At 39.3% G+C, this 144,179-nt stretch overlaps 1 protein-coding gene across 1 annotated transcript; it reads right to left on the bottom strand.

The window, feature by feature from the left end:
• Positions 1 to 27,934: 27,934 nt before the first annotated feature.
• On the bottom strand, positions 27,935 to 111,323 carry HFM1 (helicase for meiosis 1). Its single transcript, XM_047785328.1, has 39 exons — positions 111,286 to 111,323; positions 106,967 to 107,064; positions 102,537 to 102,649; positions 100,558 to 100,867; positions 97,703 to 97,968; positions 97,392 to 97,439; positions 89,304 to 89,374; positions 88,702 to 88,834; positions 87,921 to 88,072; positions 87,314 to 87,391; positions 86,677 to 86,835; positions 83,958 to 84,158; positions 83,787 to 83,875; positions 78,925 to 78,968; positions 78,716 to 78,817; positions 77,887 to 78,032; positions 76,907 to 77,001; positions 76,179 to 76,312; positions 75,060 to 75,107; positions 72,051 to 72,131; positions 68,304 to 68,395; positions 66,794 to 66,900; positions 66,647 to 66,694; positions 53,410 to 53,507; positions 53,199 to 53,327; positions 50,299 to 50,384; positions 49,987 to 50,070; positions 49,706 to 49,863; positions 48,145 to 48,248; positions 47,544 to 47,690; positions 41,789 to 41,869; positions 41,439 to 41,554; positions 39,109 to 39,188; positions 37,746 to 37,852; positions 33,657 to 33,899; positions 32,192 to 32,282; positions 29,190 to 29,301; positions 28,946 to 29,100; positions 27,935 to 28,197 (listed from the first exon to the last, which is right to left on the bottom strand). The coding sequence occupies exons 2-39, from the start codon at positions 107,035 to 107,037 to the stop codon at positions 28,128 to 28,130; spliced, it is 4,449 nt and encodes a 1,482-aa protein (XP_047641284.1). The 5' UTR covers positions 107,038 to 107,064; positions 111,286 to 111,323; the 3' UTR covers positions 27,935 to 28,127.
• Positions 111,324 to 144,179: the final 32,856 nt, after the last annotated feature.

Below are 144,179 nucleotides of genomic sequence, written 5' to 3'. Positions count from 1 at the left end.
CAAAAGATATGAAAAATAAACAGAATGCCATCTAATTTAATTTGAGCTGCAAAGGAAGTGACTAAGGAGGCTGTTCTGTCCGTGGGTAGGAGGAGGGTCTCTGGGAGCCACCTGGCAATGGCTTTAGTTACTTTGGTGACTGTTATGGTCTTGGGAGAATAATCTCTTCTTAATAAGGACAATTACTTAGATTTATTACTCCTCTGTGGTCTTGTTAAAGATCTAAGAAGAATCACATTTAAATGAAAAGAACAATAGGAGCTTTTTAACAGGGAACAAGGTTTAATTAAAACCTGAGCTCTGGATTGGTGCCTCCGTGCCTGGGTGGAAAAACTGGGTGAAAAAAGAAAGAGAGGAGTAAAAAAAAGGCACTGACTTCACCTACTTTGGGGGAAGAAGGCCCATTTTGAATGAAAAGGCCTCAAAAGGGTATATGCTTATTCAGAAAGCACGAAGCATCTCTTCTTTGAAGGTGGCCTTTGGAGTCAAGTCCTCCTGCTTGGTTGAGTGAATGGAGAGAATGAAACAGCCTTTAGAACGGAGAGAATGAAACAGCCTTTAGAATGGAGAGAATGAAACAGCCTTTAGAATGGAGAGAATGGGAGTTCCCGTCGTGGCTCAGTGGTTAACGAATCTGACTAGGAACCATGAGGTTGTGGGTTCGATCCCTGGCCTTGCTCAGTGGGTTGACGATCTGGCGTTGCCGTGAGCTGTGGTGTAGGTTGCAGACACGGCTTGGATCCCATGTTGCTGTGGCTCTGGTGTAGGCCTGCGGCTTACACCTCCGATTGGACCCCTAGCCTGGGAACCTCCATATGCCACAGGAAGCGGCCCTAGAAAAGGCAAAAAGACAAAAGAAAAAAAAAAAGAATGGAGAGAATGAAATAGCCTTTAGAATGGAGATGATGAGCTCAATTGCCTGTGGGGCAGGGGGCAGAGAGGGGGAGGAATCTGGAGGCAGAGCTGGGATGACTGATGGGGACCATTGGCCTAATGGGCAGCGGTATTTAAAAAGGTTTTTAAAAAGGTTCCCAGTGAGGACCCGAGGGCTCCCAAAGACATACACTGCACCCGAGTCCCAACCCACCCATAGAGAAGCTTAGGGCTCTCGCCCCGCTTTGAGGAAGAACAGCAAGAGCTCTTTGGAAACCCCCAAAGCTCTGACTCTGACAACACAAGTGGGGCGACCCATCCGACGGCGGTGCCTAACAAGCCGCCGGGTGTTTGCTGCCGCAGACTCTGACCGCTTCTCGGCCGCCGTCTCCTTGTCGGACTGGAGGCTGTACAGACAGCGGTCGGCTCTGTGTGGCCTTACTCTGCCCTGAATGAATAACCAACACAGTCATTTAGATGCATTTTGGGTGACGATGGTCCTGGGAAACTCATGTCATCGAACCTAAGCCAGAAGTATTTCCACATTAAATTATATTATTGAAAACAGGGAAGGAGTAAGCCTAGAATGGGGGGGGGGGGCTCTTTCTTGGCTTATGGGGTATGTTCTGATTTTATGTCACCCTGGTGGTCAACAAATGTCATACCAAGAACAGATGAGCACTAAATGAATCTCTTCTTGTGATGATGATAACAAGACTGTAAAAGGGAAAACAGTAAGTATAACTCATCCTTATTAAGACTCCCTGGTATTTGTTTCCAGCTAGAGGCCTAACAAGAGAGTAAACAATACTCGGTCTCCTGCGATTGCTAATTAAAATGCAATAAATTATGGAATCAATTTAAATTCTGGATCAGCTCCACGGTGGGTTCAACAAACCTCCTAAATTTTATTTTCCCCTCGGGGGTCTCTTTTCCGGAACCCTTGGAGGAGGGGGCATGTGCGTGTGCATATGGCCTCTCTTTTGTTTGAGTCTTAATTGCTGGTGGCTCCTTTCAAGGAAGGACGGCCAATGGCAGGACACATCCTAAGACCCTGGCGTGTGTCTTCCCCCCCTCTGAATCACCTCTTTGCCTTTGGCTTTTTTTTGGGGCCCAGGAGAAGATGTAGGGTGGCTTCCCAAAGCCATCTCAGTGACAGTGGCCTTGGCAGGGTCCCTAGAGTGACCAAGTAGCCTGGCTTTCCCACAGTCTTGTCAGGGCCCCTTGGCTGGGGTCTCAGTGGCACCTCGATGTGCCCAATGAGGGAAGGGAAGTGCTTGTCAGCAAGACCGACGGGAGAAGGGACCACAGTCTCGGGGAGAGGGATACGTGGATGTGACCGAGATGCTTATGGGTACAGTTATGTAGGTGAAGGGCCCTGGCCGGAAATACCGCTATAGTCTACTGTGTTATTGAAAACAGTGAAGGAAATACAAATACAGTCACACATATAATGTATCTGTAGCTATACCTATATCTCTATATCCTCTCTCTCTCTCTCTATCCACCATTATATATAATATGGTTATAATATATGTGATATAATAAATACATAGTATATCTAGGTAATATAGATAATTCATAATTACAAATTACCAGCAATAAGTACTAATAATATAAAGTTATAATATATAGTGTATAATCTATATGACTAGATCTGTTTTTTACTCTATCTACATATATTTATAGTTTTGTTTGAGGCTATTTTATTTTAGTCTTTTTAGGACCACACCTGCTGCACATGGAGGTTCCCAGGCTAGGGGTCTAATCAGAGCTGGAGCTGCCGGCCTACACCAGAGCCACAGCAAGGCAGGATCTGAGCTGCACCACAGCTCACGGCAACGCCGGATCCTTAACCCACCGAGTTGAGGCCAGGGATTGAACCACGTCCTCATGGATGCTGGTCGGGTTCGTTACCACTGAGCCATGTTGGGAACTCTGAAATAACGATTTCATTTCTTTGGGATTGTATCCAGAAGTGGGATTGCTGGATCACACGGTAGGTCTTTTAAAATGTCTTTAAGCATCTCCACGGTTTTTTCCATAGTGGCGGCCAGAGCTGACATCCCCGCACGGTGCACACGTTTCCCTTTTCTCCACATCCTGTGAGCACGTGTCATCTCTGGTCTTTTTGGTGACAGCCGTGCTGACAACGGTGAGGTGCTATCTCGTTGTGGTTTGATTTGCATTTCCCTGATGATTAGTGATATTGAGCCCCTTTCCACGTCTCTGTTGGCCATTTGTATATCCTCTTTGGAAAAATGTCTACTGAGGTCCTTTCCTTCGCTCGTAATCTCATAGTCTGTCAACAAATCCTGTTGGCTCTACCTTCACCACATACCCTGGATTTGACCGCTTCTCACGCCCTCCGCCATCACGTGCTGGTTGCCATCATCTCTTGGCCCAGATTCTGCGGAGCCTCTGACTTACTCCCTGCTCTCCTGCAGCACATCCCCACACAGCAGCCAGAATAACCCTGTAGAACTAAGACATGCGGCCTTGCCGCTCAGCTCAGAACCCTCCTAGACTGTCCACCGGCGCGGACAAAGCCTCGTCTTACTCAGCCCTCGAGATGCACACTTTGTGGGAACCTTGGCCTCCAGAAGCCTGCGCCAAACTCTGTACAAACATCCCTTCACCTCCCAACAACCTAGTTCTCCTCCAGTTTATAAACGAGAAAACAGGAAATGGTTCAAGTTCACACAGGTAGTAAGAGGTGGAGCTGCAATTCACCCTAGAATGTTGGGCTCCAACCCTCCCGCTCTCACCTGCAGAATCCTGCCTGGTCCCATTAGAAGCGCTGAGTGGGATCTGTGGGGTGGCACACGGTGGGTGGGAGAAGGAGAAGCTACAAGCAGAGGAGGAGCCTGAAAGCCACGGCCCTAGAGCCCTCGGTGGCCTGCAGCCCAGCAGCCCCTCCTGGGCGGTAACAGGTACCAAGGATTCATTTTCACAAAGAAAACGTTAGGGTGTATTCATGCAAATCCCAAAGCTATAGCGCTGGCAAGTATTAATTATATAACACGTTTACACTGAATGGATGAAAATGGATTAAAATGAAGGTATCATCTACAAAAGAACATATTCACAAAAAAGAAACAGAATTAAGATTTCAGAACCCAACTTATGGTTCCCGAAGGGAAAGGGCTTGGTGGGGGATAAGTTAGGAGGTGAGGATGAACGGTACACACTTACACACCCCTTACTACGTATATGTAACAGATCAGCACAGGGAACTCTACTCCACACTCTGTAATAACCTACCTGGGGAAGGAATCTCAAACGAACGCATGCACGCACAGCGGATTCACCTTGCTGTCCACCTGAAACGAACGCAACATCGTAAGTCAACTATACGTCAATAACGTTTTTTTAAGAACAAATAAAAATATCATGTCGTTCTTTGGAAGACTGACTTTTAGGGAACACAACTCATTTACCGATGGCGTCAGCTCGATCAAGGACATGCTCTCCTCGCAGGCGAGCTTTTGAAGAACGGCTGTCACTTGGGTTCTAGGTGGGTGACTGTTGTGGCCGTGTTTTGTTTTTCGCCCATGAACTCTAGCGAGGGTGCGCAAGGTATTTCTTCTGCATTTCGACAGTCAACAGGAATGCACTTTAGCCTGGAGAGCTTCACCGAAGGTAAGCAAGACTCAGCACTTTGTTATTACTGTTGAAATAAACATCTTCAGCAAACCTACCAATCTTCCTGAAAAAAAGAAAAAAAAAGAAGCTATTTTTCCCCTGGTGACAAGGGAGTAACTTAAGAAAATACTGCCTTACAGTATAAAGCATGGTGCAATGAAAGGCAGCACTCAAACCGGCGATTAATTAGAACCCGGGCCTCCTGCCCATTTCCAGCATGTTTATCAGCACAGCCTTGCGGGGCGGGGGCGAGGGGGGGTGTGGGTTCCACGCGAAAGACTAGAGAAGCAGAGCACGTCCCTATTCTGAGGATGGAAGACACATTAATTATTCTTTGGAATCCTATTGGGTGAAGTGGGTTTTTTCTTTTTTTTTTTTCCCCCTTCCCTTCCCCAAACACAACAGGAGAATTATTTCCTAATAAAACTTCCACTGGGCCAGACGGTGTTGATGGAACATAATTTTTAATATGCAGTGGCCTGGAATCTGACAGATATTGGCAGAGTGGGTGCCCCTGTTTTAAAAAGCCGAATGTGGCTGACAGTAATATCGCTGCCTCCTTACGTCTATTAGAGTCGGCGCAAGGTTAGACAAATACATTCCCACCAGCACAGAACAGCAACCTTCCAAAATGGACGGCAGTGGTGTATTTACAGCCAAATCCAGGAGGAGCTTGTACTTCTTATGTTGCTCCCATTAAGGAGACAAATGTCTGCATCCATAAGCTATTTGTTTGTTCCTGCTTATCAAATCTTTCAAAAAATTGATAACTAGTCTTTATAGATTGTGAAAGTCAGATATAACTCTGAATGTATTATTTTACCAGACCCCTTGGGGTAAACTTATCACCTGGAAACCATTTTCCACGGACGATGACTTTCATGCGAAGTGTCATAACACAGCCCGGGTGGAAATCTCAAATAAAATATCTGGACTCCAATGCTCCTCTTGGCGGAATTTATGACTCCCTCAGTACAATAATTTTGAAAATTGTATCCCTTAAGCTACCAGACTTGATATATTATGAACTGCTTGAATTGAAGAAGCTTTCCAATAGGCTTACGTGCTATCTCGAGGCACGGATTAATTTCTATGGAACTACAAGCTTATGTCCAACAGCTTCTCGGCCCGTCTAAACGGCCAGTTTCATCTTCCGTCGAGGACAGATGAGAGGGGCCCATTCCCTCTCCGACAGCTCCAAGGGGTGCTGCTTTTAGCAAAGCACCTCCAGAAGGCGATGGCTGTCGATCCACTAGAGAATTGGCTGAGTTCAGTCAATCACACCCCAGAGAGACTTGCACCTATTGCAGCTCTTCTCTCTTCATTGCTCCCTGCGTTTTCTGGTTTTAAGCCTACCCCGGCAGGGTTGAAGGGCTGCACACAGAGGCTGGTAGGAGGGAGGCTGGAGGGGATTGTTTTCAAGAAGTTAGAGAATAGCTTTAGAAAACAAAAACACTTTAAGGGGCTTGTGCTGCCAGAGGGAACCTGTTCCCCACCTTCTGTCTTCATAATCCCTCTTCTCTCACCCCAGACAATGTGCCTAGAAAATCAGCCATGACTAGGGCTACAAAAACCACCGCTGTCCAAAGGCAGAGAAGACTGCAGAGCTTTCCACAGGGCTCTTCTAATAAGATTCCTTCCCTTCACCCATGTCGAGGCTGAGTTGGGAAACCATTTCATTATATGTTGTACGGTCAATTCTGTTCGTGGCAACGATGATTCTATAACTGTCCTGTGACAGGAACAGCTTCTCTAAACACTATTTCTGGGGACACAAAAATATAGGGCCCCAGGGCACCCCTGCAGTGGAAACCCAGTGTGTCCCGTGGCCCAAGGCGCCAGGAAAATGTAAACAAATACAGGGTTACATCATTCTCCCCAAGAAAACTTGAAATTTCACAGTCGTGTATGAAAGAAGTAGACACTTCCCCCAATTTGATAACAATCCTAAAACTTTGCATGACACTAACCGTAACAAGCTGTGACGATGAAATACACTTTTAAAAACTATCGTGAATAAAAAACAACTTTTAAGCCAGCACATGAAAGGAACGGACTGAACCGCAGGGAGTCGACTTCAGGGAACGTGTTACAGGGACGTAGCTCATCAAAGCAGGTGAGTTTTGTGGCTTTGGGGAGGCTTGTAATCTGTGGTGATTGCTTCTTGCTTAATTGATATTTTGTTGTGATTATTTTTCTCCACCTAAATAAATATTCACTTTGCATATTCCATTTTGTATCAGTCACTTGGTATTGTTTTTCCCTTAAAGAAAGTCGTCCGAATTGAATAATCTCCAGGCCTCGCCATACCTGGATCTACCCCAGTCGTTTAATCCCCCTTCTCTAAGCCTAGGATGCCAAACTTCTATGTGTATAATCTGATTAATTACCAGGACTAAGCTTTTTAGAATTTACAGTTTTACGATTTTTCTTAAGCCTAAAGCGTCCTATATATACACCTCCAAAAAGAGGTACAAATTCATCTCCATATTTAAGAGAATATATTGGCTATATCAGCAAATCAACATTAAGATTCTTTTTTCAAAGTAGAAGAGTTTTCTAAAGGATTTAAAGTTGGAGTTCCCATCGTGGCGCAGTGGTTAACGAATCCTGACTAGGAACCATGAGGTTGCGGGTTCGATCCTTGGCCTCACTCCTTGGGTTAAGGATCCAGCGTTGCTGTGAGCTGGGTGTAGGTCGCAGATGCGGCTAGGATCTGGCGTTGCTGTGGCTCTGGCATAGACCGGTGGCTACAGCTCTGATTAGACCCCTGGACTGGGAACCTCCATATGCCGAGGGTGCGGCCCTCGAAAAGGCAAAAAAGACAAAAACATAAAAATAAAAAAATAAATAAAAATAAAGTTATCTGTGAAACACCATGGTCAGTTTCTAAATTTTCCTTTTTCCTGCCATGTATTTATTAATTAATGTAATAGTTTATTCACTCACTCATTCATTAACAATCTCTTTTTAAAAGAGTGCGTATCCCAGGGACTTGAGCCATCCAGCAAATGTTAACACATAGGGTTTAAAAATATGTTGGGAATGAGTTACCTGACTTATTTAAGGAATAACTGATGCCGTGATCAAATGCTGAATCCATGCGAGTCAGGTCTGCTACTTAAGGACCGCAAGGTACTGTTCTTCTACAAGAAAGTCTGAAGTTGTCCATCATAAGGGACCATCGTCCACAGGCAGCTGCTCTCCCTGGGGGGCTGCGGACCCGGGTGGCAGGATGAAGGTGTGCTGTGTATTTCTCTCTTGCCTTCGAAGGGGCCGGTGCACAACTAGCAGTTTCTACACAAGCTTCTATTTTGCAGGCTGAAGGAGCCAATAAGCACCGGGAGGGCGGCAGGGCAAAAATCTAGGGTAGATTTCAGAGGAACCCTCTTTTCCTTCAGGCGGGGTGGGAGGATGGGGGGTGGGGGTGGGGGGGCGTGGGGGGACACAGTGGACCATTCTGGGATCTTTCTCTTACCGGCTGTGAAGCTCAAGCCACAGGCCATGGGGTGAGGGCTTAGGGTGGGTGTCTGGCAAATTTGCAGGAGCTTCTGCGTTCCAGTAATTTCCCCGCTAATCTTTTAGCCAGTCTCTTGGAAAACATCTTAGAATATGGAACCTGGCACTTCCTTTGGTCCCGCCAAAAACAACAACGACAACAACAAAAAAGGCTGCCCCTGCAGAGGGCAGAGTGAAGACGCAAAGCAGCAGTGTCTCTTCCCCGCAGACTCCTGGGCACACGGCCTGTGTTCGCTGTACAGAAAACCAAGTTTGCGTTGGTAACTTTGGCTGTCCCGGAGCCTATCCATTTGTAGAGCATTTAGCTTGTTGACCTAAATGTTCTCATGTTTAGGGGGAAAAAATATAGTCTAATTAATTCACAATGAAAATCTTCCATTTCATAGAAGATAAAACTCATCTAACCCAAACAGAGTGGAAGGTGTGATATGAAGCAGCCATCAGCCTGCAGCCGCCTTAAAAATGACAGTATCTGACCTTAATATGTGTGAATCTAGCAGGATTCCATTGTCGACATGTATATTTTTCAATATTCGTCTCTGAGCTGAAATCATGTCATTTATATGCAAATGACCACATCTTCAGCAGCTGCTGCTTCTCCGTTGAAGCCGTTGAAGCCGAGGGACTTATTTGCACTTAATAAAGCCTCATAAATAGGTTTTGCCTCTAAAAGGGTGGGGGAGCGGGAAAGCCATCATAGCCTTTTACAGTTACAAGCTGCTTTTTGTTTTGAAAGCAGCGGCCACCTCTAAGAGGACGGTTCTCAGCTACGAAGCGGGCCCCTTACCCAGCGGCCTCGCTCCTTGGCGCCTTCTTCCCTCGGCCCCGGGCGTTGTCCAGGCTCCGCCGCTTGTGCTCGTACCCGGGCTCCAGTGTACGGGGGCTGCTCCGAGCAGGGCCTTCTGCCAGGGGGTCAGAGCAGGTGTCCAGGCGCCCCCAGGCTGTCCTGTCCGATGGGAGGAGGCGCCGGGAAATCCTGCGCGAGTGGAGGAGAACTTTTCCTTCCCTGAGTTACGCGTCCCTATGAAAACACTTTTCGTAGGGAATGGACAGCAGCATAGACGACTGTTTGTACACGCTGATGGCCCAGCACGAAGAGACCATTACAAACTCACCTGAGGTTCCCGTCCTGGCGCAGCGGAAATGCACATGACTAGCATCCATGAGGTTGCAGGTTCGATCCCTAGCCTGTCTCGGCAGGTTAAGGATCTGATATTGCTGGGTGCTGTGGTGTAGGTCACAGACACGGCTCGAATCTGGCAGTGCTGTGGCTGTGGCACAGGCTGGCAGCTACAGCTCCATTCCACCCCTAGCCTGTGAACCTCCATAAGCCCCGGATGCAGCCCTAAAAAGACAAACAAAAACAACAAGCCTCACCTTAATTCATGGAGTAAGTACGTATCCTCCTCCTCTCTCCCTCCCACTCCTGTCCTCCTTGCTGGCCCTTCTTTTTCAATAGAATTGGATGGGAAACGAAAAGCCTATAAGCATCTGGTGGCCTCTAACTTGAAGTCTACCCACTGCCTATTTCTGCTCCAATATAACCATCCAGGCTCCTACTGGGGTCAGCAGAAACATTCTATTTACCATTTAAGACCATTTAAGACAGGCTAAAAAAAATAGAACAATGTTACGGGGCAATTGTCTCCTGCTGTTAGATGCTAAGACAAACCTGGGGCACTTACGAAAAATAAATAATGATGGTTAGCAGGGTCATTTACTTTTAAAGCATTTACTTTTAAAGTGCTGCTGATTTGGTAATAATGACCTATTATCCTTGTCAGAGTAATAGACTGTTCCTGGAGCTGCATTTCTGCTGTGTGAGCAAGGAGCACAGTAGCGATGATTACGCTGTCTGATAAATGTGTCTAATCAGCCAAGATGCTAGCTGACAATACTGTCATGACTTGTCACCAGCTTGGCAAAGAGACAAACATCCCCACCACGTATCAGAGATGTTTATAACGCAGCCATCAGTCTCTCAGAGATGCTTATCACGGCCAAAACATCCAAGCACAATATCAATGGAAATAACTGAAACCACACACACACACACACACACACACACACACCTGAAAAATCCAGCCTCGAGGGGCAAAGCGTGGCCGGGGAGGATTTGGAAGGAAGTGATACCTGATCCTTCAGTCGGGAGTTCTGGTCTCTAGTCTCATCTCATTGAGCCTCAGTTGCTTTAAAAAAAACAGAAACAAAAACAAACTTAGCCTCATCCAAGGCATATGGATGGAAGGTCCTGTGCCAGGGATCAAACCTGTGCCACAGCGGTGACCCTAGCCATGGCAGTGACAGTGCCAGATTCGTAACCCACTGCGCTATAAGGGGACTCCCTCAGTTTCTTTAATTTTAAAATTAGGAGTTCCTGTGTGTCCCAGCAAGTGATCCACACAGTGTTGTCACTGCTGTGGCTCTGGTTACAGCTGTGGCGCAGGTTCCATCCCCAACCCGGAAACTTTAGCATATGCTGTGGGCCTGGCCAAAAAAAAAAAAGAGATCATGTCTGCCCTGGGCATCTCACAATATTATTAACAGGGTCAAAATTGTAAAAGGCACAAAATACGAAGTAGTAATAATATGATCTACGTCAGATTAAAGTACAAAGTTGGTCTTGGTATATTTAAGATTTTACATGGTTTACTTTTTTAAAAAAATTGTGCTGAAATGTATATAAAACTTATCATCTTAACCATCTTGAAGTGTACAGTTTAGTAGTATTATTGAATACATACATTGCTAAGCAGCTTTTACCAGCATCCACTTCCACAGCTCTTTTCATCTTGCATCACTAAAACGTATGGGTTTTTTTTTTTTGTCTTTTTTTTGCTATTTCTTGGGCCGCTCCCGCGGCATATGGAGGTTCCCAGGCTAGGGGTCGAATTGGAGCTGTAGCCCCCGGCCTAAGCCAGAGCCACAGCAACGCGGGATCCGAGCCGCGTCTGCAACCTACACCACAGCTCACGGCAACGCCGGACCGTTAACCCACTGAGCAAGGGCAGGGACCGAACCCGCAACCTCATGGTTCCTAGTCGGATTCGTTAACCACTGGGCCACGACGGGAACTCCTAAAGCGTATGGTTTAATAGGGCGCACCTATTAAACAGTAACCTCGGATTACCCTCCCCCCCCGCCCCCCAGCTCCTGGCCAGCAGGTGCGGCCCTAAAAAGCAGAAAAATTATACACACACACACACACACGTTATATATATAAGAAGTTACCTTCCGTCTCTGAATTTGACGGCTCTAAGTGTGTAAGTGAAATCATACAGCAGTCATCCTTTCGTGTCTGGCTGATTACACTAGCCTAATGTCCTCGGGGTTCATTCATATTGCAACCTAGGTAAGACTTTCTTTCCTTTTTAAGGCTTAATGCTCTCTAATTGTATCTGTAAACCATTTTGCTTGTCCATTTATCTGTTGAATAGCAGGGTTCCCCCGACTTTCTGGCTGCTGTAAACAATGCCATAGACGAAGTTGACCTGAAGATGGCTCTGTTCCACCCACGAGTACAGCCGTATGCATATGAATGTATCTCTTCAAGACCCTGCTCTCAAGTCTTCGGGGCACATACCCAGAAACGAAATTGCTGGGTCCTTTGGTGACTCTGTGGTTCCTTTCTGAGGGGCCGTCATACTGTTCCTCACAGGAGCTGCACCATTTTACATGCCCGTCGACAGTGCAGAGGGTTCTAACTTCTCAACAAGGTTATTTTCTGGGTTTTTTGGTCGTCGTTCTTTAAATAATAGCCATCTTAGTGGGTATAACGTGGCGTAGACTGGCTTGCTTCCAATACAGTGACATACAAGAACCACTGTCTAATAGTATCAGGAAAGTCTTCACATTTGGAATGGCATTTCTTAAAGCACAGATTAGATACTAGTTGCCAAGCGTATGTCCAATGAAGACAGAGAGTGATTCAGGTGCTGCTCCAATATCTGCATTTTATATGTGTAATACGGATTTAAAGGAATTGCCCCCCAGCAATTATTTACGTGTTATACTATACACATATTATAACTCAAACATATGTATACAGGGATATCTAAGAAGTTTTATATATATATTTTTTGGCTGTGTCCATGGCATGTGGAAATTCCTGGGGCAGGGATCGAACCTGTGCCACAGCAGCGACCCAAGCCACTGCAGCGACAATGCTGGATCCTTAACCCACTGAGCCTCAAGGGAACTTCAAGTTTCATAATTTATGTAAGTATGTATAAATCACAAAGCTTCTTATATATAGAAAAACATACATACATATAACTTCTTAAATATATAATGTGTGTGTGTGTGTATAATTATTTTGCTTTTTAGGGCCACACCTGCAGCATATGGAGGTTCCCAGGCTAGGGTTTGAATTAGAACTGCAGCTGCCAGCCCACACCACAGCCACAGTACCGCGGGATCTGAGCTGCCTCTGCGACCCACACCACAGCTCACGGTAATGCCGGATCCTTAACCCACTGAGCGAGGCCAGGGATCAAAACCGTGTCCTCATGGGTACTAGTTGGATTCATTTCCACTGTGCCACAATGGGAACTCCCTTTTTTTTTAAACAAAATATAAGCTTATTAGTTATGAAGCTCCTTAGATATACTAACCAGTCAGTCTAGAGAAGAGTCACTGCCAAGCTGAAGAACGTGCTGCTGCTCAGGCCTCATTTCTGGAGATGCCCATTTAGTTGCTCTGAACCAGGCTGGACGTCAGTGTTGTGGCGATCCCAGTGAGCAGCCTTAGCGGTGCACCCCTGCTCCCCCATGTCCATCCCATTGCGATTAAAACTCTGTTACTCCCTTGCTTTTCAAACTGTGGGCTTGAGCATCACCATCACCACCTGAGGGCTTCAAAACTGAGACTCTAGGGCTCCACCCCAGACCTGCTGAGCCGGAATCTACACTTTAACAAGATCCCGAGGAAAGTGCATGCACATGAAAGTTTGCAAGAGGCCCCTCAGTGGAGACGGAGAGAAGCTGTTTGCGACCAGCCACACTCTATCCCTTTTCAAGAGCCTGCACTGTTCTCTGAACGTCTCTCCCCATGAAACGGTCATGGAAAGAGAATGTTAATGTCAAGCCTCCTGCAAGCAGATGGCAGCTCGAGTCAAGTTCATTGCGCGGGGGTGGGGGTGGGGGGCAGATGTGCTGCCGTCAGGTCCACACCCACATCAGCCCCAGGTGAGGCGTGATGGGTCCACCTGGCCCAGCCCAGCCCAGGCCTCAGAACGGGGAGAGTGTGAGTGACGGCTGGGCTGCCTACCAGGTTCCGCAGGCATCACGTCTCCTCCTCATCTCCGATCAGCGACAAGGAAGGTCCCGCTTTCTGGCCTTTTGGCCTCTCTTTCAATGCACTCATCTTCATCACAGTGGACTCTGCTGAACCATCTCCTGGTCCTCAGGCCATGCTCCAGCTGTAGGACGAAGAACACATCAGGCTCCGCGGAAGGAGTGATCCTAGAATCTTAACGGCCGTTTAGGACAGATCCCAGCTACAGCAAAATCCCTTTTAAAAGGTCCTGGCAAGTTGTTTTCTTCTGTATTTGAACATCTCCAGGGATGGAAAGCAAAGCCACATGACTGACTTATGCTGATCTTGCTTTTTTTTTTGTCTTTTTTTGCCATTTCTTGGGCCACTCCCTCGGCACATGGAGATTCCCAGGCTGGGGTCGAATCGGAGCTGTAGCCACCGGCCTACGCCAGAGCCACAGCAACACAGGATCCGAGCTGCGTCTGCGACCTACACCACAGCTCACGGCAACGCCAGATCATTAACCCACTGAGCAAGGGCAGGGACCGAACCCGCAACCTCATGTTTCCTAGTCGGATTCGTTAACCACTGCGCCACGACGGGAACTCCTGATCTTGCTTTTGAATAAAATCTTTTCATAAAGGTTTTTACAATACAGGTGGCTGTGGCGTTCCCATCCTGGCTCAGTGGTTAACGAACCCAACAAGAATCCATGAGGACACGGGTTCGATCCCTGGCCTTGCTCAGTAGGTTAAGGATCTGGGGTTGTCACTGCAGTGGTGTGGGCTACTGCTGGGGAGTGGGTTTGATCCCTGGCCCAGGAGTGTCCACATGCCGTGCACATAGCAAAGAAAAAGAAAAAAGAAAACAAAAAAACCATAAATCAAATGAACAAAAAAACAGAGATAGTAAGAATGGGGTGGCAGGATAATGTGAATATTCCTTAACACCAGGTAAGAGCTCCTTACAGCAGTGGCTGTTACTACCCTCATTCTTCAATTCCTTGGCCCCATGTGAGGTTTCATCAGCTGCCTCAACCCCAAGCTCCTTCCGAGCCTCCCGATCAGCCCAGGGCCATAGCCGAGGCTTGTGAAGACACACTACCACTTGCTCAGGGCTTGGTGAGTGTTCTCACCCTCGCAGTGGTTTGCTCTTGCTTTATTCTGGGTAGAGAACAGAGCCCTCGTGGATTCAAAGACACTGTGCATAGCTGTAAATAGCTTTTCAGGACACGTTTTTGGGTTTTAAAACCTGGGAGAGGGAAAGGAACTCACGAAAGGACTGGTTTCTTCTCAGACTTAGGAACCCTCCCTAACACTACTTCTCAATAAACAGGAGACCCTCCGAGGCAGGGCCTCCCTGGCTTACGGTCATAGCCTTGTCTTTGGTTATAGGCACCGGAAAGTCATTTCAAGTCAATGAAAATGACATCAGTGTGGCCATGAGCTCCAAGGTGGTGCATTAGTTCCTATTGCTGCTCTAACTGGTGATGATAAACTTAGCGGCTTAAAACAACACACACTTATTACTCACAGTTCTGGAGGTTGGAAGTCCAAAAAGTCAGCCTCGCTGGGCTAAAGCCCAGGTCACCTGATCTTAGAATCCAGGGCTCCATCTGCTCCGCAGGCTCCAGGTGAGAAGCCACTTCCTGGCCTTTTCCAGCGTCTCGGGGCCACCTGCATTATTGACTCGTGACTCCTTTCCCCAGGATCGGAGCCACAGCACAGCATCTTCACCTCTGTCTCCCTCATTCCTTCTCTCTGAGCTTGGCTTCCACCCTCCCATCGCCTCTGCCCGTGGCTCTCCTACCTCCCTCTCTCATTTATCAGGGTCCTGTGGGCACCCAGGTCTCACCCAGATAAGCCTGGACAATCTCCTCCTCTCAAGATCCTCAACTTCGCACCTGCAAAGTCCCTTTGGCCATGTTGCCTGACATGTTCCCAGATTTGGGGGATTAAAATGTGGACATCTTTGGGGGCCTTATTTTGTCTACCACAGGTGTGGATTATGCATCCTTTCCCCCAGGCCTAGGGCCCAGATCCTATCAGCACCAAGATATAGTTTACAGTCAATACTTCAAACGGGACAAGCTGGCATTCAGAGAAGCCAGAGTTAATCAAATCAAAAGCAGGTATCAGCACGCACTTTATCACATCACCAAGAGAATCAGAACAGTAGGATAGTAAATTTGACTTCTTGTCATGTTGAATTCTTCTTGCAGTGCTACGCTATCAGAAAGAGGCACTGCTGTTATAATGTAATTTGTGCAGTGCCTCCCCCTGAGTGAACAGAGTATTCCTCGGAATCCTCAGAGAATTAGTCTCTCTATCTCTTTTTATCCCAGCTCAGCCACTCCAGCAATATAATATGCAGCAATATAATATCTGTGAGCAGGAAATAAATCAGACACTAAATTTAAGGATGTTCACTTAGAGAAATTCCTTTTGGAGTTTCTTTTTTCTCTCATTTGAAGATGTCCTTCTTTGGGCACCATAGAGCCATTAACCCATCTTCCATTAATTAGGTCAATTAGCTTTCAAGTTAGTAATTACCACTCCGAGGGCTTTGAATAATTCCCTTTTAATAAGCGTGTGCCACGAAAAGAGATTATCAACTTAAATTCGTGCCACAGAGTAGTATTAAGAAAACATGGATTTAGCCATTCTTTCTGCAGGGTGGTTTGGGGGTGGCTGTGATACTGGGGAGAAAAAAATTAAGGACTTGACCTCAGGGCATTGATAATTCACATTCACACCTTGTTAAAAGCCTCCCGGTACTTTGCATCCAGGGAGCTGTGGATATCCCTGAATGCCGAGCCCAACTCAAGCACGTTCCTTTCCTGTTCTAACCTGTCAACATGAACATCATTTTATTTATTTATTTATTTATTTATGCTTCTTAGGGCCGCACTCGAGGCACATGGAGGTTCCCAGGCTAAGGGTTGAATCGGAGCTATAGCAACACCAGATCCGAGCTGTGTCTGCGACCTACACCACAGCTCATGGGAACACTGGATCCATAACCTACTGAGCGAGGCCAGGGATAGAACTTGCATCCACATGGATACTAGTTGGGTTTGTTATTGTTGAGCCATGACGGGAACTCCAGTTTTTAGACTCACAATGGCCCCAGCACCTACACTGGGCTTCTCACCAGCCATCAGGACCCTCTGAAATCTTTTGCTCTCTGCTTCTCTCTACGTCAACAACCTCCCATACTTTATCTTAATATTGTCAATAGCTGCCACTTAATGAGTATTTGATAGGTCCCAGACATTTCATGTTTGGTCTGTTACCGTGACGTAACGCACTAACAAGTATTTGTTGAGTTATTGCTCTTGACAGTGGGGGAGGGGCCCTGGAAACCCCCTCCCCCCCATCTACTTTGGTAGCTGTGTTTGAACACTCGCTGGACTGTTTAGGTTATAAGGCTGGTTACTAATAAAGTCAGGACCTCCAAGAAAAGTTAAAAGGCACTTTAGGAATCAGGCTGATAAACAGAAAAGCTCACCGTTACCTAGATCACAGTCTCACTCTTAGTAACTAAGACCTTTCATTTTTAAAATTTTAGGATTCTGATACATACACAAGTGCAAAAAAGTTGGTGTTGTACGGAGCAGAATACCTATAAATGGGAGGAGGGGTAGTTCTGGGGGCATCCTTGCTGCGCTCTTTTGCTGTACTTCACACAATTCCTGACACTTAGATCAGAAGAAGGCAGTGCTAAATTATCAGTTTGCACTGACATTAATAACTTGGTTTTAGTCTTTGGTCTCCCGTGGAACAGAAGGAACTGAGTAAATTTACTCTGTTGCTAAGATCTGGACATTTTGATTGCCTGGAATATAAAGATAATTTTGTTTCTGTTGGTTTGCTGTAAAGTGTTTTAAGTTTTGGAACCTTGCAGGAATCAGAAAGTTTTATACTGGAAATGCAAAAATGGTGTTTCTAGAAGGCAGTTTGACAATTTGTTTTAAAAATTTAAACGTGCATTTCTCATGAAAGGCAAATAAATAATATGTGTAAGAATATTCATTGCAGTGTCAGCTATTAAAAACTGGAAACAATCTAAATATACATCAACAGGGTAGTCAGTAAATAAGTTGTGCACATCTGTGCACATACTGCATGAAAAATGATTGTGCGTAACATTTATATTGCATTGCTAAATGAAAATAAAGATTAAAAACAGACTACAAGCCCACTTTAAAGTGTGTGCACGTGGACACGCGTGTGTGGGTCTGGATGACAATATTCCAAAGTGTGCCAACTGCGATTACCACCAAGTGGTATGACTGAGGGCCATTTTAACTTCTTTGCACATTTTTGTATTACCTGAAACTTATTCTTTAACCCACACTTCCCACTCAGATCACCAAACCACCGGCATCAACAATTCTAAGGCATTTATGTAAATCTTTTAGTTTGCAGATATTTCTACAAAATATATTTTTAGTTTTTGTACAGATATTTTAAATTTACTTAGTTTCACATTCTATTACTTAACACTTTCACCTAGTACTATGTTTTTTTAGTTTATGTTGCTACATGTAATAGTCTACTGATTTTTTACAGTATAGGTACTATAAATAAGCCCATGCTACTTTCATAATCAGAAAAAAAATCCAATAACATTCTTTTTATTATGAGGAAAAAAGAAAGAAAACAATATTTCTTCTACCATAAGAGCATAAAGCTACAAATTAATTGACATAATTTTGTACACGGAAATATCCAAACGGAGAAATATTTATTACACTGAAAAGTCTATTACACGAAACACCTCTACTTTAGAAAAGTAGACATATGGAACTCTTCTATAAACATAGAAAACACTTCTTTCTGTGAAGACTCTAAGATCCTTGACTTATTTTAGGAGGCAAAAATTTCAAAAGACAAGTTATTTAGAAAGTGAAAAGTAGTGAAATGAACTTATTACGGTGTGTTCTCAGTATATATTAAAAACGAAATTAAAATCGTTTAAAATAAAAGAAATTTGACATTGTAATGCAAACAGAAATTGAAGAAAATCCCAGAAGGCTCAGAAACGGTTGATGGACAGCACAGGAAAATGAAAAGACAATCAGAGGAAGTAATAAAACCTACTGGGAAAAACTTGAAATTTATATATTGAAAGTTCATAATTTTTAACATAAAAATCTAATAATAACTGATAATCCCTTTCCTTTCTTTAGGCTTTATTAAGGATAAAAATAGAACTTCAAGAATAACTGTATTCAGTCATATTTTTATAAGATAGATATCAAATACTCTCAGTAAGATTTATGTTTAACTTTCAAACTTTTCTTCAAAACAATATATTCCTAGATGAGAGATATGGAAAAAAATCACATACCTCTATTTATTGTGGGAGAAAATGGCAAGACAAGAGTCATATTTCAAGCAGATGTTACTGAAGTCCTCCGATCCTAAAAAAGGTCACAACGAACTGGCTGTCTTCTCTTTCTTATTTAGGTTTTCACTGACAACAGAGAGAAGCTTTATGGCGTAGACTGGCAGACAAAACCAAGTTGCCTTTAGGAAAAGGATTTTGATGAAAACAGGGCCTCCTATTTTTTTCTCTCTCTCTCCAAAATCCAACATCAGGCTTCAAAATGAAGTCACTGACTTAGGAGAGATAAACAAATTGTCTCCAGCGTCCTGGAGGCAGGACAAAGAGCAGGTTAAAGTACAGAAGCTTAAGGGCCAAGACCAAAAATCAAAATAATGATCAGAAGGTTCAGGGCCAAATGGGAAGAAGAGATGTCTGCTGGTATTGACAGGTGACCTGCCAAAGGCTCAGCGCAATGGCCAAATTATCTAGGAAGAAGGTCACAGCAGCGCTGCCTCTCGCAAACTAGAGTTAAACTGGACCTGGAAGCTATAGGCAGTATCTTGGCTAAGAGCACTCTTGAGTTTTCTTAAATTCTCCAACACAAAAACTCTGAAGATTAGGAAAAACATGGATTTTGATGATTTTATGTGACTTTAAATACTAGTCCGTATTTCATTCATTCTGGGAAGAATGCCGTAATGGTTATGCAAAGGATTCTTGAATTGCACAAAGTTCAAGCTTTGTGACTGCTCATAATTTATTTAGTTTCCTCTTGTATAACATATATACATAACAAGAGAATTTACCTCATAGGACCATTGAAAGGATTAAATTAAATATGCCACCTATGCTCTATGTGCCAGATGCTTACACATAGTACCCATCCATTCATGTTAGCAAGGACTGCTAGTAGTTATGGTAGAAGTTTTTGTGTTTGTTTTGGCTGCACCCACGGCATGCGGAAGTTCCCTGGCCAGGGATAAAACCTGCGCCACAGGAGGAGCCCAAGCTGCTGCAGGGACAAGCTAAATCCTTAACCTGCCATGCCACAAGAGATTTCTGGATTTCTTTTTTTTTTTTTTTTTAGTATATTTAACATTTGAGCATCTACCTGAGACTCAGACCTGACTTTTTACACCAATTGAGATTGATCTTTTGTACTGTTTTTGAAAGGTCATTTTGAATCAGAAAAAGACATTATTTGCTACTAATAATATTAAGAAATCCTATTACACTGTTGGTGGGAATATAAATTGGTGCAACCACTGTGGAAAACAGTATGGAGATTCCTCAGAAAACTAAAAATAGAACTACCATTTGACCCAGCAATCCCACTCCTGGGCATCTATCCAGAGGAAACCATGACTCGAAAAGACACATGTACTCCGATGTTCATTGCAGCACTATTTGCAATAGCCAAGACATGGAAACAACCTAAATGTCCGTTGACAGAGGAGTGGATCAAGAAGATGTGGTACATATACGCAATGGAGTATTACTCAGCCATTACAAAGGAACGAAATAACGGCATTTGCAGCAACGTGATGGACCTAGAAATTATCGTGCTGAGTGAAGTCAGTCAGACAGTGAGACACGGACATCAAATCCTATCACTTACATGTGGAATCTGAAAAAAGGACGCAATGAACTTCTTTGCAGAACAGATGCTGACTCACAGACTTTGAAAAACTTATGGTTTCTAAATGAGACAGGTTGTGGGGGGGGATGCACTGAGGGTTTGGGATGGAAACACTGTAAAATTTGGTTGTGATGATTGTTGTACACCTGTAAATGTAATAAAATTCATTGGGTAAGTAAAAAAAGATACATTCATCCCAAGGCAAAAAAAAAAAAAAAAAAGAAATGAGACTTCTTGCACAAATCTATCGCTATTAATAATATAGTGGACACACATCTCAGTCCCTTAGCTCAGGTGCGCAGGACGTTAAGTTTTCATTTCTATGTCAAGTCCCCCAGCTAGATGTTGGAAAACAATCCCAGTCAAACTCAAGGTGTCCCTCCCTTACGCTGGATGTTGCACACATGTGCTGGGGGCTGTCCCCTTGGGTCAGTTGTCATGCTCTCTCCGTGCTGCTGTTGGTGAGGGTACATCCTCGTCCTGAAGGCCAGTCCACACGGCTCACGCCTGCGTCCTCCATGTGCGGGGACCCCCGCTTCTGCGATGCTGGGAGAGGGAGAGTAGGAATGGGGCCCTGAAGGGCCCTGCTCGGCCCCTCCTAGCCTCTGGCTCCTGGGACCTGCTTCTGCGATGCTCCCTTCTGTCCTGGGGCCCAAAGGGACCCTGTGAGCTTCATCAGTCCCTATCTTCCACTCTCTCACACGCTGCTCCTCTGCTGCTCCCGTGCCATCGACCATGGAGGGGCTGAGGGAGACCTCCGGGGCCGCATCTCCTTCTCAAAGGAAGTAGGAAGATGGCCATTCCTTCTGCTCCTGAGACTCCGGAATTATGCAGAGGTGGGTTCTAGTATTCCCTAATCCTCACCACACCCTACTTCAGGTGAATCCAGGACAAAGCTGGGCACAGGTCCTTTTTCAGAGGCAAAGCATCTTTATTTTCCTCTGACGTCTCTGCTTTTCCACAGGTGTAGAGTCTTCAGTCTGGGGCATGGGGAAAACAGATTTTAGCCATCATCTATTTTTCCAGTTCCTTTGCCTCAATCTGGATCTTGGCTTTTGAGATTTAAAAAATCCAGGATTTGACACCCTCCCTTGAGTGTTCTCTACATCACAATCCGGCTGCTTCAATGAGGGAGCAACAGTAAACAAACAAGGCAGCCCCAAACAACATAGTTCAACATGTAAAAATACACCAAAGTAGGGCGGGATGCACGTTTTATCATTCTCATCTAATCTTACATTTTAAATATTTAACTTTCTACAAAGCATAAGTCTCCCAATTAAAATATTTTTCTTTAGTTAAAAACATGGGTTACTTTATATACTATTGATAAGTGTTTGACTTTGTAACTTCCTTTCAACACAAATTAATTTTTTTTGGTGCTTTTTAGGGCCACACCTGCAGCATATGTAGGTTCCCAGGCTAGGCGCTGAATTAGAGCTGCAGCTGCCGGCCTACGCCACAGCCACAGCCACTCGGGATCTGAGCCTTGTCTTCGACCTACACCACAGCTCATGCCAACACTAGATCTTTCACCCACTGGGTGAGGCCAGAGATCAAACCCTCATCATCATGGATACCAGTCGGGTTCGTAACCCGCTGAGCCACTACGGGAAGTCCCTGAATTATGAACCACGTAAGGTGCATGCATGGAAACGAGCCTAACAGCGTCTGCCAGATGAGGATGCTTCCTTTCTTTACTCCCCTTCCTTGCTTCTTTTCTCCTTCCTTAACCTGTCGGGATGCTCCCTCAGAGGTCTCTTGCTCCTCTCCAGATGTATTCCATCCTCTAGCGTCACTCTTATTTATAATCCACTATCCAAAAGAACGCGCAGCTTTCCTCTTTGTAAAATTTGACTATGTCTGCATGTTTCTTCCTTAACAAGACCAGACACCATAAATCTCATGTAGAATCTAGAAATCAGAGACAGTGATACAATTTGAAAGTGACGATGTTAATTTTTTAAAAACCTTGAAAACTTTAAGGATCCAAATGTTTTTGGTGTATTTGATCATTGCGATCTGGATCATCTATGAACCCTTTGAAACACAACCTGGTCAATTCATCTTCCTAGGACTATGGTGAACAACAATAAGCTATTCGGCTTTTTTCAGACAGTAATGTGTAATGGCAAGAGCATTCTAATCTACATATACCACAGACTACACTAAGTGTGTGCAGTATTTCAAAAACGTTACGTGTATCAACAACCAGGAGTCAAATTGTGTTTGGAATTGAGTTATTACAGTTCATAGGTAGAAAAGATTTTCTTAATACATTTAAAGAAGAGAGTGGAGTAAAGCACATTTTACATTTCTGATTAAAAGATTAAAAGTTTACATAACTGAGCATGAGCTATAGCATTTACCATTAGGACTAAAGTACGAAACATCTGGAACCAACCTGGGCTCAGTTCTGATTCTACCATTATGTATTAGCTGAGAAATTATGAGCAAGTAATTTAGCATTTGGTGGGAGGGCTCAGTTTTCCCTTCTGTGAATTGAAACTTTGAGTTAAAATCTCTAAGGTTGTTTTCATTACACCTTTCTTCTAGGAGAAGAAAACAAGATACAACTGAAGGCAGAAGTTACAGTGGTGGAACCAGAGAGCAAAACAGAACTGGGGAAAGGAGCAGAGGCGTGCCACCTGGAAGCCAGGACAGGTCTCTTTTGCAGCAGAAACAAGGAGTCCCACAGACACAGAGGAGCACAGGAGGGGAGGGAGGCAACCAGAAAGAGAGAAGGGTGACATCGAGAAGGAGAGATAGGAGGAGAGGTTCACAGAGCTCTGAGAGAGAAACCAAGGCAGAAACAAAGAAAAGGAGAGAAACCCAGAAAGTTAGTGTTCATACAGCAAAGAACATTCTGAAGTTCAGAAAAGGATGTGCTCTCAAAAGCCCAAATAATACCAGGAGGGAAAAAAGGTAAGAGAGATCAAAGTCTATTCTCAACAATTAAAAAAAAAGTAGTCAGGAAAACAAATAAAATCTCCACACTGAAAAAACAAGGAGCATGAAAAGACCTGAACCTCAGTGGAAAAGGAAAACCAAAAATCAAAGGGCCAAGAAAATGACCAGGTACATGAAAAAAATTTAAAAAACTGATTACAAATCAAGCCCGAGGACAAATGAAGATGAAAGCAGATGAGTGGGTTGTGTCAACTAATTTCAAAAAACCTGAGTAGACATTTCTCCAAGGAAGATATACAGATGGCCAACAAGCACATGAAAAAATGCTCAACATCCCTGATTATTAGAGAAATGCAAATCAAAACTACCATGAGATACCACCTCACACCAGTCAGAATGGCCATCATCAATAAGTCCACAAATAACAAGTGCTGAGGGGGTGTGGAGAAAAGGGAACCCTCCTGCACTGTTGGTGGGAATGTAAACTGGTACAGCCACTATGGAGAACAGTATGCAGGTACCTTAGAAATCTATATATAGAACTACCATATGACCCAGCAGTCCCACTCTTGGGCATATATCTGAACAAAACTTTCCTTAAAAAAGACACATGCACCCACATGTTCATTGCAGCACTATTCACAATAGCCAAGACATGGAAACAACCCAAATGTCTATCAAGAGATGACTGGATTAGGAAGATGTGGTATATATACACAATGGAATACTAGTAAGCCATAAAAAAGAATGACATAATGCCACTTGCAGCAACATGGATGGAACTAGAGACTCTCATACTGAGCAAAGTAAGTCAGAAAAAGAAAGACAAATACCATATGATATCACTCATATCTAGAATCTAATATATGGCACAAATAAACATTTCCACAGAAAAGAAAATCATGGACTTGGAGAATAGACTTGTGGTCGCCTAGGGGGAGGAGGAGGGAGTGGGATGGATTGGGAGCTTGGGGTTAATGGATGCAAACTATTGCTTTTGGAATGGGCTAACAATGAGATCCTGCTGTGTAGCACTGAGAACAATGTCTAGTCACTTATGATGGAGCATGATAATGGGAGAAAAAAGAATATATACATGTATGTATAACTGAGTAACCATGCTATACAACAGAAAAAAACTGTATTGGGGAAATAACAATAAAAAAAATTAAAAAGAAAAACTAATTTCCATTCTGCCTCAATTTTTACGTTTAGAGACTTGCTCATGAATCTTTTATGTTGTTTTGCTCTTTTGATTGTTTTTAGGGTTTTAGCTCTTTTTAAAATGTGGACTTCACGGAGTTGATCTTTTGATAACCTGTAACCTGGATAATCTGTCCTGCTAAATTTTTTTTAAAACTATAGTTGATTTACAATGTTGTGCCAATTTCTCAGCAAAGTGACTCCGTCATACATATATAAACATCCTTTTTAAAATGTTATATTTTCCATCATAGTTTATCCCAGGAGATGGGATACAGTTCTCTGTGCTGTACAGAAGGACCTCGTTTGTCCATTCTAAGTGTAACTGTTTGCATCTTACTAACCCCAAGCTCCCAGTCATCCCACTCCCTCCCTCACTCCCCCATCCTGCTAAAGTTTTAAGAAACTTGAAATGAGAAAAAATACTTCTGTAAAATTCTTCCGGTTTTTAAAAAAAATCTAAACGGTAAAATGTTTAAGCTTCCAAACTCATCAATTTCGAAACTAAAAAAAAAAAGTGGTTTTTTTTCATGACCTTATGGTATGCATCATTTCTGAAGGATTGAGGCCAACTACTCTCCTAAGGAGGTACTTGAGGCAAAAGGCTGAATGTCAGCTGAGTTTCAATTCCTTTTTAAATAAAAAATTTTATAGCCACAACATATAATTTATGACTGCAGTTTTATGCACATTTTTCTAAATCTTTCAGAATGCTATATTGAGTTTCGATTTTTTGGTTTGTTTCATTTGTTTTTCTGAAGTATGTAGGGGTTTGTAAGGCATACGTTAGTTTAGGGAAAGGTTTCCAAATTGAAATGTGAAAATAAGACAAAGATTACTCTTTTGAATTATTTGCTTTTATTATGTTAATTCAAAAGAAAACTTTACAGAACATCTAAGTGCCTTTCAAGCTACATAACAAAATACCCAGTTGATGTATGAGAATTATAAAGATAAGTTACACAGTTGGTGAAGAAAACAACTTATACTGAAAGGCCATTAAACAAGAGCGATACCACCACGTTACGTCTGACACAGGAAATGTATGTGCAGAAAACCAAGCAATCCTCATCACTCTTTTATACTCGTCTTCTGCAATGGATTCTCTTCAAATTCTGATACCACCTCCTTCCTTTTCCTTTCCAACTAAAACAAGGGCTTCTCACACTTTAATGTGACAGGATCACCTGAGGATCTTGTTAAAATGCAGATTCTGGAGTTGCCTTTGTAACTCAGCGGAAACCCGACTAGCATCCGTGAGGATGTGGGTTCGGTCCCTGGTCTCGCTCAGCGGGTTAGGTATCTGGCATTGCCGTGAGCTGTGGTGTAGCTCACAGATGGGGCATGGATCTGGCGTTGCTGTGGCTGTGTGGTATAGGCAGGCAGCTGCAGTTCCGATTCGACCCCTAGCCTGGGAATCGCCATATGCTACAGGTGCAGCCCTAAAAAAAACAAAACGAAATGCAGATTCTGACTCAGGAAGGTCCAGAGTGAGGCCTGAGACCTCTAACCAGCTCCACTGATCCCCCATGTGACAGGACTCTGGATCACACTTCGAGTAGCCGGGTCTTTAGTGACTGGCAGCCAGGAGTTGAAATGCCAAAAAGATAAGAAATGCCAGCATTTTCCTCGTGTTTTGTTGGTTCCATCAACTCACTGAAACCCACACTAAATTCTTAGCCTGCTTACTTAGTTCTAAGCTTAGTTTACTCCTCTTCGCCCGACCTCCTCGGCACTGGTGCCTTCCCTACACACACTGTCGCTGTCTGGGAGGCGCTGGGAAACGCTGCCCATTTGCCCAGGGCTCTCCTTCTAGGTGGGGGTCCTTAAAGGGTGGTTCCCTACTGTGCTTGTTGAGGGGGTTTTCTAAAAATGAGGTCTCGGTAAAGAGACTCTTGGCGGAATTTAGTAAGGGGTAAATTGTGCCCAAACCAAAAGAGCGGGTAATTCAGCAATCATTTGCGTTTGGCTTTAGAACGTATTAGCATAAGCAGAAGACTTATTTTATAATCACATTTTACTTGAGGTAATATTAAAATTGTTGTACACTCTGATCAAAACCCAAAGAAGTGTTAGTGAGGAGGAGATGGGCGTGAAGGGGACTTAGTGTCTGAAAGCGTGAGGAGGTGTGTTTAGGAGGGAGGTCTAGGATTAAATTGCTCCGTGCGTGATAATCTGTGGAAACTCAAGAGCTCACTTGTCAAGTCCCACGCAACTGGATGTAACTCAAACATGACGAATGAATATTGTATTAGTTCACCTCTTCCCAAAGTGCTATTTCAAGTGCTGTTAAGGACACTCTCTCTTCCCTACAAACAGCTACAATTCACTGAGCACCTACTGCGGTATCAGTCCTGCACTAAGGACCTCCTCTGCAGTGGCTTAGTAAATTCTCACTGCGGACCTATGAGGCAGCCACCATCATGGTAACATTACAGATGAGATAAACACAGCCAACTCATGACCTTTTAATTGGAAAAAAAAAAAAACAAAACTTCTGAAAAAACTTCACCCAACAAAGACGTTTTTGTCTTTTTAGGCTAGGGATGGAACCAGAGCTGCAGCTGCTGGAATACACCACAGCTCACAGCAACACCGGATTCTTAACCCACCGAGTGAGGCCACGGATCAAACCCACATCCTCAAGGATACTAGTCAGGTTCGTTACCCTTGAGCCACAATGGGAACTCCTAACCCAACAAAGATTTTTGTGAAAGCTCTACTGTATGGCTCATTCTGTAGGAATAAATAAAGCCAACATATTTTGAACATAACTCACAAAATAGGAAACCTGAGAGTTATTATTCACTTCATGGAAAGAACACTCAGCAACTATACTCCTTTAAGTGGTCAGTATATGTAACAGGGTTTTGAGTTACATATATTTAATATACACATAATTTTCCAGGTAAGCACTTTTACAAAATTTGCCTCTTGTTTTAATTACTTATAAAGAGAACCTATTATCTACCCAAGTGTTTCTAAAATCGCCCTGATTATAGAATAATCTGGAGTGCTTTTAAAAACTATAGAATTACCAGTTCTGTCCACTGGAGACTGAATCAGGAGCTCTGGGATGAAGTCTGGCAGCTTGTATATTTAACGTATAATCCATATTGTTTCTTACGACGAGGCAAGAAATATAACTTACTGGAAAAATAACACAAAACAGCTTTTGATACAGTAAAAGTCAGCATAACAGTTTTAGAATTCGCCGCCGTGAAAAACAAGCCAAAGGGAAACAGCGATCTACACTGATCAATGTTCCATTTATTGTTGCTCAAAATTACATAACAGCAGTTTCAGACAGTCACTGGATTCTTAAAATCTTAAGTAAGGTGAAACAACATTGGTGAAAAAAATGATACAGCAAATAGATTCACAGACCTAGCATTATTTTGTTTTCATAGAATACCTTTCTTAAGAAAATACAAAAATGAAATATTAAATTAATCCCCATCAAAATCCAATTAATCCAAATAATAACCAAGTAATTATTTCTAAATGAAACTTAATTATCAGCTTATGAAACAAAGCTACTGTAGAAGTGCGTTTTGTGAAGTTACAATATGATGGGAGAAAAAAAATGGATACAAATATTTTGTTGCAAAAAAGTCAACAAAGCTGGTCAAGCCCAAGAGAAAAAATCTGAACAATCATAAACTATTTTTTAAAAATAAAAAGCATGCTTTGCAATTAGGTGTTTTTAGGATTTGTCTTAATAATATACAAAGCATTTTTGTCTGTTTTAGAAAATACCATCAAATATTCCCAGAAAAGACTTCATTTCATCAGCTTCATCATCAAGATGATACCTACTAGGGGAAAAAGCAAATAGAAAAATAACTATTTTTGCAACAAAATTGATAATAAACAATGTAGTAATAAATATAAAACGGATAATTTTGAAGATTTCTGAGAGGTTAATTTATCAAACAATATTCATTAAACTTGTAGAAAGTATATGGGGGAAAATTAGAGTTTGTAAACTGTGAAAAGTGGAGACAGTTTCTTAGGTACTTCTTTAAACGTTTTGGGAAGTAAAGCCACTTAATCAATGTGTCAGTAGGTCTATAAACCTTGACTATGAGAGAGAGAGGGAGAGAGGAAAACTGCTAGTTACCCATAAAAACAACCAGCAGTAGGGGCACTGATAGACTTAATCTAACTTTTTCTTTGAACCTAGAGAATTGTAAAAGAATTTGGTGCCTAAAACACAATTTGAACTTTAGAAAAATTCGCCAATCTCATTTCTCAAGTGATCTTACACCTCATATTATCAACATAGTGCATTCAAATCAGTTTTAAGAAAAAGTTTACCAACATCTATACTGGTAGTTTTAATTACTACCATCAAACATGTAGGTTCTCAAAAATTGAGATATTTGATATTTTGAATTATCTTAAGGCACTCAGCTCACCAGGAGTCTAAAATTTTAATGTCTTTAGGTAAATAAAACATTTAAGTTCTGATCTTTAACATGAACCAAGGGAAAAGGAATACTGAACTTCTTTGCAAAAAGTTTTTATTTACATAGTCTTGAAGTATTTTTAAAGAGTTCTTACCTGAAGTCAGTTTGCTTTTTATATTCACTGTTTCTAATAAAGCAATCCACTTGCGTAACAGAATTTGAAAAGCTTGATATTTTTTCAGAGTGAGCAAAGCATAGCTTTTCAATCTCTGGTGACAGACTCTGTTGTTTTATTTCTTGCAAAAGGACCTAAATTTTGAGGTTAAAAAAATTAGCAATCATCGAAAGTTTAACAATTCAGGCAGTGTTTAAAAGAAAAACAAAATGCTTCTTCTTAGAATACTTGCATTTCCAGCTGGTTGAGGTAATTTTGTCATGGAGGATGCACCGATCTTAGACAGAGCAGAATTTGGTAAATAAACGTCTGGTTTCTCATGTGATGAAACAAAACTAAAAATCAAAAGGAATTGTTTATAAAAGATGGCAAATAAGAGAAACAAACCAATCCAATTTAGATCAACAGTGTCTCTTTGAAAATATGATTAAAGTTTATCATATTTATCGCCCCAAAATTGAGGCTCTGTTTCTTAGACTCATGGAGAGCTTGATGTATCTCCTTTCATACAACAATTTATGTATGCCAAATTAAATACAAATACTACTTTCAAAGGCCATGGAAATAATCATTCCACAATTTTTGCTCAAATTGAGTCTTAGGCTTAGTCATCTATGAAGGGAATCTTTTCTAAATCACACTTGCTTCTTAACTTTTAGTCTCCTCTCTCTGTTCTGGTCTCACTGTAGACATCTCTAGCTATTTTCTCATGTACAACTCTTTACTAGAATTCATCTTTAATCTTCTTATTACATTCATTTACTCACTAAAAAAATTTATTGGAAGTTCTCTCGTGGCTCAGTGGGCTAAGGACCCAGCATTGGCACCACAACCCAGCGTTGGCTAGGGTTGCTGCTGTGGCATGGGTTTGATTCCTAGTCCGGGAACTTCCACATGCCATGGGTGTGACCAAAAAAAAGGATATTAAAAGACATTTATTATTCACTAGCATATGCCAGATATTGTACTAGGAGCTAAGTATAAAGTCGTAAACAAATCCTCAGGAAGAGTGAATAAATAGCACATATAATTACAGATCCTGAAGCGATGTGAAGGACCTGAACTGAACAGTATGACAGGAGACGGCAGTGTGGAGGTCCAAACCCACTGTAAAAAGATGGGCATGCGGATGCTGCCCCGAGCAGGTGACGATCTAAGCAGACAGGCTGATATCTGACAGCCATGCAAAACGCAATAACCAGTAGGTAGCAGTAGGGGAGAATCATGTACACTGATAGGATTGAATCTTTCCGTCTTTGATGAATGACAAGGAATTAAAATAGCAAAAGGGGTACAAAAGGAAAAGCATGTCTCCTTTTCATCCCAGACCCTCGGATCCCACAGGCCCTCTTCCTAGCAGCAACTTCCGGCACCAGTTTCTCAGAGGCTTCTTGACAGAACTCCTATTTAAACCCACTTGTCTTCTGTCGGTCACTTCTAAACTCTCCCAAAATTATGTGCAGTTCTCTAAAGGTGTGGTACACAGCTGTTCACATGCCTTGTTATCTTCCTACCTGTGATTTGCCCATTCTCTCCATACCCCCAACTTTGTTCCACTTTGATGCTTCAAATGTGTTTATTCTGTATGACTCAGCGTTAGAATCAATGAACAAAAATGATTTTAAAAAAAAAACAAACTTTAGGGGACTATTTTTAAAAGCTATTGAGAGATCCAAGTATGGAACAAGCATCAAGAATGAATGGGCTCTTGGTCACTGGAGCTGTCTTGGCAGAGACAGCGTGATTATTTGCTAGTGATGCTGGATAGACAGTCAAGGTCCCAGTGGCAGAGACTAAATGACATTGAAGTTAGGCCCCCTTCAAGTCTGGAATTCTCTGAAATCTAGGATTCTGTGATGTTGCTCCTAAGGATCAGTTAACTGAGTAATTAATAGCAAAGGCATCAAAAGACACCACAAGTTTAACATTTTTTAAAGCAAAAGAAATAAATAGAAAGAAGAAAAAAAAAGAAATAGCAGGAGAAATAAGCAGAAAATTGGATCCTGAGTAAAAATATGTCTTCTTTTTGGGAAAGTTTTGGCTCTGGCTATATCTCTGCAGTGAGTTCTCATCAGGTCCAAGACCCAAATGCATTTGATATTTCTACAAAAGTACTTTAAACTGAACATTTCTAAAACTATTATTGTCGTTTTTCCAAATGTCTCCTGTGTTCTATATTCTCAGATAATATCTCAGTTTACCCACTTGTCATTTATTCATGCCTCTTCCTTTACTACCATATTCTATCAACTGCTAAATCTAATCCACGTTATCTATGAAATGTTTTAAAAGTCCAGTTCTACCTTCCATTCTTTCCCCCGGCCCTGGTTGAGGCCTCATCACTGCCTGCCTTCTCCTTGGCCGCCATGCCCATGGTGGTCCTGTGCTTTACAAGTCAGTCTACTGTCACTGCTAGAATGATTTTTCTGATGACATTATTTAACTTGAGCTTAAAATATTCTGGATGGCGGCTCCTCTTTGCCCACTACAGCTGTTAAAAACTAGAGGCCTCTAGTCTACATACGGCCTACAAGCATTACTTTTACTTTTTGGAGGGGGTACTGCAGAATATACCACATTTAAGAAAATTAGTTGTCAAAATTTAAAAGGCAGGAGATGTCACATAAATTTTAGATTCTTAGCTTTTTTGAAAAAGCCGAATACTTGACAACGCTAGACCCACATTTCCTACACAGCAACAGCTGACTGGAGCTGACTGGCTGACTAGCTGCTCTCTTTAGATGGGACACTCTACAGTTAATCTTGGCCCATCAGATCTGGAAGGCAGTTTGAGCCTGTGGCCCCTGACCTACTGGATACAGCACAGGTATCCGAATATGGCATTCAAGGCCCTCCCCAGCCCAAGACCTTGGCAAGTTCAGCCTTAAAGCTCTGGCCACATGAGCCTTGGGCATGGGATGCCTTTTCAGGCCTTACCCCTTCACATACACCCATCTACCCAGAACTTAGTCGCCTCTCCTCCGCCTGCAAACTCCTACTCAGTTTTCACACCTTCGGCTCCAGCCCCAGAGACATAATTTAGTAAGTCTAGCATGAGGCCTGGGTAATTCTGATTTGGGTGGTCTGACACAGCTCTCAGTTTCAGAGGTTTAGGCTGGCTGATACCTTCTGCTTCTCTGATGCAGAAGGAGCTGATACTCATCTCAGGTACATGTCAGGGGGATACAAAGTTATAAGTATTTGAAACAAAGTGCTAAAACTTGCCTGTTTGACATTTTTCTTTGGAATTTGCTTTTTGATTCTTGGAAGGGTAGCTTATTTTCCCTGGCACTTGAACTCAAAGTGTTTCCAAATCCTATGTAAAGAGATAACATTTTGAAATAAAATGCCAGGAAACAGCTAAACAGAGCTTTTAACAAGTTCTACAAGGGCCCTCTTCAACAGATATGATCTGGTTGAGGAGAGAATGCAAAATTCTTCTCAATAATCAAATTTAATGTGGATAGAGAAATAAAGGAACAGACCTAAGGGCACTACAAAACACACCCGTTAGCTTATTAGTCTATATTAAAAAGGTCCCCAAGCCACTATTATTTATTTATCTATCTATTTATTTATTTAAAGCCATGAAAATGATGAAGTCGAAGTTCATTCAATACTTTCAGTGGCCACAAGGGACTGATTTCCTGCCATCAGCCATTCTGCAAGAGAGTATCTGCATCTCACTCTCTTGTTTTATACTTAAGATTTTCACTTCTCTGTTGCAGTGAAAAAGAGTGAATTCACCAGTAACTCAAAGGCATAGTCCCATTATTGTTGGACTGTATGTGATTTAAACACTATATGTAATACAGGGAAATGAATCTTTTTCTCTTTACTCATTTATTAATACCTGAAAAGTCAACATTTCTACTAGAAATAAAAGGTATCTTTTTATGCTCTTTGCTAGTATATGAAAAAAGATTATTAAAAAAAAGGAACATTACTGCCTTCCACAAGCATTACTAGACCATGTGAGATCTTAAAATGGAGAGTCTGTTTTATGAGGGAAAATTCAATAAACAACCTGAATTTGAGAAGAGCCTTTAACAAGATAAGGAGTAACAGAATAGAAAAAGCCCATTTGTTATATCATCATGGAATAACCGTGACCTCTGTTCTTAGGGACAGGGAATGTTATTTGTGGGAGGGTCACATTTTCAGTTTTGCTAAAAATTATCATCTTGACAAACCAAATCTAATTAAGCAAGCACACAAAAAAAGGCAAAGAAATTAGTCCCAAAAGCTTAATTGAAAATATTCAAAGACAAAAACAAACAACAACAACAACAACAAAAAGGGAGTTCCTGTCGTGGCTCAGTGGTTAATGAATCCGACTAGGAACCATGAGGTTGTGGGTTTGATCCTTGGCCTTTCTCAGTGGGTTAATAAGGATCCGGCATTGCCATGAGCTGTGGTGTAGGTCGCAGACATGGCTCGGATCCCGCGTTGCTGTGGCTCTGGCGTAGGCCGGCGGCTACAGCTCCGATTGGACCCCTAGCCTGGGAACCTCCATATGCCGTGGGAGCGGCCCTAGAAAAAGGCAAAAAAAGACAAAAAAAGAAAAGAAAAGAAAATATTCAAAGAATTTCCCACAAAATTATTTCATTCTAAAATAAATACATTTCAAATAAAATATATCTGTCCATCCATCCATCCATACAAATGAAATATATTTCACGCTATTTACCTGCTTTTGTCTTTTCAGTATCAGCTGAAAAGCTAGCAATTTCTATTAAGTTTTCATCATCAAAATCATCCCAAACTTCATTTCCCAATTCAAAGTTCACATTCAAAACTTCTGAGTAGGAAGAATTACTTTTAACCACAGCTGTCAAATTCTGGTTTCCAGTTGCCTTAATATTTCTGTTGAACAGCGTCGTTTGAGGGGTTTTCTCATTTGAGGTTGTGGAAGAGGTCTGTCTGGAAAAACCTGTAATATGTGTGCATAAAGAGTATAGGTGCCTTTAAAGACCTAAGTGCCATTATCTATTGACATATCAAACACACCTTTCAACGACTAAACAGAGATCTTGAGTAGCAGTAGTTTTCTAAAGCATTGGGTCAAACACAGTTGAGTATTGTGTTAAGCCAATTCTACTCACTGTATTACATGTAATGATTGATTATTGCACTAAATTTAATTTTTAAGGTATTCTTGACAGAACTAATTTTTCTTCTTCTTATACCAGAATAATCTTACTCTAAGATGGATTGTAATAGCTTCTAAAATGGGCTTCCTCCCTCTGGCTCTTCTCCCTACAAGTAGTTAATTTGGAGCATTGTATGAAAAGGTATCTTTAGTTTTCTTCTGCTAAAATATCTTCAGTGTGATGCATTGTTTATAGTCTGGGTTTAGAGGCAGACTACCTGGCTAAAAATTCCACATCTCTCATTTACTAGTAGGATGATCTTAGGCAAATAATTTCAACTCTGAGCTTAGTTTTTCCCTCTGCAAAATGGGATAATAATAGTACCTACCACATATGACTGTTATGGGGATTAAATGCCTTTACTTGTGCAGTTTTCCATAGTAGGATGCTAATAAATATTTAATAACTCATTTCTCCCCAATGTTATGCATATGTATGTATTATATGTATTTATTATATGTAAAGGATGTGTGGCACACAATTTACAAATAATATGAAAATATACAGCATGCTTAATTATAAATTCCATATATCTAATGATTAATGAACATTTTCATTGAATTTTGCCAAACTCTTGTCTTTGTAGCAATCTATGGTTGAAACTGACCAGTGAATGTAGTTCTCACATTCATTTATCAATTTAAATGTTTGATATTTCTGTTGATATTATTTAATAAAAGTAAAACAACAAAGACATATATTGGGACTTCATTCATTCACCCATCACCCGATTCTTTGCTGAATTAGATAATACTTTTCAAATGCTAGAAGAATATTCCTTCAATTTTTCATGCTCCCCACAAGGCAAGGGATACAGACATGACACACTGTAAAGTTAAATCCCATTATTAACATTTTCTCCGTTACTCTCTTAAATATGAACAATAAACAAAACAATAAATCAAGTACTGATCTGTAGTGTTTGCCTATTTCCATGGTATAAATACACCCATAAAGATAATTCTTCTTAAGTTGTACATATATACAACGGAATACTACTCAGCCACAAAAAGGACAAAATAATGCCCTTTGCGGCAATATGAACGCAACTAGTGATTTTCACACGAGGTGAAGTCAGTCAGAAAGAGAAAGACAAATACCACATGATATCACTTATATGTGGAATCTAAAATACGGCAAACGATCCTATCTTCAAAACAGAAACAGATCACGGACATGAAGAGCAGACTTGTAGTTGTGGGGAGGGAGTGGGATGGAGGAGAGTTTGGGGTTGGTAGATGCAAACTATTACATTTGGAATATATAAGCAGTGGGGTCCTACTATACAGCACAGGGAACTATGTCCATTCTCTTGGGTTAGAACATGATCTGAAGATACTATCAGGAGAAAAAAGAATGTGTATGATTGGGTCACTTTGCTGCATAGCAGAAATTGAAGGAACATGGTAAATCAACTATACTTTAATAAAAGTTTTTTTAAAAAGATAATTCTTTTAAAACAAAGAGTTAAAGAAACAGAAATATAGTAATATATAGTTGGGGGAGTGGAAAGTTGAAAGAGTTCATATACTATAGGTTTGAATTTCAATTCTCCACTGATAACTAAACATCAATTTCATTTTATAGGAATGGCATTGCCTGGGAATCAAGAGATATGGAATCTATTTCTGGCTGTGCCAGTAATTAGATATGTGATTTTGGGCAAGTCATCTAATCTCTTTGAGTCTTGGCTTCTTTCACTGTAAAATGAGAAATTGCACAAAGGCCCCTTACAATTTAAATTTTACAATTCAACATGTTTTCTGATATAATTTCTGACATTTTTTTCTTCTTTGCTTCTTGAATCTGAGTACAGATGATGAAAACTGCCATGTTTTTCTTAAAACATTCTTAAAAGTTGTATTTGAATACATTTAAAGTATGTTTTGCCACCAAAGATGAATGTGTAAAAAGTATAATGAATACACTCAATTACTATTAACAACAGTACCAGATATTATGCTAAGAACTTTACGTACATTATCTCATTTAATTGTAACATCTCTAAAATATAACCAGATGAGGGAATTGAGACATACTGGGTAAAAGTCACACGACCACTAAGTGACAGAGCTGTGAAAAGTCACACGACCACTAAGTGACAGAGCTAGGATTTGAACCTAGACAGATTATTTCCAGATCCTCTAAGTTTAACTATTATTATGATAAAGCTTCTTCTTTTAAAAATGGTGGGGGGCATTCAGTAAAAGAAGGATATAGCTGTTACTGGGGTTTAAAGTATTCTAGATAGGGAGTTCCCGTTGTGGCTCAGTGGAAATGAATCCGACTAGTAACCCTGATTGTGTAGGCAAGCAGCTACAGCTCAGATTCAGTCCCTAGCCTGCGAATTTCCATATGCCATGAGTGCAGCCCTAAAAAGCAAAAAAAAAAGGGATCTAGAAAATATTTTTATATCATAACACAAATCATATTTGGAATAGTGGATGGGAAAAAAAGCAGAAAAGCTATGCAAAGACAACATGAAAGTAAAGAGAGGGAAGGATAAACTCTTGTGCAGAAAAGGGCAGGGAACAGAGCAGCCATACGAGGGATAAGCTAGAGGGCTACAGGCTGAAGAGAGTGAAAACAAGGGGTTGGCAATTTTATGCCTTCTACCCATGTTGTAATGATATTTAGGCTTTGAGCAAATTAGATAAAGGCTCTGATACTCTAGATGAGATTAGAGGATTTTTCTTGATCTGATATTGGGCCTGATGGCTGCCCAGTGTCACAGGGGTGGTAGGTACCCCAGCCCTTGCCTACCTAAGATCTTAAATGATGGCTACAGGAAACAGAGTGAAAGAATGAAGGAAAGAGTAATAAAAGAAGTCACAACACACATATACGAAACTGTTTTCAGAAAACCCCAAGCCTACCATTTCTACATACGGCCATTTGAACAAACAACGCTATGGCCAGAATTATTCCTTACAAGTTTTTACAGACTGGCTATTAGTAGCCTGACCCAGAAAAATGGTGCTATTAATGGCAGGATCTGAAGTAATAATGAACTGGGCCCAAAGCTGAAGAATTTATATGGATTATCTCATTAATTTTATGACAGACATAGATAAAAAGCAAATCTACATTACAAGCCAGTTGTATCCCACAAGCTAGGCTGTAGTCTCACATTATCAGAGATTCTAACAATTTCAGGGTTAAAAACTGGGGAGATATTAGAGTCACCCAATTCATTTTGAAGATGAGACTAAGGCCCAAAGAGGTTAAATAATTTTCTCAAGGTCACACAGTTATTTTGTAAAATTGGACCAATTTTATAAACACAAAATTATTTGAAATAATTCTAAAGATATGTAAAAGTAATAGTTCAGCATTTCAATACTCTACATATCCAAAATTTCCCATATGCTCAGCTTTTTCTCATATTTATATTATAACCGTCAATGCTATGTAGGAAAATATTTTTTAAAAATATGAGAGACACAGCAAGACATCTGAAAAAACAGGCTCAAGAATTTGAAATTAGTTCAATAACCGAAGAGAAAAATGTCACCAAGTTAATAATCATAATGATTTTTGACACTGGTTTTTCAGTAACATTGTTTGTCACTACAAAGCCGTGATGCATCAGAGCCTCTCTCAACTGCGTATCAACAGGACCTTACCTTTGTCCTGATATGCCAGTGCTTCTCGTTGTTGACCTTCTGCATAGAGCTCGTGCTGACTCCTCTGCTCCATTACAGGCAATTTAGGTATGCTTAAACATTCTGACCTTTATAAATATAAATAAATCCATAAAAATGTTAAAGAAAATATCGAAGTTAAACTGACTTTGAAAATTACTTATTCACAAAAACGGAAAAAAAAATTGGTTCATCCACTCAACACTTCTATGAAAAACTGTACTAGCCTGAGTAGTAAAGGGTAAAAAATAGGTGCTTAATGAAAGTGACAACTACTTAGGTCACCTAGTCATCTTTACACGCCTCCCCGTGGGGCGATTTCTGCTATCTGTGTATAGCTTTAAAAATCTATTGCTGGGAGTTCCCGTCGTGGCTCAGTGGTTAGCGAATTCAACTAGGAACCATGAGGTTGTGAGTTCCATCACTAGCCTTGCGCAGTGGGTTAAAGATCTGGCATTGGTGTGAGCTGTGGTGTAGGCTGCAGACGCGGCTCAGATCCCGCATTGTGGTGGCTCTGGAGTAGGCTGGTGGCTGTGGCTCCCATTAGACGCCTAGCCTGGGAACCTCCATATGCCACGAGAGTGGCCCAAGAAATGGCAAAAAGACCAAAAAAAAAAAAAAAAAATCTATTGCTAATGCTTCTTGCAGTTAAATAACAAAAGCTAGGATCTCTTGAAATAGTGTTGGCAGCTATTCTGATTGGTCAGTGGCTGTTCTGTACTGGTTATTAATAATGTCATCCCTGCATACAGAATGTCCTTATCTAGGGGAAATTCCATATACCGCTACTTTTTAGGCATCATAATATAGGAAAAGAATCCTGAGATATCATCTAGGGCCCTCTGTGTACTAGAAATATGAGCTTTGGTTATTTCATCAACATAACAGGATAAAAATACCTGGGTTTATGAGCCAGTTTGTTGTTAAGGGCAAGAGAACTAATGCACAGAAGCACAGTTTTTAAATTGTAACGTATTTTATAAATCTGAGATACTATTAACGTAGAGTGGGCTCCTAAATGGAAAAGATTCGGCTTTGTTCGCCAACACACCTTCTCTTTTGAAAGTACGCTCTTTCACTGGTACAAGTTTCGAAGGCAGGGAGCCTGAGGGTGATGAGATGATTGGGCAAGTGTTGAAGCGGCCTGTGACTGCGGTGTTCTAAACAAACCTGGGGCAGGGGAGGTGACAGAGCTCTCGGGACGGCCTTACCTTGGTGTGGAACTAAACGATTACTGTGATTCAAAGGAGGCCAGTGACCGTCTTTCTCTGAATAAATGATTATTTGGAGGCACAGAGAGTTCACGATGAACACTTGACCCCACATATTCACATGATATTTGTACCTTGACAGGCTGGGAAGAGAAGGTTGTGGAGTAAAACCAAACTCTTTAAGGTCCACACTTTGAGATTTATTCATCTGCATCTATTCATGAAAACAAAAACACAAGTTCAACTACCAATTTCATATCAATACCTTTTAACAAATGAGCCAAACAGCAAAATTCCTGCTAATACTATATAGTCCCCAAACCAATAAATTATGAAACATTCACAATAGTTCTCAACTGAAAGCTCCTTCTCAGGCCCTTCTTAAATGTTGATATTCTTCATGGTTCTACACCAGGCCTCCTTCACTCTCTTTTTTTTTTCTTGTCTTTTTTTAAGGCCACACCTGAGGCATATGGAAGTTCCCAGGCTAGGGATCGAATCAGAACTGCAGCTACTGGCCCACACCACAGCTATAGCAACACGGGATTCCAGCCTCGTCTGTGACCTACACCACAGCTCACAGAACTCGGGATCCTTAACCCAGTGAGTGAGGATGGGGATTGCACCTGTGTCCTCATGGATCATGACTTCTGAGCCACGATGGGAACTCCCCTTCTTCTCTTCTTACTCTACATTTTGTCAGGCAAAGACCTCATTCTCTCCCATGGCTTCACTTACCACCTACAGGTCAGTGACTCTCGAATCTATAGCTGTCTGTTGCTTGAGCTCAAACAGCTCTAACATCTGTCTACAGAACACCTTCACTAGACATACTGTATGTCTCTAAATTCAATATTTTCCAAATGAGCTGATGGGTCTCCATTCCTCCAAACTTGCTTTCCTTTTAGAGTTCCTACCCCAGGAAGGCCCCATTTTTCCCCCAGTTGCCCAGGCCAGAAGGCTGGCCATCATCTTTGACTACTCCTTCTCCTTCAGCCTTCATAATCAGTTAAGTACCAAGGTAGTTAACTCTACCTCTGAAAAAATTACCCCGCCATCTCTCTTCCTTGCTCCTTTCGCTACACGGCCCTGATTCCTGCCAAACCTCCCTGATGAGTCCTGGTGCTCCCTGTTAGCCTCTGATCCACTCGCCACCCTGCATCCAGAGTGAACTTTGTAAAATGCAGTTCTCATCATCCTATTGACTAAAGCCCTTCAGCGACCTCCCAGTACTTTCAGGAATGACGTCCAAATCCTTAAAATAGCAAAAATGTCTTCATGATCTAGCTCCTACTTACCTCTTCAGCCTCATTTCTCTCCACCCTCCTACTTGTAACTGAACTCCAGACATACTGCATTCCCTCAGGTTTTAAGAAGATCTCGGCTCTGGGCCACCGCATACTCTCTGCATCTGAAACATTTTTCCAGCCCTCTTCCCCACCGCTGTGGGACTCCACGCTCCATACTTGGCTTATGCCTACACACCCTCCAGGTCTCAAGCATGTTAATCAGGAATCCATTCCTGGCCTATCGAATGTGGAGGGAGTGTACGTTCTACATAAGTTCAAGTCATCTTCTGTCACAGCATCACGCATCACATTGTACTCAAAAAGCCTATTTATTTACTTGTATCTTTTATTCAACTGTAAGTCCTATGAGGATGGGGCTAAAATTGTCTTATTACTGTGTCTTCCATACCTACTATAATGCTTAGCTCATGAATATGGAAGGAAAGAAGGAATAGTCAGAAATAAACACGAAAAAAGGGAAGGAAAAACCTGGAATACCAAAAAATAATTTCAGAAAAAGTGGGGACCATTTCAAACTGCAAGCCTCTCCGTGTTTCCTAATATTCTCCTTGTTTTAGTCTCATGACTTAAAATCTTCTTTTTATGAAAGCCCTAGAAAAGAAACAGGCACTCTGCCAGTTTCTTGGCTCCGTTCTGTGGCCTTATCAATTATTTTGCCCTGGCTATGACGACCTAGGCTTTGAGTAAGTCTGCGAGTGACTAGCCTATTAACCAGTAGTCACTCCCAAGCCTTCATCACTTGAAAGGGAGACTCCTGCTCAGTACTCACCAAGGTGCACGAATGAAGTCACCCTCAGACTTTCCAGGCCACCACAAATGGGGGCTCCAAAGAGCAAGAGTGTCTAGTTTCAGCTGCTGAATCAAGCCAAGCTACATATCCCTCTCCATTTCCCGCTTTTCTGTTTTGTTTTGTTTTGTTTTTTAAAGAGGCTAACGAGGGAAGGGGCTGTGTAGCTATGCCCTGAAAGTAGATTTACAGGTTATTAAAAAGCACAGTATCTTTTCCTTTAGAAAGAGTATTCTAAATAACAGTCACGTTCCTACTCAAGCCTTCATGTAACTCTGCAGCACACTGTGGACGGCAAGCTCATTGAAGAAATATTCATATACGTTTGATCACAGAACAAGGGATAAATGTTATCCTTTAAACTCACCTTTAGACGTTTAACTGGAGGAAGAGATGGAACTGCATTCCTGTTTCTTAAATCAGATAAATAAGAAGAAATTGTTGACTCTTTCATTTCTGGCTTCTGGGCAACTCCAGTTTTACCTATGAAAAGACATTCTAGATTCTTTAGGTTAAACTTTAGGTGTTGTTCACATAAAGCCAAATTTCTTCAAAATTTCTAATCTAATATTTACTTTTTAACAATGTTGCCCACAAAAGAAAAAAAACTGAGTTATAAGCTGCAGGAGATAAATATCATACACAGATAACTAGAATATCGTTACGATTTCACCACAGACTTTCAGTTTTTAAAGGGACTTGTTTTACGGCACTCACAGCAGTCATGTCCACACGTATGCTTCTTTTTACAGTGATGGTTACACTCTCGGTGCCCAGGCTTTCTGCATGCAGTCATTCCTAAGTTAGCATAGGAAAAACAAATCTAGTCTTCACTATATACATTATTATGACTTTAATTATAATTAAGTTTTATCCAGTCTCTTTTCTTTCCGCAGTACAGAAAGATTATGATTTTCACACTCTCTCAAAAATTAATCCATTTAATATGCATTTTTTAAAAGATATTTCTGATAATAGTCAGTCCTTGTCCCACTATTAGCCCCATCCCAGCTTTTCACAAGAAGCACTGAGCCACCTATAAGCTTGTCTTAACTTTCTTGCTATAAACAGAGCCAAATATCACAGAACATAAGTAAACTCTTGCTGAATGAGGTAAGAATGAGGGTGGAGTTTTGAAACTTTTTTTCAGCTTCACATTTAAGCCTGAAGAACCCAGAAAGAAGCAAACCTATGGCATTTTGATGGCACCACTGACAGCAACTAGTAAATAGGACACAGTGCATATTTAATAAATGTTAGAAATAAATGCTTTAGGTTTTAAGAAATGTGCTATATGAATTCATAGAAAAGAGAGCTTGCTTCAAGCCTGACACTTCTTAGGCTGGAATTAACATATTTAAATATATAATTTATTCTTCATTTATTGTATAAAGTCTGCTTTTTCTTGATTTGAACTCTCATGAGTAATACGGGGGAAGGGAGAGAGATTGAATTGGTCCTTGAAGGACAGGCAGGATCTGGACATGAGAAGGGGACCAGGGAAAGATGTTTCAGGTAGACGGCATGTTATCCAAAGGCAGCAAATCATACCACAGAAACAGAAATCAGTTTATTTTTGCTGGAGCACAGATTTCAAATGAACCAGAAATGTTGGGAGACAGTGAAACACTTTGAAAACCTTTGCAATCTTTCTTGGCCCTTAACTCTTTGTTTTCCGTTGTTACTCAATGAACATTTTTCAAGACTTGGCACATCTAAACAATGATAATGTATGTACAGCACCTTGCAGTTAATGAATAAGGCTGCTCACTCCATGAAGAAACCGGTTAAATGCCTTGAGGTCTGAGCAGATCAATGTACTGGGTCCTGATAAAGTAATAAAATGTTCCTGGCAGCTGGAAACTGACAGCTGACCCAGGAACTGCCAGGGTTCCCGACTGAACATAAACAATTCCGGCAGGATATCTACTATACTCAGATAAGGCCACTCTCTACGATTGTAGGAGAAGACTGAGGTAAGACCACCACGACTTCTGAGAGTTGAGACAAGAACACTGAAGAACCACAACAATAACTAAAGGTCTCCCTCTTCTGGCTAACACAAAGGACTACGACTTCTTTAACCTTCCCACCGCCAAGATAAGCTATACCAAGATACCCAATGCGGCACCTGCTGAGAGCATCCAATCCTGACTGACCTCTGCTCTCCCTAAGTCCTTCGAAGAATCACCTGGCACAAGCTGAACTCCTGTAAGTTCCTTCTAATTCCCTAAGATGACCCACAATTCTGACTACGATCCATGAGGACGCAGGTTCAATCCCTGGCCTCTCTCAGTGGGTTAAAGGATCCGGCGCTGGCGTGAGCTGTGGTGTAGGTTGCAGAGGCGGCTTGGATCTGGTGCTGTTGTGGCTGTAGAGATAGGCCAGCGGCTACAGCTCTGATTCGACCCTTAGCCTGGGAATCTCCATATGCCTCGGGCACAGCCTAAAAAGACAACAACAACAACAAACAAACACCTTAACTTTCCCATAAAGAAGAATGAAATAATGCCATTTGCAGCAACATGGATGGACCTAGAGATTCTCATACTAGGTGAAATTAGTCAGACAGAGAAGACAAACAGCATATGATATCACTTACATGTGGAGTCTAATAAAAAATGGAGATCTAATAGGATTGATGTATAGGCAGACAACCAAGGATGAAGAGACACTTGAAAGTTGGAACATGGGAAAGAAAGCCCAAATAAGTAATCAGAAAGTGGATGCAAGAACAACAGGGTAATTCGGAAATGTAATAAAACGCAATGTAAATCAGTCTGTAACACTGGTGAATTAGAGTCCTTGATTTTGCAATTTAATACATGTACACACCAAAGAGTATTTTAAAAAGCAGGCTATCTTTTGACTAGTATTTAAATATGCATATTTTTAAAGTGCTTGGGCATTTTTCAAGTACATTAAATCTTCATACTCAACAAGGCATTGCGAGTACAAACAAACTTATTAATGCCAAGGCAATTTTCTTCAAATTAAACAAAGCCCATATTTCTTAAGAATGCATTTAAAGGATAAGAAATTTAAATGCCTAAAAATAAAAGTTTAAAGAGGTTTTTACAACTAAAAATGTGTATTATTCGCATTTCCTAATTGTAAAAATAGCAAAAATATTTTCCATTAAATTTTATAAAAAATGTATCTCCTAGACTAAAACTGTGAGAAACTACAGCTAAAAAAATGTTTTCAGAGTTGTAGGAAGCATAAAAAGAATTTTTAACTATATTATGTGCTCTAAGGTACATACTTTTGCTTTTAAATATGGCTCTACAATTGACAATATAAAATATTAAAATAGTTGTTGAACCTGCAAGCACATTTGTGAACAATTATTTAGCAACTATATTCTCTGAACTAAATATCAGTTCTTATCATTTAACAATATGGCCATAGAAATTGAAATTTATATTATTTTGAAAAGGTTAGTGTCACAACCTTGGTAGGATAAATCTATGACTCCTTCATTGTGTCAATTACTGAGAAAGAAAATGAGGATAGTGTATATATGTTATGTATAAAGGTGTAATTATATATCTTTATTTGAGGTATCTCCCAGAATCCAAAAGCAACAATGCAGCTAGGCATCAGGGGGGAATGGAGTAAGAAATGGAAAGCCATCACAACTTCAGCTCTGGTGTTCTCACTTTTGCTACTTTCTGTACCTCTGCTAAAGTCTTCTCGTCCACAGAATGGGAGAAAATATTTACAAATGATGCAGCTGACAAGGGATTAATCTCCAAAATAAACAAACAACTCAAAAACCAAACAACCCAGTCAAAAAACGGGCAGGAGATCTAGACATTTCTCCAAAGAGGACATACATATGGCCAAAAAAACACATGAAAAGATGCTCAACATCACTAATTTTTAGAGAAATGCAAATCAAAATGACTATGAAGTACTCTTACACCAGTCAGAATAGCCATCATCCAAAAGTCTACAAACAGTAAACGTTAGACAGGGTGTGGACACTGCTGGGGGGCATGTAAATTGGACCAGACCACTATGGAAAATAGTAGGGAAGTTCCCCAAAAAACTGAAAATAGAACTATCATATGCTCCAACAATCCCACTCCTGGGCATATATCTGGAGAGAACCATAATTTGAAGAGATACACGCGCGCCAATGTTTACTACAATGTAGCACTATTACAATATTCAAGACATGGAAGCAATCTAAATGTTCACCAATAGAAAAGTGGATAAAGAAGATATGGTACATATACACAATGAACTACTACTCAGCCATAAAAAAGAATGAACTAATGCCATTTACAGCTACATGCATGCACCTAGAGATTATCATACTAGGTGAAGTTAGACAGAGAAAGACAAAGATCATGTGACATCACGTACATGTGGAATCTAAAAAAAAGGGATGCAAATGAACTTATGTGCAGAACAGAAACAGACACAGACTCTGAGAACAAATTTATGTTAGCGAAGGGGACAGGTGGGGAGGAGGGATGGTCTGGGGATCTGGGACTGGCATATGCACACTATGGTACAGGGAATGGCTGGCCAACAGGGACCTGTTACACACAGCACAGGGAATTCTACTCAATATCCTGTGACAACCTATAAAGAAAAGAATCTGAAAACATGGATATGTGTGTATGTACAGTTGGCTCACTCTGTCACACAGCAGAAATTATGACAATACTCTAAATCAGCTATACTTCAATAAAACTTTTAAAAATGAAAAAGCAAAACAAAATCTAAAAAAATCTCTGTATGGGTGGTAATTTTCTGGTGGGAATCTCCATCCTTTCATTCTTTTTGTCTATTTTGTTCTTGAAAGTATTAATCATAGTTGTTTTATAATCTTTAAATGCCAACTCTACTGTGAATCATCTATAGAGCTGCTTCATTTTCTTTTACAGTTAATTAGGAGTCATACAGTCTTGCCTCTTTGCAGGTCTCCTAATTTTTCACTGTATGACAGGAACAGTACCTGCAGATTCCAGATAATGTTGTATTCCACCAGAGAGGATGTCCTTTTTCCTGTGTCAGGCAAACATGGTATGTAGCTGATCACATAAACCCTTTTTAGGGTACGGCCTACCCAGCACTTTAATTACAAGCCTATGGGTCCTTGACTCCTCAGCCCTGGAATGGTTCTCCCTCTCTGGAATTTCAGTCCCTTTAGTCTGCTATCACAGATGTCCTAACAACGGTCATTTTTGCCAGTGTGTAGGCTTTTATAGTTGCTGTCATCGGAGCACTGGCCTGCCACAATCCACTGCACCCCGCTCAGAAGTGGAAGCTCTTCTGTATTTAAAGAGGAGGAGGAGGAGTGCCCGGGCTCACCCAGCACTCCCGTAGGCACTCCTCTTGCCGCTTTCACTGCAGTTACTATTTCTCATAACTACCAGTCCTATTTAGAGAAGATGACTGTTTAGATTACTTTGGTTTCTTGCGGGGGGTGGTGGGGTGGTGGCTGTTCCTATCTTATACAGAAGTTCCAGACCAGGGATTGAACTTTCTCTCATTGTAGCTGCAACCTGAGCCACAGCAGTGATAATGCCAGACCCTTAATCCGCTATGCCACCAAAGGAAACTCCTATTTAAATTACTTTGGTAGGAGCTGCTGCTCTCACTTTCCCCAGTATCTGGTAATTGATCCTCTTACTGGGCCAAAGAAGTGAACACAGAACCAAGTGAGTGAGGAAGAGCTGGATGGCATACTGCCTGGTTCGTCATATCACGCCACACAGCAAGAAAGCTGTTAAGACTACCAAGGACATATCGAGAGGACTCAGGAACCAATCTGGTATATCTATGTGGTATCCAGATACTGCATCTCCAATATCTATGAGGTAATTGGCAATGTGAACATCAACTCAGTATTGGATAATTATTAGTTATTATTACTTTTTATGTATAAGAATAATACAGTTCTTTCTTAAATCCTTACCATTTCCAAATATATACTGAAATATTTACAGAGGAAATAATATGATATCTGATTTTCTTTAAAAAATAGGGGAAATCTGAAGAGATGTATAGATGAAACTATATTAGCCTTGAGTTGATAATTGTTTAAGGGGGTGATAAGTATATGTGAGTTCATTGTACACGTCCTTCTACTTTTGTTTTTATTAAATGCCCATAATTTAAAAAATTTAGGTGTGTCACCTGCTTTGCCGCATCAAATCCATTAATTCTTGTACATCACTTGTTCTTCCTTATCGTGGCCACAAGAATGGAGTGGGTATGAAAATGGGGAAATGACTATAAAAAACTAGTCAAATAATTTGTGCTCCAAATATCATCCCAATTTGACAAACATTAACTCTAAGAGATTATTCCTGTCATATGTTTTAAGGAAATGATTAGAAAACCTAAACATCTCACTCCAGAACATCCACGTCTGAGCGAGGCAGTACTCTACGGCTTATACTCCCCCAGCCACATCTCTGCTTTAATTCAAGACAGGAATAGAGCCAGATACCTTTAATGGGACCTGCAACAGGAGATCCATCTGAACGTTTAGAATGGAACATCTCTGTTTCCGATTTTTTTTGTGTACTTATTTGATTTCCAAATCTCTTGGGTCCTAAGTAAAAGACTGTAAATTTCTGCTGAATATCAAGTCCAACTAGAAAAAAGAAAAGAAGCACACAAACGCTTATTTAAATCATGTAAATACATACATAAGACCATTTATTTGTTTTTATCTCTCTTATATTTTATACTTGAAGAAGGTTTAAGAAGTCTAGGAAATAAAAATGTTTTTTAAGAAGTTAAAAAAGTGTAATTAAGTGAAAATTTATACATATGTCATAGAAAAAAATCAATGCTCCTATACTTGAAATTTATCTCAAAAAAGAAAATATTTATAAATGAACAGATAAAATTTTAATTTTGTTATCCTAAACTATTTTTTACATAGCCAAATACATGAAACTTCCTTTAAAATTATTCCTTTTACTTAAATACATTATTTTTACACAATATCATTTATACTGCTTCTCTGTTTTACATAAAGGAAGTAATTTGTAAATGCTATCATGTTGTTTACATTCCTGTCTTCATTACTTCAATGAACTTACCATACTCAGAACTAATGAGATTTATGCTAAGATCTTCAGATTTCAGAGCTCTCTTCACATCGATCTTTTTAGCCCAATTTCCAGATTTCAGCAAAACAGAATCCCTGAAAAAGAGTAACGCATCAGTTAAATAGTGATGTGAACACTGAATGAAACGAAATAATAAATTAAACTTCAAGGACTAACTGATCCTAAGGTAGGTCCTACCTGGTAGGGAACTGAAGTCGGTAATGGAAAACTACTTTCCCCAAGTTCTGAGGAGAGGGAAACGGAGTGTCAGCAGAGCTCCCTCGACCATAATTTTATTAACTATGTGTTAACCCAACAGCTGGTTCTAAGCGGCACTGAACTGTTTCAGGCTCAGTTGAATACGCAGTTGCTATTAATAACCCATGAGCCTGCCCTTAAATTACTACCGTTTTGAAATGGCTGGACATAAGTTACATAGATTTGTGAGAACTTCAACTTCAAAAGTGTTTTTTAGTTGATATGAAATAGTTTGTATTTAATAACATCACATGGCCAGTAAGCAAGTTGAGGCTGTCCACAGCCGTAGCTGTCACAGGGAATAAAGATTTGTACACAACACATCCTCTATGAAAGTATCAGGGCCAGTTGTAGGAGAGCAGCTGCCAGGGAAGAGGATGTCCTTATCCGTCCCTGCGGTCCCTTTCGGAGCCCTGCGTGGGCAGTCCTAGGAAGGCATCCTCTGGAACACTGGCAACAACGAGCTGATTCCCACGTCAGAGTCACTCCCATTCCTGAACTTACAAGTGCAGAACATAGGCTCTCAAGTCAAAATGCTTGGCTTCGAATCTAGTTTTTGCTATAAACCACCTATATAACCTTGGACAAACTGATGCAACTATCTCGGTCTCCGTTTTCTCCTCTGTAAAGTGTATATAATGATAGCACCTGTCTCACTTAAAGATTAAACAATTCAAAACCTGGAACCTAAAAAGTGCTAAAAAAATCTTAGCTGTAGCTACAGCTGTTATCTTTAGAGTCTGCTGATGACATCTGGGAGAAAATACATAATAGTATGAGGAAAAAAGGCTGAAGTAAACATTTTAGAATGACATCCTAGAGAACTAGGTATAAGGCAAAATTACCTCCTTTATCTATCAGTATGGCTATAGTAGTCTGTTAGATTTTAATTTGGTAATAAAAGATATTTTGAAGTAAGTAGGAGGAAGACTGCACTCAAAGAGTAGTAAAGTCATGAATGACAGGAGAAAAACAACAAAAGGAGAAAGTTCAGCAACAGAGGATTACAGCTACTTCACAGGTCGTCTATGCACTTGTTTCAAACCATGGTGATAGATTTTACACATTGATCATTTGAGTACTAAAGAAAATAATATAAAACAGCAGACCCAATGTTAATCTCTTCTTTAACAGACAAATACAGAAATATGCCATTATAAAATCAGGAAAATTGTAATTTAAATTAAATCATAATTTAATTGATCCCACCATGACTGTATCACTTACTCTCAGCAGAATTTTTCTTTTACAGTATATGCTTAGAAATTAAATCAAATAGAAATTTCACACTTACATAATTTTATGCTTAAAAATCAGCTGATTATCTGCATCGCCTATGATTAAGGTAACATAGTGAGAATCTGGTGCTGTTCTTTTAGTTTGCAGTGGTTCGAAGTTTCTTAATACAACAGTCACTAAAACTTCTGCCGTGGTATCACTGTATCTTGCAATCTTTAAAAAAGGATAGGCATAAAAGTGTTAAAAATAACCTTACTACTCATATTGAGCTCCAAGTAAGCTATGGGTAGCTTGATTCCTGAAAATCAAACCATCTGAAAAACAGAACATAAATACCTGTTCCACTTCAAGTTCGTATTTTGGCAGACACATCACTGTTTCTTTTATCTGAGTTCCAAAAGGGGGATGTCTATTTAAAATCTAAAAACATACACATATCATTATGTTCTTACTATGCGCTAAAAACTCTTTCAGCAAAATAGTTTTTAAAGTCACTAGCTTTTGTATGCTTATTACCCCAAACCTAAATTAAGATATGCATGACAATGAGAGGAAAAGTAATTTTTGGCAAAAGTAAAGATATAACAGTCAGGTTTTAGAGTTTATACAGAATTCAGATAACACTGGGAATAAGTAAATATTAAATACCAGTTCAAGCTCCCTTGCATCTGTTTCTTCTATTTTTTTAAAGGAAGTCAAACCTGCATTTACCATAGCATTTGATAATGTTATACCTGTGGAAAATTAATCAAACAGCAGTTTTTAAACAATCCATTTTAAACTAAATTTATACTTAAATATTTAACAACTACATTAGTAAAAAAAAATTTAAAGAGCCAGACTAATGAATTATTTTTAAAGTTTTAAAAAAAATGTTCTCAATTGGATTAACTGGGCTGTGACATTATTTGATTGTTCATGAACATTTTTTTCAAGCTCAAATAAAACACACATTTGCTTTATAAGAGAAAGAGAAATTCTTTGGTCCACATGTCTCAATCCTTATTTTTACCATATGTCATCCACAGAGCAAATACCAAGAAACATCTATGATTATACTCATGCCTTTAAAAAAGGCAACGTGATTCAGGGATGGGAGTACTGTTTCATGAAGCTATGGCTCACTGAGCATTTCTGTCTTAGAAATTGAGTTTTTTCTCTCTCTACAGTTCTGTACTAATTCAGATAAGTTTGCTCTTCTGCCTAAAATTGCCAATGCCTTTCCATTGTATTTAGAATAAAGTGGCAATTTCCTTACTATGGCCAAATTCCCTTACCTATACAACTTGACCACAGCCTCCTCTCCCATTTAATTTCCTACCGGGGCACAGTCTTTAAGCATTAGCCTGCTGTGGCCCCCTTTGCCTGGTAAAGCAATAAAGCTTTCTTTTTCTCCTTTAAAAAAAAAAAAAAAAATCTCCTACCATTCCCCTCCTGCCAACCACTTTACAGGCACACCAACTTTAATTTGGTCCTTAAATATCAAGTTCACTTTCATCCTTACACTTTTTCTGTTACTTTATGCTTTAAGAAACTGTAGGGTTTTTTTGGGTTTTTTTTGTTTTTTTTTTTGTTTGTTTTGTTTGTTTGTTTTGTCTTTTTGCTCTTTCTTGGGCCGCTCCCGTGGCATATGGAGGTTCCCAGGCTAGGGGTCGAATCAGAGCTGTAGCCGCCAGCCCAGGCCAGAGTCTCAGCAACGGGGGATCCGAGCCGTGTCTGCAACCTACACCACAGCTCATGGCAACGCCGGACCATTAACCCACTAAGCAAGGGCAGGGACTGAACCCGCAACCTCATGGTTCCTAGTCGGATTCGTTAACCACTGCGCCACGACGGGAACTCCAGAAACTGTAGTTTTTAATTCTTACACTGATATGAATGAATCTAACCATATCCCCAAATAGGAGATACTGTTAGAAGTATAAAATTTCAAAGTATTTATTACTGGTGAGGGTATGATACTCCTGTTTTCTTACTCATATCTTTATTCCTGGGAATTTCTCTTATTCATTTTTAAGACATAACTCCCAGTATTCATAATTCCTTAATGTTCATTTCTGTTTTCTCTCACAACCTTTCCTGACTTTCAATTTTCAGTTTATAAACATTGCTGAAAATCAATTTGCATTCATTTTTTTTTTTCCTGACGCTTGATAAGAACTTAGATTGGCTTTTTTGTTTGGATTCTCTCACTTTTTCTATTATATGAATTTTGCTGGGCAATATTTGCTTCTTTCTGTTCAGCTATACTGTGAAAAAAATATTAGTATTCACAATTTGGAAACAACAGATTGCAACTGATGCCCAGACTGACAATATTCTGGAAAGTCAGAAAGACTACCTTTTTCAAATAGAATGAAATATTAATAACCGTTTTGTCTAATTTCAAATGTTCATGTCCGTTGCTATTTCCTAAAGTTGTTTGCAGCCTTCTCCCCGGTTCAGAACTCCTGTCTCTATGGGATGGGTGTGGCGTTTGGTTTGCTAGCCCTTCCCTTGGAAAGTGAACCTTTACATCAGGAATCTCTCTTCTACTTTGACCTTATTTTCAAAGCCAATCCCAACCTTCATCCCAGCTCCGAGGAGTGGTCAGCCCTCTGCCATCCCAGGGATTTCAAACCTCAGGGAAATACAAAGTAGTACTTTCTCAGCGAATATAAGCAGATCTTTGTTTTAAGGAATAATTAAACAATCCCTAATGACCCATTACCTATGTTTTTCATATCCTCAAGATTTTACATAAAATCGTAAAGCTAATGAGACAGTCATGCTACACCAACTTTCTTTTTGGGGAGTTCTAGCAATCTAAGCAGGAGTAGGGTCACAAAGCCAAAAACTCCAAACTGGAAAACTCCAAAGTGCTTTAAGCATATTCCAGTCTTTGTAAATGGCACCCTCTAAAGTTTTTCAGTTTGCATCCTGAGCTAGATCCCAACATACAGAACATAAATCTATCTACAGAATCTCTATGAAAATCAGTACTAATATTGAAATGCTATTGAAAAACAGAGAAAGTTAAGATATAAATAAGTGACATAATTCTCTGTAATGAATTAGGAATGACCAGGACTGCGAACTCTGTACTTGTCATTGAGAGCAAAACAAAATAGTCATGCAAGTGGCAAAGAGAGCAACACAGTTATCTAACTACTAAAACACAATTCCACTCTTGGTTTGAGAAAAAAATTTAGAAGTAAGAGCATTTTTTTTTCTGGCCACACCTGTGCCATGTGGAAGTTCCTGAGTTAGGGCTGGAAACCACGCCACAGCAGCGATCTGAGCCACTGCAATAACAATGCTGGATCCTTACCCTGCTAAGCCACAAGAGAACCCCAGAGCGTAAATTTTTATTAGGTTTCTAAATTGATTTCCAATGGAATCTTTTAAGCAGAAACAAGTGAAAATCAGGAAAGTATAGTAACTTATTTAGGCTTACAGACACATTTCCCTTTAACGGTCTATAAGCATCATAGAACAATTCTCTGAACTGCAAGATACAAAATAAATTGCAGGAATTGACAAAGTGCTCACCTGTATTCAGTACCTACCGATTTTTTCCAGTTGTTTGGATACATGCAGAGAGTTTTCCCAAAGTTTACATCTAAAACATTTAGCTAAAATCAAACTGTTCAAAAGTACAGCAAACTTTTCTTGAACAGCCACAAAATCTGATAACCCTAAAAAAAAAGTTTCCAATATTAAATCTAGCATTCTAGTTTACTGGGAAAATACTGAAAATCCATTAATCCTATAACATACATCTTGTAATTCGTGAGCCATTCCTGAAAATCTTCGAGGTATCTTGTGTCAAAGCAAAGTCTTGTATGGGAATGCATCCTAGCTGAGCCTGAATAAGACTGGGGAAAAGAAGAAATTTCATTTTTTAAAAATCATTATCTCACAGTATTTGACATCGCTAAGCATCTCTTCTTAAAGTTCCTCTCTGCCTTGATCTCTGTGACACTAGACACTGTGCTTGTATCCTTATTATTGCAAGTCTTTATTGACTTCCTCTTCCCTGTCTCTAAAAGCCCAGTCCTTATTGCTCTATTTTAATCACTCGACCTCTCGTTCTCTCAAAAATCTCATTTCTTCTCAAGACTTCCATCATAATCTCTAGATTGGGAAATTTCAAATGATCACAGGGTACTCGTACCTGGGTTTTTTTTTGTTTTTGTTTTTTTTTTCATTTCAAAACTCTAAAATTGTTACCACGTTCCCCTCCAATGCGACTCCACCTTTCAGCTTCACTACATAGAGGTATTAGAGAAAACAATACAATTCATACCATCAGCAAGTAGGCATTTAGTGTCTATTGAGTAAAAAGCACATAGTTAGGTACTGAGGACTCTTGACCACATGAAAGTGGGTAGCATATTAATTATTGGAGACCAGCAGTTGCTACAAGATTCGAAGGTTAGAAAGATGCGAGCAAAGGAGTCGCTGCCCATTGTGCCCACATAGTCCAGGTCTTTGTGCCTCTTTTGCATATTTACTTATCTAACCAGCTGTTGATATGCAAATTCTCCAATGGATCTAACTAAAATTATTGGACTTGTATTACTCTCTGGGTGGGGGGAGGAGATCTCTTAAGACCAAAAATAGATATACAAAGAAAAAGGGTAGAGTAGTCATATTTCATGGTTTAGTTTTAGCAAACTATATGTGAAAATGGAAAGAAGTAACCAACTTTTCAGAATAGGTTCTTATAGCTGAAACTACAGACCGCTCTTTTAGCTAAATATATTACTTCTGAAAATCATTTTATATCCTCTATTACGAAGCAGTTATAGGAGTTCCCTTTGTGGCTCAGTGGTTAATGAACCTGACTGGGATCCATGAGGATGTGGGTTTGATCCCTGCCCTTGCTCAGTGGGTTAAGGATCCAGAGTTGCCATGAGCTGTGATGTAGGTTGCAGACATGGCTTGGATCCTGCATTGCTGTGGCTGTGGCATAGGCCAGCAGCTCTAGCTCCGATTTGACCCTTAGCCTGGGAATTTCCACATGCCACGGGTGTGGCCCTAAAAAAGAAAAAAAAAGAAGTGGTTATATATTCCAATGTTCATAGCAACTTTATTTACCAGTGCCAATGTATGGAACAACTTAAATGTCCATCAACAAATGAATGAAGAAAGAAGATGTGGCATATATGTGCAACGGAATACTACTCAGCCATAAAAAAGAATGAAGTTTTGCCATTGCAGCAACATGAACTGACTTGGAGAACATTATGCTAAATGAAGGGAGTCAGACAGAGAAAGACAAATTCTGCATGATATCACTTACACATGAAATCTAAAAAGTGCAACAAATTAGTGAATAATACAAAAAGAAGCAGACTCACAAATACTGAGAACAAACTGGTGGTTACCAGTGAGGAGATGGAAGGAGGAAGAAGCAATATAAAGGCAGGGAACAGAAAAAGGATTATTATGAGATTATATGAAATCATGTAGGTGAAATTTTTGAAAACTGTGAAGTACTACAGAATTTAAGGAATATTTCATTTAAAAACATATCTCACAACCTTTAATTAATTAGCATTAAAGAATCTTTAACATTAAGGAAAGTCAGAAACTTAAAAAAAAAAGAAATAAAGTTACATAGCTTACAAAAAAAAGAAGGAACCGATGGAAAAAATGTGGACAGTGCTTTCAAGTGCCGGATAAATAAAATTTATGAAACTATCCTGGGATGCACAAATGCAGAGTATACACAAATTTGTAGAGTAAAAATTAGACTTTTGAAGTAATATTGAGCAGTTATGATAAGTATTAAGAGGCTAAAGCCAGGAGTGTAGGCATTGAGATCAGAGAGGAAGGAACCAAAACCCTGGGAGAGGTAGAAAGACTGTACTTCCAGATTGCAAGACATTTCATACTTTTACGGCAGCAAACCTAACTACTCCACAATTAGAGATAGGTAGTAATAGAATAGGCAGGCAAAAAGATATTTACAAATACAAAGCAAACAATGAAGAACTGCCTAATACTTGAGAAAAAATACCACCACAGAAAAAGACATAAAATATTAATAAATGAAATAACAAGAAAAGAGTTAAGAAGTGCACCGGAAAAGAGTTTTAAAATAAGTATTATTGATTTATGTAATTAATATTTTCAGAGAGATTAGAAATATTTGTACATTTTATTTTATTTTATTTTATTTTTATTTTTTTGTCTTTTGTTGTTGTTGTTATTGTTGTTGTTGTTGCTATTTCTTGGGCCGCTCCCGCGGCATATGGAGGTTCCCAGGCTAGGGGTTGAATTGGAGCTGTAGCCACCGGCCTACGCCAGAGCCACAGCAATGCTGGATCCGAGCCGCGTCTGCAACCTACACCACAGCTCGCGGCAACTCCGGATCGTTAACCCACTGAGCAAGGGCAGGGACCGAACACGCAACCTCATGGCTCCTAGTCGGATTCGTTAACCACTGCGCCACGACGGGAACTCCTAGAAATATTTGTACATTTTAGAAAGCCAAACAGAGATACAGTAAAGTAAAAATTTTATAACTGAAAGAACTCAACAGATAAAGCTGAGGAGTAAATTAGTGAGATGACTGACTGAGATAAGGCACTCTCCTAAAAGCCAATAAATAAGAATGGAGAAATAAAAAATATGAAGGAGAAAGTATAAAATGTGGAGGAGCAGTCAGAAGTTCCAACATTCATCTAGTAGGAGTTCCAGAGGAGTAAGCAGAGAGAAGAGAGAAGAAATAATTACACTGAATTATAGAAGAAAATTTCCCAGAGCTGAAGAAAGATAGAAGCTTATGTATTAAGAGGGCCTATAGGAGAAAGCAAAAAAAATCAGTAAAAAAGGAAATTAGTAAATCTATAATTTCTAATGCACAGTAAAATATTTTAAATGTAATAATCTGGAACTAAAACCTCAGATGATCTGAACATGGGAGAGAGCAAGAGACAGGATAGAAGTGAAAACGTCATTAGGTTTTTATCTTGTATAGAGAAGTCTTAAAATATTCATTTTCTATAGACAGAGGTAAAAAATATGTAAATCCACATATACAACATAAAATTATAAAAGAAGAACTAGAGAGAACAAAGCAAAGGAAACTTGACATATCCAAAAAGAGACAGAAAAGGCAAAAGAAATACGTGAGGAGAAAAGAAACAAGCAAGCAATAATCAAGCAAATTAGAAAGCATACAATAAAATTAGGTCCAAACCTAGACTCCACAGGGGATATATTCCAAGACTCCCAGTGGATGCCTGAAACTGAAGATAGCAGGAGACCCTATACAGACTATATACATACTATATATACCTATACAAAGTGAAACTCAAATTAGGCACACCAAGAGTTAGCAACAATAATAATAGAACAGAATGAGTACAATAACACAGTGTAATAAAAGCCATGTGAGTGTGGTCTCTCTCTCAAAACACCTTATTGTACGAATTTAATGCCTTTTCTGTCTTAACTACACACGTATCACACACTGTGGCTGTAACTTTTGCAGCTTGAGGTGCAAGACCAAAACCAGCATGAGTTTCTTTTTCCTTCCCCACAATTTCACAGGTAGAAGATTCATTTGTACTGTAGATCTTGGTGACCTCACCATATGAGGTTTAGCAATCTCTTCTTGGTTAGTCAAGAATTTCCACTTTTTCACTTAAAGGAAGGACTCGAGGGCTTCTCTTCGGCACATCCGAATTGTAAGCATCACTACTCCCTCGCTCAGGGGCTGTCGACTTTAATAACACGCTAACCAGTTATTTTACTAGCAAAAGCGAGTTTAATCGGGAATAGTCAAAAGAACTGCAATTCGGGATATGCTGACTATGGCAGGTCATAGGCAAATCTGAAGAAAAAGGAATTTGCTTTTGTAGGGAAAGAGGGAAGGAGTCGAGAGGGGGTGTGAAAACCAGAGCCCATTAAAGGCAGCTGGGAGTACAAAGCACAGAGGCTTCTCACTGGTTGAGCTGCTGCGGTCTTGACTGGCTGGGCTGTCACGGGGCAAAGAGGAGTTTCCTTGTTCTTGCTGGATAATAAAGTAGAGGGACCTTTCCGTCAGAGATGCGGGTGTACACCTCTTCCTGCTTGGAGCAACTGATGACACACAGCTGAGTGTGAGAGCTTCCTCTAAGGCCTGTCCAGACTCCTATGTGAGCTGAAGTTTCTTTAATTCCACAGGGCCAGTAGTAAGCAAGCTAAGGGTTACTTGAGCATAAGCACTTGTCTACAGCAACTGTTGATCTGCTAACAGATGGCTACTGAGTGACTAACAGGCAGGATACACTGGACAAAGGGATGCTTTATGTGCCAGGTGGGCCAGAGTAGGCCAGCATGAGATCTCAGAATGGAGCACAATTTGAAACTTATGAACTGTTTATTTCTGGAATTTTCCATTTAATATTTTTGGACCACAGTTGATTGCGCGTAACTGAAACCATGCAAAATGAAACTGTGGATAAGGAGGGACTATTGTAATTATAAAAATGAGAATAATTTTATTCTCAATTAAAAGAATTCTGAGATCAGGTAAAAAGAGTCATAAAAATCTGGCTATATACAATCTATACAAATTATATTTAAAATAAAACAATATGAAAACATTAAGAAAAAGATTAAAAGATATACTAAATAAAACAAGTACAGCAATATTATTAATCTTAGAAAAACAGAATTAGGAGTTCCCGTCGTGGCTCAGCAGCTAGCGAACCTGAGTAGCATCCACAAGGACACGGGTTCAATCCCTGGTCTCACTCAGTGGGTTAAGGCTCCACATTGCCATGAGCTGTGGTGTAGATCGCGGACGCAGCTTGGATCCCATGTTGCTATGGCTGTGGTGTAGGCTGGTGGACCTATGACTGGACCCCTAGCTTGGGAACCTCCATAAGCTATGAGTAAGGCCCTAAAAAGACAAAAAAGAAAAAAGAAAGAAAAATAGAATTAAAAGCAAAAAGTATTCAAAAGGGTAGTTTCTAATTTTAGCAATTAGAAAAGGTATGATATATTCAGAGATTTTTTTTTTTTTTTTTTTTTGCTTTTTATGGCTATACCTGCGGCACGTGAAAGTTCCCAGACTAGGGGTCAAATTGGAGCTACAGCTGCCACCTACGTCACAGCCACAGCAATGTGGGATCCAAGCTGCATCTGCAACCTACACCATAGCTCACAGCAATGTTGGATCCTTAACCCACTTAGTGAGGCCAGGGATGAAACCCATATCCTCACAGATACTATTTGGGTTCATTATCACTGCATCACAATGGGAACTCCCTATTTAGAGGAAATTTTTAACTTATTTGAGAACAAAATACATTATGCCATAAAAACTGACAAGCTAGATGAAATTAATACCTTAGGAACATATAAATTAACAAAAGTTGATTCAAAAAAAGTTAGTAACCCTGCAAAGAACAAAGAATATGAAACAAACTGCAGAGAAACCCAGCCGTTAGATTCAGTGACAATAATGAACTAAAATCGTTCGTTGGTTCGCTGCCCTGAACCCAAACCTGTTTTTACAAATGGATAGATTCCAGAATCTAATCCAAAAAAGTGAGAAATCTCTTGGTGGTGAAACACTGGAAACCTGATCATTAAAACAGTAATAAGACGAAGACGTTTGCTCTCTCTGAAATGAAGGAATAATATACTAAAGTTTCCATCTTCAATGAGTTAAGGAAAATAAGTTTTAACTATTAGAAATCAAGAGAGAAAGCAATCAGTCTTTATAGATAATACGACTGTATATCTAGGAAATTCCACAAATTAACTTTAGGACCAGTTGCATTGTTAAGAGAATTCAGTGAGTTAGCCAGATAAACATCAAACATTTTTAAAAAATACTCTCCCAGATATCATCAGTGACTGATTATAAAATTCAATGGTATGTAATTTAAAAAAGGACTCACAATATTAAACTCCATAAAATACCAATGAATAAATCTATCAAGAAACATAACCCTAAATGATGAATTAGAAAATATCACAGAACGACATAAAGATCTAAAAACATTTGGAAAGAGATACCATATTTCTCGATAGAAAGATTCCAGAATTTTAGAAAGAAGAATTCCTCTGCAAACTAATCTATAAAGCCAATTTCAATAGGACTTTTTACAGATCTGGAAAACTGAGTTCACAGGGAGGAAAAATGCAAGAGTACCCAAAAATATTTTTTTAAAGAACCGTAAGAAGGGACTTGCCTTACCAGATAACAAAACATGAAATAAAAGAAGAGCTAGTAAAACTGCAGTATTGTACAGCAACAAAATAACTAGACTAACAGTAAGTGTCCAGAATCAGACCATTAGGAATTTATAAGGTAGCATTTTAAATTAGTAGGCAAAGAGAGAAAGACAACATAGTTATCAAATGCTTCTGACTATCTTTTGGGGACAAAATATAATTAAATTCTTAATCATGCCATATACAAAAAATTAGGATGCCTTATGAAAAGCCAACAGAAAAATAAAATGTTTTTAAAGTATTAGAAGAAATGACAGGAAAAGTTCTATGGTCTTAAGATGTGTGGCAAGACTGCTTTGCCTACCCAACATTTATTCTCTATCTCCTTCTTAATAGCAGAATCTGAATTTTACCATAGGCACACTATTACTAAAACATTTGCCAGTCTCCTTTGCACTTAGCTGTGGCCATGTACTAAATGCAAAAGTACATGGGACTTTCAAGAAGCCTACTGAAAGGAGAGAGGACACTCAAGTATAATGGCTGGAGCTCTAGCAGTCATTGTGGGCAATGAGGTGACCTTGAAATAGAAGTTCTGTGTGGGACAGCAGAGCAGAAAGATAGGAACACAGTACTGATGACACCTTGAAGCCACTATACTAGACTACCGCAAGTTGTATAGCGTGTGAGAAAATGGCCTATCCTGTTTCATCTATTGTTAATTCATTTTATTACTATTTTACATTGTTGAGCATAATCTTAAGAAATATAGGATGAAAAATACCTTCCTCAATTAAGACACAAAACCTAGAAGTCATAAGGAAAAGACAGACGTGTATGACTTTACGATTTAAACTTTCAGTATAGAACAAAGTAATATTTATTTAATAGAGATTTGAAAATTTTTAAATGTGATTTTTCACTCCCTAGATGACAATGTTCAAAGATAACAAAGCAAGTATGGGAGGATGAATGGAAATAGTCACTCTTTTTATACTACGGTGGGCAGTATAAATAAAAGAAGCCTTTTCAAAGGCATTATATATTAAATCTTTTCATGTATATACCCTTTTGCCCAGAAATCTTTGAAAAATATGGTGCAAATACAAGGAAGTTCATTTCAGCACTAAAGTAAAAATTTATAAACCATCTAACTCTTCATCAACAATATATTCTACTAAAGAATATATTGCTATTAAAACTTACATTGGGGGAGTTCTCATTGTGGCTCAGCGGTCATGAACCCAACTAGTATCCATGAGGACGCAGGTTTCCTGGCCTCGTTCAGTGGGTCAAGGATCCAGCCTTGCTGAGAGCTGTGGTGTAGGCCACAGACGCAGCTCAGATCCTGTGTTGCTGTGGCTGAGCAGGCCAGCAGCTGCAATTCCAACTAGACACCTAGGCTGGGAACTTTCATATGCCATAGGTGTGGCCCTAAAAAAAAATGGTATTAAAATAAATGAGGCTGATGTGTCTATCCTGATGTGTATATCTTGAAAGAATCTTCACGACATATTAAAAGAGCAGCAATTATATTTTGACTTTTTTTATATGGTAGCTATAACATGTTTACTAGCACATTACACATGGTACTAACTAAATAGAAAACTGGAAAGATCCACAGCAAACTAATGGTAACAGTTACTTCTGGGGGTCAAGAGAGACCTAACTTTTTACTTTATAAATGTTACTTTTGACTCTTTAAAAATGAATCCATACATTACTTATATAGTAAGAAGAAACAAATACGAAAAGAAACTACCAATTTGCAAATACATCCTGTAAGGTCATCAAAAAAATACCAGAAAACAGAGCTCGTGTTGAAGACACAAGACCTGGGAATGAAAGTTGTAAAATATTTTTTAAAAGGCACATGAAAAGATGTTCAATATTTCTAATCATCAGGGAAATGCAAATCAAAACTGCAATGAGATATCAGTTCACACTTGTCAGAATGGCCATCATCAAAGGGAACACAAAAAACAAATGTTGGCAACGATGTAGAGAAAAGGGAACCCTCCTACACTGTTGGTGGGAATGTAAACTGGCGCACCCACCATGGAAAACAGCAAGGAGGTTTCTCAAAAAAACTAAAAACAGAACTACCACATGACCCAGCAATTCCACTCCTAGGTGTATATCCAAAAAACCCCAAAAACACGAATTCAAAAAGATACATGCACCTCAATGTTCACAGCAGTGTTATTTACCATTACCAGGGTAGAGAAGCAACCTAAGTGTCCACCTACAGATGAAGGATAGGAAGATGTGAGATAGATATGTACACACACATATAAAATGGAATACTACTCAGCCATAAAAAAGGAATTTTGCCATCTTGCAGCATCATGGATGGACTTGGAGGGTATTATGCTAAGTGAAATAAATCAGATAGAGGAAGACAAATACTGTATATCACTTATATGTGGAATCTAAAATATACAACTAACTAGTGAATATAACAAAAAAGAAGGAGACACAGATTTAGAGAACAAACTAGTGGTTACCAATGGGAGGGGGAGGGAGTAATTTAGGGGTAGGGGGATTTAAAAAATGATGATGGGATCATATGAAATCTTGTGTGTGAAACTTCTGAAAATTGTAAGGCACTATAGAATTTTAAGACTCTTTTATTCAATAAAAAAGATAAAGTATGAAGGAAAGAAGGGGAGGAAAGGGAGCAAAGGGAAAAGGAGGGAAAGGATGTAATAAATTGAGATTGTTAATTCCTTATTTATCTGATAAGACTGTAAATTTTCAGTGATAAATTGTGTGTCATTTTTTCAATGTCTACCCCTCCAGTAATTACTTTAAAACTGCCCTTTCCAAAGCACATACTGAAGAGAAAAGCAAGTAAGAGAATCAACTTCCAAGAGGAAAGAGATGATGTCTGTGATGCCTGAACAGCAACACGATCTGCTACAGCCAGTGCGTGAAGGGTATATATTGAGCAAATAAATGGGAGCTGGAAGACAACTCGCAGATGAAACACAACTCACAGATGAAAAGAAAAATGCAATCAACCAGCTGTGGTGCTTCAAAGAGCTGTGCGCTAGGGGCTCTCGAAATTTTTGCTGAAGTGACCTGCCTACGGGTTGAACTGACCGCTGCATCTTTTCTTTTCCTATGGAAGGACAAAAAGGTCTGCCTACCCTGTCCATATCTCTCTGTAGTTTTCTTCTGGTCCAGAACCATTTTCTTATGTCACAAAGAGCTTGACCTTATTTTCAAGGTCCTGGAGCAGCAAGCTGGTGCCGATAGTGAGGTCAGAATATTGCACATCTGAAGCTCTGTGCAGTCAGCCGTGCAGCGAGCAGCTTGCCCTATTCAATCAGCCTGAGAACAGTGCTCTCTCACCATCACATGAAGGAGAAACCCCGCAGTAACACTCACAGCACCAGCTGGCTCTTTGCTTTGTGGCTGCTCCTCTGCTGGAGTCAGACCAGGACAAGAATCTGCTACTTACCAACCAGGGAACCTTGGGCAAATCTTTTCTTCTATGAGCCTCAGAATTTACACCCTAATTGAAAAGAATCAACCCAATCTCATCACTTCTGTTTGAAGATTTTATGACAGTAAATCCCTAATGCTCATAGCCTGTATTAGCTCAGTGTTTGTCAACTGATACTTATTTCTATTTTGCCCCCCTTCCTACCTACTATGTACTCAAGTGATGCTAAAGAGAAAGTCAGAATCTGGACTCGAGTCGGCTCCCCCGAACCCCTCTATTATAAAGACTCCCACTCCATCCATGCCAAAACACGTCTTTCCTCAGTCTCAAGATGGAGGTAGGTAGATTAATTTCTCAGTAACTTCTGAGAGCAATTTTATAGATTTTTCCATGTTTGCTCAGGCACAGGAGAAACAAGACCTGAGTTCTTGGTGCCAAAGTGTTTCTTCCATTACTGACTCAAAATGATGACAGTAAAAATCAGCAAATAAAATGTTCATCCCTGCCGGAGGCCAGCTCTGGCAGCCAGGGAGCGTGCACTTCCCGATCGGAGAGGGAAGGGCGTCGGCGAATGTACATACGGAGGCAGCCTCTTTGTCCCCTCTTTCAGGGCGCTGGACTGCTCACACTTTATTGGCAGCAGTGGTTGATTCTATAGACAGCTTTCACTATAGATGACATCACAGTGTTAAAAGTCCATTGGTTAACTGTTACCTGGTAGAGCAGTTACACATCCTGTTTTAAGATCTCTATCTTAACTAAACTTAGTACTTTGAAGAGGCCATAGACACAAGAATTTGGCATTTACAAACTTTGTTTGTAGACTGGTGTTTATCTTCAAAGCATTATGGCAGGGAGACAGTGTAAGTAAATATAAACCAACTTAATTAAACTAGCTATCACTAAAAAACTTTTAAAATCAAAGAAAAAACTCACAGCTAGGTTTTTTGGATAAGATATGGCTAACTTCTATGGACCTCATTAAAATCCTAACTCTAAAGTTTACTATATAACTAGTTAATAGATAAACACTATGTTTTAACTAAGTTGGATTTAAATAGGGGAAAAGTCCTTCAGGATGAAGTTTTTATTATACTATTGTTGTAATTTTGTTACGTCACAAATCATCACAGGAAAATAAGAATGGGAAATAAGAATAATAAGAAAATAATCAGGAAAGACTGAGGAAAACTGAATAACAAATAAAACTACAGGAAAGACTAGGTCAGCCAAGAAACAATCCATGTTTTCCAGTGCAAACATGGAAATTGTTTTCCCAGGAAAGCCCCAATTCTTCCCCAGCAACATCAAAATGAGAGCTATGTAACCTGAGGCCTGCCCTCGGCTTGTACCGTGCAGGCAGGCTTTTATCCTGACCAGAGGCCCACCTTTGGCATGCACCATTCAAGTGAGCTTTTTTCCTGGCCAGAAGCACCCACCTTCAGCTTGTACCATTCAGGTGAGCTCCCTTTCTTGGTTAGGAACCTGCCTTCAGGTTTTTCTGCCATCAGGCAAGGTCCTTTTTTTGAGTGCCTGCATTTTCTCGGCTCCCAAGAACATTTTATTAAAAAAACAGCCATTAAGGGAGAAAGTTAAAGGATAAAACACATACCTGAAAAGAACTGCTCTGAAAGTCAGCAAAACAACAAAAATATGAAAGACACAAAAGTGTTAACTATTAACTATCATCACCTGCCAAGACTGTACATCTTAGATTAAGAAAACACTCCCCACAAATCCACTCTTCCTAGCCACACTCATGTAGCTGCATAAAGACAGGAAATTATAATAGGAAGCTAAATTACGATATGCATAAAAATAATCATAAAGTCATCAATTTTAAAATCTGACAGTCCCCATCAAAAGAATGTATGACCCAATCTAAGGCAAGGTAAAAGAAAGCATTAAAATTGCAAATAGAGTGTGCCTAACAAGATACTTGTGGAAAAACACCTTGATATAATTTGACTCAAGAGCTGATGCAACAGATTGTACTGGGAAAACACTGTGAGAATCGAGAGATCTAGAGTCTAGTTCTAGGCCGCTCCTCAGTATAGCAACATAACCTTGAGTAAGCCACAACTTTTCTGGGCATCACTTACCTCATCTGTAAGGACTGGAGTATAAGATCTCTAAATTCTGTGTGATCTCTAAGGATATTTGAATTTCTAGAGAAATACAGCTAAGAAACAGAATATTAACTTGTTATCCAAGCTACAGATCTGCCTGATGTACACAACAGTGAGAAGTTTGTTTCTGAGATATCAAGATAATTTGGAGAGATAAAATTCAATGAGATGCCAGCAAGTATCCCACAAAAAGACTCACTTCCTTTAGATAAGGAGAAAAAAGGAAATTCTTTGGCCAACTGGTTCTACTGAGTCACATAAAGAAATCATTTTCACCTGAAATCACATCATCTAAATCAAAAGGTTTAACACCAAGACCTAAATACTTAGAAAACAAGCACTTGGCATTGTATAAAAGAATTGCCATTGTATTTGTAATTGCAAACTGGGTAAAAGTCACTGTAGGTTATAATGTAACTTTATTCTTTTTAAATTATTTTTAAAAATTATGAGACTATAGTTGATTTACAACGTTGTGTCCATTTCTGCTGTAGTTTACTCTTCCAATTACCACTCCTACACAAACTTCCCACTCCTGGCAGAATAGTCACCCCATTGTCACATATGCATTCCTTCACTCATGTTTTTGCTTCAAGTATTTGTCTTTCCCAGAATACCACTATAATTTGTGTTTATTACATGTGCTTTTATACTGTCCATTATTATTATTATTTTTTAATAGCCACACCCGTGGCATATGGAAGTTCCCAAGCTAGGGGTTGAATCAGAGCTGCAGCTGCTGGCCTACACCACAGCCACAGCAACACTGGTTCAAATCCACAGCTGTGACCTACACCGCAGCTCGTGGCAACACCAGATCCTTCATCCACTGAGCGAGGCCAGGGATCAAACCCACACGGATACTAGCTGGGTTCCTAACCCACTGAGTCACAATGGGAATTGCATTCTACAGTTCATTATTTTTATATACATGGTTCTCCTTCAAGCCAACTTGAAAGTTCCTGATGATGATATGAGTATCTTCTTCCCATTGTCTACCTTGCCTCAACAGAGCACACTCCGTGTTTGTTGATTTAAGAACTCACAAATTCTCTCTTTTAATTAAAGTCTGAGAGTTTGGGGAAATTAATTTCACATCTACATTCTGACTCCACATTTTTATGTAAATATATTCTTTTTTGTATTAGGGAAAACAAATTTAAAATAAATTTAAAATTAAAAAACCATTATAAATATAGATCATCAACAGGTAGTCAGTATTTTAAAACACTTAATAATTAATTATCTTTACCAATTTACTTTCATTTCTCTTGTTTTAATTTTTCCTTCCATTGGAAATCTGTCAATAAAAACACAAGGCAAAACTTTTATTATTATTACTTATTTTAACAAAATAAAATCTTTCTGAAATTATTTAAAACATATTTATTTTCTGTACCTGATAGTTATCCGATTTGGATCTTTGTTCAAAGTATTCAGTGTTTTCTTTTCATTTATCCTTAATTGTACATCTAGAAATTCCTTGCAGCTGGCTATCATTGTGACCTAAAAAATTTCGGCATTTGTCCATTTAGTTATGTTCGATCTTTTCTTTCACCTATTTTATTTTTTGTGTATTTATTTCTCATGCTGCCTTGGGACATCACATTTAGCATAAGAGAGTTTAAAATTTGCTTTATACATGTTGTTTCTTTAAAGATTCATTCATTCACTAACAAATGTTTATAAACACTTGTCATATGCCAGACACTGTGCTACACACCAGGACAATACCAATAAGATTGTAAAGATTAAGAAGATAAAATTTAAAATATTCAGCTTAGCACCTACCACACAATAAACAATAAATAAAATGTAGCTTTCATTACTACTACTCTTACTGCTATTATATTATATTATTATTCTTCACCCTTCCATAGTTTGCAAATTATTATCCCTATTGAGGCTAACTTTGTAATGAAAAGAATGCTTTAGGTATAAAGAAATTTGTATTCCAGAGCCTAATTCTGCCAGATGACTTTGAGCAAAGTACTCTGCTTTGGTTTCTCACACCTGTAAAATGAAACTAACACCTTTTCTAATTCTCTTTCTCACTTACTGAACTCAAAATCAGACGAGCTAATGTTAACACTAGAGATTTTCTATTCTTGATTTTTTTCTCAGTTAAGAATAATATTTACATGAAAATACAAGCCTTCTACTTCTTATCAATTTATGTGCAATTTTTGGTTCAATAATCTTATCGTAATAATAAACTTAGGTATTTTAAATACAATTAAATGGTTTAAATTTGAAAATAAATATCAATGTCATGTTCCACGTTCACATTCCCAGTAAAGAAGAAGGGACCAATACAGTAACCAGGCGCCAACAATATGGGTATGGTTCTATTTACTGCTGTAACCGAAAAGTTGCCCCCGCTGTTGCTATCTTAGTATAAGCTATTTTTACTTCATTTTCTCCAAAATCAGTTGTCTTTACTAGTCTATCACCAATACTATTCTCTTTCTACTGTTACTGTTATTCTGATTCAAAGGATTTAGGAAAGAGTTGCAAGCTGGTGGCACAAGAGTCCCCCCTTGTCCCCCACTCCTGGCACATCATGCCGCATCATCTTGGAATCTGTCTCAACATATTCTTTGTCAACCTATTACAGTTGGTAGCCACCACCAAGGTAATGGGTATCATCATATAAGTTAAAAGGTAGTTGCCGCCCTTTCTTTAGGTACGAAATTTTCCTAGCCCTGGTACAGAGATCAACTGAAAACATAGCCTACGGAGTCATATTCCATATCTTATGATCAAAGGTACGTAAGGAGGAGAAACATGAACACTATTAGAAATGCTTTCTTTTTTCCTCATTTACTCAAATTATACAAGATATACAAATTTCCCCTAACATTATTTTATATCATTATGTACTTATTTTCTTATGAAAATTAATTTACCAGATCTGATAAAGTTTCTTTTCCACTGATTGTACAAAATTTCTTCACTGTCTCAAATGTAATATAGTACCAAGCCATCAATCTTCCTGCCTCTGTGGGAAAAGATGGAAAAATAAACATTACCCATCAGCTGAAGCAACTTGCATTTTCATCAGTTTAAGGAACATTCCTTAACATCTCTGCTGTGCCTGCACAGTATCAGGTACAAAAGACCACAAACCTAGAAGGCACAGTCTCTGGAACTTATAGGTTAGGTAGGGAGAGAACCACATGTGAAATGGCTAGACTAGAGAATAAAACCAAATTAACAGTCATATTTACACACACTTAAGTACAGAGGAAATTAAGCCTAAGAGAAGGGTCAGTGAGGGAGAACATGGTTTTGAGTAAGACTTAAAAGTAACCAACATGCTTTGGCAGAAAGGAAACAAAGCCATTATGACCTCAGAAAAAACAAGATTTGCTTATCAAGAGTAAAGTTAAAAAGACTATCTTTAGGAGTTCCTGTTGTGGCTCAGCTGAATGAACCCGACTAGTATCCATGAGGATGCGGGTTTGATCCCTGTCCTCAATCAGTGGGTTAAGGATCTGCGTTGCCATGAGCTGTGGTGTAGGTCGCAGATGCAGCTCAGATCTGGCGTTGCTGTGGCTGTGGCGTAGGCTGGCAGCTGCAGCTTGATCCCTGGCCTGGGAACTTCCATGTGCCATTGGTGAGGCCCTAATAGAAAAAAAAAAAAATACTGTAATGAGAGCTGTGGCTTGACAAATATGACTACAAGTTCAGGTCGAATCCTTGCTCTACCACTTACTAGTTAGGTGATCATGTGCAGAGCACTTTCCCAGCTTCTTGATGTAATGTGGGGAGAAGAGAGTATGTGTCTCATTTGTTTGTTGTGAAGAAGGTTAAATGCAGTAATGCATGCACAGTACTTAAGTACAGTGCCTAACACTAAATAAATGTTGCCTACTTTTATTATCAAAACATGAATGACAGACCTGGAGGCACTTTCAGAGCCCTGAAATGCTCTTAAAGGTGTTTACAGACATTAGTTTTGATTTCATAACAAAAGGACCACCTAAAATTCTTGAGCAATCTTTTAAATTGGAATTTGAAACTAAACTATTTTGAAATAGAAGGTTAGGTTGGTTAGGAGGGGTAGGAGAAGGAGTAGAGTGAGGGTGAGTAAATGAAATGCCATTCATTTAAAAGGCTACCTGTTTCCACTATAAGTTGTAAAAAAATTACGAAAAATTTCATGTCTTATGGACACACACAGAAAACAGCTGGGAGGAGGAAAATGGCATACTGCTTTTCAAGGAAAGGGCTAACATTTGCGTATGTGCTATAGGTTTTGATAAAGAAGGAAAGAATTTGACATTCTCTCACTTATAGGCATCAAGAACATGGTACAGTAGACAGAATTTAAAATGAGGAATAGCCGCTTTCCCAATTAGGAGCCTGGTGCATATGTTCAGACAAAACATGAGTAACAGTAGTTCATGAGAGGGAGCTTCTGAGAGCACTGTGTGAGACGGTGAGAATATGGTTACCAAGGAAACTAGTATGTTACCCTTTAGGGTGGATTAAAGATGCTCCTCTTATCCTAGGTGTTTATAAATTAATATAGGGTATCTCCCTGCTAGAGAAAATGAAAGATTTTGAGAAAAGGTCTGATACTTGCTAGCTTATTAGTAAGGATGAAGATTTCCTAGGTAATCTATTTATTTCCTAGGTAGGCATAAAAATAATAGAAAGGAAGCCATGAAGAAAATGACTTAAGGAAGAAGGACTGGAACTTTAACAGATTTGCAAGTGAAGAAAGGAAATAAAGAAGCAACTTGCTATCCATATAGCCTTTTTTTTTTTTTTTTTTTGTCTTTTTGCTATTTCTTTGGGCCGCTCCCACGGCATATGGAGGTTCCCAGGCTAGGGGTCGAATCGGAGCTGTAGCCGCCGGCCTATGCCAGAGTCTCAGCAACGGGGGATCCGAGCTGCGTTTGCGACCTATACCACAGGTCACGGCAACGCCGGATCCTCAACTCTCTGAGCAAGGCCAGGGATCGAACCCGCAACCTCATGGTTCCTAGTCGGATTCGTTAACCACTGCGCCATGACGGGAACTCCCCATGTAGCTTTTGAATGATGAATATCTGCATGGTAGGAAACTGAAGATATTTCAAAATAGAAGAGTTGGGATGCAGAAGTGGAAGTAGAGGCCTTGCGAATGCACCTCTTCCATCTCCTACTGCCCCAGCTGCTGTGTTCTGAATCTATCACTCTGTGTGTGTGTGTGTGTGTGTGTGTGTTAGTAGCTCGCTCGATGGTGTACAGTGTAACTGCCTGGTGCAGTGGGTTAAGGATCTGGCATTGCTGCAGCTGTGCAACCAAAAACAAAAACAAAACAAAACAAAACAAGAGTTGAGCCTGCCGAGTTAATAAACACAAAGGACAAGCGTCCAATGATTGGGTATTGTTATAATATGTACTTTCAAAGTAGAGTACGTGGCCAACCTGGGCCCAGAGGAGGAGCCAGTTGAAGGGTACCATGTACAATACAGTATTTATTCCTCTGAGAATTCAGCTATATTCAATGTTTATTCTTTTTTTTTAAGGCCATACCCACGGAATATGGAAGTTCCAGCACTAGGGAGTGAATTGGAGCTGCAGCTTCTGGCCTACACCAACAGCCACAGCAACACCAACTGTGAGCCACATCTGCAAACTACACTGCAGCTCGAGGTAATGCATGATCCTTAACCCACTGAGTGAGGCCAGGGATAGAACCTGCATCTTCACAGACCCTATGTCAGGCTCTTAACCCGCTGAGTCACAAGAACTCCAGATTTTATGTTAACCTGCTGAGATAGTTAATTTTATATGTCAACTTAACTGGGCCATAGAGTGTCCAGATATTTCGTCAAATATTATTCTGAATGTGTCTGTGAGGATGTTTAAAAATGGATGGATAGATGCTAAATGTTAACAGACTCTGATTTTTAAAAAATTTTTCTAGGAGTTCCTGTCATGGCTCAGCGGTTAAAGAACCTGACTAGTATCCATGAGGACGCAGGTTCAATCCCTGGCCTCGCTCAGTGGGTTAAGGTTCCAGCGTTGCCATCAGCTGTGGTGTAGGTCAGTGGCTACAGCTGATTCCACCCTTAGCCTGGAAACCTCCATAAGCCATGGGTGAGGCCCTAAAAAAAAAGACAAAAAAACCCACACAACTTTTCTATATTTCCCAGATTTTATTCAGTAAAATATCTTTTCATAAAAAGATTAATTTGTCATAATGAATTAATGTGTCATAATTTCCCTGCAAGAAACTTCTAATCATGAGTGCTAAAAACTACAAAACATTCCTTCTCGCTTCTATTATATCCTAAATAGGAGAGAGAGGCAGAAAAGGGGCCCAAGTAACCATCCAGACAATCAGTGGTTGAATAATTAAGACCTGGCAAAAGGATAGCTATAAGATTTATAACAGGAATGAAGCAACCCAGAGATGTGGGTGTTTCAACTTCTGCTAAAAGTCTCCAGAATCAGTGAAGACAAACTCCATGCCTGTCGAAAAGAAGCTCTATAATTTTATACATGACTCATATAAATGTATCATGTTAATAATGTTGATGCCCTTTTGAGAACTGACACCATAATTTTACCATCATCTACATTTTAGTAAAACAAATTTTTAAATTTAGTCTTAAGTAAGCAACTGTTAAAATTACTAACAATGATGGAAAAATTACCAGTTGGCTTGAAATTAATATCTTCATCCATCTTTATCAAGTCCAGAGATGATAAATCATTTAAATTCTTCAAACACAATTCTATTCAATTATAGAAAACACATTTTTACTTTAGTAAATAAGGAAACAACACAAAATGGAACTTATTATTACATATTCTGAAGTTGCATTTCTGTGTAATTATTCTGGGAAGAACTGTGGTCCCTACTTAAGTGGCTTAAAAAAAACATCATTTAAATAAAAGAACCAACTAATATGCTAAAAAAAACTTTCTAATAGTACAAATAATACAAATAGTAACAGTAACACTCAATGAATGATAACATATACAACTTGGAGTTTTAAAATACATTTGTATTATTTAATCCTCAAAAAAACACAATATGACAGATATTAATATGATTTCATACACATGTTAGGAAACTAAAGAATAGAGAGGCTAAGTAACTTGCTCCAGGTCTAGGTAACTGATTTACTCCCTGACTTCCAATATGGCAATAGTTTTTCTTTTCTTTTCTTTTTCAGCCATATCTGCAGCATAAGGAAGTTTCCAGGCCAGGGACCGAATCCAAGCTGCTGCTGCAACCTACACTACAACTGTGGCAATGCCAGATCCTTAGCCCACTATGCCAGGCTGGGGATCAGACCCAGGCCCCAGTAGCAACCCAAGCCACTGCAGAAAAAAGGCTGGATCCTTAACCTGCTGCATCACAATGAGAACCCCTCTTTTCTTTTCTCAACTTTTATCAGAGATGTATACACACAAAGTAAAAAGAGTCAAATAGTTCTACAGAGATTGTTCAGAATAACACCAGTCTTTCTTCTCCTTGTAGTTTGCCACTCTCTGGAGGTACCTACTTATGCCCATTTTAGCTGATGATTTTAATATTTACTTCGGCATCTCTGAATAGGACACTATTGCACCTGGAAGGAACCTCTGAATAAGAATCAATGCAAGTGCGCTCTCACGGACTGTTGGAGATCAGAGCAACCTGGTAGCCTGCTGCATACAGTGTTCTCTGTTCCCTGCTATGAAGCCCAGGAGATTGGACGGAGTTAGAGCAGAGCATGGGAATACCACAATCCATTCAATCTTACACAGAATAGCCACTCACAAAATCACAGCTCTCAGAAGGCGAGGCTCTTTGAAAAGTACTTTAGCTTAAGCAATACTGCTTAGGCAGCAGTAGTTTTAAGTGTTTGGCTAAGTAATAAGGCTTTTGAAGTCTTTGCTAATTTTCTTAATTACCCACTATTAAATTAACATTGAATAAGTTAATCAAGCAAACAATAATGCTTACTATAGCTGAGCACTAAGTTTAAGGTTTATAGCAGTGAGCAAGATAAGGCTCTTTATAAAACTTACATTTTACTGAAGAAAGCAATCAATAACAAATGAATAATAAATACTATAGTTTCAGGTATTAAAAGGTATCATGAAAGAAAATAAAGCTGCCAAAGGACCTAAAGAATAATAATTTTATGCTTTTATTTAATTAAGCATATGTGTATTTCTGATATACAGCTTTAAAATTTCTGATTAAAGAAAGGATTCAGTCATCCTAATTTTTCAACATAAACACATTACTTTTTCCAAGAACAGGAAAACAGCAATAATAATACAGAAGTTGTTTTGCCTTCCTCTCTGTAAATATGGGTTTAAACAAAGTAGTTCAGAAAGCCTCTCTGAGGAGTTGATATTTGAACTAAGACCTGAATGTAGTGAAGGTTCAGGCCATGAAAAATACACCAGAAGTGTTCCAAGAGTAAGGAGCAGGAAGTGCAAGCACCTGAGGAGGGAACAAGCTCGGTGTGTTTAAGGAACAGCAGGATGGCCGATTTGGCCAAAGTAGAATAGAAGAGGGAGAGTGACAGAGATAAAGGCAGGGGGACATCAGATAGGACTCTGTGGGTTCTGGTGAAAGTGTGCATTCTATTCTAGGAGGGGTGGGAGAGCTCCTGGAGGATATAACCAAATCCAGGAAACAGCATATTCTATGCTAAGGACTCTTTCGAATAAATTTAAGGCAGACTTTCAAGGAAACATTCTCTCCAGTTATATAATAATTTGGCTATTCTTTATAAGCAAATCTTAGCTACCCTATAATAACTGAAAACAAGGCAAATATGCACTATGAATAACAGCTAAGAAAAGTTAAATCATTATAGTTATCAGAATACAGCAAGGTATTTCTTGGTCTAATTTCTTGTGTATTTGATCATTATGATAAAAAATCTGTGCTTTAAAAATTCCATTACAAAATCTGTCAATACATAAAGGATAATAAAACTATTTCATAGATCTGTTTCTCAACAGCAGCATTATGAAACAGAGCTGCTGCTTATCAGCATGTTTCAACAATATTTTTTCAGAAAGACAATCTTACTACTTCGTCCTTATCTCTGCATTTTTCTTTATATGTATAGTCAAGTAGAGGATAAAATAAAATTGGCTAAATATTTTTAGGGATCTAACGTTTTTTCTTTTACTGGAAGACAGTCTCAATGCAATGAAGAGGTAGCAATTTCTAATCCTAATAAATGCTCAAGAACATTTTGATATTTTAAAAGATAAGTAATGAAATACTGAGTGACTAACTGAAAGCTAAAACTGAGGTTTGATAGAATACATCATTAGCACAGATTAGAATGAGAAGCCCATAATCAAGCTAGGTTTATATCTTCAATTAAACTAGAAAAGGAAAAAAAAAAAGAGCTGTGTACTTATGGGCAACATTTCCAAACACCAGGATCATTAAAAAAAAAAACCAAAAAACACCAAGTTAATATATTATACAAATGAAGATATTCTGAGAGAATTAATAGATTAATTCAGAAAAAAGTACATGTGTACATGTGCCAACCTGTAAAAAAGAAATAGTTCATAATATTTTTTTCTGCAAACAAGGTTACTTTGAAAAATACAAAGAGTATTCTTATCTTCACAATAATGGGACTTCTTCATTAAAATTTATAGAATATAATTTTTTAGAAGGAAATGCATCTAACCTTGTAATTTTGATTCAATTCCATCTTTGTTCAATCCAGATGCAAAACCTATATAAGTTTTGAAAATGTAGTAAAATAAAATAGAATGAGCTTTAATTTATCTTTATAGGCTCACTTTATACACCAGTTAACCAGAAAAGAGTAATCTAATTAAATCTTAAACAGAAAAAAATTAGCTTAAGGAGTTAAAACAAGGCTTAAAACTTCTACAGAAAATAAACACTGCTGTGAAATCCTTTCAATATCAATTGGCTCTCTTTTGTTTATTTTACTGTATGACACTGACCAGGAATACTATATGTGTCCCTCCCCCCCCACCAAGAGATCTGCAAGTTTTAAACCTCTATGCATTAGAATAGAACTATAAGTCAGGTTTTAATTTTATTTCTGCAATCCCAAGTATTTTTATTTTATAACCTGCACCACACGAAAGAATCCTCTAGAAGCAACATGTGTGTTAGCTTGAGAAGCAAGATGAAAATTCCAGCAGCAACAGTATTACTATATACTTTGATTTGAATACGAATTCAAATAAAATTCAAAACTTTTTTTTGACTTTATTTTAAATAATTTTAGGCATTTTTTTATTTTTATTGGAGTTAATTTTTTTCTAAAAGTGCTACTTTTAATGGTGTTGATTTTAAGACTTATTAAAAGACTGGGAGTAGGAGCTCCTGTTGTGGCTCAGCAGGTTATAAACCCAACTAGAATTCATGAGGATGTGGGTTGGATCCCTGGCCTGATTCAGTGGATTAGGGATCCGGTATTGCCAGGAGCTATGGCAGGTCACAGATGCAGCTCGGATCTGGTGTTGCTGTGGCTGTGGCGTAGGCGGGCAGCTGCAGCTCTGATTTGACCCCTAGCCTGGGAACTTTCATATGCTGCAGGTGCAGCCCTAAAAAGCAAAAAAAAAAGTAAAAATTTTTTAAAATTAAAAAAAAAAGACTGGAAGTAAAACAGATTTCTCACGTTCATCAACTCTTGCCTCTAAATATGTCTGTGATCGTTGTTACTTCTGCTGCCTCTTAGTTTCTATAATCTATTCTGTGGCCTATTATTATAAAAACAGACCCAAGGGGCTTGATAAAATGACTACTTTTCCAAATCAAAGCAACAAACCGTAGTGAGACGGATTCTTCAAGGCTCTGATATACAGCAAGGTTGATCGTATCCATTCCAAAGCAATGTTGACATCTGTGATGGTATGCAACACTATCTCTGCATTTAAATGCTCAATAAGATGTCTGTGCAAACTAGAGGGGAAAAAACTTTTATTAGTGATATGTATTTCAATGCCATAAAGCTCTTACTTGTTTAGAATAACATTTTGAATAATTCACTAATATAAATAATACACTCTTTTCTACTTTAATAATCCATGAAAGATAACAATTTTCAAAACTATGAGAAAACCTATAAATGTCAGTTAAACTTCTAAAAAGATAGACATCTCCCTACTTCACAGCTCTAGATAAATTATTGCTTAAAAAAAGGGTGAGGCATGGATTTTATCCTATCTTCCTCATGAGTATTACAATCAAATACTTTACTAAATTTGCATTATTATGCAAATTTTAAAGAGGTAAAAGAATACAAAAATTATCTTCCTTCTATTACTAATTTGATTTTTTATAACAAGGATGCATGCAACAGTACACTAATAAACACTGCTGAGCAAAAATATTACATTGTCTTTTTTTAACTATTAAATTTCTTAAAAGGACACAAACTTTCTAGTTAAATTACTGAAAGGTTTCAAGAAAATGGCCCTAGGAAATACCCTAATACATCAAAAGGAAAAACATAGGCTATCGTAACATTATCTTTTGGAGTATTTTCTGTATTACCTGCTTTCTACAGTGTCACTACAAGCTAGCATCTGAATATACTTCTCTTTTGTACTTAACCGAGTCATAATAACTGCAGTTGCTGTAGTGTCAAACTGGAAGGGAATAAAAACAGAGAAATTTAGCAAAGAAGAGCACATATTAATACCAGTCTTCTTCAAAAAACTCAGGATTTTCATTCTATATTAAACAGTTGTCTGTCTTAAACAATAGGTCGAAAAGGCCTTAAAAATGCTTCTGAATTTGAACATTAACTGAAAATTTAATTTAAAAACCTTCCAAGAGTATAGATGTAAAAATACCACTTTGGTCTCGATGTAATATAATTTTGGAAGCAGTAAAATCAAAACAAATTTAGGTGACACGATGAAAGTTGTAAGATTTGGTGCAGTTTATATATAATCAAATTTATCCTATAAAATTATAAATTCATATAGCATAATTTTTTACAGTCCTTGAAAAGACACTCTTCCTAAATGTTCCCTTAGTACCTATATGAATGACTTCTTTATTCAAGTTTGTCAGATCAGGCCATGTTTTATAATGTGTTTCGGCTGGTTTTTAATTGTCACAGTATCTAGAGACCACTAGCAGCCTTTTGTGTCAGGACCAAGGATGCTACCTGCTCTGCAGGGCATGACAAGTCTACACAATGAAAAACTGATCCACCCAAAATGCCATAGCAGCCCCCATTCAGAATAAAAAACAAAAACAAAACCCCTCAAAACCAAAAAGACCTTTAAAAGTGCACCCAGCCATTCATCAACCAGTGGGAGCTTAGAGGGAGGTGAGGGAGTATGTCTCTTTTGGTGAGGCTTGTTTTACTTCTACTGCTCTATTACAGTACATTTTCTTAGTTACATTTATTTTTAAACCTAATCTGAATTGGAAATGTTAATCTTTTAACAAAAAATAATTTTTTTTTTGCTTTTTACCTTTTCTTTAAGATAAAGTACAAACAGTGAAATATGATCACTTACTTGAGGTCGACCAGCTCTACCAATCATCTGTAGAATATCTGTTTCACTGTACTCTTCAAACATCCCTCCAGCATAATGCATTGTAGATTTGATAACTACTAGGTGAGCAGGCAAATTTACTCCCATAGCTAAGGTACTAGTAGTAACTGCATCAGATTAAGGAATATTACTTTAAAGTCATATAACTTAATTGTTTCAGGTAAACATTTTCTTATAAAAGATATATTCTTATAAATGTAACAAAAACTCAAATGTAGGGAATTTAGAATAAAAAGGAGAATGAAAAGAACATTACAATGTAAAATAATACATCTTAAAACTGAAAAACTATTAAATTCTTACTTTTCAAATTGCACTATGTTTAGTAAGATAATAAAGAACTAAAACTGCAAAGAGTTTACTATAACGTGTATATACATGTATATGTATGGATAGTTATATAATTTTTAGATTCTTAGAAGAAAAGCAGAAATAAATCAAGATACTTGAGCTTTTTTTTTTTTCTCTTAAAATATTTTCCAGCATATCTTAGAGTTCCCATTGTGGCTGAGTGGTTAATGAACCCAACTTGTATCCATGAGGATGCAGGTTCGATCCCTGGCCTTGCTCAGTGGGTTAAGGATCTGGCATTGCCATGAGCTGTGGCGTAGGTTGTAGATGTAGGTGGCTCAGATCCAGTGGTTGTGGTGTAGGCCGGCAGCTACAGCTTCAATTCGACCCCTAGCCTGGGAACCTCCATATGCCCCAGGTGCAGCCCTAAAAAGACAAAAGACAAAAAAAAAACCTTCCAACAAATCTTATAATGTCTACAAGAATATGTTTTACTTACAAAGAACTGGTAGATCTCCAACAGTAAAAGCTCCTTCGACTACTCTTCTATCTGACAGCTCCATGCCAGCATGATGATAAGCAACACCGTGTATTAAGAGATCTGTAAAAGAAATATATGATCTGCTATATACTGTTAATATTTCACCAGTAATCGGCTCCTTTTATCTACAGCTGAAAATACTATTCAAAAATTATCTCTAAACCTACCTCTCAGTTTTGAATCTCTTATGGAATATGCACATTTATGTAACCTATTTAAAAAAAACACAAAATTATGGATTATTCCCATTAACATCAAAAATTCTTAGTGTATCAGTTATTTTGAAGATTACAGATATCAAAATATTTTCACAATGTCATTTTTTGAAAATCATCTTTAAGAAATAGAGAACACAACTTTCATACTGAGAAGTCTCTAATTTCACAATTGAATAAAAGCAAACAAACAAAAAAAACCCAAATAACTCAATTAAAAACTGGGCAAAAGACATGAATGGATTTTTTTTTTTTGGAGATGACATCCAAATGGACAAGAGCATAAGAAAAGGTGCTCAACGTAAATAGCCCCTAGGGAAGTGCACATTTAAACCACAATGAGACATCGCCTCACACGCTACCAGAAAGACAGCACATAGCAAGTGCTGGGGAGGATGCAGAAAGAAGGGAACCTTGGTGCGTCGTTGGTGGGAATGTAAATTAATGCAGCCACTCTGGAAAGCAGTATGGAGACTCCACACAAATGTTAAAATCGAACTACTGTATGATCCGGCAAGTCTACTCCTAGGTATTTATCCAACAAAAAAAGAAACACTAATTCAAAAAGATATACACACCATACCCCTATGTTAACTGCAGCGTTATTTACATACCCAAGATATGGAAGCAACCTAAGCACCCAACAATAGATGAAGGGATAAAGAAAATCCATCCACACACAGAGATATATACATCCATGTATATACACAGGAATATTACATAAATAATAGAATGTACTCAGCCATAAAAAGAATGAAATCTTCCCTGTTGTCACAGAATGAAATTTGTGACAACATGGATGAACCCAGAGGGTTAATATGCTAGGTGAAATAAATCAGACAGAGAAAGACAAATACTGTATCATTTCAGTCATGTGTGGAATCTAAAAAACAGAACAAGTGAACAAATAGAACAGAATAAAAACAGAGTCATAGAACAAACAGGTGGTTGGGTGCTAGAGGGGAGAAAGGTAGGAAGTGGAGAGAAAGTGAGAGGGATTAAAAGGAACAAACTTCCAGTTACGGAATAAACGCGTCATGGGTACAAACTGTAGTGTGGGGAATATAGTCAATAATTACGCGGTATCTTATATAGTAACAGACTGGAACTGGACTTATCTTAGTGGTCATTTGGAAATAATCGGAAATACCGAATCACTATGTTGTATAATAGGAACTAACATAGCTTTGTAGGTCAATTACACTTCAAAAACAGACTCATAGAAAAAGAGATCAGTTTTCTGGTTACCAGAGGCAAGGGTGGGGAGAGGGGAATCGAATGAAAAGAGTCAAAAGGCACAAACTTCCAATTATAAGATAAACAGGTACTAGGGATGCGATGCACCACATGATAAATACAATTAACACCACTGCATGTTATATATAAAAGTTAAGAGAGTAAATCCTAAGTTCTTAATACAAGCAAAAAATTTTTTTCTATTTCTTAATTTTGCATCTGTATGTATGATGGATACTCATGAAACTTATGGTGGCCATCATTTCATGCTATAAGTCAAGTCATTATTCTGTACACCCTAGATTAACACAGTGCTATATGTCCATTATATCTCAATAAAACTGACGAAAACAAGAAAATAAATAATTATAAATAAAATTAGCAAAAAAAAGGAAGAAAAAGAAAACAAAAACAAAAACCCCAAAGGCTCAGGCAACATTTTCTCTATGAGCATACTACCAATTAACTTTCTGAGGTAAACCAAAATTTTTCAAAATATAGAAATACTTTTTAATTTAAATGCATGATACAACGGAAAAAGTATTTTTTAAAAAGGTAAGGCGACCAGCGGACACAAAAGTTGGGCATGGTAGACCAGTTTAGAACCTTAGTAACAGACCCTGGGGCTGATGGGCAAAACGAAGTCTTGCGGCAGCTCGCAGGCTGCGGCTGGTTAAAGGGGAGCCCACCGAGCAGCGGTCTCCCCGCAGTCGACGCCGACCGGCAACGGCGTCCCATTCTTTTTCACTGATGTCCTTCTCAGGAAACGAAGTAAAAGCAGAACATACAAATGAGGTTCTATTCCACCGCTCCTCATTCCTAGTAAAAGACTGTGATATATGATAAATCTTCCTCGTGTATTAAATAAAGAGGTGGGTAGGAAGAAATCTATGCTATTACCATCTTGTTTGCATGAATTTCACATTTTCCCTTTCTATCTCCTTCTTAGATCTCATGTACTTTTCCGACTATAATCTTTATTTCAGTTTCTCTTACTCTCTCTGGCTCTCTACTGTATCTTATTGTTTAATCATGTTTTGTCGATGTTTGTAAAGAAAACACTAATGTAGATGCTGCACCACAGAGATTTTTTTCTTAGGCAGCAACTAAAGGGATCGAGTTAAATCCTTAAAACTTGATTTTAAAGTAAAGCTATGAAAACAGTAAGTAGAGTGTGAACAGGTGGCTACATAAGTAATTTTTCAATGAACTAAAGGACTAGAGATCAATCTTTTTCGTGGCTAGAAAGTCAAAGAATAATCCTCCTGCCTTGATGTGCACATCCTGGTCGAAAAGACTAGAGTTGTAGCCACAGGATAGACCGCAACTGGAAAGCTGCTTTGACCCAAAGTAAGTATATCCCCTCACACAGAATTAGTGAGAAAAATCAGTATCTACTCACATCCACATATAATTATCCAGTCCAATTTTAGTTTTGTGGTTCACCACTGAATATATTTACTGATCCCCCAGAGTTGTTATTAATGATAATAGCAAGTTAATATTAGTAGTAAGCATGTGCCAGCACTCTGCTGAGTCTTGCTAAGACTGAGTGGTAAATAAGATGACCATGAGTCCTTCTTTCCTCCAGAAGTTCCAGTCTAATGAATAGAAAAGATGTTGAGAAAAAAACAAAAGAGTACTTCCTATAATGACAATAAGTGTGATGAATTAAAAACACACGGTGCCTATAAGAGAAAATATAGGAATCCCAGGAAACTTCCTGGGAAATAAATATTAAAGGTGAGACTCGAAGGATAAATAAGAGGTAAAAAACCATTCTAAGCAAAGAAAAGATGCGGGAAAGCCCTGTGTAGGGGACTCTCTGGTGTGTTCACAGAACAGAGAGGGCAACGCGGTTTAAGCACAGTGAGTAAAGGAGGGGCATGCCACGGTTCAGCTGAACACGTAGCTGGACATCACCTTACACAGGGTGCTGCAGGTGGGTTAAGTATTTAGGATTTTATCCTAATGATGATAAAAAAAACTTTCTAAAAGATTTAGGTAGGAAAATGACATATCAGGCTTTGTAATTTTATTTTATTTTATTTTTTGTCTTTTTGCTATGTCTTGGGCCGTTCCCGCGGCATATGGAGGTTCCCAGGCTAAGGGTCGAATCAGAGCTGTAGCCGCCAGCCTATGCCAGAGCCACAGCAACGAGAGATCCGAGCCGCGTCTGCAACCTACATCACAGCTCACGGCAATGCCAGATCGTTAACCCACTGAGCAAGTGCAGGGATTGAACCCGCAACCTCATGGTTCCTAGTCGGATTTGTTAACCACTGCACCACGACAGGAACTCCCTGGATTTTAAACAATCATTCTGCTATGTATATAACATTAAAATGGGACAAAAGCGTGTTTGCGGTCATCAGATAAAAAGCAAGAGATTAACAGTGACTGGAACTAGGGAGGTGGCAGTACTGATGGACACAAAGTGATAAATTTGAGATCTCCTTAGAAGTAAGAATAGACAGGACGTGGTAACTGACTGCCTGTGGGGAAGAGGGTGAAGGAGATGCCAGGGACAGGTTTCTACTGTGAGCAACCAGGGAGGTGAGGTATAATTAAGATGGGGAAGAGTGGAGAGGAGAGTTTGAGAGAAAGAACCAAAGTTCTCTTTAGGACACGCTGAACTTGAGACGCCCACAGGTACACAACTGGGGACGTCACTTAGGCAGATGGACCGGAGCCCCAGAGCTCAGAATGGAGGTTTGTGTTGGAGCCAGACATTTGGAAATTCACGGACATATACATATTTGTATACATATATTCTTTGAACCCATGTGATAATCAGATTCAAATACCTAGAGTGTGGAATCAGAAAGAATGAACCTTGGATAGAATCTCTAGAATGGTAACACTTAAGAACTGGGTAGAAGTGGAGTTCCCATCGTGGCTCAGTGGTTAAAGAGTCCGACTAGGAACCATGAGGTTGCGGGTTCAATCCCTGCACTTGCTCAGTGGGTTAACGATCTGGCATTGCCGTGAGCTGTGGTGTAGGTTGCAGATGCGGCTTGGATCACGCATTGCTGTGGCTCTGGCGTAGGCCAGCGGCTACAGCTCCAATTAGACCCCTAGCCTGGGAACCTCCATATGCCATGGGAGCGGCCCTAGAAATGGCAAAAAAAAAAAAAAAAAATCAGGTAGAAGAGGCGAAAAGGGACTGCGAATGAGTGGAAAGTAAAGCCGGAAGAAATGTGGTAGAGGGTGATCATGGAAACACAAAGTCCAGAGTTTTTAAATAAGGTAGGAGTGGTCCAACATGTTAGAAGCTTCTGATAGATCAATTAGCAAGATCAGCTTACTGAAAGATTACAAAAGATGCTGGATTGAAAGCGGGTTTAAAAAAAAAAAAAAAAAAGCCAGTACTATGAATAATCTGGCTATGAAATAAAGACTATAGGATCACAGTTGCACAAAGATTCACTGTCTTATGTAATTCTCCAAATTGCTATTATCGTTATTTTCCAGATGAGGAAATGGAAGCTTGGAGAGGTCAAGCAACTTGAAAAAGTCAACCCAGTTTTCTCATCTCATCCATGTGATCGCTCCAAGACGAAAATTTAAAGACTTACCTCTGTTTCTGTTCCACCGTCATAATAAACTTGGCATCTTTCACAAGAATGGAAGCAGCCTGTTGTACACCTTTCCTTGTTGCACAAAACTAAAAATGAATGAGTAACTTTTGTATTAATCATATTAAAAACTGAACAGCACACTAAAAATAAATAACCAATAATCCGTACCACAAGTGTGGGTTTCTGATCGGAGTACGTTTGTACAACACTGGCAATTTTGTAGTTGAGGGTTAAATCAAACTTAAATTCAGTTTGGTTATTACTGCAGGGAAAACCAAGGACCACTTTCCGAAGCTTCACTGGTCTATGTTTCTCATCCATTTTCAGACAGATAGCGGATCTTTCACCATCTGAAAGCCATTCTGCAATCTTTAAAAACAGAAACATATACATTAAAATTTTTTTCTAGTAAAGTTTTATGGCCAAAAAAGCCCAACTATAGACCATGTTAAAGTCAAGGTATAAAAATATTTAGTCAAACGGTCTTTTTCAACACTATATATTCTAGGGACACTACTGTACTGATATATTACAGGTAAATATTTTCGATACTAGTATTTCAAGATTATACCCACTTTTCAACATGGTAAACTTCCAATTAATTATTATTACTTCATTACATTTTTCCTCTTTAAGAGTCTAAAGTAAATGAATTAAGAGAAATTGAATTTCTCACTAGCATTGTAACTTCCTTGCTATTTTTTAGAACTACATCAAGATATGGCTTGACACTTCTTTTGTGTTATCCTACTAGCTGAAGGGTAGTGAAGTAATGACTGGTTTAGATGGGCAAGGGTTGGCAACTTTTTAAACAAAGGACAAAAAATCCTTGAGAGATGGCAGTGGCAAAAGCATGTTTCAGACTCAATGCAAGAATCCTTAATTTCTGGAGCTATGGAGAGCCATCCTTAACTTCACATAATCTGCTTAGGCTTCATGCCCTGCTATGAAACTGACCATTGCTTTGACAGGAAGATGGATTAATGAGTTTCAAGTTGCACAGGAAGGAAATATTAAAACATTTTCAAGGTACTCATAGATAGAAATGAGAACAAGAAATTACAATTTAAGAGGAGCAGGTGGCTAAAGACGACGGATTTAATTTAGAGGAAAACTGAGGAAGAGGACTTGTAGAAACAGAGAGCATTCACAGAGGCAGTGATTGTCACAAAGGGGAAGAGAATTTCAAGAATTATAGGGTACTGATATTTAATAGCTGCTTACAAATCACAGAAAGTTTAGTACCCCAATGTGAAAAGGGCTAAAGGCCATGACCTGGCAAATTGCAAAAAAAAGAACTTAAAAGTAGTTGACAAATATATTAAAAATATTACATCAGTAGTAATCAAAGCAGCACAAAAATTTAAAATAGGTACCATTTTAAAACAGCAAATTTGAGGACTATTTAAAACTAATAACAATAATAATTTCATTATTATACTGTCCAGCATTAGAATACAGAGAAATGGCTGATAGCAGAAATGTAAATGAATATTTACTGAAAGCACTGTGTCCTTAGTTTTATATACCCTTTGACTCAGTTATTCTATTTAAGTGCATCATAAGGAAATAATTATAATGTTTTCAAAGATTGATTTCAACACTATTTACGATAGCAAAAATTGGAAATAATCTACCATCATTCAGATATTAGATAAACAAATTAAAATAAAACCACAAAAATTGTATTAAATAAAAATATTTAGGAGTTCCCATCATGGCACAATGGAAAAGAATCCTAGTAGGAACCATGAGGTTGCGGGTTTGACCCCAGGCCTTGCTCAGCTCAGTGGGTTAAGGATCCAGTGTTGCCGTGAGCTGGGGTGTAGGTCGCAGACACAGCTTGGATCCTGTGTTGCTGTGGCTGTGGTGTAGGCCAGCAGCTGTAGCTCCGATTCAACCCCTAGCCTGGGAACCTCCATATGCCACGAGTGTGGCCCTAAAAAGAAAAAAAAAATTTAATGACATGAAACATTTGTAGGTAACACACAGTCATAAAAGAGTATGTAAATTATGATTCCATCAATACATCTAGAAGGACGAATGCTGGTTTCTTGTTGTTTATTTTATTCTTTTAAATATTCTCTATTATTCTTGAATATGAACAAAACAAGTTGTCATTTTAAGAACAAAAATGATTAATTGTGCTAAAAAAAGATAAAGGCAAAATTTTACATTAGGGTTTAGAGAACATAGCAGATTTTGGGAAAACAATCTCTAAGAATTAGCAGGAGAAAAAAGTCTTTTACAGTAGGCAAAGAAATAAACAGGAGTGAGAAAGCAGAGACAGTATATTATTTTCCCAGTTTGCCAAAAAATTGAAGAAAAATTAGGACATACATTTGTTATAGAAAGTATAATATTATACAATTATTTCTATACATGTTCATGTACCCTATTAACCATGAGCTCCTCCTCAAGAGGAGAGTCTCTATGTTCTCACTTTAGCATCTATCACCAGTGCTCTTCACAATTCCAGGCACACAGAGTTGGGGGAGGTGGGTGCAGTCACCTAATCATTTTTATTCTCCACCATACTTTGCTAGACAACTAGAATAAGCTGTTTATAACAATCATAACACACTATTAGTCAAGTTATTACAGTGTCTAAACTCCATGAATCTAAGACTTTTAGATACTAATAAACAATAGACTTGTACCACAAATTTTTTTTTAAACCCAACCACCAAATTTTATGGCCCTAAAACTACCTTACCCATGAGATCTAATCATAACTTTCCACGAAACGCTTCCCTATTAAATTGGTTAGGTGATTTACAGGAAAAAAAAAAAAAAACCCACAAAAATCTCACTTTCCTCCAAGATTAAAATGATTAAATATTTCACTAAGTCATAAAAAATCTGATAGACTAAAATTCTAACTTACATCCTCGGCATTTGGAATTGTTGCAGATACAGCTATAAATCTCATTGGAATAATATTTCTGGGATTTTCCACAGCATGAGATAAAAACTGCACAGTTTTCATCCTGCTGACAACAACTTCAAGAGTTGGTCCACGATTTTCGTCTTTTACAACATGTACCTGAGAAAAAAAATTAAGAAAGAATCATTAGCTATAAAAATAAAAACCTAGAAGTTCCCACTGTGGCTCAATGGTAACAAACCCAACTAGTATTCATGAGGATGTGGGTTCGATCCCTGGCCCCGCTCGGTGGGTTAAGGATCCAGCATTGCTGCAAGAGCTGCGGTAGAGGTCACAGATGCAGCTCAGACCTGGCGTTGCTGTGTGGTTGTGGCATAGGCCGGCAGCCGCATCTCTGTTTGACCCCTAGCCTGGGAACTTCCACATGTGGATGCTGCCTAAAAAATAAATAAAAATATAAAAACCTAACCAATTTAAATGTACAATAATATTAGCATTCTTCCTTAAGAAAATAAGGATTTCCCACTTGAAGGGATAAAGCAAATACAGAATGTGGTTGAAAATGTCTTGTTTCTTTCTATCCATTCAAATCAACTCTTTCATGTTTTTCTCTGAGAATGAATCATGTGCTTACTACCTCATCAATGAGAAACAGTCGAACCAGTTGGACCAAAGAGTTGTCTCTCCATTTTCTAGTCATGCTATCCCATTTTTCCTAGAGAAAAAAAATGCGAGTGGTTTAACATGATAAGGAATTATAAGTATAAAGATGTTGATAAAATTTCTGACATGCTACAAATGATGGGTATCCCAAAAAAAAGATCCCCAAAAGATAAAGATTTTAAAAATTTTAAAGGATTCTGATCATCTTGTGTTTAAAAAACTAAACCCCCATTTATTTTTAAGTTTAACCAAAATATTCAAAATTACAGTCTAATTACCTTTTTAAGCTCTGTCAAGTCCTCCCTCTACGATACACAATATTTGAGTAAAAGAATACACGCAATGTATGATTATAAACTATCCACAATACGAAACTGACTATTTGTATCTTTTGCCCATTTACTTCATTTGGTTGTTTGTCTTTTACTTACTGATTTGTTAGTATTCCTTATATACCCTGAATACTATTACTTTTTTTTGTTTCTTCTACTTTGTATTTTCTTTTAGCTTTTTTTCTCGGTAAAGAGAAAAAGATATTTTCTAATAAACCAAGGAAATAATAAAGTATAAATAACACCTACTGGAGTTGTCATAATAATATGGGCATGCTGAATCTCAAACAGGTCATCCATGACTGTATCTCCCGTGAGTTCTTTACAATTCAATCCTATTGGTCCAAATTTTTCTTTCCAGTCATCAAAACGCTGACTGCACAGGGCTTTTATTGGTGCCACTACAAGAATATATTTATTTTGAATATCAGGGCAATTTAAAAATTATTTTTACAATGTTGGTTAATAAAGTTAAGATAAAAATACATATCTAGGTGCTGCCTAATGTTTATAATTCCAAAGTTAACAATATAAATATACTACTTAGAACTATAAAGGTAATCATCAAACAGAACTAAAAGTAAAAAAAGAAGTGACAGCTCAGGAAACTGTAACCAAAAGTGAAGAAACGGTAGGGCAGGAAATTATCACTGTTGTGATCATGGATTTAACCATGTACATAACTTACTTTCATGAAAAAAAATTAAATATATAACTAAAAAAAAAAAAAGGAGAGTAGAGGTTCCTCTGGAAATTTCCAGAACTACAAAATGTTCATCATGCCTGGTCTTTTGAAAATAAACATATAAAGGCCAAATTCTCAATTCCAATACTATTTTCATTTAAAAGTCTGGAAAAATGTGTTTTGAATTTAATGTAACGGATAAGACTAAATGTGGTATGTCTTTATTTAAAAAGTATGGAAAAACCAAATAATGATTCCTATGTCTTGAATTTATGTCTTGTTTTTACCTCAATGATTTTTCATTATTATAATTAATTACTGCTCTTATAATATATACATACTTACTGTAAACAATTTTAATGTTTGACCATGGCAATGGTACTTCCATTAACAATCTTGTTATAGCTAGTTCAAACATTACAGTTTTCCCAGAACCAGTTGGAGCACAAATCACAACATTCCTATCTGTATAAAGAAGCTGAAAAAAAATTTTTAAGCAATCATGGAATATATAGAATTTTTCACTCACATTCTCAATGTTTTAGAAAATATGCCCTAGGAAGACAACATGGAATAAAAGTTGAAACATCTTTACCTCTAAACCTAATACAATAGTGAGCTTGCTCTAGACCCACCACTGTCAAAACATAATACCATTAATAATTTATCACCTTATTTTGTCAAAGTAATATGCTAGACCTAGAAGAAAATAATTTCTTTAGCTTCCAGAGAAATTTTTATAAATCTAACAAATATAAACCAACCCACCTACAAAAATTATATGCATTCATTTAACAAACATCTTTTGAGCTCGTATAATGTGCAGTCACTGAATGCTGCACTGAAGACATAAAGATGAATGTGATCCAATCCCTGCTCTTAGAGAGCACATAATCTAGTAAAAAAAATAAAAGGCAAATAAGTCAATAATTAAACAAAATACTTACATCATCAAAGGCTTTAGACTGGATATAGTTGAAATATGGGAATTCTTTGAAAACACTTCTAAATTTTGCCGCTTAGAATAACATTAAGGAGTCAAATACTTCAGAATTTTAAAACTTGGTTACTTTCAATTTAAAAATTCGGTTAAAGTAATATTGACTTTGACAATATTTAATGATGAGACTTTAAGACTTGTTATTTTGGCATCATAGGAAAGGAATTAACAAATATAGAGGGAAGGACCAAGATGGCAACACAGAAGGTTCCGGAATGTCCATCTTCCAAAGGATCCACTAAATGAGCAGCTACACATGGAGTACCTCCCGCCAAGAAATCCCCAAACAAGCTGAATGATCCCTTTTCACTAGGTAAATGAGAAAACACCCACATCAAAATGGGTAGGAAAGCCTGAGAAACTTTTGCCATAAATCCCACCCTGGCACATCACCATACAATTGGGAAGAAAACCCCAACTCCCAGCATCTCCCTGAAGAGCAAGTATAGATCACATATTTAGGCCCCAATTTTTAAGGCTCCCACTGGGGTTGGGCTCTCAAAACTGCAGCTCTGTAGGCCAACAGGGCTTGCATTTACAAGCAAAACAAACAATCAGCTTTTAAACGGGCACAGGAGTATCCTACTACTCCCACAGGTATATATCCAGGCTCAGTGAAAAGGGAGCAGGCAAAAATGACCACCTTCCATTTCTCTCTGAAAGAGATTTAATGCAGAGAGTAAAGGAAAGTGAAGAAACAGGGGAATATGTTCTAAACAAAACAAAACAAAAAGAAAAAACTCCAGAAACTAAACTTAATGAAACAGAGACAAATGATTTATCGGATAGAGAGTTCAAAGTAACACATAAAAATGCTCACTAAGGTCAGGAAAGAAATGCATAAGCAAAGTAAGAATTCCAGCAAGGTCATAGAAAATATTCATCACAGAGCTGATGAATACAATAACCAAACTGAAAATTTCATTAGAAGATTTCAATAAAAGACAAATCAACTGAAAGAAAGGATAAGTGAATGTGAACACAGGGCTGTGGAATTAATACAATCTAAGGAGCAAAACAAAACAAAAAAAATGAGAAAGAGTGAAATTAGCTTAAAGGACTTATGGAACACTATCAAATGGAACAATATACACATTATAAGGGTCCCAGAAAAAAAGAGAGGAAGGGGAAGAAGGCTTATTTAAAGAAATGTTGGAAAGTTATCCTAGCCTGGAGAAAGAAACAGATATCCAGGCTCAGAAATTACCGAAGAAGATGAATCACAAGAGACCCATATTGAAAGACACAGTAATTACATTGTTAAAGCTAAAGACAGAGAGGAAATCTTAAAAGAACCAAGAGAAAGAGCAACTTGATACATATAAAGTAATCCTCATAAGACTATGAGTGAACATTTCAGCAAAAACCTTGCAGAGCAGATTGTGGAATGCTATATTCTGGTTACTGAAAGAAAAAACTGCCAACAAAGAATATTTTACCTGGCAAAGCTGTCCTTCAGAATTGAAGAAGAGATAAAGAGAGTTTTCGATACAAATAAAAACTGAAGGAGTTCATCACTAGAGGAGTTTTACAAGATATACTAAACAGAGTTCTTCAAGCTGAAATGAAAGGATGCTAATTAGTAACAGGAAAACATATGAGAGTATAAAACTCAATGATAAAGACTGATATATAGTTAAACTGAGGATACTCTAATATTGTAATGGTGGTAGTTAATCACTTACAACTCTAGCATAGAGGTTAAAAGACTTAAGTATTATATCTATAATAATTTATTAATGGATACACAATATAAAAAGACATAAATTGTGACATTAAAAAATATAAAGTGTGAGGGAACTGAATATAAAATCGTAGAGCTTTTGTATTCATTCAAAGTTAAGTTGTTATCAGCTTAAGATAGACTGTTAAAACTATAATATATTTATGCAAGCTTCACAGTAACTACAAAGCAAAACTCTATAGTAGATCTACAAAGATAAAAAGAAGAACATACTACCACGAAAAAATCATCAAATCATGAAGAAAAGGACCAAGAGGAGGAGAAAGGAGCAAGAGAATAACAAAATGTCCTAAAACAATAAAATGACAATAATAAGTCCATATTTACCAATAAATACTTTGAATATAAGTGGACTAAATTTTCTAATCAAAAGACATAACATGGCTGAATGGATTTAAAAAAAAAGGATTAAATTATGTGCTGCCTATGAGAGATTCATTTCAGCTTTAAGGACACATATAGATAGAAAGTAAAGAGATAGAAAAAGATATTTATTCTATATCAGTGGAAATCAGAAGAAAGCAAATATAGCTCTACTTATATCAGACAAAATAAACTTAAAGCTAGAAACTGTAACAAGAGACAAAGAGATAATTATATAAAGATAAAGGGGTCAAATCATCAGGAGGATACAGCAACTGCAAGACTGGATCCCCTAATATAAAACAAATATTAACAGATCTGAACAGCGAAATAGCAATATAATAATAGTAGGGGCTTCAAAATCTGTCTTTCAACAATGGAGAGATCATTCAGAAAGAAAGTCAACACAGAAACACTGGACTTAAACTATGCCTTAGACCATATGGCTATAACAAATATATACAGAGCATTCCCTCCAGCAGTAACAGAATAGATGTGTGCACATGGAATATTCTCCAGGATAGATCACATGTTAGGCCACAAAACAAGTCTTACCAAAGTTTTAAAAGAAGACTGAAATCGTATCAAGCACATTTCCCAACCATAACAGTACAAAACTAAAAATCAAATAAAAGAATAAAATTGGAAAATTCACAAATATATGAAGATTAAACAACATTCTCCTGAACAACCACTAGGGTCAAAGAAGAAATCAAAAGGGAAATCAAAAACATATCTTGAGACAAATGAAAATGAAACACAACATATCAAAATTTATGGGATGCAATGAAAGCAGTTCTAAGAGGGAAGTTAACAGTGTTAAGTGCCAAAAAACCAATAATATCAGAAATGAAAGAGGAGAAAACACAACTAATAACACAGAGATACTGTGTTATAGTTGAGGATAACTAAACATAAGAATACCCACTCTTGCCACTTTTATTCAGCATAATATTAGATGTCCTAGATATGACAATCAGACAAATAAGAAAGAAAGAAAAAGAAATAAAAGGAAGCAAAATTGGAAAGGAAGAAGTATAACTGTTTCTATTTGCACATGATATAAAATTATATACAGAAAACTCTAAAAACCATACACACACACAACTATTAAATTAATGAACAAATTCAGTAAAGTTGCAGGATACAAAATCAATATACAAAAATCAGTTGTGTTTCTATACACTAACAACAAAATATTAGAAAGAGAAATGAAGAAACCGATCCCATTAACAACAGCATGAAAAAGAATAAATACTGAGGAATAAATTTAACCAAGTAGGTAAAAGATCTGTACACTGAAAATTATAAGATGATGAAAGAAATTGAAGACATAAATACATGGAAAGTTATTTCATATTTATAGATTCAAAGAATACCACTGAATGTTCACACAACCCTAAGAAATCTATAGATTCAGTGCAATCCCTATCTATAAATTCCAAGTACATTTTTCATAGAAATAGAAAAAAGAATCTTAAAAATTGTATGAAACCACCACACACATAAAAAAAAAAAAAAAAAAAGCCCCAAACAGCCAAAGCAATCCTAAGAAAGAACAAAGAGGGTGGCATCACACTTCCTGATTTCAAACTATATTACAAAGCTATGGTAATCAAACCAGTAAGGTATTGTCATTAAAGAACAGACTCATAGATCAATGGAATAAAACATCCAGCCCAGAAATAAACCCATGCATATATGGTCAATTCATTCAACAAAAGGAGCCAAGAATTGGGAAAGGACAGTCTCCTCAATAAAAAGGTGATGGGAAAACTGGATATCCACATGCAAAAGAATGAAAATGTGCTCTTAACTTACACCATACACAAATATAAACTCAAAATGGATTAGACTTAAACATAAAATTTGAAATCATAAAACTTTTAGAGGAAAACATAGGGGAAATCCTTCTTGACAATGATCTTGGCAATGATTTTTTGGATCTAAAACCAAAAGGAAAGGCAACATATGCAATAGTAACCACGTGGGACTACATCAAACTAAAAAGCTTTTGCACTGCAGAAGAAACCATCCACAAAATTAAAAGGCAACCTAGGAATGGGAGAAAATATTTGCAAACCACATATCCAATAAGGGGTTAATATCCAAAATATATGAAAACCTTTTAAAACTCCAAAAATAAATAGCCCAATTTAAAAATAGGCAAAGAAAATGGATTAGATACCTAAATATAAGACCTTATACTATAAAACTCTTAAAGGAAAATATAGGCAGAATACCCTCTGACATAAATTGCAGCAATATCTTTCCATTACCCCTAAGGAAAATAAAAACAAAAATAAACAAATGAGACCTAATTTAACTTCAAATTTTTTGCATAGCAAAGGACACCATAAACAAAACAAAGAGACAACCCACAGAATGGGAGAAAATGTGTGCACATGATACAACTGACAAGGGACTAATCTCCAAAACATACAAACTCATGTATCTCAACAACAAAAATAAATAAATAACCCAATCAAAAAATGGGCAGAAGACCTAAACAGACATTTCTCCAAAGAAGACATACAGATGGCCAAAAAAACACATGAAAAGATATTCAGCATCACTATTAGAGAAATGCAAATCAAAACTACCATGAGGTACTACCTTACACTAGCCAGAATGGCCATCATCAAAAAGTCTACAAATGGGAGTTCCCGTCATGACTCAGAGGAAAGGAATCTGACTAGCATCTAAGAGGACATAGGTTTGATCCCTGGCCTTGCTCAGTGCGTTAAGAATCCGGCATTGCCGGGAGCTGTGGTGTAGGTCACAGATGCAGCTCGGACTCCATGTTGCTATGGTTGTGGAGTAGGCCAGCAGCTACAGCTCGGATTCAACCCCAGCCTGTGGAACCTAAAAAAAAGGTTACAAATGAACTTATGTACAGAACAGAAACAGACTCACATACTTTGAAAACAAAATTATGGATACTAAAAGGAATAGGTGGTGGGGGGAAGTTGTAAACAAAGAAGCCTTCTCCAGCTGAGGCTATTACAATCTATTAGGAGATATAAGACATAAAATATATCTGAGAATACAAATACCTAGTTATTTAAGCAATTATATTTTTATGAAGATATACAAAAATTGATAGATTGTGATAAGTGATCCTGTTAAAGTTAAATCCGAGCTACTACCACTCTGCTCAAATTCCCCCCCTTTCTTTCAAAGTAGATGGCCCCACATCCTGCACGATCTTGCCTTCCCACTCCACCTTTGCGCTTCTGACCTTGAGTCCTGCTATTTTTGCTTCTGACTCATCTCCTTACTTTAGTGGACACTTTTCTGTCCTTCGAAGACACCAGCCATTTTCATACCGGAAAGCCTTCCCTCTGCTTGGAGTCCTCCTCTCTCCATACTTCCTTGGCTCTTTCTCTTCCTTCAATTACTTACATCTCACCTTCTGAAGACCTACCCTGATTACTCTAATTCTAATCCTGAGCCTCAACTCCAGCATTCTCAATTTCATCAACCTTCACTCTGGTCCATTTTTTATTTCATATTACTCATCACCTTCTAAAGTGCTGTATGACTCACCCATATACCGTTACAATTGTTCTGATCTATCCTGTTTCCCACCTCTGCTCCAAGAATGTGAACTCCTCCAAGGCCAGGATTCATCACCTGTTTTCTTAACTGGCATATCCCAAATGCCAGTCACACAGTAAGTACTCAATTAATACAGGTTTGCATTTATTAAATCAAGCAGATAATTTACAAATCTTCATTTTACTTTCTGTTGTGCCTTTGTCAGAATACTTGTGCCCCTCACCAAATGCAATATTGAGTGTGTAAATCCATCAGCTTTTGAATCTCATTTTTCCTTCAAAATACATCTCTTCCTTTAAAATATTTATTTGTAACAAGTCCACAAGTGGGTTATCATGCTGGTTTTTCTCTCACCAGGAGTTCCACATCAATTTACAATCACAAAAAAAGAAACTGTGACTCAGAGTGAATGTAAACCAGTCTTATCGCTCATGAGAAAACTACTAAGTATATCATTGATCATTACTATCAACACCTGATATAAACTTTTTCCTTTTGTACAACAAATTCTCAGCCGTCTCATTGCAATTATAAGTTATAATGGGGCGGGGAACAGAGGATGTCTGCAGAGCAGAAAATGACAACAGTGCTGTGGCAGGATCAATCTGACCAAACTTCTATTGTCCTGGGGATTCAAATAAAGTAAAATATTGTAAAACAATAGGAAAATAATCCAAGCAATCCCCAAACTCTCAAATTATCATGAAAAGGATTCAGTCTTCCACTTCAAATATACACTTGGAAAAAAGTATACGCAAGTTAGGTGAGTTTGACAGCAAATGAACTTTTTGGACAATAAATCCAAGGACACAAGAGTAGGCAGTGGCCCTAACTAACAAAGAGACTAAATAATAGTACCACTTCAGCTGAGCTAAGACAGCAAGAACATCTTTAAAATGTTTCAAAAATTAGTATCAGCTTATGGCAAGTTCAGGTATGGGATAAGAATTTCCCATCGTGTAGACAACGAAACTATAGCTTTAACTGTTTACTGCTACCTTTTCCCTACATCCCAGTCGATGTCGGTCACCAGGGAGAAGGAAGTAAAGCAGGATGGAAACACCATGATCAACAGGAGCCCTAATGGCTGGCTATGTCTGCTGTTACTGTGTCACCGTGTAAGCCCCTTTACTGTCCCTTCCTTCCATTCTAACTCAGTCAGTTATCTGCATTGGAGGCAACTTTTCACAAGTGGTCACGCAAACATTTTCTAATTCTCAAATTATGTACTTCAGAATTATCTCAGTACCCAGAGTGCCCAGGGTTAAAATCACTCATTCCTAGATTTCTCTAGCTCAACTAACCAATATCTGGAATTGATTTTCTGTTTTGCCAACCAGACCATAACTTTTGTGAATTCTAGAGCCTTCCCCAGCTTTGAGTTACTAATTTCAGAATCCTGAAGCATAGTTTTGGTAATATAATTTGACCTGCTCAAAATATTGCATGGGTTTCTTTTCATGACTTAATAAACATATTAAAAATAAAAACAAAAACTTCTAACCTCAGTTTTCATGGTATTAAATGATCTAGTACTAAAACACCTACCCATCATTACTTCCTACTACTCCTTTAATCATAACTTTTTCCACCCAAACTGGAATGCTTGTTTTTTCTAAACATATTCCATACGCCACATCTTCTTACCCTCATCCTTGCTCATGACTACTCTTCTGCCAGAGCAACGTTCCTACTTTATCTGGCTTTCACTGTATTTCGAGATAAGAAGGTACATAGGGCTCGGTCCTTGCCTTCAAGGAGTTCAGAGGTCATAGGGAAGTAGTCACAGAAATAGCTGATTAATTGTAATAAAATAGAATAAGTACACTATTACAGACATAAAGTATCAAAGAAGCAAAAAGGATGTTACCTCCAGAACATGCATATGTACTCAAAACATTTACAGTGGAAATGACCACATACGTAAATCAAATTATAGGTATAAACTGAAAATTAGGTTCTTTTAAAAAATATTGTAAAAACGCCCTCAGTCCATGGACTGTCCCATTCTCAGTCATTTCCCCTACTTAGGCTGATACCTAGACCTTGCTCTTACCCAAAGTATAAGAAATTATGTATGTCAATTTGTAAGTAAAAATGCTCAGTGTTCAGCCAATAATATAAATCTCATCTCTGTACTTAGTCTTGTCACAGACGGATAAAGAGTTCACAATGGACACCAGTCTGCAGACCATACTTTGAATAGCATTGACTATCATGCTTTGGGTTCTCTCATATGACCTGAAGGATTCACTTTTCCCTTTTTCTTTGTCAATCAAAACAAAGAGAAACACAATGAAACAAAAAATGTTTTAAAATTACAACTTCAAATATAATGGTGTTGTAGTCAAATAATTTAAAGGATACGGATTTCTGTGACAGCCTTCAAGGAATCTAAACCATTTTCTATTATCCCTAAGGAAAAAAAAATTCCACAGACTTAGGGATATTTTTAACATTTTCTATAAAAATCAATTCAATTAAAATTTCCAAAACTTTTTGTTGAGAGCACAGTTAAAACAATATTAGGTCAGTTTTTAAAAATGCAATATAATAAAGAAATTGCATATAGAAAGACAGCCTACCCAAATCTACTGCATTTTTGTATTCTTATCCATGCTAGGAAATACAGACTATATTGTACTTTTATAAAACCAACTGAAAAAGCAAGGAATTACCTTGAACTTCATGAGGCTGGGATGCAACTGAAAAAGATGGTGCTTTGAATATGCCTTCTCTGATTTTAGAAGCAGAAAAAGTATCACCGGCTGTAAACATGTTAATTTGTGAATATTGAGGTTTCTGATTACTATTGTTCCATTTCCACGATTTCCCTTCGCTCATTTCCATTTGGGCAATTTTCGCTGAGCCAATATCAGAGTCCAAGTTTGCAATGTCATTAGAACAAGCATTCCCATGTATACTATCAGATATTTTAAATAATCTGCAAAAAAAAAAAAAAAAAACTTTAAATAATCTGCAAAAAAAAACCCACATATTTGCATTTGTAACAGTTACTTAGAATGTAAAAAACTAGTATAAAATAGGCCCCCTTAAAAATACCTATAGATTATGATTTATTAGAACACAACAGCGAGTCATTCACCTAAAGTTATGATCTGCTAAGTGGATCACTGAGTTCTTTTCACTTTCCTAAAACTCAGACAGACCCACCCGTGGCAGCCAGCCTGTGAAGAGCCCCGATGATCCCTGTCTCCCGGTGCTCACACCCTCTGTGGTCACCTCCTCTGACTCAGGACTGGCCTGGGCGACTAGCAGAGTCCTACAGAAGTACAGGGTGTGACTTCTAAGACTAGGTCCTAAAACGCTGTCACTTCCACGTGGTTTCCTGGATCACTCACTCTGCAGGGAACTAGCCACCATCTCATGAGAACATTCAAACAACCCCCCAGAGAGGCCCATGTGGAGGCACCGAGGCTTCTTGTCAGTAACCGGCACCAACTTTCTCAACACTATTCAATAACCATTTTAGTGCAAGAAATAGTTCTGTGAGAAGTTCTGGAAAACAAAGAAAGGCCATTTTTATGCCTGTAATTTATTATATTTGACTGATTAAAGGACAATCAAAGCAATTTGTTCACAATAGCCCTAAGCAGAGAAGTAACCAGTAAGGTTCCTAACACAACATTTGCGCCTTATAGACTAAGTAATAGGGGTGACAGCAGGTATCCGTCTTACAGACTCTGTAAGGAATGGTATCCAAATAAGCACTGTATGAATACAGAATACTTTCCAAATTACTTTTTACTGTTAATCTTAATGACAGGCTTTCATACAAGAAAGACCAATTTTTCAAAACACTGAACAGAGAAGTATATTTTAAAACACACTGTAGAGTTGCATCCTCCAATGCCAGCAGTTCTGTCTCTGAAGCCAGAAAATTCAAAAGCAGGCGGCTAGTCTTGCTGAGATCATAGAACAGCATCCCGTGAGGAGATGGTATTGAGGATAAGGACAGCACTTATGCCACAGGATGCTTCCTTGCTACACGCTGTGCTCTCAGTCAGAGCACAGACTTTGGGACCCGACAAACCTGGATATAAATCCAAAGTGTCTCCACTTTCCAGCCATGTGACACGAGAGTTTGAAATATGTCTTTTCCAAGCCATAAAAATATTACCTACATACTAGCCATCTAAATTCTCTTGACCTCAGACTCTTCCTAGGTCCTCTGGGACAAACTCTCCCACGTCCTCAACTTTTTCTCTGAATTTTATATTTACTTCTTTTAACAAAAATACTTCTTTGCCCTGGAAAACACTTGCTCCTTAAAAATTCTTGAGTGGAAGAAAAAAAAAAAAAAAAGCACACCCTGCTACCCCTCCCACACGCAATGTACTTAAGGGTTGAGAGTCTTCGTCCCCACTCCAAATCTGTACGATTACTCTTCCACTCTCTCACAAAAGTATCTGTGCTATCTAGCTACACCACCTTGGAACCGTCCTCATGGCAAATAGCACACATCCACCTCTGGTCACTTTAGAATATTTTCCTCTCAATCCAGACTCTGCCATCACCTGGGTTATTTCAACATTCACGCAGACAAACCACTGAAGAGCCCACCGTCTCGGTTTCTTAGGCATTTATATCCAGTGGCTTCTCCCTCACACAACATCAGTCTGCTACTCTCTCCCCTTAGACACTGTCATCATTCAGAACTGTTCCTCCTGTGATTTAATAGGTCCAAAGTAGGAACCAGGAATCCAAATTTTTAACAAGCATTGTAGGTGATTCTGAAGCAGTGAGTACATGTGCCACAGGTTAATAAGTACGGCCTTAAGAAAAAGTACAAACTGTTCCATGGCCTAGGAGACGATGAATGACCTGGTCCCTGCATACCATATCTCTCATCATCCTCTCTTTAAACTAAAGCCAAGCTCTGTGCCCCTTAGTGCTTCTGAACATACTATGCCTTCTGCCTGGAACTCTCTCCTTCTTTGTTTGCATTCAGCTTGACTCTCTTCCTCTTTAAGGTTAAGCTTAAACCTCTAGGTTTTCAGGAAAGCCTTCCCTGATTGTGCAGAGAAGAGCCGGGCCCCATGTTAACAGCAGCAATCAAAGGATGGCCAAGGCTTAGTTCATAAGATCAAAATGATTCCCATAATGCTTTTTTCCCAATTCTAATTTCTAATATGATTAAATATCAATAGAGAGAACCCAAATTAGCAAAATCTTCATGGGAATCTTCAATAATTGTTTAAATGTAAGAGGGTCCTAAGAACAAAGACTTTGAGAACTTCCACTCAACCATGTATTTCATCAAAAAATAGCAGTACAAAGAGTACTCAATTGATAATTTTTAGTTATTTACTTTCTTTCCCTCTATAAACTGTATGTTCTCTAAAGGCAAGACCCTATGAAAAGAATCCCAGAGTTACCAGAATGTCTAGTACATGGTAGACTCTACTTGTTGTTGTTTTTCTCATTGAGATTCTATCATACCTCATACTTCTGGATATACACATAAATTGTCTTTATCACTTAATATCACTTATTTTATTTAAGTGATTACCTTTTTCGGAAGGCCGATGTGCTCTCTCCTTTATCATATGCAAAATTAACTACTTTCGCATCATCTGGAACATTTTTCTCAAGTGCTATCTCAGGGTCAATGTGACTTTTGTACTTTTGAGGAGAACCATAAGTCAGCTTGCCAGCAACATGTAAGTCATTGCTACCTGCCCCTACTAAATTTAGATTGCCTTCTTCATATTTATTAGAAGGGAAAGCACACTGGAATTTTTGTGTTGGTGAAGTATAACTTGTGTCTTCATTAGTTATCTTTAAATTGGATGTTAACATTTTTGACCTCTTTTTCTGACCTACAAAAATAGAATATATTAATTACTACCTGTTCTTGGAAACAAGCTTTCAGAATGATGATAGAAAAATTTCAATTTTCAAGAGTTTACTAGGTAAATACGAAAGCCAAAATAAAAGTATTAGTATAACAAGAAAATCTGTAATGCCATATACGACTCTGAAATACAGGTAAGTTATTACTCTTATGGTATATCATATCAATGAAGGATACTCAGAAATTAGTTAAGAATATTAAAATTATTTGAAATATGTATAAAACCTACATTATAAAATAGATCTAATTCCTGACCCACAGAAATAATCATAATTGTAATATTTAAGTATTTTATCTACTATAAATGACATAATGGTATAAGTAATTATGAGGGTTTAAAAATTTATATAAATAACTTACATACAGAAATACAATGACCAATCATAAAAATGTTACTGAATATGATTCAGACTAAAATACATGATACAATGTTTTTAACTTTGTAATCCTGCTTCTAAAAATCAAGATAAAGGACTGCTTTCGTCAAAGTGACAGAATTTTAAAGGTTTCTTTACAAAGACTTTACAATTATCTTTGAAAAGTTTGGAAGGAAGCTGGAGGCCCTATTAGTGCTTAAATTTGCTTTATCATCTATGTATATATCTATACTATTATAACTGTGTGTATATACATACTCTATATAATCTATACATTATTTGGTACATACAAGAGTATATAACATATTTTCATATATAAAATATATAAAAATTATGAAGCTTAATAAAAAGTACATACATGAACCTACCACTCAATTTATTTTTTAAAAATTTTTGTGCTCTTGAATGATTTATTTTTTATTTTTCTCTCTGAAAGATCTTTGCTTTTCATTTTATTAATTTTTCTGAGGTTTTATTGAAGTATAGTTGACTTACAATGTTGTGATAATTTCTCCCACACAACAAAGTGATTCAGTTATACATATACCTACATTCATTCTTTCTCAGATTCTTTTCCCATGTGGAGTATCACAGAGTATTAGGTAGAGATCCCTGTGCTATATCGCAGCTCCCCATGGGCCAATCATTCTTACATGACCGGGTTCATATGCCAATTCCAAAGCTCTAGTTCATCCCTCCCCCTCCAACCTGTCCCACGTGGTAACTGTAAGTTAATTTTTAGTCTTTGAGTCTGTTTTTGCTCAAAAATCAAAATTTTACCAACAATATCACATTAGATCACATATATTGTTTAGTGTGCTTGTTTCCTAGCTTTATAAAAGTGGCAACGAATTACATATAATTTTCTACATCTTGTTGTTTTTGCTCAATATAATTTCATAAATCTAGTTTCCTAAACCAAAGGACCCTACCTTTAGTAAAGGACAAGGAAAAAACTAAACAGCAGTGACAGTTTTAATAGTACAGGATACAAATTCACAAAACAACGTAACAGGTGTGTGTGAAAGTATATTTAGTGCATGTAACATTACGTATGTATGTATATGTATCTATGGAGAGGGAAAATGCTTCAGATTGTAAGATTTGGTGGACACTATTTTGAGTAAGAGAAGTCTTTACCTTTCATTTTATTCCATTAAAATAAAAGAAGTAGTATTTTAATGTGTTACTAGGTTTTTTCTTATACTGATCTGAGCTGAATGGGTTTGACTTCACAACAAATATGCCATAATTTACCTAACAGTTTATGACTTTGCATGTCTTCCTCTAATGCCTGAGTATCTGGAATTTCCGAAATCAGTGGAGCAGGTGGGAGAAACCAATCCAATGATTTTTCATTGTCTGGGTATCTATATAAAATAGAAATATGTGAAAATATGTTAATAAAGATATAACATTAGAAACTGTGTTTATTAACTAAACGTTACTCAATTACAGACTCTTAAACTTAACACACTATCTTTCTGTGGGGACTTTGATTTATCCCTACACAGCAGCAATCTCAATCTTTTTTCTTTGTGTGTCATGGGATTGATGACGCTTGTGTGAGATATGCCACCTAAGTAATGGCTATAATTCCACTAGCTTTTCTTCAATTCAGATGCTTGTTACAGGAATTTTAAATCTGGTCCAATATAAAACAAAGAGAGCAAGGGCTCCCATTGTGGCTCAGCAGATTAAGAAACTGACCAGTATCCATGAGGATGCAGGTTCGATCCCTGGCCTCACTCAGTGGGTTAAGGATCCTACGTTGCCGTGAGCTGTGGTGTAGGTGGCAGCTATGGCTTGGATTTGGCATTGCTGTGGCTGTGGAGTAGGCTGGCAGCTGAAACTCCATTTTGACTTCTAGCTTGGGAACTTTCATATGCTGTGGGTGTGGCCCTAAAAAGACAAAAAAAAAATTTAATTTTTAAAATAAAATAAAAAGAGAGCAGTAAATGATTCTGACACTTCAGCATCTTAACCAATACAAGTTACAAATTACGGATGGCACACCTGACAATGAATCATGGGTCACAAGTGTGTAAACGACACCATTATTGGTATTCTAGAGTATTCCTAAAACATTATTACAAATTAACAATGGAGTCTTGGGGTTCCTGCTGGTGTGCAACAGTGGCATCCCTGCAGCTCCAGGAAGTAGATTTGATCCCTAGCCCAGCACAGTGGGTGAAAAGATCCGGCATAGCCTCAGTGGCAGCACAGGTCATAACTGTGGCTCAGATTCAGTTCCTGGCCTGGGAACTTCCACATGCCACAGGTCCGGCCATAAAATTAAAAAATGTGTATATATCCGCAACACATTATCTCACAACGTCTGAGAAACTGTCTGACAATACACTAAAGCAACGGGAATTTAGGTCCCCAAGATCACCACCAGGTCAGCGATTCCCCGGATGACTCACAGGACTCTCAGCACATAGTCCTACTCGTGACTGGGAGGTGATGCCCAAGGGAAACCGGGCACAAGTTTCCAAAGAATAACACAAGATGTGTTCCACTCCCCCAGCAATGAGCTGTGACAACACATGTGAAATGCTGCCGGCCAGGGAAGTCATTAGAAACAAAACATGCGGATTTTTATTGGAGGCTCATCACGTGGGCACCCCCTCTCTGGCCCACACCTCCATTCCAGATTCCCAGAAGGGCAGATGTTTAGCACAAACCATACTATTTTTACAAACAGTTAACGCACAGTGAGCCATTCTTATCAGTTAATGGTGGAAATCTTCCTAACATCTGAGTTCTCAGACTCCAGCTTAAGGCCAACCTTGCAAGCAGGCCTTTTCTAAGATTAGAGCAGTTTAGGCCTGGTATATTAACTTTTCTGCACAGAGACTACTCCTGAAAATCCAAGAAAGATGTTTACAAGATATAAAAAGCACACATCTAGCTCTCCTAATCCGCCTCCCCAGAAAATCGAATCTACCTTATGATTTCCCTACTTTCCAGTTACCCTGAATGCAAACCACAATATAACCTTTTACCCAGGCTACACAGATACACACCAGGATTGTTGTTGCTGTTGTTGTTTCAGCTGTACACATGGCATGTGGAAGTTTCCAGGCCAGGGATCCAACTCAAGCCACAGCAGTCGCCCCAGCCTCAGCAGTGACAATGCTGAGTTCTTAACAGCTAGGCCACCAGGGAACTCCACACATACCAGGTCTTACTGCATCTTCCTTATAAAAGTTCTTGAATTTATCATTCCTTGTATTTTCATTAGCAGTATCCTTATCAAGGCTCTAACCAGCTACGTCTCGTTGAGAACAATAATTTTTTGTTTTTGCTTTTTAGGGCTGCACCTGTGGCATATGCAAGTCCCCAGGCCAAGGGTCAAATCAGAGCTGCAGGCACAGCCACAGGCACAGCCACAGCAACGCTCGATCTGAGCCACATCCGAAATCTACACCATAGCTCACAGCAGTGCTGCATCCTTAACTCACTAAGCGAGGCCAGGGATCAAACTGGCATCTTCATGGATACTAGTCGGGTTTGTAACCCGCGGAGCCATGATGGCAACTCCCGAGAATAACAATGTGTTAACTGGCCTCACTGCCTCCAGCCTCTCTCTATTCTAGACACTCCCATTGCTTTAATTCAGAATTGTTTTCGTCACAATTTTATTATTCCATCCAAAATCCTTCAGTGGCTTCCAAACAATGACAGACTTCCTAGTGGCCTTAGGTCACCTTAGAGTTTCAATTCTCCTATGTGTACCTTATAGTCCAGGCCAAAGCGAACTACTAATATGCCAAGTAGATAATACATTCTGTCCCTCCTCAACTTTGTTCAAAAAATAGTTTCTTTATTTGGCTTGCTCTTATACCCCACACTACCCCATATCCATCTATAGAAGTTTAACTGTTTCTTTTTTCATTTATTAATCCATTCAACTATTATTTACTGAGTACCACATGGCAGGTACTGTTCTAGGGACTGGAGTTCATATTCATTCAAAATCCAGTTCAAATCTTACATTCACACAGTCTCCAGGTTCCCTAGGATTTCCTCCCTTCCCTCTTTTTAAGTACACTTTGAACCTATGATATGTATCTCCGCTTTCCATGTACGGTTGTGTGTCTCTGGGTATGTCTGCAGGTAAATAACAGAAAGATGGTAGTCCAATAGATCTGCTACCCTACACTGCAAACATCTAAAAGCTTTCTTTTTATTTCTACTTACATCCATAGTATTGGCACACTGCTTTCTATAGTTAGGCATATTATTCAATAAATGTTTATTGATTCCATAGCTTTTAAGACATCAAGCCATGTCCAAGATTCTTATTCTGGCATTCAATACCACCACAATATATCCTTAGCTTACTTTTCTAACTTTCTGTTTCACTGTTTCTCCTTTATGACTCTTTCCGTCTCTTCGAGGAAGCTTCTCGATACACCGTCCTCTAAAGGTACCGTGAGTTCTTCTACATCCATTCACTTTCTCTTGATGTAGCACTCCGTCTTCAAATGCTCACCCCCTCTCTGCTTATCAGAATTATCAAATCCTTCAAAGCCACCAGAGGTCTCCGCCAGTTATCATAAAGCCTGACCCAGTCAGTCTGACCTGTTGCCCTCCACATCAGAAATTTCTTCACATGAATATATGCTTATCATTTGCTTTGCACTTTTCTTTGACGTTATACTGCAATCCTATGTTCCAAATTTGCCTAGGCCAGTCCTGATTAACAGCTGGTGTCCCAGTTGGATACATTCTTTCACTCTTGAAAGTGTCCCATTTTGGGAGTTCCTGTCGTGACTCAGTGGTTAATGAACCCAACTAGTATCCGTGAGGACATGGGTTCAATCCCTGGCCTTGCTCAGTGGGTTGCAGATGTGGCTCAGATCTGGGACTGCTGTGTCTGTGGTGTAGGCCGACAGCTGTAGCTCCAATTGGACCCCTAGACTGGAACCTCCATATGCTGTGGGTGGGGCCCTAAAAAGACACACACACACACACACACAACAAAGTATCCCAGTTTGAATTACATGGTCGCAATTATTTAATAATGACCTTTCCACATGTGTGTTAACCTCAAGGAGACTTGAAGTTTTTAAAGTAAAAGTTTATTTCATCCTCTTAAAATCCCTTTCAGTATTCAATCAATATTCGAATGAAAGAATAAGTGAAGTAACAATTTACTCAATATGTCATTAAAATAGAATAATATAATAGGATAAATACATAGAAAAATTAAAGCAATTCACATTGGAAAATCCATAAAAGCCAGGGTTTAGCAGACTCCCTGTTCTCATTCCTTGGGCCCTCATCTTTACTTCCACCCTCCTTCCAGCTGCACTGAGCATGCCTAGCTCACTTGGCCTGTGGCACTCTGCCCTTTCAGATTCCAAAGGTGCCACCATCACTGTGTCCTGAGCAACCAACGTTACTGCCAGTCTTTAGCCAAAACTAATTTGAACAAATCCGAAATACAAATAAATGAAAGTCAAAAAGGCAGGAGTCTACCCTATTTTTAAAATTACAACATGTAATATGTTAAACTCCCTCTTATCTGAATTTCATGTTTACCAAATATATAACCTGAACATCATTCTGTTGATCCCTCATTTTTTATTTACAAGGTTACCAGAGAGAAAACTAAAACTCCTTAAAAAATCAAAACCCCTAAAACAATATATTATCATTCTCTAAGGCAGACTTACTTTTCAGCTTCATCTGTTTTTTCAAAAAATAAATTATCCAAAGAACACAAGGAGTCATGTGATCTCAGCATTGCTAAAAACTGGACTCTGTCATAAGTCTAAAAAAATACAGAAAAAGTAGTTTATATTCAGTTTACAAAGATGTAGGAAAAACTTCTGAACCCATTAACTATAAACATTAATTTCCTAAGATAAACACAGATTGCCTTTCAGCAGTATCTTCTGCAACTTCCTCCAAAGTGCTTAAATATTCAAATACATTATTCTCTGTTCTCCTCTCCTTCATGCATATTCACATGTGCACCACTCTCTCCACGCTGCACTGATACCTGGAACGTGTTTCCCTTCTACTTTCCACCTGACAAATTCCTACCCATCCTTCACAGTCAGGTCAAATGTCATTTCTTCTTCAAGGGCTTCTCTGGAATTTGTCCTCTTACCCAAAGCAGAATTAATGGCTCTTTTAAGGCTCTTAAAATACTTTGTTCATACCATTACATTAGAGTTAGGATAGTGTGTTTTATTGCGAATATCTGTGTCTCTAACAATACACTGTGTATATACGCAGGGATTCCCTTTAAAATAAAGAGGGAAATTTTGAGGGGTTTTGACAAAAAAAGATTGGCAATGAGATAATCGCTAAAGCTATGTAATTAGGTACATGGAGTTCCTTGTAATGTTCTCTATTTTCATATATGTTTGAACTTGTTCAAAATAAAAAAATTCAAGAGTTTAATATATACACGTATATTTACATTCATATTATATAACATATATATGTTTACATTCCCTTTTTAAAAGATAACTTACATTCAGAGATGTTATCTAAATGTAAAGGATAATAGCATTCAGCATTAGCTACCTGGGAATATAATAAAAATCTATCTTATACGAACAAAGCCTCAAATTTGATAGGAGACAGTAGGACCACTTCTGCAGATTCTTGTAACATTGCAATTCTTCCCCCGCACATCAATACTACAACCCAATTTTTTTCTAAATTCTGAAACATGATAGAAAAATTCTATATGACAAAACGTGAAATAAGATGCACAAATCATAAAATAGAAATCACGTTTCTATTTATTCTGGATAGTTAACACACTGCAAATCTTTCCTTAGCTGTTTCCTTAGGCTGGAAACTAAAACCGAAGAAAGGCTCTGAGTGCCACCTCGTGGCGAAATCTCTATTCCCCGTCGGAGCTGGTCCCGTCATCCTCCCTGAAGTGCAAGGACCTCACGGGAAAGAGGAAGGCTGCCACGTGCAGCCCTTGACAGAATGCTGCTAACAAGACAGCTAAACCTGTGTCCACATTAAGACTGTTCTTCCTTCATCATTATACTGTGGAGTTTTTCATTGATTTAGTTATCGGGATCTTCCCCTTTCCATCTGTTTAACTTAACTGACCTTTGTTTTTTTCAATTTATTAATCGCTCCGTCACCAAGAAAATGAAATCATAAAGTTTAGATAAATTAGCATAGTTGTATAAACATCTAAAACAATTTCACTGTATGAACAGAAGCCTAGGATAAGAGGGTGGGACCAGAAGGGAGTCACTCAAAAGTTGCCAGCCTAGTCTCTCACATCTTTATTTAAGCAGAGGATTTCAGAAGTGGAAAACAATTACCTCATAAAGCATAAATAAAAATGTCAATCATGTTTCTATGTTATCCAAAAAGTAACAAATAAAATGTTCCCTTTCTAGGCTTAGGAGAGCTATATAATTTTTAAACAACAAGAAAAGTTTTCCAAATTAAAACACACCAGACCACTTTTACATGGCTATGCTACCTCAGAATTTGAGTAGAAAATCTTTGAATTCTTTATTCTAAAAGAAAATGCAAACAAAATTACTAAAACAAGTTAAAAATGTGTTTCCCAACCCAAATGTCCATTGACAGATGAATGGATCAAGAAAATGTGGTAGATATACACCATGGAATATTACTCAGCCATAAAAAAGAACAAAATAAAGCCATTTGCAGCAACATGGATGGAACTAGAGACCCTCATACTAAGTGAAGTCAGAAAGAGAAAGACAAATACCATATAATATCACTTATATCTGGGAATCTAATATATGGCACAAATGAACCTTTCCACAGAAAAGAAACTCATGGATTTGGAGAACAGACTTCTGGTTGCTGAGGGGAGGAGGAGGGAGTGGGTGGACTGGGAGTCTGGGAGTAATAGGTGCAAACTATTGCATTTGCAGTGGATGGGCAACGAGACAGCACAGGGAACGATATCTAGTCACTTGTGATGGAACATGATGGAGGACAATGTGAGAAAAGGAATGAGTGTGTGTGCGTGTGTGTGAGAGAGAGTGACTGGGTCACTTTGCTGTACAGCAGAAACTGACAGAATACTGTAAACCAACTATAATGGAAAAAATAAAAATCGTTAAAAAAACAAAAGTGTTTCCAAAAAAAAATCATTAGATAAACTAATTGAAAAACCTTCTATATAAATAGCAAATATTTTCAAAAGAACTTTCAGTTTGATTTCTAGTTCTGGCATAAAAGAAGGTAATGTATTTGGATTCAGAATAAAAACATTATGTATACAGTTCTGAAGCAATCCTATAAAAAACACCTTTTATCTAAAATTCTCCATCCCCATATTGTGCCTTATTTTTCTTCACAGTACTAACTGATACCTGGCATATTATACGTTTAGTTGTTTATCACACTCCCTGTAGAAGCAGCAAGGACTTTTTGCTTACTAGTATACTCCAACAACCCAGAACAGGGCCGGGCACATAATAGATGGTCCTTAAGAATTCACTGTGGAATAAATGCATTAGCAAGAAAAAAAATTTTTTTTTTCTTTTCATAGCTGCACATGTGGCATATGGAAGTTCCTGGGCCAGGGGTGGAATGGGAGCTGCAGCTGCAGGTCTACACCACAGGCGCAGTAACACAGGACTTAAGCATATCTGCAATGCATCTACAACAGCCAGCCAGTCCTTAAGCCATTGGGCGATTCCAGGGATGGAACCCACATCCCCATAGAGATTACATCAGGTTCTTAACCCACTGAGCCACAATGGGAACTCCTATAAACATAATTTTAAATAAAAATAATCTTCCATCAATTCTGAGACTTAAAATTTTACCCCCAAATCTTTAAACTTCAATTTAAAAAGGTGATTTTTTTTCTATTCAGGACTCATGTAATGAAATCAAGAAGCTTCTAAAGGACCATGAATTTGACACTTGCATTAGGTATTAATTTTTTTTTAACACAGGCCCTACAAGGGACCTCACCACATCTCAATATGAGTTTATGATTGTAGGAGATTACAGATGTTGGGTTAATTAATTTTAAGTTTTAGGTTTAGAGTCAGATTTTCTGAGTAAGTTTCCACGTTAGAGTACTTTTTACAAAGTTCTAGTTTCAACATGTGGTATAGAATTACGCATTTTATTTTTGAAGTGTCCACTTCTGCTCTAACAGATCTTAAAATAACTCATACTGTTTCTGGGACTACATAATCTGTTCAGTGTTGAGAGGACCTGCACCTTACTTAACTGGTTATCTTGGTCACAGTAGGCATCTTACCTTCTATGATCCTTACTATATAAATGTTCAGATCTATTAGTTACTCCTTACAATTTTTACTCTCAGAAATAGTCTTACTTCAAAAGTACACAAACCCAGACATAAAATACTGATTTGCCAGAAACTGGGAGTCAGTAAAGACGCTGAGACCAACACTTGCTGGGAAACCAACCCTCAGAACAGAAATGCCTGCAGGGAACCGGACAAAGTCAGCAAGATCTTGGGAGCCAATGACCACCGTGCTTCTCTGAGCCTCGGCCACCCAAGCCGTGGGGGGTCCTGACCTCCGCCCCCCCCCCCCGCCCGGGGGGACCCACGGGGACAAAGGCTCCAGCAGGAAGCGAATCGGGGCTGTGGGGTGCACGCCGAGCCCGAGCCGGCCCCCCGACGGCCGCGCCCGCCGCCGCCGCCGCGCCCGCGCCCACAGCCCTCGCGGGGCCGAGACGCACGGGTAATACCCCCGCGGGCTCTGGGGGCCGCGCAGGCAGAGCAGGAGCCGCGGGCTCGGAGGGAGGCCGCCCCCGCCGGAGCCGCCTCCGGCCTCGCCCCTCACACAGCCGGCGGCTGAGGAGCCGCGCGCCCGGCCGGGGCCACGCCTCGCCCGCCCCGCCCTCGGCTCCGAAGGCCGCGCGCCGGCCCCCGGGCTCCAGGCCCGCCTCCTCCCCGCCGGGCCGCCTTCCCCGTCCCCTCCTCCCCGCCGGACGCCCGGCCCCGTCCCCTCCTCCCCGCCGGACGCCCGGCCCCAGGCCCCACCTTCTCCGCGGGCGGCCGGCTCCGCGCTCCCAGCTCCCGGCGGCCCTCGGAGCCGAGCGCCGATTCACCCGCCGGGCCCCCAGGCCGGCTCAGCCGAGCTCCAAGCGATGGATCGCCGGACCCCTCTCTACCTTCCATCGTCTCCTCTTTCCTTCCAGAAGTTTGTAACTCCTTTTAAATAGATCGCTCTCCGGGTACTGCGGCCTAAAACTCTAAAATTCTTTCCCCACCTTCTGGAAGCACCTGTGTTCTCCTTTCCTCCCTAAGAATGCCTTTCCTGGGCACCTCGTAGAAGGGAAATCCTACAGTCTTGGTCATGTCTGGCTTATTCCATAGTTGTAATGTTTTCAGAATTCATCACGTTGTAGCAAGTGTGGGAATTTCATTCCTTTCTTAAGGCTGAATGTTCCATTTGTATGTACATACACATTTTGTTTATCCGTTCACCCCTTGTTTCCAACCTTTAGGCTCTTGTGAATAATGTGGGCTGCAAAAATTGATTAACAGCAGGGCCCTGCGTGGTGGGTGGAAACGAATCCGCCTAGGAGTCATGAGGTTACCGGTTCGATCCCTGGCCTCGCTCAGTGGGTTAAGGATCCGGCGTTGCCATGAGCTGTGATGTACGTTGCAGACGCGGCTCGGATCTGGCGTTGCTGTAGCTGTCTTGTAGGCCGGCAGGTGTAGCTCCGATTGGACCCCTAGCCTGGGAACCTCCATATGCCGCGAGTGTGGCCCTTTAAAAAAAAAAAAAGAAATAGGCAAAAGAAATGGGTGTACAAATATTTGCGCTGAGGCCCTGCTTTCAGTTATTTAGATATATATCTGGGAGTGGAATTGCTGGGTCTTATGATAACTCAAGTTTAATTTTTTGAAAAATCACCAAAATGTGATTTACTCCAAACCACTTTACCGTTTCACTAGTAATGCAGAAGATTCTGATTTCTCCACTTCCTTGCCAACACTTGTTAGTTTCCATTTTTTACAAATTATAACCATCATACTAGATAGGAGGTGGTATCTCTGTTATGGTTTTGCTTTGCATTTCCCTAAGGACTAATGATGCTGAACATCTTTGCAAGAGCTTACTGGCTATTTTAATATCTTCTCTGGGGAAATGTATATTCAGGTCCTCCACCAACTTTTTTTTTTTTTTTTAAGGGCTGCACCCACGGCGTGTGGAAGTTCCCAGGCTAGGGACTGAATCCCAGCCACAGCTGCAACCTACACCACAGCAGCTGTGTCAAACCCAGATCTTTTAACCCACCGCATCAGACCAGGAATGGAACCCACTGTCACAATGAGCTGAGGCCCTGCAATTGGATTCTTAACCCACTGCACCATGGCAGGAACTCCTTTTGCCAACTTTTTGTATTATCTTTTTATTATTATTATCTTTTAAATTATATATTTGAAAAGATTCTGAATATTAATCCTTTATCAGATATATGATTTGCAAATATTTTCTCCCTTTCAGTAGGTTTTCTTCTTGCTTTCTTGATAGTATCCTTTGATGCACAAAAGCTTTCAATTTTGGTAAAGTCCAGTTAATGTTTTTCTTTCACCTGTGCTTTTGATGTCCTATGCATGAAGTCATTGCCAAATTCCAATATCATGAACATTTACTCCAGTGTTTTCTTCTAAGAGTTTTACTGTTCTAGTTCTTATGTTTAGGTCTTTGATTCATTTGGGGGCATGCTGTGGACTAACAAGGGGTATTTATTTCAAATAAAAGGGTGGGGGGAATTGTCAAAATAGAGTTTCCTGGGAGTTCCCATTGTGGCTCAGCAGTAATAAATCGACTAGTATCCATGCGGATGTGGGGTCCATCCCTGGCCTCACACAATGGGTTAAGTATTAGGTATTGCAATGAGTTATGGTGTAGGTTGCAAATGTGGCTCCGATACCAAGTTGCTATGGCTGTGGCATAAGCCGATTCCACCCCAGCCCTGGAACTTCCATATGCCACAGGTGTGGCCCTAAAATAAATAAATAAATAAATAAATAAATAAATATGTGTGCGTGTGTGTGTGTGTACACACACACACACACACACACACACAGTTTCCTGAAAGTCTGAAGAGCTTAAAAGACAAGTAATTGTTGTTTATCTCACAGGAACAAGATAGTTTTCTACTAACACAATTGATGCCATAGGTTCTGGCTCATAATCAAAATTGTCTCTACTTTGTAACCTCTGATCTTTTTAAACTCCGTTCAGGAGGAGTTGATATTGGAAAATTAGTGCTGATAGCTCTAGAAAAGCAGGAACCAAGAAATGTTGACGTTTGGGGACTATTTTTCTCTAAACAACAGCCAGAAATGTGTTGTGTTATTGTCAGATTTGGAAAAGGTAAGACCATTCGGGAGAATCTGAAAATTGTACAATTACTGTCTGAGAAATAGCGAGAAAAGAAAGAATCGTTTGATATGATGGGATTCTTGGGAGGAAAGGAAAGTTTAGAGGATTAAGCACTGTTGGGTGTGAGAGAGTCCAGTGCCATCTCTGCATTTAGTTGATGCTTAAATAGAAAAAGGATGAATGAATCAAAGGATCATTGTTCCTTAGGGAAAGATTTAGTAAGTCTCAATGTAACAAAGAAAATAAAAGACATAGGTTAATTAGAAAGTCATTCCTTGAGTTCGAGTTGCTAAGTACTACGTTTAATGGTGATGCAGAAGAGATGCGTACCCATATTTCAGGAGATCCATTTGCTTGTTTTTCAGGCAGAAATTGACTTCTTCAGCCAAAATGAATTTAAAATGTCTTCTGTTCTCCAAAGCCAAGAATGTTGATTCTAATGGAACTGCCAGATAGGGTGCTCCAGTTAGACCCACAGCCAAATCATCCCACAGCCACAGCCAGCCACAATGTATTGTTACAAAGAAGATAAGCCTTCCAGAGAAATCAGCTGATAAAGACCCCGTATTCAATGGCTGTTTTTTGTGTGATTCCATAAGTAGAGTCCAAAATGTGGTAACACAAACCCTGGAGTAAGAAGCAAACATCCCAGAACAGAAGCTTTGGGACAAAGAGCAGTATTCCATACTGGAATAGAATTATTTCCTAATTAAAAATTAATAACAGTTTCTTCAGAAGGAGTAAACGGAGACTGGAAACCAATGCACATTCTCTATGAATAACTGTATTTAGATTTGTGTAACAAATTGTACACACTTCTCCCTACAGAGTATATTGTGCTTAGTCATTCTTAGCAAATTCTTCTGCCATTATTATGGGGTCCCAAGGCAAATAGGAATTAACACCTTCCCTCTGGTGATTAGAATCTGAATGAGGTAGGCTTTACCTGAGTGTTACAATCAAGATTCTGGCATCTAAAATCTTTTGTAAGACTGTCTTAAGGAACATGGGATATAGTATATACAAAAAGACTCTTTAAGGGAAATTTTAAAAACCACTAACAGACATTTTTAAAGATATTTGAATGTCAGGAATCAGAGTATAAAACAGATTTTAAGAACAGGCATCTTTGTTTTGTTTCTTATCTGAGGACAAAAGAGTAATTGGCCAGATCTTGCAATAATATGATCAAAGATTAATTAAAATGGTTTATATAATATTCAGAAATAAGATCGTTTCTAGAGGTGAATATAATTTTGTATCAGCATTATACCTTTATTGCAAATAAAGAGGTTTGCAAGGTCAACAACCAACCAATTAAGATATTGGACAGCCTGGGGTATGGACAGAATAACAGCAATGAGAAACACCATGAAGAAACAGGAATGATGTATCTGCCTCGAATCCTTTCCAGGAAGGGAGAGGGGGTGGTGAGAGATGTTATTGCAACTGGTAGATAATTATTCATTTGTGATATATGTTGAATTAGAATGCATTTGAGCATGGGTTGTTTCACGTCTAAATATGTCAAAACAATGAGAAAGCACAGTGCATTTAATCGCATGTATTTTAACATTTGGATGATCCCTGGAACAAAGCTGAGAGTGCTGTATCCATGTCTGCCCAGAGCCTCAAGCCACCGCAAAGAGAAATAGACACGTCAGTTTTCTCCCAACAGCTGCCATCATTAACAATCACCAGAGAAGGGAAGGGGCTACCTCTGAAGATGGTCTCTGGAAATTCCAACTCTTTGTGGCGTCCCCTGGGTCCTGGGAACCTAAGACAGCTTCCTGGAGGAAGAGAGGCCATGCTGCAGGCACAGAGAATAAAAGTGGCCTGATGCTGAGGTTAGGGCCCTCCTCCCCCCAGGAGAAAATCTTACTCACATCCGGGAGCAGCAGACTCAGCAAGAAGCAGCAAAGGGAAGCTGCGGGGACCAGGCTGTGGAGAAGAGGCCGCTAAGCAGTGCCCACAGACTGTGCCAAGGGCCCGGCCCCGCTAAGCCTTCTGGAGTGGAAGGTTCTGCCTTGGGAGAGATCTGGCCTCAGAACAACACATTGCTGGGGCACAAGCAACGACATAAGCAGCAGAGGCATCATCCTGGCTGCAGTGGCAGCCCTAAGTAGGGGCTGTGAAACCAGCCAGGAAAGTGTGCCTGCTTTGAAAAGCGTATGCCATTTATCATAGTTAACAGAACTGATTGCTAAAGCCAGGGGCGTTTACGAAGCCCCTTCTCCAGTTGCCCCTGGGAAACTGGAGGGACAGATGGGTGAGGAGTGTCAGAGGAGCTAAGATTCTGACAGTTAGAGGCATGGCTGCAAAGTCATACCTTAGCCTTGTTTTTTGATGGGGAAAAAGTCACCTGTATTGTTGCCTTGCTCTAACTCAGACTAGTAGCCTATAAAACACCAGTGTCACCACAGAATGTGTGTAGGACTCTACAGCTTACAGACATTCGCTCACTTGATATTTGGGAAAAAATGTTTAAGAATTCACACAGTGTGTGTGCACGTCTGGGTGAGCGAGTGAGAGAGCAGGCGCGTTTTCTGTGTGTGTTACGGGGAGGGCACGAGAAGAGAGTAGATGCACAGCTGATGGAGAATAAATCAATTTTAGCAGAAGGAACATTGTCCTTCCTCTAGACAGCAGAGTAGTCTGGGTTGAAACAAGTCCAGGTGAAACCATCCTGGCCAGGAACACATTCCAGAAGGGAAAGACTATGAACCTGAGAAAATACATGGAGATTGGGAGGGAAATAAAACCCCTACAAGCCTAGGAAAGAACAGAATAAGAGAGTTATTAATATGAGAGTGAAGCAAGTTCATGTATACTGTTAGAATTCTTTTCAGAGAACCGTGGAATTAAACACTGTCAAATTTTCAGGTGTCATTGAACACTAGGAACTCTGTTGGCCCATTTTCTGTGTTCCTTAATTAATGGAACACTTCAAACGTGTTATCCAAGGGAAACTATTACAGCATCAACTCCAAAAAAGAAGCTCTGCCAACCCCCGCTAGCCTCCTGTTCACTCTTTCCATTTCATACACATGTGTACAAATGAGCAAGTAGGAAATTTCTTTTTCCAGCAGGATGCTTTGTATCACAAGTCATTGGGGGAAGTTTTTTGTTTGTTTGTTTTGTCTTTTTAGGGCTGCACCCGTGGCACATGGAAATTTCCATGCGAGGGGTTGAATCAGAGCTGCAGCTGGCAGCCTACGCCACAGCCACAGCCACATGGCATCCAAGCCACGCCTGCGACTTAACACCACAACTCATGGCAGTGACGGATACTTAATCCACTGAGCAAGGCCAGGGATCCAGGGATCGAACCTGCATCCTCATGGATACTAGTCAGGTTCATTACTGCTAAGCCACAATGGGAACTCCCCGGGGAAGATTTCACTAAACAAATTATTTGGTAGAATACTATTGTAATATTGGAGAATTAAAATATTTTTTCCTGAGATAAAAAAATACCATTCACAAAATTTATCTGAAAGTTTCCCTAATTCAGTAAATATTCTAGTGTTTGATTTCTAATATAGTAATTTTGCTGGAATTTCTCTACACCTGGTCCCTGACTCTTTCTACTTAACCATACTATTTCCTCTGAAGAGTAGCTGTTGCTGATTTGGTGGTGGTTGTTCAATTAGGAAAAAAAAAAAAAAGTATATTTTTAAAATCTCTGGCTTTGAACAAATGCCTATTTTATTTGCAACATCTGTTGCTACCTAGAGCAGACTTAAAGTATAGAGATGTATCTTTCCTCAGACTTCATCCCCAAGTGGCATTTTCCCAACATACTCATATACACAAATCGCATTAAAAATGCATATAGCAAAGCATCTTCTAAACAGCTCTGAAAATTTTTAATTTTTAATTTCTCCCAACCTAACATCTGAGCTGCCATATGTTTTGAATTTTTCCCCTCGCAGAGATGGATAAGCAAGTCATAAATCACATGGCTGGAAAATCTCTAACAACAGAAGTTAAGGGTCATGGATCCTCATGCAAACGGAAAAATGAACACTCCCTCCAAACACAACTCTGATACAAAACTAAAAAATTCTTTTCAAGTCTCAAAATGTTGGGGGTTTTTTAGCTTCCATCATCTCTTAGCAGAATAGCTGAGCTGATGTCCATTTCATAATTGGGAAAGTTTCTCAGAGGTTTCATACCTGTGCCTTCATTGCTGGATGCTAAAAATGAATAAAATCTTAGGCCAAATAAATAATTCCAACTCCCTCATTATACCGAGGGCTGGATTTGCTTAAGATCAAAAAGCTAGTCACCTGCTGGCAGAGCCCGAGAACTCAAATTTCCCCGGACCTGGTCCTCTCTTTTTCTAAAACTATGCTAGCTCCCTTGAACAAATCTTAATGGATATAGGGCTAACACATTCCATTCAGTTTTTGGATGATTCATTTTATAAGTAATGTTGACAAACTAAAGCAGCTTTAAAGGCAGGAAAGCAGGAAGCTTAAAGAGCTTAGGATTTGAAGAATACCTTAAAAAACAAGTCAGGGTGGGAAATGGGGGAGGGATAGTATCTTTTGGAAAAGAAAAAATGAGAGGGATACACTGGCTCTTTTAAATATTTGAGAGACTCTTGCAGTGGAATAAATAATTTGCTTATGCTTTTGTAGGCATGGTTTCAGAGGCCAGAACCAGGACCAGAGAATTGGGATGTGACTGACCGAGAAATAGATTTCAGCTCTGAAGAATGATAAGAAAATAGCCTCCTCATTTTTATCAAATATATTAAAAATAATTTATGTACGAAACTGCATCCATTTAAAACATATAATTGAATGGATTGTGACAATTGTATACATCTGTGAAATTACCATCTTTTTTTTTTTTTTGTCTTTTTGCTATTTCTTTGGGCCGCTCCCGCGGCATATGGAGGTTCCCAGGCTAGGGGTTGAATCGGAGCTGCAGCCACCGGCCTACACCAGAGCCACAGCAACAAGGGATCCGAGCTGCGTCTGAAACCTACACCACAGCTCACGGCAACGCCAGATCGTTAACCCACTGAGCAAGGGCAGGGACCAAACCCGCAACCTCATGGTTCCCAGTCGGATTTGCTACCCACTGCGCCACGACGGGAACTCCCGAATTACCATCTTAATAAAGAAAAAAATACGAAACATTTCCAGCATCCCCAAGATTCCTTCTTCCCTTTCCATTTAATTCCTCCCTCTGCCCTTGGATGCAGGCAACCACTGATCTGCTTTTTATCACTATAAAGTAGTTTGCATTTTCTGTAAATGGAATCATACATCATGTATGCTTTTGTGTCTGGTTTCTTTTTCTCAACCGATTGATTTAGATCCATCCCTTTTGTTTTGTATATTGGTAGTTTATGCGCGTTGTGTGCTGACTCATTTCATCACACAGATACCATTCCGCTTATCCATTTATCCACTGATGAACCCTGGGGTTGTTTCCTGGTTCTGGATGATTGTGAATAAAGCTGCTATGAATATTTGTGCAAAAATTTTTATGTCGCCACATGTCTTCACTCCTAGGAATAGAATGAATAGATTGTATGGTAGCTGTCTGTTGAACTTCCTAAGAAAGTTCTATATTGTTTTCCAAATTGGATTGTGCCACTGGATATTCCCACCAGCAGTGTAGGAGAGTTCCAGTTCACCCACAGCCGCATCAACTCCCATAAGCCTTTTTCACTTTACCTTTCTTACGAGAGTAACCAATACCTTGTGGTTTTAATTTCATTTAAAACCTGACGACTAATGTAATTGAGCAACACCTCATGTACACAAAAATAGCTATCTTTCATGAGATGTTACTGAGTTGTCTTCCTACTGTGTGTTGAAGAAACCTTTATCTATTCCGAATCCCAATCAGTCTTTTGTCGGAGAATATTTTCTCCTCCTCTTCGGTTTGCCTTTTCTTTGTTTTTTTGTTTGTTTGTTTGTTTGTTTTTCTGGTCTTGATATTTATCCTGGTAGGGGGTTCACCAAGATTTTTTTTTCTTTGTCTTTTTAGGGCCACACCCAAGGCACATGGAATCTCCCAGGCTAGGAGTCTAATCGGAGCTGCAGCTGCTGGCCTGCACCATAGACATAGCAATGCCAGATCTGAGTTGCATCTGCGACCTATATCATAGATCTTGGCAACACTGGATCCTTAACCCACTGAGCGGGGCCAGGAATGGAACCTGTATCCTCATGTAGAGTAGTTGGGTTCATTACTGCTGAGCCACAAAGGGAACTCCCAAGATTCTTGAATCTATAAATTTATGTCTTTCTTCAAATTTAAGCAGTCTTCAGTTATTATTTCTTCAAATATCTTTTCCTGTCCCACTACGTATCTCCTCTCCTTCTAGATGCCTGTTTTTGTTTCACAGGCCCTTGAGATTTTAACTTTTTTCAAACTTTTTTTCTCTCTCCTTCAGATTTAGTAATATCTGTTAACCTATTGTGATGGTTAATTTTATATGGCAACTCGACGGGGCTAAGGGAGATCCAGATAGATGGTAAGACATTATTTCTGGGTGCACACGTGAAGGTGTTTCTAGAAGACATTAGCATTAGATTCTGCAGACTGCAGAAAGCTCTGTCCTGACCAATGGAAGCAGGCGTCATCCCATCCACCGAGGGACCAAACAGAACAAAAGGCAAAGGAAGGGCTAATCCTCTCTGTCTCTTGAGCTGGGATGTCCATCTGTTCCTGCCCTCACGTTCCCGAAATCCTGGCTCTGGGGACTTAGCACTCCACTCGTGCTCCCTACATAAGCCTTCAGATGCGGACTAAAGTACGCTGCTGCTTTTCCGGTTCTCCAGCTTGCAGACAGTAGCTTGTGGGACTCCTTGGGCTCCATCCTCCATAAATACATTTGCCAATTCCTATAACAAATCTCCTCTTGTATCTATTGATCATCTGTCTATCTATACATCCTTCTATCATTTCTCTATCTTCTATCTATCCATCCAGCTATCATCTATCTATCTATCTATCTATCTATCTATCTATCTATCTATCTATCTGTCTATCTACCTATCATCTATATATCCTATATATTCTGTTCTGTTTCTCTGGAGAACCCTAACTAATACACAAGTGAAACTTTACTTCAAAGATTTTATTTCTTATATAAAATTTCCATTTTGGTGGAGACGTGCACTTCTGTAGGGAATATGCATAATAGTCCCTGTGCCTCCCACTACATACAACTAAAGCCCTTGACATTATATATGAAATAAACATAAGTAGACTCTGCAGGGTGGAGAGAAGAGGCAGACCAGCTAGGAAGCTCAGGACCCAAGGAGCAACCCAGTGTTGAGTTTCTGGGTTGTCTTTAAGCCTCATGTTATCCTAGATACAGAGCTAAAGAGGTTGGCAAACCAGAAACCAGAAATACCAATAGGCACATCCAAAAATAAAAATAAAAAGATCCACTTTCTCTGTCCAAAGGACCAGGAGGAAATGGGCACACTATCAAAACAAAAAACTTGTTGACAATAACCAAATAACCACCCTACCTCAGCCAAACGTGACAGGAAAAACTGTGGTCTCGCCACCGGGTACATCAGAAAAGGCCACGTAGGGAGCCCGATTCTCAGTCTTGCTGAGCTAAAATCAGGGGCCCCAGCGCCCCCACCCATGATGGTGCCGGGGAAATATGAGCAGGGAGCTAGGACTTTCATATGCTGTAAATAGTAATGAGCCCCCCTCACGCTAATGCCCCCTGTCCCCCAGCTTCACTGTGTCAGTGAAGACCACGCTGGGATCTTGGATTTCCATCCCCGTCTGGCAGTAAGAGGCACATGCCTTCCTCCCTCTGTAAAAGTATCAGAAGATGCCTAATCATCGAGTTCCCATCATGGCTCAGCGGCAATGAACACATCTAGTTTCCATGACAACATGGGTTCCATCCCTGGCCTTGCTCAGAGGGTTAAGGATCCCGCATTGCTGTGGCTGTGGGGTAGGTTGCAGACGTAGCTCAGATCCCACACTGCTGTGGCTGTGGGGTAGGCCGGCAGCTGCAGCCTGGGAACCTCCACATGCCGCAGGTGTGGACTTCAAAAGAACAGAAACGATTTCTCCATCTTTGTTCAGTCTCCAGCATCCTCAGGGAGTTGTGTTTTTCAAGATTTGTATAAATCTTCCTTAGGATGTAATTAGTGAGCCCCAAATTAGAAAGTAGGATTATTTAAAAATAATTACTCTAAGGACTCTAAATTCCAAAAAAGTCACATTCTATACTAACACTCCTATACTTCCTTTTTTTAATTTTTTCTTTTTAAAAAATTTTTATTAAAATATAGTCGATTTACAAAGTTCTAGTTTCAGGTGTACAGCAAAGTGACTCAGTTATACATATATACGAATATATATATTCTTGAAAAATTATAAAATTTTTATAACCTGTATCTTCCATTATAGGTTATCACAAGATATTGAGTTCCCTCTGCTATATGGCAAGACTTTGTTAGCTATTTTATATATAGTAGTGTATATATTTTAATCCCAAACTGCCAATTTATCCCCAACCCCATTTACCCTTTGGTAATGGTAAGTTTGTTTTCTATGTCTGTGGGCCTATTTCTGTCATGTAAATAAGTTCTTTTGTAACATTTTTTTAGATGGCACATGTAAGTAGTATCATATGATATTTGTCTCTGGCTGACTTCGCTTAGGATGATAATTTCTAGGTCCACTCATGGTGCTGCAAACAGCATTATTTCATTCTTTTTTTGCAGCTAACATCCCATTGCATGTGTATTCCACATCTTTTGCCATTTATCTGTCAATGGACACACTCAGGTTGCTTCCATGTTTTGGCTTTTGTAAATAGTGCTGCTATGAACATTGGAGGGCAGGTATCTGTTTGAATTATGTTGTTTCCAGATAAATGCCCAGAAGTGGGGTTGCAGGATCATAAGGTAACTCTATTTTTAGTTTTTTTTTAAGGAAGGGTCATACTGTTCTCCATAGGGGCTATACCAATTTACATCCCTGTAGGAGGGCCCCCTTTTCTCCACACCCTCTCCAGCATTCACTGTTTGCAGACTTTTTGCGGATGGCCATTCTCACTGGAGCGAGGTGAGGTGATACCTTATTGCAGTTTGATGTGCATTTCTCTAATAATTAGTGACGCTGAACACCTTTTCAGGTGTCTTTTGGCCATCTCTATGTCGTCTTTGGAGAAATGTCTATTTAGATCTTCTGCCCTTTTTTTGACGGGGTTGTTTGGTTTTTGATATTGAGCTGTCTAAACTCTTTGTATATTGTAGGGATTAATCCCCTGTTGGTCACATCATTTGCAAATATTTTCTCCCATTCTGTAGCTTGTCTTTTTGTTTTGCTTATGATTTCTGTTGCTACGCAAGAGCTTTTAGTTTAATTAGGTCCCATTTGTTTATTTTTTATTTTATTTCCATTATTCTAGGAGACAGATCCAAAAAGATATTTCTGCAATTTATGTGGAAGAGTATTCTGCCTATGTTTTCCTCTAAGAGTTTTACAGTATTATCATCCTGTCAATATGATAATATAAACTTTCAAAACAAAATTTTCAGGATGATTGCATTAGAGTTACTCTAAAAAGAAATTTCTACCTTCATTTTTAAAATAGTAACTGCCCTTCTTATCCATGGATTCCACAACTTTAGATTCAACCAACTCAACCAATCACAGATCAAACATATATTTTTTTAATTCCAGAAATTTCCAAAAACAAAACTTGAATTTGCTGTGTGTTGGATACTGAGGGATGTCTCCTGGCATTTAAAGTGTTTGCTTACTTATCTCGGAGTTCCCGTCGTGGCGCAGCAGAAGCGAATCTGACTGGGAACCATGAGGTTTCGGTTTGATCCCTGCCCTTGATCACTGGGTTAAGGATCCGGCGTTGCCGTGAGCTGTGGTGTAGGTCGCAGACGTGGCTCGGATCTCCAGTTGCTTGGCCGTCGCTGTGGCATAGGCCATCAGCAACAGCTCTGATTAGACCCCTAGCCTGGGAACTTCCATATGCTGCGGGTACAGCCCTGAAAAAGACAAAATAAATAAATAAATAATATAAAAATAAAAAAAGTGTTTGCTTACTTGTCTTTCATCATTTGACTCTGGAAAACAATGTAAAATCTTAAAGACCTAGATTTAGAAATCTTGGTTATTTAAACATAAGTCTAAATTGGGAATAAACCTTTTCTGAAATTGCACTGCACATTTGGTATTATCAAAAATTGTAATTTTCAGAATTTGAGAAAAGGTCACACCAAATGGTATATATAATTCTGATATGAACAAAGTTCACCTGTACGTGGTTTTAACAATACATGTAAAATAATTTCCATTTTTCTGGTTCACTTCCTCCATTCTTTCTGGATGGATAGGGGTAGGTGCTCACTAAAATCCACTTTTCTTATCTTTCAAACAAACAACGTTCTAACTGGGCCTCTCTCCCCAGGGATAAGACCTGCGACTCCCCCTCGCATGTAAGTGTAGCCACATGCCTGAGTTCCTGCCAATAAAATGTGATGCAAGTGAAGTGTGTGCTTCTGACTGAGATGGTAAGATACGCTTTGGGTTTCCTAAGTGATCAGAACCAGAAGGGCTGAACATGGAACATTCACGGCAGACTACATGAGAGATGAATAAATTAATTTCTTTAAGAAACTGAATTAATTTTTGGTGTCTCTGTTTCAGCAGAACAGCTGTACTCGGATGAACCCACCCCGGGTGTGGTCTCAGCTCTTCTAGGTGACAGCACAGCTAAGGAGAACAGTCTAAGCGGCGATTCTACCATTGTTCTGCCCACGGTCCTTTGTGAAGGGCATTGAAAGGAAAAGCACCTGTGCTTCCAACCCTGCGATTCCTTCGGGCAGCTGTCAGTTGATTAGACAGTGGAACAGTGGAGACGAACGTTACTGTCTGCAGTACCTCTGACCAAGGTCAGCCTAAGAAATAACAGATATGCTTAACTCCCAGCAGCTCTCTTCGATGAGAGGGCTAAAACGAACCATCTTAAAACGGCTCATAGTCCTCCCCTGCTCACCGCATCCTCTGTCTCCAGCACAAACCCACCCAGCTTCTCCCCAGACTTCTCCCAAAGCAAAGTTCAGAGTCGCAGGAGCACCGTTTTGTTTTTTTTTTTTCTCCTTGTAAATCTATTCTAAGTTGTGTCTGATAAGCCCAAACTCCCGATCCCTCCCACTCCCTCCCCCTCCCATCATGCAGCCACAAGTCTCTTCTCCAAGTCCATGATTTTCTTTTCTGAGGAGATGTTCATTTGTGCTGGATATTAGATTCCAGTTAAAGCAGAGTTCAGAGTCGCAGGAGCACCGTTTTTAACCACGTCAGGTGGTGCCCTTCACATCAGAGTCTAACACGGTTTAATACACGGGTCTTTCTTATGACAATATTATGACTATTTAGCTACAGGTTCCAGTGTCAAGGATGTTTGGGGATGGCTGTAAGTTTCAGCTCTTCCTATGAGAATTTAACTCTTCTTGATTACAATTGTACCATATTCTTGGCTTACTTTATTTACTCTTGAGAGCAAAAAAATGCAAAACAGTCCAGAGCGCTGCCTGCTTTGTTTCCCTGTTTTGTCTGCCTTGCCTGAAAGTCTCACTGACCTGCATAATATCTCATGCGTTGACCAACGTCCCCTGGTCGGGATCAAATATTTTACCTTGATACATTCCTTCCTCCAACGCAGTAGTGCCTCCGTTTTAATTTTTCCTCTAATTAATCTCTCCCTCATAATAAGCTCTTTCTCTCAAATTATGGAAAGACCATTCTTTTTCAACTTCTTTTTTATATCCTTGAAGATGGTAGAGTTCTCGATGAAGATGCCACTTGTCACGCTTCCTGTTAGAGTTCCCATTCCCCTGTAGCCCCTTTCTGCCCTGCTCCATAGTGACCCCCTGGTCTGTCTTGGGCTCCAAGTGTGTCAGAGATCGCTGCAGACTAACTAGCTTGGTGTCTTCTCTTCGGCACAGAGTTGACTGCATTGCCCAGCCCCAGTGTATATTGTAGAATCAACTGGCTAATTCTCATTACGCAGTTAGGAGGGATGCGTCACCCTGGCGCAAGGCAGCTAAAAGTATGCCTCTCCTTTGTTTTTGCTCCTTGGCTGGTCAGATGCAGAGGGTCCAGGAAGGACTCAAGATCCATAGGAAGGCTGAGCCAGAAGACAGAGGAAGCCTAGGCCCCTGAAACATCCTGTGGAAGGCCGCTTGCCAAACACTTAATCAGACTGATGAGAACAAGAAGTCAACTTTTGTCATTTTAAGCCACGGAGATTTTGGGGGTGGCAGAAGAGAGAAGGCGTAGCTTAGCCTCCCTTAATAGTTCAAATAATGTTTCCTCAGTTATACCTAAATATACTCCAATTGATACTTTAAAATCAAAGTAATGATGTGAAAACAAATCACGCAAAAGATAAACTTTAACACTTTTTATGAAACATTTCACTCTAATAATTTCTACTACTAATTTTTCTTGGTAGATTGCTATTCAGATTGTAGCTACCAATATCTTCTCACGAAAGAGAGACCACTTAATTGTTTCAATTCTTTTTTAAAAATAAGTGTTTTAATTGAACTCATATATACATACATACAGAAAAGTACAAAAATCCTAGGGATACAGCTTCGTGATTTTTGTTTTTACAAAGTGAACCCTCTGTATTACCAACGCAGAAATAAAATAATTACCTTCCTCTAAATACAGGTTCCATCGATTGGGATCACCTGTACTTGAACTTTCCATAAGTGGAATCATACAATATGCACTCTCACGTGACTGACTTCTTCTTGCTCAGTGCTGTTTGTGAGATTCATCCATGTGGTTGCATGAATAGATGTGTTGACTTTTCTTGCGGTCTGCTATTCTATCCTAAGAATATGCTAACTTTGTTTAAGCTTTCTTCTGTTGATGAACATTGAACCAGGAAAGCATCCCTCATCCCCAGACACCACATGTGCCAGCACCTTGATTTGGGACTTGTCAGCCTCCAGAACTGTGAGCAATGAATATCTGTTGTTTATAATCTAACCAGTCTATGGCATTTTGCTAGAGCAGCCCAGATAGACTAAGACAGACATTTGGGAGCTATGACAAGTAGTGTTGCTATAAACATTCATAGACATGTCTCTTGCCCTGAAGAAGGTTTTTCTGTTTGGTATATAACAAGGAGTAGACTCTTGGGATCATACAAAATGCACACATTCAGTTTGAGCAGATGCTGCCAGACCATTTTTCAAAGCGGTTGCACCACTATATACCCTCTCTAATTGCTCCACATCCGAACTGGTTCTCCATACAGTTAATTTTATTTATTTATTTATTTATTTATTTATTTGCTTTTTAGGGCCACACCCACGGCATTTGGAGGTTCCCAGGCTAGGGGTCAAATCAGAGCTACAAGCACAGCAATGTAGGATCCGAGCCGCATGTGTGACCTACACCACAGCTCACGGCCAGGCTGGATCCCTGACCCACTGAACAAGGCCAGGGACTGAACCTGCATCCTCATGGATACTAGCTGGATTCATTTCCACTGTGCCATGACAGGAAATCCCTCAATACTGTTAATTTTTTTTTAATGTCAACCATTGTGATAGGTATGAAGTAATACCCCATTGTGGTTTTAATTGGTATTTCTCTTATTACTAAAAAGTCTGAGCATTTTTTTCCTTATGCTTGTTGGACTTTTATATAATCTTTTTTTTTTTTTGCATGTTTGAACAGACTGTCCCAGTTTTTTACCCTCCCCCTTTTTTTTTTTACTAATCTCTAGGCATTTTTTATGTCTTCTAGGCATGAGTCTTCTTTCAGCAACATCTGTTACAAACATTTTCTCCCACTCTGTGACTTGCCTTTTCACCCTTTAAATAGTGTCTCTTGATAAACAGAAGTTCTAAATGATGTTCCATTTATCAATATTTCCCTTTTTGCTTGGTGCCTGGTTTAAGAAATCTGAACCAACTCCAGGTAACAAAGGCATTCTCCCCAGTTATCTCCTAGGGGTAGCATTACTCTGGTTTGTGCAAGAACTGATTTTTGCATATTGATTTACTAGAGGTTATAGTCGATCGGCCTGGCCCTATTTTTTGAAAAGAATATCCTTTTCCCCATGGCAATGCAGTGGCATCTTTGCTATGTATTATTAAGTATGAGTTTATTTCTGAAATCTTTTCTGTTTCATTGGGCTATTTGTCTACTCTTGTGACACCACCAAAGTCTTAATTATCACTTTAGAATAAGTCTTGGTATTTGGTAATAAAACTTTTCCAACTTCATTTATTAAGACTGTCTTTTGTGCATTTCCATATAAATTTTGGAATTAATTTATCAAGTTCTACACAAAAAATTCTTGTGGACATTTGGATTAGTATTGCATTAAATCAATAGATTGGTCTGGAGAGAACTGAAATCTTATACTATTGTTGTGTCAAATGATTTCCTATTTAATAATTTATTTTTAATTTTCTCTGACTCATAAATCAAGACACAAGCTCCATGAGAGCAGAATTTTATCCATGTTGTTTACTGACCCATTCCAGAACCTAGAATATTACCTGGCACATTTCAGGCTCTCAAAAAAATTTTTTGAGGTAATTACTTAATATTCTGAGCTGCCTCTTTATCCTCCCCTCTCCTTTTTCTGGGTCAATCTATCTCATCCTTCAGATCTGAAATCATACCATTTCCTCAGGGGAGCTTTGCCTGATGACCAGACTAGGTCAGGCTCCTTTATCTGTCCCCTGTTATGAACTCCTGTACTCTTTTTTTAGTGCTTACCTACATACTATTATGTAATAACAATAGTCAACATTAGTCTCCCATGCAGAATATAAGCTCTGTGAGGACAAGGGCCAAGTCTGACTTAATTTCTTACTCACGGCTGTGCTTCCAGTGCTTAGCCTGGTACCACGCACAAGGCAGGTGTCAGAGCATATTAAGTTCCTGGGAGTTCTCATTGTGGCTCAGTGGTTAATGCACCCAACTAGGATCCATGAGGATGCGGGTTCGATCCCTGGCCTCACTCAGTAGGTTAAGGATCCTGCATTGCCGTGAGCTGTGGTATAGGTCCCAGATGCGGCTCGGATCCTGCGTTCCTGTGGCTGTGGATGTGGCTGGCAGTCGTAGCCCTGATTTGACCCCTAGCCTGGGAACTTCCAGATGCCGCAGGTTCAGCTCTAAAAAGAAAAAAAAAAAAAAAAAAGTTCCTGTTGTGAGTTACCGTTGTGGCTCAGAGAATTAAGGACCTGCTATTGTTTCTGTGAGGAGGTGGGTTCAATCTCTGGCCTCACTCAATGGGTTAAGGATCTGGCATTACCACAGGCTGCAGAGTAGGTCACAGATGTGGCTTGGATCCCACATTGCTGTGGCTGTGGCATAGGCCCCAGATGCAGCTCCAATTCAACCCCTAGCCCAGGAACTTCCCTATGCCACAGGTGCAACCATAAAAAGGAAAAAAAAAATATATTAAATTATTGTCTAAAAGCTCCCTACTCTCCCTCTGCCGTTTCTTAAAAATAGAGGTTATGTATACCAACACTTTGCTATCTTAACATCAGAAATCTCTCTAAATGTTTTCCGCTGTTTTTATTTTATGGATTATTTGGTGGACGCGTTCTCTACCGCATTTCCTGGGGTGGGAAGGGGGTCCTTCAGGAACCCCACTCCAGACTGGCTGAATCAGAAGACTCCTAAGCACTTGGGGTAGCACGTTGCTAACAAACTCTGCAAGTAACTGCTGTAGTGATGAGTTTGGCAGAGTCACATCTTTGGATTACTTTCATGACACTGCTGCTTTATCTCTTGCATGCCGTGATTTTTGTAACACAGCTCCGGGTCCAGCTTCTCTCCTCATCCCTGCCCATGTCATGTTCTGCTTTTGCTCTCAAGGCTGCATGTCCTCTTTGGCCATCCGCCCTCCAAGGACAGCTGGGAGGCCACCCTGACTGCCTCGTTAAGAGCCTCATCAATCTCCACATTATCTTTCTGGTCAAGCTGACCACCCCGGCTAGAGGGGCCACACACTGTCACAGCTCTCTGATCCAACGACAGAGACAGTGAGCAGGAAAGAGCCCACGATTTAGGGAATTTTGAGCCAGGAAACCAGAAACTGCTGTCTGTGTGACCTTAAAAAGGTCATGGTGCTGCTCTGTGCTCCAGGTGTCATGGCAATACCCGCCCTCTCTACTCCAGAAACGTTGTGCGGATCAAATGACACGACGCATTGCTCCAGAACTTCGTAGACCATGAACAGATGTGTAAGTATGAATTATAATGAATAATCTCAGCCATGCAACGCTTCGCTGGATGAGAAGAACTGTTTACACACTGTGTTTAACTGGAAAGGACATTCTTCCTAGTACTACTTCATTCCTTGTAAAAAATAAACCAACTGGCTAACCACTGCCTTTGACTTCACAATGCCCCATACACTGCAGTTCTGGCTACAGAGTAAAATCTCCACACTTTTCGCTCCTTTCTATTTTTTACCACTGGACTCTGTGGGTTAGAGTCAACCCCAAATTGCCTTGGTAAGAGCAGTGTTTTTCAAGGAATGAAAGCGGAAAACTCTCAAGTTGTTCTTTGAAAAACCAAGCGTGTCAGCCTACTGGGTGCCATCACTTCCACTTCCGTCATAACCTTTAATGATGCCTCCCCTGCAGTCTGTCACCCAAACCCGGTGATTCTAATCACTAGCTCTCAGTTTCTTCCTTTCTCTTCTCCTCCATCGCCACCGTCCTATTCAACCTTTGTCACCCTTAATAGCGACCATTCTGACTCCCTCCTGACTTGATGAATTGCCTTCATTTGTCACCTTCGGAGGCTTCCCTCGCACTGCCTTCAGGAGGCGGCACACTGTGGCTCAGGGCTAAACAAAGCCAGCTCATGGTATTTTCTTAGAATATAGCCACTCGCATTCACTTACGAATTGTCCATGGTGGCTTTGGTGCTACAACCGAGGAACCGAGCCGTGTCTAAAAAGACCAGCCGGCCTGCGTTACAGGTGGAATGATGACCTCCCAAAAGGTGTGCCCACCTCCACGTCCTTTGAACCTGTGAATGTTGCCTTTGGGGGGAAAAGCATCCTTGCAGATGTAATTAAGGGAAGGATCCTGACATGCTACGTGATCCACGTGGGCCCTGAATTCACTGCTAAGAGTCCCTGTTAGAGACCCTTAGAGAAGACACACGCGGAGGAGTGGGGGAAGTGAGGAACTCCATTTTTGGATATTTTAAGTCACTACAGTTGTCATTTTTTTTAACAATAGTCTTAGGAAGTTAATACACACACACTTCTAAAACACTGACAGTCCGGTACATTAAGACAGAGTTTGCTGATGCTGCATTTGGAGTTATCTTTTCTGAAATACACCTCTAATCCTTTCAGCAAAAAGTCCAGCAAAATTACCGTGACTTAGGAAGAAGTTCTTAACCACCCTCCACCCGCTGCCCCAGCCACATGCTGCCTACTTTTCCTCTTTATTTTCTTCTCCTTTCTTTTTGTAAAGTAAGCTTTTAAAATCTTTTTTATTTTATTTTTATTTTTTTGTCTTTCCTAGGGCCGCACCCGCAGCATATGGAGGTTCCCAGGCTAGGGGGTCCAACTGGAGCCATAGCTGCCGGCCTCCACCACAGCCACAGCAATGCCAGATCCGAGCTGCATCTGAGACCTCCACCACAGCTCACGGCAACGCCAGATCCTTAACCCACTGAGTGAGGCCAGGGATCAAACCCTGCGTCCTCATGGATGCTAGTTGGGTTCGTTAACTGCTGAGCCACGACGGGAACTCCGATAAACTTTTAATTTAGAATGCATTTAGATTTATAGAATAATTACAACGGTAGTACAGAGGGTTCGAATATACTCTGAACCCAAACTTCCCGTATTAACATTTTACATGCGTAGAGTACATTTGTTACCGTTAATAAACCGATACTGGTGCATTACTGCCTAAGAGCCATTCTTGATTCAGATTTCCTTAGTTTTTACCTACTTACTGTCCCAGGGTCTATACAGAATATCATGTTACATTTAGTCATCATATATTTTGCTTTTTATCTTTTTCTCTTTCTTTTCCTTTTCCTTCCTTCCTTATTTATTTGTTTTATTTTTCTGCTCTGTGCCGAATACTGATCTGATCATATGAACAAGCACGACTTTTCCTATAAAAATCTAGTGAGGATAACTGAAAGTGAAAAGTTCACAAATTAATTAATTAATTGACTAATTACTACAGTCAACATAAATGCAAAGAGGAAGATGAAGACTCGTCAGATAGAAGCCACATTTAACAAAACCATATTAAGGATTTTTTTTGGTAGCTATACCCATGGCATGCAGAAGTTCCCAGGCTAGGGACTGAACCCATGCCATGGCAGTAACCATGCCAGATTCTTAATTCACGAGGTCACCAGGGAACTCCTCTCCGAGTGGAGAAAAAGCGGCAGAAGTAACCCTTATTAAGGAAGCTATTGCAGTCATTCCGGTTAGAGAGGACAGTGGCTTGGACTGAGCTGGTGCAGTGGAGATGGAATTAGCGACACTAGCTATATTCCAGAGATATTTTGTAGGTAGAAACAAACGGACTTGTTGATAAATGCAGATGTAGAGGATGAGAACAAAGCAGCATCAACTCCCCGCCTCTGAGTATAGAGTTTCTAGGTTCCAGACTTTCTAATCTGTTGCTCCTCACCCTTGCCATGGCAGATACGGTCCTGGCTTCTCACACGGATTGCATCCTCTAGCTAAATGCCTTTTTCTCCCCAGATATTTTCTTGGTAAATAGCTTCTCTTCTGTAGTCTCTTCTATAGAATATTCTTCACTGCTTCTGGGAAGCTTTCCTCTACTTTGCCATGTATGCCTCCCCCAGCACCGCCTCCCTGAGTGAGGGCCTTTCCCTGTGCTGTTCTTAGAGCAGCCTGTACAGGTGTCAATGCCAGCTTGTGGCCCCTGCATTGTACTGTCACTGTTTGCTCACACGTCTGTCCCTTGAAGACCTCATGTTATATTCACAGTACAGCCCCTGACACAGAGAGGAGTAAATGAATATTTAATGATTGAATCTTTACTATAATTTCACTGAAATAGAAAATAGTATAACTTATAATTTTCATGTTAGAAAACCATTATCAAAACAACCGCAAGCAAGTGTAAAATAGAACTTCATGCCATCCGCAGCACACTTACAACTTCCGATCTTTTGCAAGCACCTTCCTTATTAAAACTTGTCTTGATCTGGACAAGCCTCACTCATTCTCAAATACACAGAACTCTCTCTTGAGACCTCTGTAAAGCAGTCATATCATTTGTAAAGTTTCAGCCTTCATGCTTTAAATTTCATCGCTCTTTGGGCTTCAAAAGAACTGTGGTCTCCATTCCTAAAAGTTAAGAATTCCTCACGTAAATCAAATAACTCGAGGCCCAAACTCCAATTAACGGGAAGTTTAGGTAGATGTTCATAAACGTGTGTGTTTCAATTCCTTTTCTCTCCGAATACCGTCTCCAAAGTTCCATCTCGATGAAATTCGATTATGACCATGTCACCTTTAATCGGCTTGACTTATAAATTTGATCAGTTCATGCGGATTAAAAGGGTGTTCTCTTCTCATAAAGATATCTGCCTTGTATTGATTTTCATAGACATATATTCACAAGTTGGTCATATTTTTACAAATGATAGATAAAGCATGCCTTAAAATCAAGAGCAACTTCCAGTAAGTATGCCTTGTTCAACAGCGCTCAAGCTTTTCTCAGGAAAAAGGAAAATGCTTTCCGCTAGGTCCTGCTTTCTTGCCTCAGGCAATATATGGTCGACAGAATTCTTAGAATGCTTTGAGTTGCAGTTACACAAACGTAGCTGATTTTCAAATCTTTTAAGACATCACAGTCTTAAAAATGCTAGCTAATTCTTTGTGAAGAAGCACTCTAAAAGTCTTAACTCCAGAGTGGGAGTCAGAAAACTTTCTGCCTACAAAGACTCAACGTTGGTCCCTAAACATGTGCAAACTATAAATCATTTGCTATTTATTTCTATTCTGTGCTTAGGTTTACTTGTTAACATGAGTCAATAATACCAATTTTGACATTTGAATTGGTAGAAGATAGGATCTAATTCTGTTGAACATACTCTATTTTGTATTTTGGATACTGATAAGCATATATGAGGATACTAAGTAATATTTAATGATAATATGGCAACTTTCAAAACTTCCTTCTGGGAAAACGCTTTTTTCCCCAACATTGTCAAACATAGATAAGATAGTCAGATGGGCTATATTCAGTTGAAATTTCTCTTCTAAATAGTCTTTCAGTATTAAAGAATTCTGACCTCTGACCCTGCTTTATTTTTTATGGAGAAAAATTGACCCTTATCTATGAAGGAAGCCTATCTTTCTAAAAAAGAGTATCTCTCTCCCATTAGCTGAATGGATAATAGAGTCTGGATTCCTCTTTCAGTAAGATTCCCCTGACACCACCACCCCCAGAGCTTAGAGGGGAGTCTTTTATTTACATTCCAAACTGGCCTTGTTCATCTTTATGCTAAATCAACGGTGTCTAAGCCAACTCAATCAAAATGCCCTCAGGTTTTTATTAAAGAGCTTCAGGGCAGGGAAACTCACAGCATCTCTAGCGATAGCTGTCTGTATGTGAATAAGAAGGAAAGGAAGAAGGAATTTTAAAAAAAAGAAAGAAGGGAGTTCCCGTCGTGGCGCAGTGGTTAACGAATCCGACTAGGAACCATGAGGTTGCAGGTTCGGTCCCTGCCCTTGCTCAGCGGGTTAACGATCCAGCGTTGCCGTGACCTGTGGTGTAGGTTGCAGACGAGGCTCGGATCCCGCGTTGCTGTGGCTCTGGCGTAGGCCGGTGCCTACAGCTCCGATTGGACCCCTAGCCTGGGAACCTCCATATGCCTCGGGAGCGGCCCAAGAAATAGCAACAACAACAACAAAAAGACAAAAGACAAAATAAAGAAAGAAAGAAAGAAAGAAAGAAAGAAAGAAAGAAAGAAAGAAAGAAAGAAAGAAAGAAAGAAAGAAAGAAAGAAAGAAGGCGAGGGGAGGGAGGGAGAGGAGATCTGGAGGGAGCATTGAAGACACTGGCCCTTCCTATCGAAACAGCCTCCCAGTCTCAAGACTTGAGCAGATGGGAAGGGCAGAATGGCTGGGCTCGTTCCAATGGCCCCTTGAGTTTCTTTTGTACCACCCCCATGCCCAGATTTCACTGCCCTTAGAAACCTGGCTCCAGCTGAAACGGGAACAATGACCAAATTCTTTTCCCTTTTTCCCTAAAGGGAAAACTGAGAGCCTCAATATGGTGAATGCGCATTCACCCATAAATAGGAAATTGCTTAGAGATGATCTAGAGCAGCGAATATCCATAAGGATGTGGATTAGCTCCCGGGCCCCACCCAGAGGGTTGGGGATCTGGCAGTGCCTCGAGCGGTGGTGCGGGTCGCAGATGCCGCTCAGATCCCGTGTTGCTGTGGCTGTGGTGCAGGCCAGCGGCTATAGCTCCGATTTGCCCCGAAGCCTGAGAACTTCCATATGCTGCTCCTGTGGCCTAAAAAGCAGGAAGGAAGGAAGGAAGGAAGGAAGGAAGGAAGGAAGGAAGGAAGGAAAAGAAAAGGATGGAAGAAAGAAGTTATCTTCCTTGATATGAAATGGAAAACTCATTGATATGTAATGGAAATATTTAGGTTACCAGTTTCTAAAAACATACAATTAAGGCCATGAGGTTGAGGCAACTAGCTGTTATCCAGTATCCATTCTCTCCTTCTTTATTTCGTAATGAAACCACCAACTTTGAGCTGCTCAGAATAGAACTGTATTTCCCAGTCGGCCTTGGAGTTGTGGGTATAATCACCTTACTGACATCACGAAATTTGAGTAGATATGATACACGCGTACCCTGATCTACCCTTAAACGGGAAGGATACACCCTCCGTATTTTTCCCCTATGGTGGTAACTGGAGCGCAGAAGTGATGCTGAACCATTCTGAGCAATGTGTGCATGGGAACTACCTTGTGGTATCAAGACAGAAGCAGCCTGAGTTCCTAGACAACCACTAAGTCTCCTGGAGCAAAGCTACCTTGTAGGCCTGGACCACCGACTGCTAGACTGCTACATAAGAGGAAAGAAAGGAATAAATACCCACCTTGTTTAAGCCATGACTTTGGGTCTCAGCCTAGGTACTGAACCTACATTCTAACACAGACCAGTGTGCCCATGAGTTAGAGAATACCAAAAAAAACCCTAAGGTTGAAAAATTTTTAATTATCTCCAAAAGGATGCAGAGGAACTCAAATGTAGTCAAAACAATAGCATCACAGGTGAAAAGCTGACATTTAAATTTAAATATTTTTAAAAGGCTGACATACCATTTGCGGATTGATGACAGAAAAATGAAATTGCTAGAAATTTGAAAAAATAGCAAAGAACATTCAAAAGATTAGCAAAAAATATCAGAAGAAAGCAAAAAACATCTTGTCCCACATGAGATGTTAAATTTTAGCAAGGAGCAATTGGTATTTCGAGTTGATAACAGTTTGCAGAAAGGTTTGACATTCTTCTGTTCAAACTAGTGGAAAGGAAATAGGATGTCTGGAAAAGCTTACTAATTTCAACTGTATAACTGTATGTTTAATTTCTCAAATAATATTCATAGTTTTTCTTTCTTTCTTTCTTTCTTTTTTTTCTCTTTTTAGGGCTGCAACAGCGGCATATGGAGGTATTCAGGCTAGGGGTCAAATCAGAGCTACAGCTGCCAGCCTACGCCACAGCCACAGCAACACCAGACCTGAGCTGCATCTGCGACCTACACCACAGCTCATGGCAACACTGGATCCTTAACCCACTGAACAAGGCCAAGGATTGAACCTGCAACCTCATGGTTCCTAGTTGGATTTGTTTCTGCTGCACCATGATGGGAACTCCCATACTTTCTTTAATCAGTAAGAAAATATAGGGAAGCATGTGTAAAAGATTAAAAAATACATTGACTAAACCATCTGAAAATGCTGAAAGATGAGTCAAGTGAGAAATGGCAGAATCAACCGTACCACATGATAAATTTGATGATTGTTAGAAATAAACTAGGTTCAAAAATTCTACTTAAGAAGTTGGTGAGAGAATCCTAAGAACTCTAAACATTGGTAGGACAGAAATGTCATTGAAAAGGTTTGAAAAAAATTAGTGTATGCTGACTTTTAAATATATATCTGGCATTGCCATTAGCTGTGGTGTAGGTCACAGATGTGGCTCGGATCCTACGTTGCTGTGGCTGTGGTATAGGCCAGCGGCTACAGCTGCGATTAGACCTCTAGCCTGGGAACCTCCACATGCCATGGGTGCTGCCCTAAAAAGACAAAAAAAAAAAAAATACACACACACACACACACACAATCGATACGGTAGAAAGAGATTGAAAACAGAGGCAGATATAGATGAGAATGGGGCGGAGGGGAGTGGTGGGGACACAAAGTGAGCAATTGTTTTGTTTTATTTTTGTCTTTCTAAGTCCGCACCCACGGCATATGGAGGTTCCCAGGCTGGGGGTCCACTCAGAGCTGTAGCCGCCGGCCTACGCCGCAGCCACAGCGATGTGGGATCCGAGCCATGTCTACGATCTACACCACAGCTCACGGCAATGCTGGATCCTTAACCCACTGAGCAAGGCCAGGGATCGAACCCACAACCTCATGGATGCTAGTTGGGTTCATTTACTGCTGAGCTATGATGGGAACTTCGAAAGTGAGTAATTGTATGAGCTGTAAATTAAACGTCAAATGAACTTCACCCCTGATTGGGAATACGAGGGCAAAAGTGACCAGATTTCTCCCGTTTTATTCTTGTTCAGCACATAGTGGAAGGTTTTTAAGCTAGAACATTTCCAAGTTTTTTTTTTTTTTTTTTAATGATGCTGATCTGTTTTCAAAAGTAATCTTGTATAAAAGCCCAAAGTAAGAAGCGAGCAGTTAAGCAGGGGCAGTGGCTCTTCCTGAACCTGAAGCAATTGCCAGGGCCCAGAGTGTGAGCCTTTTCTGAATCTTCTTCCCGAGCTCTGCGTGGGTAATTCGGGGGATGGGATCCCTTGGGGTCTTAGAAGTTCCATGAAGACTCATTTAAATGCCATTCTTATGCTGTTACCTGTTTGTCCTGATCAGTAATAGCATTGATATCTATTTGCCTGGAGAGCAAATATTTATTTCCCCAGTGAAAGGAAATGCTTATTCCCTTGAAACCAATATTTAGTTCCCTTCCTTTTGCTAGACATCAGTTTAACTTAGGCGCTGTTTTTCCTGTGGCAGGTGGTTCACAGCAGGCGCTGCTTCCTTGTCCTGACCGTAGATACAGAATATTTCCTCCCTTCAACCCCTCTCTCCTTTGGAGAAGGATTATTGTTCAATACCAACATCAAATATTTGGTTAGCTCTGAATAAGAAGTTGTTTAAACCTTTTTATTTCTGGTTTTAAAAAGAGGACAAAAAAAAAAAAAAATCCCAGACATCTTCCCTTTAGCATTATTTCCAACGATGTCTCTTTTTTCTCCTCCACTTTTAAAATGTGGATTTTAAAACCTCTCTACAGGAGGTTAAGTTCTAAGCCACCCTCTATATTCAACCACTCATTCACAGCTATTACCATTGCCTTGGGCCTTGTCCTCTGGGGACCATTTTGAAGATGAAACTGAACGCTGAGTTCTGAACAGTCTTCCAACCAGACCCAAAGCCACAGTACAGTGCAAGACTTGTTACAGAGGAAAGACGGCAATGCCTTTCTAAGAATGTGTTTATTAATTCCCGGTAGAAGACAGAAACTTCTTTAATATGAAGAGTATGCATTTCTTCCTCACAATTTCTATAGCCCACAATTAACAAGGAAACTTATCATTAGGAAAAAGGATAAACGTAATTTCCATGCCAAAAAATTGGAAAAAGAAAAACGTGCTAGATCATATGACTCCACTAAATGTTTCCTAACAATGAATTGAGGAGTTCCTGCTGTGGCTCAGTGGGTTAAGGACTCGACATTTTCTCTGTGAGGGTGTGGATTTGATCCCTGGCCTGGCTCAGTGGGTTAAGGATCTGGCGTCGCTGCAAGCTGCAGCATAGGTCGCAGGTGCAACTCAGATCCAGGGTGACCGTGGCTGTGGTGTGGGCCTCAGCTGCAGTTCTGATTCCACCCTAGTCTGGCAACTTCCCTATGCTGCAGTTGCAGCCATAAAAAGAAAACAAAACAATAAATGGATACATTATTATTGTTATTTGGAAAAAATTAAGACTGCTCTGATACCCCTGGTCCAGTTTATTCAATTCAAAATTTAAAATCATCAAAATTGGCATCATTCATATTGAAAAATTCCTTTTTTTTTTTAAATACTTTGCCTGGTCTTAGTAGGCCATGATGCTCACTGGAATAGAACTTCAAGGGCGAGGAGGAATAAACAGGGTCCAAAGTTTTCTGTGATTCTGTAGCCCTTTAATCATTGTGTTCCTAGAACAGGAGAAGAGTGGGGATAGACAAAAGCAGCTTCAGGGAACTAGCTCCTTCGGAACATAAACCAAGTCCCCGTGCAAATTCTATTTTAACAATAGCCACAGAGTCCTTTCTAAAGTATTGCCTCATCTTTAATATTTTAAACCCGATGCCTTAAGTGATATACTGGTTATTTTCCTCTCTCTAGATGATTCTTGCTTTGATGAGTTGCTTTATGTCTCAGGGTTTCAGCAGATGGTCTGCTGGGTATGGCAAAAACATTTCGCATTTGGCTGCCGAGATTCCTGTACACTTCTGACAAGCTGTTGGATTTAGGGTAAAGCAAGATTTTCTCTGAATGTGCTTCTTTGTTCTATCTTGGGGTTTAAAATAATTTTCTTATAAATCCTCAACCTTTTTTTCTTATTGGAAGTGAATGAAAAACAAGCAGAAAACTTACTATAGCTTACTTTTCGCCTAAGCAGTACAAAAGAAGATCCTTTAAAATCCATAATCTTTGTGTCTGAAAAGTTTGTCGATTTTGGTTTCTTACAAATTAAAAGGTAAGGACACCAAGTCGTATTATGGAAAAATAATTTGAAAGAGGGTTTTCCAAGATGGGAGCATAGTAAGTACTTAACGAACTCAGGTTCATTACTTTCTCTTGAGGCCATCAGGGAGGTCTTCCTTCTTCTGCCCACAAAATTATTATTGTGCCAAAGTTCTCCTTGCAGCCCTCACACACTTGGGATCATTATGCTTAATGGGCATCTGGTTACTGAATGCATTTGAAATTGGACTTGCGAGGCCATGGCTGTATTCATTATTGGGAGGGGGCGGTGTGGCCAGGAGCATGGCCAGATCTGTGGTGGAGCCCAGTGTTCCCAGGTGCGTCACTGCATTTCTCTGGGCATCTATGTCCTCACGCATAAAAACGGAAGAAATTATACCCGCTTCAAAAGGGGTCGGTAAAAACAGCGATTATGCATGTAGAGCCCAGCCCGGTAACATACCTTACAAAGGCTCAGTGATTGGGTGGCGCTGTTATTACTGTCATTATTGTCAGATGCCCAAAGTGTCAGAGGAGAAAAGCAATACTTTAATTTATTTATAATAAAGATGTGTCTTCTGCATCTATCTACGAAATTAGCACTTTCTACATGTGCTAGGAAGAATATGACAAACCTTTTTATTTTTTAGAGGAAACATACTGAAACATTAGATTTTTATCAACTAAGTGACCAAAAATTATTTTTTATATGTTTACATGTATATGGAAGCAGGATAAGCACTGGGTGGCGGGGGGCGGGGGGGGGGGATGCAAAAACAAAACAGTTCTGAGGCTTCCTGTAACATCCCCTCAAGCCTTCTAAGGTTCTGCCTTAAAGATCAACCGTTTAATTTTTTCCTCTGGCTTTTAAAATGTATGCTCCAATACACTGTCACTGCCCACCAGAGGTAATAGAAATCTATCAGAAAGAGCCAAGTGAAAGTGACATCACACTTTTTAATACTCTTTGTTTTCATGGTATTCTACAAACTTAATCATTAAATGATATAATTAACCTACAAGGTGATAAAAACCAGAGCAAAGCAAAAACAGGTTTTTAAAAAAGGCTTCTTAGGGCATACGTGTCAACGACAAGCTCTAGCCCAGGTGAACCTTATAATTTCATCTAGAGATTTTAATATGCTGCCTCCTGACTCTTTCTTTCTTACCTGGAGTTCAACGTACCCCATCCCCAATTGTCTTTGTTTGGGAAGAACTTAGCCCTTACTCATTCCCCATCTTCCTGTACCATTTTCCTGCCGCCTCATTTCTACCTTTTCTCTGGAGCACCTTATTTAGCATCAGCCTGGTACATCTTTGCCCTAAAATCCCTACTTTTCCTACTCACTTAGATAGGCTGGCTTAATTCAATCCTTCCTTCTTTTTTCCTCACAAAATATGCAGCATATACAGGCATACTTCATTCTATTGCACTTGGCGTTATCATGCTTCCTGGATACTGCATTTTTTAAAAAAAAAAACAAATTAAAGGGTAACCCTGCACGGAGCAAGTCTATTGGCACCATCTTTCCAACAGCATTTGTTTACTTCATGTCTCTGTGCCACATGTTAGTAATTCTTGCAATAGTTCAAGATGATGATGATTATTATTATTATATTTGTACGGTGCTCTGGGATCAGTGACCTTTGATATTTATCATCGTTGTTGTTTTGGGGCACCAGGAAGCACGCCCACATAAGACAGCAAACTAGCAAACTTAACTCGATAAATCTTGTGTGTGTTCTATCTGCTCCACTAGCCAGCTCTTCTCCCATCTCTCTCCCTCTCCTTAGGCCTCTCTATTCCCCAAGACACAACAGTACTGAAATTAGGCCAATTAATAAGCCTATAGGGGTCTCTCCAAGTGTTGAAGTGAAGGGAAGAGTTGAACATCTCTCACTTTACATCCAAAGCTAGAAATAGTTAAGCTTAGTGAAGAAAGCAGGTTGAAAAGCCAAGTCAGGCCAAAAGCTAGACTTCTTGTGTCAAAGAGTTAGCTAAGTTGTGAACGCAAAGGAAAAGAAACTCTAAGTGTGACTCCAGGAGTTCCCGCTGTGGGGTAATGGGATCAGCAGCATCTCTGCAGCACCAGGACACAGGTTCAATCCTCAGCCCAGCACAGTGGGTTAAAAGATCCAGCACTGCTGCAGCTGTGGTGTAGGTTGCAGCTGTAGCTTGGATCTTAGCCCTTGCCCACAAACTCCACATGCCACCCGGTGGCCAAAAAAAGGTGTGACTCCAGGAAACACATGAATGATAAGAAAGAAAAACAGTCTTATTGCTGATAAGGAGAAAGTTTTAGTGGTTTCAAAAGAAGACCAAACCTGCCATGACATTCACGTAAACCAAAGCCTAATCCAGAGTAAGACCCTGACTTTCCAATTCCATGAAGCCTGAGAGAGGTGAGGAAGCTGCAGGAAAGAAGTTTGAAGGTACCAGAGGTTGGTTCATGAGGTTTTAGGAAAGAAGTCAGTTCCAAAACATGAAAATGCAAGATGAAGCTGCAGGTGCTGATGGGGAGGCTGTAGCTAATTATCCAGAAGATCGAGCTAAGATCATTAATGACAGTAACTACACTAAACAGCAGATTTTCAGTACAGACAAAAACGGCTTCAAGGTGGAAGAAGATGCCCTCTAGGACTTACATGCTGGAGACCAGAAGTCAATGCCTGGCTTCAAAGCTTGAAAGGAAAGGCTGACTCTCTTGTTAAGGGCTAAGACAGCTTGTGGCTTGCAGCTGAAGCCAGTGCTCATTTTCCATTCTGAAAATCCTAGGGCCATAAAAATCAGGCTAAGTCTACTTTTCTGCCTGTGCTCTATCAAAACAAAGTCTGGATGAAAGCATGTCTGTTTACAACATGATTTACTGAATATTTTAAGCTCACTGTTGAGACTATTCAAAAAAAAAAAGAGAGAGATTCCTTTCAAAATACTACTGCTCATTGACACTGCGTCGGGTCCCCCAAGAATTCCGATGGAGATGGACAGTGAGATTCGTGTTGTTTTCGTGCCTGCTAACACAGCATCCATTCTGCAACCCATGAGTCGAGAAGTAATTTTGATTTTCAAGTCTTATTATTCAAGAAATACATTTCCAATGGCTATAGCTGCCACAGAGAATCATTCCTCTGATAGATCTGGGCAAGGGACACTGAAAACCTTCTGGAAAGGATTTATCACTCTAAATGCCATTAAGAACATTCATGATTCATGGGAAAAGATCAAAATATCTGTATTAACAGGGGTTGAAAAGAACTTGATTCCAACATTTATGAATGATTTTGAGGAATCTGAGATTTCAGTAGAGGAAGTAACTGCAAAGATGGTAGAAATAGCAAAAGTGGTTAACGAACCCTATTAGGATCCATGAGGATGTGGGTTTGATCCCTAGCCTCACTCAGTGGGTTAAGGATCCAGTGTTGCCATGAGCTGTGGTGGCTGTGGTGTAGGCCAGGAGCTGTAGCTCCAACTGGATCCCTAGCCTGGAAACTTCCATATGCTTCGGGTGCATCCCTAAAAAGCAAAAAAAAAAAAAAAAAGTTTATTTTACTGTCAATCAGGTATTTCCCGTGTGTTATTTTTCAATATTTGTGATGAATTTCTCCCTTTCTCTACTTTAGGATAAAAAATATACTGTTACAAAAGACTGCCTCGGGCTGAAGTAATATTTATGTGGCAGTTCTTTGTTGTAAAAAGGTAAGTGACCCATTAAAAATTACCCCACTCCCACTGAGCATCAAATGTAAACCAGTGAATTTATTTACACTGCCCCACGTGACAGATAGATCTCCTTACCACTAGATGGCCTGATTCTCTCAAAAAATGAATAAGAGCGATTTAATATTGAGACTTTGGCGTTAATTGACCTATAAGTAAGAGAGAACTAAGTTCAAGTAAGGAGACAGGACTGAAATATTTTCATTGTAATGAATGAGCTTTAATTAACTTGTCCATTTTTTACAGTTATTCCCACTTCTACTATTATTATTTCAATTAATATCCCTCCGTTTTGTTTTTCGACATGATATATGCTATTTGCCTTTTAAAATTTTCAGACTATCTTGCTATGGTAATGATTAGCAATGAGCTGTCTAATTCCTATTATCACACATTTTTTCAAACCACATGATTATAGTTTCATCATTGAAAAATAGATACTCATTGTCTTGGAAGCCTTTCATTAAGGAAAAAACATGAGGAGGTGTCATTAAAAAAAAAAAGACCATATGCCTTTCATAAAAGTCCTCTGGAGCGAGTTCCTGCTGTGGCCTCGGGGTAAACATCCAACTCGTCTCTGGGGAGGCGCCGGTGTGATGCCCACCCCTACACAGTGGGTTAAGGATCTGGTGTTGCCACAGCTGTGGCACAGGTCGCAGCTTGGCTAGGATTTTGATCCCTGACCTGGGAATTTCCATATGCTATGGGAGTAGATGAAAAAGGAAAAAAAATATCCTTCGGCGTTCTTAAAATGAAATAAATTCTTTCTTTCTTTTTTTTTTTTAATCTTTT

This window comes from Phacochoerus africanus, chromosome 6 (genome assembly GCF_016906955.1).
Source record: "Phacochoerus africanus isolate WHEZ1 chromosome 6, ROS_Pafr_v1, whole genome shotgun sequence".
NCBI lineage: Eukaryota > Metazoa > Chordata > Mammalia > Artiodactyla > Suidae > Phacochoerus > Phacochoerus africanus.
This window is presented reverse-complemented; position numbering and strand designations above follow the sequence as displayed.

Excerpts from the sequence above, each read along its gene's own strand:
- HFM1 (XM_047785328.1), bottom strand. The coding sequence starts at position 107,037 with ATGCTGAGATCACATGACTCCTTGTGTTCTTTGGATAATTTATTTTTT. Across the intron at positions 49,864-49,986 it reads ACGAACTTGAAGTGGAACAG|ATTGCAAGATACAGTGATAC; the intron begins GTATTTATGTTC and ends CCTTTTTTAAAG. Across the intron at positions 47,691-48,144 it reads TCTCATTAGTTCTGAGTATG|TTGGACTTGATATTCAGCAG; the intron begins GTAAGTTCATTG and ends TCTTTTTTCTAG.